Below are 144,179 nucleotides of genomic sequence, written 5' to 3' on the forward strand. Positions count from 1 at the left end.
TAAAACGCAGTCTTTGGTTCGCCTTTCCCACAACCCTACTGTTCTACATTGGAGCTCGCCGTAAACCACTTCTAGTTACTCGATGACTTTCCGACAATTACTACGAACTGTCACCTCTCACACAGGAAATCACGACCCCTGCCGCATAACTGAGACGCTATTCTGTGAGCACGTAGTTTGATTACAAGGCGCTTGTGAGATACAGTGTCAAAAGCCATCTGGAAATCTAGAAATTCTTTGTCGATAGCACTCAGCACTCCATGAGAGAAAAGAGCTAGATGGTTTCTAAATCCGTGTTGACTATTTGTCAATAGACCGCTCTCTTCGAGGTAATTCATAATGTTCGAACACAATATATGTTCCAAAATCCTGCTGCATGTCGACGTTAGTGATATGGACCTGTAATTCAGTGGATTACTTCTACTGGCTTTCTTGAATATTGGTGTGACCAGCGCTACTTTCCAGTCTTTGGATACGGATCTTCCGTGGAGAACAGTTGTATATGATTATTAAGTATGGAGCTACTGCGTCAGCATACTCTGAAAGGAACGCAATCGGTAGACAGTATGGACCGAAAGACTTCGTTTTATTCTACGGTCGCAGGTTCGAATCCTGCCTCGGGCATGGATGTGTGTGATGGCCTTAGGTTAGTTAGGTTTAAATAGTTCTACGTTCTAGGGGACTGATGACCTCAGAAGTTAAGTCCCATAGTGCTCAGAGCCATTTGAACCATTTTGAACTGGGTTTTATTAAATGATTTAGGTTGCTTCAGTACTCCGAGAGTATCTACTTATAAGTTACTTATGTTGACAGCTATTCTTGATTAGAATTGTGGAATATTCGTTTTCTGGAATATTTACTGTAGATACAGACGTGTTCGTAATCGCTGCAGTTGGTACCATAATTCTTACGCTTCACGTGGTATAAAATAAACGTTTCTGCATCCGAGACGTTGTGCCTTGAGAACCTTAGGAAATTGAGAAAAATATAACAAGAGGGATATAAATAGAGGGAACATGAATGTAAGTAGACTCCTACAGAGTTAGAAACGTGGGGATGTTGTGAAATATTCATGTTGTATATTTTTGCTCCCTGAGATTATTAACCCAAAGTTTCGTTAGAAAGCAGTGGGGTAGATGTATGATGTATGAGGTTCGTTCTTCTCTTGTAATGCAGCTGCGATTGGCTTTAAGACTTACGTGTCTGGGTTCTAGATCCGATTTGGCGCAAATCACATGCTCAGTTTCTACAGAGATTTCAGGAAGCGACTGATGAAAACCAGATGTGAAACACCTGATTCTTATACAAGAGCGGTCGGATTCAAATCCTGCTAGGTTCATCTTCATAGACCGTGTAATGGTTTCCGTGACAACCGATTCCTTCGCCACTCTTACCAAAACTGAACAGTAGTCTCCGATTAAAGCACCGACTATCAACGGGACGTGCAAGGTAAACAATAAGAAGGCGTATGGACGGGAAAACAATATGTCTCAAAGAAATTTATAATTCGCTTACACACATACAACTGGCGATAATACCTCGACAAATTAAAAAGACAGAGAGGACGGAGAAAGAGACGGGGAAACAATACTTCTCAAAGAAATCATAACTGGCTCACAGATATACAACTGGCTGTAATACATGGACAGAGCAGAAAGACAGATAGGTTGAAGAAACAGACAGAGAGCGAGAGCGCGCGCGAGAGTGAGAGTGAGGGAGGGAGAGAGAGAGAGCTCTAAGAACCTGAGTTACTGTTAAGTTCAAAGCCTCCTAGATACTGCGGGACCACTTTTAGACCTTGGGCTGTGTCCTTACTCTGTGATAAATTTCATACACGTTAATCAACAAATGAAAGTCTACGAGCAGTTTACTGCGGTTGTGTTGTTGCACTTCTCCGAAAACGTTAAGTGTAGGAGGAGTGACGCAAATAAAATGAGGCTGACGTTCGCGTATTCACCAGTTAATGGTGGTCGCCCTCAAACGTGAGTTCATTTGAGCTCTCATACACTGCTCAAAACATTTCTGTATCTGGTTTTGGCGAGTCCAGGCGGGAAGTGCGCCGTTTCTGCCTTCCGGCGGAGCGCGAAAGAAACTGCGTCTCCACTATCACTGAATTGATCACGTTGGTGCTACTTGGCGACAAAACAAAGACAAAATTAAGGGTACAAATCGTCCTCAGGGGACCATGCCACCATATATAACTACTTAGCATTTGTGTCTTCTGTGTAAACGTAGTGCAGTCACTGTTTATTCGTATATTTGTGTTTTAAATGATCAGGTGGGAGACATATGGGCGTACTGAAACACAAAACATTCTTTTCGGTTTTCACTCCTCACAAAATTTAATGTTGCCTCTCAGGTGGTTATAATCCTGAGGATGGTAACCACTGACTTAGGCAGACACCAAAGGTACATCATGATTCTCTTCCTAATCAACAGGACATTTCGCTCAGAACTTTGTTCTCATTTGGTCCATATCAATGAAATTTTCGCTTTTGTCTAATTCTTATAAATATTAAGATTTCTCGTACTAGTGTAGATATCCAGTTACTCGAAAATTTAAGTCGCTTATTGCTGCGAGCTGTCACAAACTTTTAACATTCACAGCTCGTTGTGTAATTGTAAATGCCAATTATTTTCGCTTCTATTAAGTTCTAGTTTTTCTTAAGACTAAATAAATTTTTAATTTGAACAGAAAATTACTATCAAAATTAGCAAAATGTGATTCATATTAATAATAGCAACTATTTATATTAATAATAGCAGCTATTTTGGTAACTTTGACACTAATTTTCTCCTCAGATTAAAAATTTATTTAGACTTAAGGAAAACTAGAACTTAATAGAAGCGAAAATAATTGGCATATAGAATTACACAACGAGCAGTGAATGTTAAAAGTTTGTGACAGCTCGCACCAATAAGCGACTTATATTTTCGAGTAACTGGATATCTGCACTAGTAGGAGAAAACTTAATATTTACAAGAATTAGGCAAAAGCGAAAATTTAATTGATATGGACTAAAGGAGTACAAGTTCTGAGCGAAATGTCCTGTTGATTAGGGAGAGAAGCATGCTGCACCTTTGGTGTCTCCCTAAGACAGTGGTTACCATCCTCGGTATTATAACCACGTGAGAGGCAACATTAAATTTTCTGAGGGGTGAAAACCAAAAAGAATGGTTCATGTTTCAGTCATGACACTAAATAATTTTTAAAGAATCATTACTGTTATCACTAGTTTGCTAAATTCTAATACTGATTTAAAAGTTAACAATTATTACTTTTTCCTCGATTTCTAGCATTAATGCGTGACACAATATGGTGGAGGATAAAGGTTCCTCACATTGTCCACCCACTACAAACATAGTTTGTACTTTGTACAGTACGTCGATGGTGGTAAACGTGACACATATGCGTAACAAATGTTAAATATCTCATGAAATATCTTCTTCAAGTTACAGATAGTTTCTACAACGTAGGAGAAACTGCTTCATTACTCATTTGGGAACAAATAAATGAAGTAATTGACCGTGGGAAACAGTAAAAACTACATAAGGGCTACTATAGTGCAATACACATTATTATTATTATTATTATTATTATTATTATTATTATTATTATTACTAGAGTGGTCAAACACAAAGCATTAACAGCGTGAAGCCTTCCAGTTTCCTCCAGTTCAGAAGTGAGGAGCCTAGAAGTCAAGTTATTTATAAACAGTATGTATAATGCACACATTTTAATTTGGTTGATTTTAAATGGGGGTACAAAGTGTAGGTGAAGCAAAGGCCTCTACGTAGAGGAGCACCAAATGAGACGCATGTTTTGTGGCAACTATCTTCCATGACTGGATTGTTAGCTTTCTTACATGAGAAGAAGTTGTAACTATCACTCACAGTGCACCGGAAATTGCTTGTGGATCTGAAAATAGTTTTTTGACTGTGATAGCAAATAAAATAAAACCAAGGTACTGTATGGGTTTGGAGCCTGATTTATTATGTGCATTGACTGAGAACAACACCTCCGTCACACATCGTCAGGTGGTTTGCGGAGTATGGATGTAGATGTAGATGTAGATATCAGAATGGTTAGTTCGTGGATTAACGAAAGACCCACAAAAACTAAATAGCGTTCATCTTTCATCATTTCGAAAAAAAAAGTATTCGAAGAAAACCCTTTTTCTTTCACAAGTTTAATTAGGCCCTAATGATGGTGGGCGGAGGAGGGGGGGTGTTTTTAGCCAATATCTGACTGCAATCAGATCAAGGTCAACGGCCTAAGAAAGGCTCGAAACCACAGTCCTAAGACAGTGACAGATAATTTACAGAACGACAAGCACACACTAAAATCAACAGAAGCCGTACAAAAGCACCTAGCTTGATGATAATTGCTGGTAACGTCAACTTCTCTACAAATGCTAAAGTAGTTGGGATATAGTGTGGGTAACTTCATTCCACCGATGAATTAAATAAAATTAAGTTCTGTGCAAAACGCTTGGAGATAATAATAAATATCAATAGAAAATGAGAAAAAAGAGTGAGAAGTACGTTAAGAAACTTGTTCCTGGAAGCAAATATGCTAGATCTAGTACCTGATGTCTCTAACATCTAAGAAGAGTCTAGTTTAGATTCCATAAGCTACGATATAATAAAACTTCTCTTCAGTATTTAAATTTGAAACTATCGACCATATGCTGGAATTGATAATATCATTCTTCTAAGAGTATGCTTCTCCCTCCAAAAAAACTTAAGAATTCGTTACTAATGTTTCACTTATTATTACAACTTGATACGACATATAACTGCACTTCCAGTGACCAAATTCTAGATGATTAAAGTAGCGTTAATTGCGAAATGTTTATGTCGATGAAAACACGTAGCATTTTTGGTACATTACTTAACTGGCTCAGTGCTGGTAAAGTGTCCATCGGTCAGCCCAGGCACGTAAAACTTTAATTCTGGCGCGGTAAAATTAAAGCAGACAAGAAATTTCTCAAAATGACTTTTCTGTTTAGTGGAAGCAGAAAGTACCGGCAGCAGATTCTCAAGAAATGATTACGCAGCTTCACATCAGCTCTTACAAGGAGTATACCTTCCAGTACCACATACATGTACGGAAATCTCCGTGGCCGCTCGTGCTATAATCGTTTTAGTGTCTGTTGAGGAATGATGGACGCAGTCTTACCTCTGACAAGAAAAAAAGTAACATCAAACAGTCAAATTTTATTAGAAACATACCTGCGACTAATTTATCAGTGATAATAGCGGCTGAACTCGGTGGCTGTGGAATAAATTACTTGAAGAATTTGAATTTCTTCAAACCACGTCACTGCGAGTTTATAGTCCTACATTTACAAAGTGAGGAACTCACCATAAATTTTTAAAACAGACTTTGCTTTCTGATGTTAATGTGTTGAATTTACACCATGTCCTAAGCTCTAGGAATAATGGATCATTTTCAAAAACAATAAAGGCTGTAAAAGTATAACAGGGCAGAATAACGGAGCTACTTCTGTATGCAAGGAATACAAGGATTTAGACAGATGAAACTAAAAACAAGTACACTACAGTGAAGTGTTCTTTGAGAGCACAATAAACAACTAAAAGCATAGATCCTCCTTGGACAAGACGCAGCCTCTGGGGGCAATGACAAAAAGTTGCAGGACTCTGTTCCTTCTGCAATTCTTCTTAATTTTCTGGCTTGGATAGTTTTATCTTACCTATTTCATAATCTTTTTATTTTTGAAAAAAGTAAAACAGTTCCATTGCCCGTGAGTCCTCACATAATTATATATCTTAATTACTACAAACGCACTCAACAAGGCACAGATGTGATGAAACGTGTTTGAAATAGAAGACTTAGAACAGTTTGTGTTTCTGCAAAAATAGACTGGGGACATTATTTTAACTATTCTGCATACGTTTATAATGTGATAGCATAAAAAACGAGACGATGATTACTAGTGAAAAATTGTAGGTGATCATTAATAAATTTGATATTTTCAGTCTCGCAGTGGAGGCAGTTTTCATGGTAAACTTTTTTTCGTTCTGAAGTAGATTCCATGCACCTAGGACAACTGTTGCTTTAACCTAATAGAACAAGTGAATGCGGGAAATATGCTTCGGCAATAAGGACATAGGACTGTTACGTTGTCCATCTATTGCAGTTTGGGTACCGAAATGATTTCCCAAATCCCCCCACGGAAATGGCGGCATGATTTTAAACAGTAAGCCATGAACGACATCTTCCCCGTAGATTAACAATTATTAGTAAAGCATTAAGCATGCCCATTATCAATACTACCATTATTATTGTTGCTGTTGAAAGTATTTAATTATTATTCACTCAATGTGGCGAGCCATGATAGCACGACAATTGTACATGGACGCTATGATGGCTAAAATACATAAGGAAAACACGAAAATAGTGAGAAAACAATTTGTAAGTAAACGAACGCACCACGTGAAAGAAACCTACAGTACTTGCCTGATGTACCTAGTCTACGTCTGGAATTGAAATGTTACTTCGGGTGCGCTGCTTTACTTCAGTTGAATTATAGGTGTATTTTCGCTTCACAAAGACATCATTGTTAGATAAGTAGCTGTTATTACGTGTTCAGATTTCACAAATCATTATGAAAAATATTACTACGTTCCATGCACCCGGGACTGATGTTATTGTAACCCAATACATAAAATGAATAAAGGTGGATTATTTACACGTGAAAGTTCCTTTAATGAATAATTAAATGCTTAACTGAAAGTAGGTTGTTTGTAAGTAGAAGACAGAAGGAAAGAAGCAAAAGAAAATCTCCATATATATTTTGGGTGGAACAACAAATGTATCGATGGGGTACGTACCTGCCATAATTATTGTTGTGAGCTGAAGAACGGCGCACCTCAGACGCCTCACACCGATAATGTTACGAGAGGAAATAGATATGATGCTATAAACTAGGACGGTAAACAATTTAGCTAATTTTGAATATTTAGAAAATTCCATTTTTTATAAACTAACGTGTTCAAATGCAAGAAAGCTGCACAATGACAGAGACTGAAAGGTATGAAAATAAGCATTAGATAGAATTCTGGCTCGCACCAGAATTTACGACCATAATGAATTTGTGTAGAATCGCAGTTCTATGTCTTTGTTTGTGCTATTTTGCCAGCAACGTGTATAGCCCGTAGGCTGAGATTACTGAAGTCTATGGAAACAATTTTCGGAGTTTGTACTGTAGGAATCATTCGTCTGAAGATAACGAGAAATAGATAGATAGGTTAATGGTGTGGAAATAAGAGCAGAACAAAGAATGACCAAAACAGAGATACTTGCAACATAATGTCTTCATTGTCATAACGTGAACGTGCTAACAGGTTACTAAACTAAAATACTCGAAGGAAACAACAATCTAACTTCACAACTTCATTTCACCAGAAGCAAAAGCCAGGAAGTATGGCTTAAGAAACAGAAAAAAATGTCAGAATCCTAGTTACAACTGTAATATATTCCTCTGCTGGACAGTCAGTTAACCCTAGGCAAATCACCAAGAAAACAGTTTAACACTATGCTAAGAATCCTCTTTTTTAAGAATATTTGGGGGTTCCTATATTCAGTACCATCTTTCCATCGACATCAATAGCTAGAATTAGTAATTTACCTTCGACAGTCTCTAATGTTTCTATAGATGACGCCTAGACTAGAACAATGTTCAGAACAAAATGTCTATTTTCTTACCTGAATATTATATATTTTGATTATAAAGGGCAGTCAAATGAAAATAAGACACATGGAAGAAACGTAAGTAACCTGTTGACCATTTCAAAAGTAATCGCCGTAACTGTTAATATATTTATCCTGATTTGAGACAGGTTAGTCAGTGCCCCATGGAAAAATATTTGTGATTGCCTACTGATCCATAATTGTACCCAGACTTGGTCCTCTTAGTCCGATGCTCATCGATGACCACGAGTGTGTTTCTTCAGGGCTCCGAAAATACGGAACCACACGTGGGAGATCGCGACTGTATGGAGGATGCGTAAGGACTTCCCAGCGAAACTTGTGCAGCTAAGTCGAAACCAAATTGGTAGGATGTGGGCGGGAATTTTGTTGGCAGGTTCTGTCGGCAACGCCGCAGACGCTTCCCCGGGAAGCCCTTACACATCCACCATCTAGTCCCGGTCTCTCTCTACGCCATTTCCCTATTTTTATAACCCTGAAGAAGAGCATTCGTAGCCATCGATTTACTTCGGACGAAGAGAACTACGTCTGGGTACATTTACGGTTCGGTAGGCAACCGCAAACAGTTTTCCATGAAGGCACTGGCCGTCTTGTCTCACAGTGAGATAAATTTGTTAACAGTTATGGCGATTACTTTTGAAATAATCAACAGTTCATTCACCTTTCTCCATCCGTCTCATTTTCATTTGACTGCCTTTTACAGAAAAATTGAGAGTGAAGGAATAGGTGCCATTAGCATTACATAAACGAGCAGAAAAAACGTAAAATCTATTCATTGTCCAAGGAAACGACAGTTTGAACACATAAGAACTAACCAAATCACAGTAAATCATGTAACTGAGTTACACTTCTACGGTAGCGCATAATATCTTGAAAAATTTGATCCTACGTTGATTAGCAAAGACGGAATAATCAAAGTGAGAGAGAGAGAGAAGCGTAAGAGGCAGCTGAAAACAAAATATTACACGTAAGCAAATTGAAAACCTATTACGAACAATGATTAATTTCCCTTCACTGGGTAGACATTGTGGTAGGTGTGGAGTCTAAGGGCAAGATAATAGCAGCAAATTTGACTTACTTTATTTATGGTACATTAGAATATAATCCTTGTGGTTTACCACTAGGCAACATTAGATTACTAAACTTGAATAGAAAAAGATAAGGAACTAGAAGCAGAACGACACAATAATGATAAACAAGACAGGTCCACTATCCTTCTGAACTACAACAACAACTACAACTACCAGAAAACTGACATGATTTTTCTTGTTTCAGTAGACTCTTCAATCCTTTCTTAAAACGACACATTATCATTAGACTCTTATATGCTGTAAAGTAAAAGCTGCAGGAGGTTTAGAATCCAAAAACATGTAAGGAAGCGCAAGTCATGGAAGTATGTGTGTTACTGAATGTGGAAAACGAATAGTATTTTTGGCCAAAAGCTAATAAAATCACTCTATTATTTTGGATGCACTACAAGCAGGACACATATTCTGTTGTACTGTCCATCAGCATGATGTGACATAAAGAGAAATAACAGTATTTTCTCGCGCAAAAATTATTGTCATTTTCTTTGTAATTGAACCGTAGCTAGCGCGGCCGGGGTGGCCGAGCGGTTCTAGGCGCTACAGTCTGGAACCGCGCGACCGCTACGGTCGCAGGTTCGAATCCTGCCTCGGACATGGATGTGTGTGATGTCCTTAGTTCAGTTAGGTTTAAGTAGTTGTAAGTTCTAGGGGACTGATGACCACAGAAGTTAAGTCCCATAGTGGTCAGAGCCATTTGAACCATTTTTTGAACCGTAGTTGAACACGTATTCGTGAAGGGCGCAAAGTTTATGAACAAGGAAATCCATTCGAGCACGACTCAGCATCCTGTAGAATGTAAATAATTGTAACATTTCATTCGTGAAATTTAAGTTCTTTGCTTTTTCTCATTATGGATTAACCACATAGTTATAGAGTGATTTATATTCTAAGGTATTGACGTTGAATGTGGAGATACACCTTTAATTGAAATTCTTGATCAGCTAAAGGGAAATCACTTGAGAAGAAATGGGTCATAGATTTGTGTATATTTGAGTAGCATTTCGGCAGTCTTGCGAGTTATGAAATAAAGTCGAATATAAAATATCTGCACCTGAGAACAGAGTTTTCCGAAGAGTGCACAGAATGTGCCATGATAGAGAACGAGATACCTGAAATTATGATGATGGCTGTTTTATCTCGCCTAAGAAATAGAAAGACGATTAGTGGAGGTATGTTCCGTCTATGCAACTAATTTAAGGCAGTTTCTTTATTGCCATAAGCATTTCGCTTCATTCATTTGTGAAGCATCTTCAGTGACCTGTAGTACATGTTTCTTTTCATATATATGATAAACGTATTATGTGGTAGTTACAACATGTTACTATGTTACATTTTGTCTTGTCTTTCTCTTGCTTCTTAGGTTAACATACCTAGGTTAAACATACCTATGGATTTAAGAATATCTATTTTCATGTTCAACTATGGATATTTGATTTTACCGATCCCTTAAGGAAGAATGCGAAAATAATTCTAATGGTGGATATTTCAGTTGTTCATTAGTAACAGGAAGTATGGAGATGAATATTTTTCTTTCAACAGGATCAGTAGAAATCAATAACATAATTCGTTAATAATCCTTTTTACTGAGACTAGAAGTCTTAACTAAGACATTCCTGGGGCTGTAATGTGCGGGTAGGAAAGGGAATTCACGGATGAGGCAATATCTCAATCTGGATGCATGAGAGTATCAATCTGTGGCGATACTGAATTCGAACAATCACATACGTGAAGCTAATATCAGGCTTTTCTTCACAGGTACGTTTCACAGTGTTTACTAAAGGTATAGTTGATAAAATATTTGCAGCCCATCTGGTGAAATATTAGACAAATTTATATGATTCATGCCATATTACAGTAAGATGATACGTACATTATATACGAGGAATACAGTGTAGTAGTCATATATTGCAAACTGTAACAGAATTTGTGCAGAAGCTCAATTGTCAGATACTTAAAGGAAGATGTTTGATATATCGCGGAAAACTACTTATACAGTTTAAAGACTCTGGTTTAGCGGGGAAATTGCAAATATTCCTAAGCCATCGACACAGTACCGCCTTAGCAACCTTAAAGAGAAAAATCAGGGTGCAGGTAGCACAGAGGCATATAAGCGTATGTTTTTCCTACGCACCACCCGTGAATGCAACGTGAAGCAACAGAAGTTCACGGTTAAGTATAAATCACCTACTACGACGCACTGTACAGCGAGTGCAGTTATACGGCACCAGATTAAACGTTCTCTTTCCTTCGTGTCGTTGTGTGGATTGTCCGGCATTAGTTGCACCGTTACACAAACGCTCGAGCTGAGGGAGTGAGAAATAGCGAATAGCCGGCTAGAAGGGAGCGCAGATCAGGTTCTAGGTGGCAGCGGCACGCGAACCCCACGGCAACCGGACACCACGCGTTTCTCTTCAACCCTCCACCGTGGGATTATGCATATGTTCCCCGCAAGTTTCACTTTGCGATTCCTTTTACTCTCGCCGCTTACCTCACACCAAGCGAAATGCGTTTTTTTAGCTCTCAATTGTACTATCCACGGCAGCGAAACTGCCACGGAAGGGTGACGGGCTTGAGAAGCTATGTACCGTTCATCTAACTGTTCAGCGTATTCTTCTGTGTCTATGAGATGTGTCTTCTCAGACGTACGTTTTATCACTTCTTCATTTGCTGAAGTTCTTAATTTTCAACTGAAAATTGTAAGCGCTTCACTTTACAATGGCCATCCAGTCTTTTTCACGTTACTCTAAGCAAGAAACTTTCTTGGTATGCCTGGACAATCTTTAGGTCTATTCCAATGAATTCGTTGTTGGATCCAGACTACGTAAACAAATGTATATAGTTTCGGTAGTGAAAAGATCTGCCACACGTCGAAGTCTACTATCAATTTTTCGAGTTGTTATTACGGAGATATGTATTTCTCTTTTGGGAGGGAAAGCTACTGCAAAATTATATTTGAAATTAAAAGTTCCTTTCTTACCACATCCGAATGTAAGTGAATCTTAAATACATAGGATAAGACTAGAAAACAGTAATAGGGTACCTGAATCTTGGAGAAAAACATTAATATCTTGTCATAATAAAGGAAAATGATCTCAACGTTTGTTGCAGGCCGGAAATCGAAGACAAGCAGTAATGTTTGTGAAGGCGAGACGTTTTAAGAGTGAATGGTCAAAGGTTGAGAAAACAACACCTTCAACATCGCCGAAGCGTAGAAATTACAGGTAGCAAAATTTTTACGATCAATTTGGGATCTCTCTGGAATTTCTCAGTTTACTGTTCTGGTCGGCTCTGCGTCTGCAAGAAACAGCTGGCTGGCAGAAAGGACCGACAGCTACTCATTAACAGTACGGGTGTCAGAAAGTTTGATCGCAAGTGGAGGATCAAAATATCGATACTCACCTCTTCTCTGGAGGAGAAGGGGGGGGGTTCTACAGATACACTAGCTTAAACAGCGTTCCACAAAATCGTTCACCAGTGATAGCAGACATAATATTCGTTAATGTGTATATATCATCTAGTGATGTCGAATGAGACTCGGTACGTGTATAAATACACGAAGCAGCGTCAACGACAGAGCCGTTAGAGACTACGACTGTAATTGACCATACATAATGGACATGACTACTTGGTCTCGTATTGCAGTTGCAGAGGGGGCTGGTGTAAGTTTGAGATACATTGTCCATAGTTCCGCGATACTTCTTTTGGAAGTACTTATTATCATGTCTAATTCGAAGATATTACAGAATGATTGTGTCTCGCGCTATAATATTAGGAGTCGATGCCCACTTATTTTGTGTCGAACCTTACCTACGCTCTAGGTAGCGGAAAAGATATTTACAGTGTGTGTTGGGCCTATCCTAGACTTTCAGAGTCTGATTTATCCTGTGACTATAAATTACCGAGCTACCCTGCGCGTACGAACGTTCCTCAGACACTTCGAAATGCACAGATTTTCCTTGCAGTACAGGATGACTAGGATTATCAGCGACCCTTCTGTAAGGCAAGGTGTAGGTAACGGAGCACTGGAATGGACACGGGGGGATATCTAGTTTCTTTCAGCCGACATTATTCATCAGCTTGTGGATCAGGTTTTACCATTAATAATTTGGATCTTTGAGCTCACAGGAAATGATGACAGCTTGGTCTCTCGTACACGATTATACGATAACGTTACTTGAATTACGTATTGCTTTTAAAATAGTTCCATCCGTGCCTCTCACAGCTGGACGTGTGAGCGGAAGGAGTAACAAAATAAATTTTGGATTTAACCATTTGCAAAATACTCAATGCTCTTGAATATAGAGGAACATTAATAAGAACCCATGTCTCAGTAATTAATTTAAGAAGCTAATGTGCCTACAACATGCTGATTGTCACGTAAGCACTTTGGAAAAATTCTGGGTGTCAACAAATGAGTACTCACACAAACGCATTTCAATTTATGGTCTAACTACAGAAGCAGAGACATAAGAACAGGTAGACGCCGCTTCGCTAGAATACATAGAATGAACCCAAAAAACATAGTACCCACATAAAATACACATTAGGCACTTAAACTGTGTAAGCGTGACAGTGAAGAAACTTGATCCCAATGAGTAATACCGAGGCCTGTAAATTCTCTTTAAATGAAGAGTTTCGCAACCAGACGTGTAACTTTATTATTAGTGGCTCACGTATTTCATAATGATGATGAGAGATTTACATGACAGTTCAGTTTCGGTATAAGAAAAATATGGAAAGTAGAACAGAGCTTAATGTCGCCGACGAGCAGTCGCCATTCCTTTGACCGTGTTCCACAAATCTGTGCAGAAAGTGCACCTTCTTCATAGATTATCATGGAGATGCGAACTTAGACAGCTTAACCAAAACACGAACATTATTTTTTTCTCCTAGCTGTTTAACTGAAGAGAGACGAAGCAAGGAGCTGTGTTCTCCAGGACTTCAAGATTCCGTGCAAGACTTCTGAGAGCTTCGCGAGAAAGAGTAACAAAAATTTGAAATCGACTTCCTGCAATGAAACATACTGTACTGCTAAAACAGCTGCCGTTGTTCATAGGATACACAACAATGCTAAACTCACAAGCACTATTTTAACTACAAATAACAACGACATGTCGCAATGATAGTCAAAACCATGAGATGTGGTGTGGACTATTCAAGATCTGGCGGGATTGATGGAAGGTAAGCTTGCGAAGGGTCTATAAATTGACAGTTATTGACACGGTAGAACTGACACTGTATTCAGACAGGTTCTCACTATGTCTTAAATGGGTTGTTGGCGAAAGATACGTAAGTGAGCGTTTACTCGCGTTGGAAAATTAGTATATAACGGTAGCAAGTTAACAATTCATTTTCTTAGATTGACGATGGGACGCTAATGATTTACGGTGCCCCATCGAAAGCAGCCACTACTTCTACTCCTGGTAGGGGCAGAAATTTAAATAACCGCAAGCAAGTTAGACTCGTTCAGTGCCTTGTCACAAGGGTAATGCAGGCTTCCTCTACTACCGTCCCATTCGGTGTTGTACTTGAAACTTCAACATATGCGCCGATATTACCATACTAGCTGTTAGATACTTGTCGCCACTCATAGAAAAACGCCTAAACAGAAAAGCGATACTATCTTCTGTGGATCAAACAGAAAAGGGTCTTTCCCGGTTTTTATAGCGACACTACATTCTCCACTGTTGCGAGATGTGGACAGTGAAACTCTGTGAAGCAATAAGTGGGAGAAGTGGAGAGTAAATACAACTTCGCAATATCTTTTGAAAACGCAGGATTTTGCTTATTACATTGATTCAATTGAGAATAGGGAATCAAAATAAATATTTAAAAGCAGATCTATCGATATAATCAACAGAGGATATCGTGCGCTTCTCGTCACTGCAGGGAGAACTCTTATCTTGCCCATGCTATTCGCGATAACCGTAGTTGGTACATTGATGTTTGTGAATACGCTGAGAAAAATTATTAAAACGTCAACCAGTTTTAAGACAGAGAAGTGAATGTTGACCGGTTTATGGGAAATATCATTTCTAGCTCGATACGATTATCCAAGAGGCTTTCCCAAGTTATATTTATCGAATGATGACGAAAACTAGAAGAAGAGAAAACGTATCGCAAGGTGCTCTGCAGGAAACGCTGATCTTGTCCTGTTTTATCCGGCTGTGTTTTTCTAATGTAGTCAGCATATTCAGCAGACATATCTCCCCAGAAATGATGAACTCGAATCATTTTTTCAAAAACAGTTAACAGCACAGGAGATTTGTACAGAGCAAGCCCGTTTCTAATTCTCAAGTCATTTACATGTGGAACCGACGTAACACAACCATTTAAGTTTTAATGTAAGACTGTTGAGACAAAACAAGACCAACAAGAGAGTTCTAAACTGTCTATGTGCTACCGAGAATAGTGAAACAATATGTGATATACACGGTCAGGCAGAGCGCAAATCGCACCACGTCATAAACATTACAGGATAGACCGATGCATATAATATCACAAGTTCCCTCTGCAATTACACGTTCGAACAACATTCCCTAAAAAGCCACATTACGAATAAAAGAAGGGTCGTTGTTTGCTCGAGGGAAGCGGTTCTTTATATTACGTGCAAAGCGGAAAATTTGTTGCTGCCCACCCACGTCATTCGTTCGGTCGGCAAATTATTGGTTGCGAAGATGACGAAGTACACACACCGACACACAGTTCGATGTTTTCCAGCGCAGTGCCAAAGCCGGCCGCGAGTGGGGTCCCTTCTTTTTTCCCCTTTTTACCCCCTCCCTGCCTCCCGCCCCACCCCTCCCCCCTCCTGCTGCGCGACGAGAGGCGTTGCCGTTCCGAATTCAAATATTTATTACGCATATATTGCGCAGATCGATGCGCGCCGGTTGAATATTTTCGCGCTGGCCGCTATCGCAATTGCACGACTGCTTATTAACGAATCAATCAATTCACGAAGTGCCTTTTGTAGAGCATGCGCACTGGAAAGCGAACTGTTTTAACAATGTCAATAACAGACGAGGCGCGCCCGCCAACACACGGAGACAGACTGCGGGGCAGGAGGCCGCGCTAAGGCGGCCGCGGCCAGCCGCACGAGACTCACCTGGTAAGGAGCCGTCCACGTCCACGTCTCAAGTGTTGCGGTGGCGGAGGCGGCGGCGGCGGCGGCGGCGGCGCAGGTGTCCGCGGCTCGAGCCCCGGCCGCCCCGGAGCCCGCCGCCCGCGCCGCCTCCTGCCATTGGTCGCCTCGCAGCTGATCAATCACACGCACTCCCCGCCCTTGCGCTAGCACTAGCGCGGACCTAGCACGCACACTCACGCACGCCGTAAGAAGCGGCTGACTTTCTTCACACTCGCCCCCCCTCTACGCCGGTTCCAGGTGACTTCCAAAGTCGGCGAAAAGAATTCTTTCGGAACGTGTGCCGGTGTGGGCGGGCGAGGACTGCTGTCGAGGCTGAACAGAGGCGTGCAGTACCCCTCTCAGCTCGTCCACTGCATCCGTATCCGTACCCTGCAAATCACTGTGAAGTGCATGGCGGAGGGTACTTCTCGACGCCCAACACGCGAGGCGTTACTTCTCGACGCCCGACACGCGAGGCGTTCTTCCCGTTCCCGGAAACGAGGAGTGTGGTCCCATTCATCATAACGTATAGGTTGCCGAAACGCCACAGTTTCACTATAGTGAACCCATTACCGAGTAAACATTTCTTAAAAAGCTGAAACTGACCTCATGCATAACACGTTTTTGGGTGTTATTGCGAATAATTCCACCACACACCGCCTTCCTGCTATTATCCACCCGAAGGTTGGATTGAGCTCTATAATGCCTTGCTTAACACGTGACGATTCGAAATGGTACGCCGTCGTCTTCCTCCGACTTTTGAAGATGGATGGTTCAGATGGCTCTGAGCACTATGGGACTTAACTGCTGAGGTCATAAGTCCCCTAGAACTTAATACTACTTAAACCTAACTAACCTAAGGACATCACACACATCCATGCCCGAAGTAGGATTCGAACCTGCGATCGCGCGGTTCGAGACTTTAGCGCCTACAACCGCTGGGCCAGCCCGGCCGGCTCCGACTTTTGAAATGACTTATCTAACCAGGGTTATTGCGACGTGGACCTTATCGTAATCATGGTGCTTGACTCATCTCAAATCAACATTCATTGCAAGAAGTGATAAGTAAAAGGTAAAAGTAAAAGTCTTAAGGGTGACCAGAGTTCGAATATAAAACTTTTGGATCGATAGAATGACTCTTTACCATTGAGCTGCCAAATCAACAATCAACAGTCCTCCATATCCTGTAAATGCTTCACATGGATGAAGATGCTGTCACATGAGTGGATTTCGTGGTGGGCCGCACCAAACCAATCAGAAGAGTGACGAAAAAGAAAAATTTCCGCATACTTCTCATCGATATCTTCCACAATGTAAAGAATGACTGCAGTACAATGTCTCAATGAAATCGATGTCACGAGTGATTTGGGGAGAGGGACTTCCTATTTAAGTTGAAGAAGAATGGCAGACAGTATCAAATAAGCTATCCTCATGTTCTCAATGTGGGGACTCGAGAAACGTAAGCTTAGGTAGCCGGATGCGATTCCGAAAAAGAATAGTATGTGGAGTCCTACAGATCACAAAGACATTGAGATGGATCACCAGCTCGTTTGGATAACCATTGAGTATGAAAAAACTTGTTTTTTTTCGGAGCAATAATCCCGGCACTCGTCTTAAGTGACTGAAACAAACCACGAATACCTAAATATGGATTGCAGGAACGGGTATCTGCAGCCCGCTCCTCCATGAGTTAACCAATGCTCCACAGCATTCTGAGACGTCCACACAGACGCATACACACACATGCAGAGTGCTATTACTCTTCAGTTCACAGATGGTAGTCAAGTGGAAGGCCCATTATGAGTACCATCGTTCTCTACCAGCTGTCCCTCCCAGCATTAACACTCCAACATTCCTTAAATGGTTTGGGATGTCGAAGCAGATCTTTCCATCAAATGACGAAAAATAGAGAATATTTTTATGTGTGGTATATACAGAAAACGCAAGTTGGAACATAAAGGACGCTTCGGATAACTACCGTATAGGGATTCAAACGCAGACACCAGCCATTCGTGAGCAGAGCTGGACTGTATGTTCCAGACGAGAAAACCTCCGCAACCGATTCAAAGATTCAGCTTGCCGCTTATAGCTCTCCATTCCCAAAATGCTTAGTGTGTAGCACATCCTGGGAAATGGAGACGGTGGAGGGTTTGCATTGTCAACATGCATAAAATTTTCAAGAACATCGCAGCTTTGAATTTGAAGAGCAAAATCAGGTTGCACAACGTTTCAAAAGTCACGTTAAACCGTAGGCCCCTTCCCAGGTTCTTGCATCAGACGGTTCTTATTTCGCAAGAAGGCAATGGCGTACTACCTCCAAGAAGACAACGGATAACAAAGCATTTGTGTTCAGAGCATCCTACGAGTTGAGAACCGCTTTACGCCCTTGAATAAAAATGACATTGGGCTCGTAATTTCAACTTCTGAGTATCACGTCTAAATCACACCCAAAAATATCAATATATCGTGATAACTCAATCAAAGAAGCACTTACTGTTGCTTTCCTGAATATTACCCTCGAATGAAAGAAGAAAGATTGGGGTTTAACTACCTTTGTCGACGGGGTTCTAACAGACGGAGCACGAGCTCTGATTGCAAAAGGATTAGGAAGGAAATAGGAAGTGCCCTTTCAAAAAAAATTATCCCTTAAGCCGTTAAGGGAAAATGTTTACTCCTCGATCGAAGTTCGAATTTAATTGGGAATTACAGATGAAGGATATCGCTCATAGCTGATCGGAGCAACACTGTCCACCGGCACACGTGACGAATGTACACTGCCTGACAAAAGAAGTGAAGCAATCTGAAGTACAGGTGGAAAGAAATGCTCACGTGCAGAGAGGGTATGTGATCTCATTTCCATGATAGCAAAATTGAGTCAAATTTACGTGCACTGATCAGTTGGGCAGAGTGTTATCAAACCGTTGTATCCTCTCCTGAGGCAAGCTGCCGCACAACTGTCGTCACAGGTCCGTGACATCCTAAATACTGGCACATGTTCTATCGGGGACAGATCTGTCGAGCTTGATGGCCTCGGGAGTACCTCATCACCACGCAGGTAATTCATAGAGACATGTGTCACGAGAAGTAAAACTTGAGGATGCAGGATGTCCGTCACGTATCTTTATGCCGTCAGAGTTCCCTCATCACTATCACCCGAATCCTGAAGTCGTACCGGATGGCTCGTCACGCCGCTGCGCGAGAAGTAACACAGCTATACCTCTCCAGTGTAAGAATGGGATTTCTTGCCATTCCGGCGTCATAATCGCCGACGATGGTCATTAGGGGTAGTCCTGAACCACGATTCGTCACTGAACACAATGCGACGCCATTCATCGGCAGTCCATGCTTCCCGCTCATGGCACCACCGTTAGTGTTGTGGTGTTAACAGCAGCCTACGCGTAGGATGGTAATTCCCTATTCTGTCCGCTGCTGGACTCCGACCAGGTGTGCGGGATAACACAGAATGTGTCTCGGATGGCAGACGCGGATGTGGAGGGGTTACAGTGTGCTTGAGGCACAGTATAACAATCTTTCCTTACGATGGGAAGACGTGGTCGACTAGAACCTCGGCGAAGAATATGCTTCCTCTCTGGTACCCATGCAGTCCAACATCGGGCTACGGTCAGATCCGAATGCTCCACAAATTTGGATATTGACGATTCGATCAGTCTACCTTATAGAGACCCACAACGAGGCCCCTTCAGATGTTTCTAACGCAGTTTCATATAAGTAAGTGACATCTTCATGTCGCTCAGAGCGATTTCTCAAGACATTAGGCTGTTCACGCCTTATACACCGTTCCATACCAGGTAACACTACTGCATACGAGCAACACTTATACACTATCGTGGCGGTTCTATCTGGCACAGCGGATTACAACTGTAATCATTTACAAACCTGCCGATGATGTGCACGAGTACAATGTCTTCTAAGTGCTTCATTTTTCTTATCACTCAGTGTATTTGCATCCATTCTCTGAGGAAGAAAACCCCGCAGTGCACCAAGGATTAGTCCGATTTTGGTGTCTGTGATGTCACTGATGTATCTACTTTGCATCAGTGATTGTCAACCGATAAACCTTGGAGTCCCACAGTATCACGGCTGCAGTTAGCCCCATACAGCTTCCTAGACAAAAGTGGAAGAATGCAGTGCGACAGTTAATAAGGCACTGATTGTCAATGATGTGTCAAGGGCTAGAGTGATCATCACACACCTGCTGTGATTGTACGTTTGATTTTGAGTGTCATTCTAGAAAGATGTACTCGTTCACTATCGTCGATTCCTTCTATGTGGTCGTACATCACTCCGACATCCGTTCATATTACAGTTACAGACAGGAACATAGTGTGCAGCCTTCGTTTGATATCATTAATTTACGGAGAAGGCATTTCTCTAAAAATTCCGCTATGTCGTCCTCATTCAACAGTGGCACCGGATGAGGTATGGAGGGCTGTGTGGTCATTTTCCCGACCTTTTAGCTGCTGCATCACACTCATTCAGCTCCTCAGTTGGCTTCAAGAAGCTGAACGCACCACATTTCTATTCTCCTTCCAGTGATAATCCACCAGTAATTGGAAATCAGATCTTCCAGCATGACAGTCAGGCAAGTTCACCACTCAGCTAAGAACGTGGACTTCTGATAAACTGAAGATACAAGCTGTTTCCATTCTTTTCAAAGGCAGAATTTTGGGAAACTGATTTCATATACACAATCTGAACAGAAGTATGCAGGTGATACTGGACGTAGTGGTGTGAGTGAAGTCGACGTTCTAAATTATCCCAAAGGTGTTCTGTTAGTTTCAGATCGGGACTCTGGGCAGGCTACTCCATTCCAGGAATGTTCCTATCCATAAGCCATTGCCTTACACATGCTGACAGGGGGCATTCTCATGTTCATACACTCATCGTCTCTTAACTATTCATCTACCGCAGGCAGTATACAATGCTGTAAAATGTCTTCATCTCCTTTCGCATTTATAGTTCTCTTAAGCGCAACATTTCGACCACACCCTGACTACGGAAAACACCGCCATACCCTAACACCACCTCGTTCGTACTTCACTCTTAGCACTAAGGGCAACATTCTCCAGGCATTCGCCAAACCCAAACGCTTCAACCGGATTGCCACAGGGCATATGGTTACACTTTACCCCACCTCAAGCGTCTTTAACACTGACTAAAGAAATTTGTTGCTTAAGAAGAGCTGCTCGACCACTGTGACACAATATTTTTAACTTCCTCGGCACAGTCATTGTGCTAACTGGACTACTGATAGCACTTTCGATCGCAGGAGTGACTCTTTTGTCTGATTTCGTGCTATTTTTCACAGCCACACTCTACAATGGTCGACGGTCCTAGCCCATCAGTACATGAGGTCTGCCTGTCTTGGTTTAGCCTTCGTGTTTCCCCTTCACAATTAAATCACCAACACTCGACTTCGGTAGCTTTAGAATAGTTGAAATCACAGTGATGGATTATTTGCACAGGTGACATCAAATGCCTAGTCCATGATGGAATGCAATGACCTCTCGTGGCTGACTCATTCTGCTGCTACTCGATAATTCCTCCTCCTTTTATACTGGCGGGTCCTGCTCTCGTGACAACTAGTGGTCAGTTAACCTCTACATAAGGGCGTCCGAATAGTTTTGATCAGATACTGTAAAACCGACGATGTTACCATTCATTGACTTCATGTCCCGACACAACAATGGAATTTTTATGGTTGGCAATGTGCTATGACACCGGGCCACAATTGTCCGCGATTGATTTGAAGAACATTCTGGACAAGTCGATCGAATGATCTGGCAACCCAGATTGTTCGACATGAATTCCATCGAACATGTATAGACATAATCGAAAGGTCAGTTCGTGCATAAAATAATGCACCGGCAACACTTCCGCAATTGTGGATGGCTGTAGAGGCAGCATAGGCAACGGCCTTGCCGCAGTGGATACACCGTTTCCCGTCAGATCACCGTAGTTATGCGTTGTCGGGCGTGGCCAGCACTTGGATGGGTGACCATCGGGGCCGCCATGCACAGTTGCCATTTTTCGGGGTGCACTCAGCCTCGTGATGCCAACTGAGGAGTTACTCGACTGAATAGTAGCGTCCAGACCACACGCCCCTCCTAATCGCATTCTCAGCTGAGGGTGACACGGCGGTCGGATGGTATTAGGAGGTACCCCATGACTTTTGCGTCTCAGTGTATAACTGCGCTTCTCAAGTGCTTCAGTGTCCTTCATTTTCTGTTTTCTCCACAGCTCGTGATTCACTACCAAAGCCGGCCACGGTGGCCGAGCGGTTCTAGGCGCGTCAGTCCGGAACCGCGCGACTGCTACGGTCGCAGATTCGAATCATGCCTCGGGCATGGATGTGCGTGATGTCCTTAGGTTTATTTAGGTTTAAGTAGTTCTAAGTTCTGGGGGACTGATGACCACAGATGTCAAGTCCCATAGTGCTCAGAGCCATTTGAACCATTTCACTACCAAACAGTTGTGTGCTAAAGACGTACAAACAGAGAAATTTCTTTCTCTAATTAAGGTTAATTTTTGATAATAGCAGACTTCTTTTAGCAAGGAATTCCTTCTTTTCCTGTATTAATGTTCTTCCTATATCCTCCTTGCTTCGAGCGTCATACGGCATTTTGCTTTCGAGGCAGCAGAATTCTTTAACAGAAATGTTGACGTTAAATTTATCGGGACTCTCATTTTTGCTACCCCTTTTTACTTTCATCTCTCTTTCGTTTGCCCTCAGTTCATATTGTGTGCTCCTCAGAATGTTCACTCCATTCAGAAAGCCCCCTCACTCCTCTTCGAAACTGCTATTACACTTCATTTTTCTGAAATTAGTTTCGCCTACTTTCTCCTAATCTTGAAAATGACGAAATCGTCAAACTTATTTACAATATAAAAATGTCTACAGGAATACCAACAGTGAAACAAAACTAGTAGTCTGAGCGCAAATCGTGGTATATCCCAGAGTACTGTAACAGCTTACTAAATTGAATTACCACTACAATACACTAACTGAAAGTTAAACTGTAATTCGGTAGCTCCGGAAACGCCCATATGAGTGCTACATCATATACTCTGCAGAAATATTTTTTCCCACAGCTCCACGAGCCAGTAAAGCTGCCACCGCTACATCCATTCTTTCTTGTGAACACTGCAGCCACAAAAGTTGTTTAGTACACTGCTGGGCTTGTATTTCACAGAGGGAACCCTCCATCATATGTTGGGGAATTCTTCACGAGACGACACATGTAACTACTGGTCTGGACTGCCTATTGGCCTGAAACCAACATGGGATCTGCAATCCACTGCGGAGCTCTTGGCAGAGGGTACGTCACGTTGTACCACATATTAGGGTTCCTTACTGTTCCAGTTGAGTATGGAGCGCAGAAAGAATAATTGCTTAAATGCCCATATGCGCGCAGCAGTTAGTCTACTCTAGTCTCTGCAGTCCCTACGAGAGCGATACGTATGTGGTTGTGGTATATTCCTAGTATATTTTCCTTGTGTCCACACTTAATTCTGTTTCTCGAAGATTTTCATGCAGGCTTTCTCGGAATAGTTGGCGTCTGTCTTCAAGCGTGTGCCTTTTCAGATTTTTCAGCATCCCCATGATATTCCCTCATGTGTCAGACCAAATTGTTACTATTCGTGCTACCATTCTTCGTATACGTTCAATAGCCCCTGTAAATTATTTTTGGTATGGATCCCAGCTACCTGAGCAATACTCTATAGTGAATCGCACGAGTTTCTTGTGTACTGACGGAATTTACCAACGAACCGAAATAGCAGAAGTTCACGGACAAGAATTCTATTAGCTATTATAGAAATCAATAGACTGAAAAGCTACGTAATCATACGGTTCAAAGGAAGGTACATACAATAAGTAAATCTTTTATGACATGCAATGTAAATATTATATCAATAAAAGGCCAATTTCTCAGGAATCCGTCAAAAAAGTTAATAAAATTTTCACGGAGCCTTTTTGTCCATCTATCTGTTTCAGTCCACCTGTCCGTCCGAACTAGCGTGTTTAAAATACAATGTTTTTAATCACGTGTTAAAAACGTTGTTTAATACACTTTCTAAATCTAGGTACTACATTTTTTGGCGAAACTGGAGGTTAAAATGATAACAACGTTTGGGATGCACTATAACGAGTTTAATTAAATTAATTATCTTGAAAGGTGCCAAATGGCAGCAAATATTCAGAGAATACTCTTAACCGGCCGCTGTGGACAAGCGGTTCTAGGCGGTTCAGTCTGGAACCGCGCGACCGCTACGGTCGCAGGTTCGAATCCTGCTTCGGGCATGGCTGTGTGTGATGTCCTTAGGTTAGTTACGTTTAAGTAGTTCTAAGTTCTAGGGGACTGATGACATCAGATGTAAAGAGTGTTCAGAGAAATTTGAATCATTTTGAAGAATACTCATTATTTTAACTGATAACATTTTGTTTAATAAAATTACATCCGAGCAACCTGATGGCTATTTTCAGTGATATAAAGCAAAAGCATGAACATACCAAATACATTTTAATTATTTAAAATTTTTAGTGTGTATCCCACGTGTGTGGGTGGGGTTCCACCACATCTCATCAAATCTCATCAAGGGGGGAGGGGGTGTCCAGATTTAAAAAGAAAAATTCTCTCATGTAGTTAATCCACGTCCGCCAACCTGAATCCATATTTGACGGATCCCCACGCCATGACGTCTCGACTAACACCGCAATGCCTCTCCAAGTGGGACCCCTCTCCAGGTCGCCGCAGTACTCATCGACGATATTCTTCTGAGGTAGTGCAAAACCATGATTCATCGCATAACGCTATGCTATATCATTCATCAGCAGTCATGATCCCTGGTCACGACTCTAATCGAAACACAGCCGGTTGCGTTGTGGTGTTAACTGCAGCCTACGCATGGGACAGTAATTCCCTAGTCCGGCACCTGCGAGTTTCCGACTAATGGTGTGGGTGGCACAAGAGGTTGCAGAAAGTCCATCACATGTTCACGGATGCAAGGCGCAGATGTGCGTGGTGTACAGTATGACTGTCCTCCCTTTGGTGACCAGACATGGCCGACTGAAGCATTGACGACGAGTACGACCCCCCTCACGTTCCCATGTAGTCCATCATCCGGCCTCTGTCAGATCCGAATGCCGACAAATATGGATACCGGCGGGTTAAATGGAGACCAACAATGAGGGCCCTTTCAAACTCCGTCACGTGCTGATAACGCTGTCTCATAAGAGTACGCGGCATCTCCGTGTTCTTCACAGTAATCACTCTATATCTAACGCTGTTTACGCCCTTCTATGCCTTACCAGGCCTTATAACGACACTAAATACAAATAAAACTAATGCACTCTAGTGGCTGGTCTGCCTGTCGTAGAGAACTGCAACTCCAATCATTTGCATACTCGCCGATTGTATGCAATTGAACAAAGTCACTCTGATATCCGACCATGTCTTCCGGGTGCTATACTTTTTTGTCAGGAAATATACTACCAAGATGCAACCGAACTTTGGAAAGTTTTTTTTTCAAGCGGTACTTCATTACGTTTGCACTAGTTGTCAAATGTTTTAATTCAAAAATAATATCGACTGCGGGGCATAAATATACAATATAAACAGCATGTGTCCTAAAAGGCTACACTGTGAAGAGACTAAACTTAGTCCTACTTCTGTCGAAAACTGTCCATCCAAGGTAACATGCTGCTTTCTCCGTAGCAAAAAATCGTGAATTCAGTAATGAATTTAGTTTTATACCCCACATGATGCTAGTTTCCTTTATAAAGGTTGATGTGGTATTGAGTCAAATGCTTTTCGGAAGTCAGAAAATACTGTATCTACCTTATTGCCTTCATCAATGACTTTCAGCATGTCATGTGAGAAAAGTGGGTTTCGCATAACCGATGTTTGCGCAGACAGTGCTGGACTGCATGGAGAAGGTCATTCTGCAGTCGATGAGAGCTGCAAAGCGTAAGTTCAATCTCCATCAGAAGTCACGGCCCTTGAGCAATACTACTTATCTGAATTGCTGAGGTCGCTAATGCTCTGTCGTTTTTCTGTGGCACTTCAGACATTTTGATTCCTGTTGGCCGAAGATACTTTCGCCTGTATGTGGCAGTAGTCTAGGCCCAGGTCTCCTGGATCAAGCCTCCTATCTTCCCAACAGTGTGACCCGTAATGAGGACTCCCGATGTAGTTAATGATTTTCAGAATGAATTTTCCCTTTAGTCGAATACGTATTGATTTGGAACTGTCTGACAGATTAAAACGCTCTACCGAATCGTAATTCGAACCTGGGACCTCTGCCTTTCACGGGCACAACTTACGACCCATATTCGCAGTATCACGTCCGCTTGTACCTCTTTTCCTATCTTCCTAGTTGATGGTGCTATGTTCCACGGTCACACTGGCGCCATTAGAAGGCACGGCGGTGGTCGAGACAGTGGACTCATATTCAGTAGAACCGGGGTTGAAATCCCCGTCTAGCCATTAAATTTAGGTTTATAGTGATTCCACTGAGGCAAATACCAGGATGAATCCTTTGAAAACGGCATACTTGATTTTCTTCGCTACCTGAGTTTGTGCTACATCCCTACTGATCTCGTCTTCGATAGTATGTTAAATCTTAATTTTTTTAATGCAGTATTCAAGACGAGCAGAGTCTCCCATAGTGTCACAGAAAGCAGAAACAACGCTCTTTTTGTGATCAGTATCAGACATTTGACCATGCAGATCACAACATTCTATCGCTTGCGAAGTACATTCATATTTTTTTTACTGACGGGGAGGAAAAGCCCATGGCAGGTGGCTCATGTGGCTCTGGTGAGTTATATTCCTCTGATTGAGGAACAATTAATATTCGCGTTTCACAGGGTTCGTTTGTGGAAGGAAACACTCCTGCTGTCGCAGTATATAAATGACCTTCCGTCATTCACTGGTAAAACAGAAATTGTACTCTTTGCTGAGGATGTAGGCACCACAATAAAGCCCAACAGATTTGTCACGACAGCTATATCCGTACGTTGCCACCCAACTTGCAACGACTATATAAAAGTATTAATAGGTAACGCAGATTTTAGGCTGAGATTCATAGACAAAACCAACGAATGGCTTAAAAAACACTCGTTGATAGATTCTTGAATATTACTCTGTTGAGTTTAGGAGAATGACAAGACATTATTATCATGGGCTATACATTCAAGCATACGCAATTTTCCTGTAAAAGCATTACACTGTAATCAAGTAATGTAATGTGGCTGGCTCTGAGCACTATGGGACTTAACATCTATGGTCATCAGTCCCCTAGAACTTAGAACTACTTAAACCTAACTAACCTAAGGACAACACACAACACCCAGCCATCACGAGGCAGAGAAAATCCCTGACCCCGCCGGGAATCGAACCCGGGAACCCGGGCGTGGGAAGCGAGAACGCTATCACACGACCACGAGATGCGGGCTAATGTAATGTGATAAGGTATTATAGTTACCTATTTTCATTATTAAACACTACTCTTAGTCGTCTCAGTAATCTTTAATTATGTAGTCTGCATCACTTATGAAGAATGATTTAGCTGCCTCCTTTAGCAGATGTATTTTAGTTATCTTTTTCACTTCCTTGGGCAGTTTATTACACAGTTTTATTCCCTGATAGAAAATGCTATTTTTAGGTTTTGTTTATTTTTCTTTGGTGAATGTAAGTCCAAACTGGCTCATGTTCCATGATTATGTATAGTACTACTAGTGGAATACGTAGTAATGTTTTTCTTGATTTGCACAACGGATTTGTGATGTAATCACTTGATGCAGGAAACATATCTAGCTTTTTGAATAGTTCTTTGCAGTGAGCCCGACTAATGCTTCTACTTATTACTCTTACAACTGTTGTATGTAATTTAAAAATTGTGTCCATGTTTTGTGGTCTCTGTCCTCAGAAAAGAATCCCACACCTAAGAACTAAGTGTACATAGGAACAGGATGCACCGCAAGACTTCGTTTCTGCAAACTGATGACCGTAACAACCTATGAGCATAACATTCTGATTATCTTCTATTTGTCGGTATTTCTGGGTGTTCATTTCATGTTAACTGACAACTAATATCCATCACTAAAAACTTTACGTTTGTTACACGAGATACAGTTTTATCAGCTGTGATTAACGCGATGGAGTTGCTTTTTTTCTTTATCCTGTAGTGCTTACTGTTTGTTTTCTTTTTGTTCAATGTTGATTTATTCCACGCTGCTCAATCGCAAACATTCTTGCCGGTTTCTGTTGGTCTCTGTCGTCAGCAAAAGTAACATTTTCTCCTTGTCTTAAACCACAAGAGAAGTCATCTATATACTACATATCGAGAAAAGGAACTGGGCACAGTCTTGTCTGACAACTGATTTACTAAAATTTTATCATCAGCAGGTATGTGAACTATCTATCTTTACCTTTTGTACCTGTTCTCCAGGCAAGACAGTTTCAAACTAGTCCGCAGTCGTCACACTTCGCTGACGGTCATTCGATCAGATAGGTACGCCAAGCTAGTTACTCATGAAGTGTGAGCAGTCTGTCTTGTAACTGTTCGATGTTTGTGATTGGTGAATCTGTACACAACGTTCTGTCGATGGCATGATGAGACACAATGAGGATGGAACCAGAGGAATATTCGTATCCCGTTATTTTCGAAAAGAAGAAGATTGGCAATAATGTTTAGCAAAACTGGTCAACGCATGATTGCCACATTGTGTACACAATGTGATAGTCATAAATTATAAGTCACCATCTCTACTCAACGCCCACCCGGATCGTGATGCTGACCTTTTTTTATTTACCGTTAAACGAACTAACTGTTTTCAAGCTAATAACTCTTTGGCTCCCTGTTATTCACTTCTTCAGTTTACATTCACTTTTCTATTGTGTGATAAATTTAACTCTACATTCATGATCAAACGGCACGTCTGCCGGTAGATGCTGATATTTCTTGAGTTCGATTGCTCCTTGGGCTCAACGAACTATCTCGTGGTGAAATTAGATTGCGGAATTCCTCAGAAAAAAATATAGAACACACATTTTACACAGAAATTAATGCCCTTAGTTTTATTGTATTTTTCCACAGATGCATAGCAAAGCGTTCTTCATATATGTATAACAAGTTAATAAAGTTGTATATAATTTTTATTTTCTGGGTTATTTAGCAGTTTCCATATTAATATCATTGGGATACAGACAGTCCCAATTCTTTAGGGTCAGAATCGCACAGACGGCTGAGGAAGTATTTTGGGCCAATGGTCTGAGTAAATATTGCATGCTGTACGAGGTCTTGAATGAGCCATGCGTTTACGATACATGCTTATAATCTGCTTAAGTTTCATATCGAGAGCGTGCCAGACTGACGTTGATGACTCTCCATTAAGAAAATTTACAATCGTCTGTGGAGCATACACTTTGGACGTCACTACCGTTTACTGTTCGTGACTGGTTGTCGAAGATACAGGAAATGCATTCACTGTATGATGCAGCAGGGCTTAGTGTCCGTAAAGCCTGACGAAAGCACAGACAAAAGTTACTCTGCAGTTGTTATCCTAAGTGGAAGCAACGTATCGCTGTGGATACAGACGTACGAGAAACTGGGTCGTGTACGCCACAGAGATACGACAAAAGTTCTCAACAAAGAATTGCTTGCACAGTAGAATTCGAGGATATGGCGCTGGGTCTTGGGGGAGAAGATTCATTAGCAACTTACCCTTGAAGAGCACACTCGGAAGAATACAACGTGTGAGGTACTGGTAGAGAAGCCTATCACAAAAACCATCTGTTAGCAATGGGACCAAAACATTTTGAAGGCAAATTTCAGTTTTATCAATGGGTTATTCGCCACATTACCGTTGAGCCGAACTTTCTACAGTTCATGTTTTTCGCGCTCTCTTTCAACCATTATGGTATTTTCAGCTGCCACAAGTGACGTTTCTGGAGTAACAGATGTATGTTACCAGAGAATTTTAGGTACCTTTTAGCTTAGTTCAACTCCTACAGTGAATGAGACCTCGACTTAAAAGACTGAAATCACGCACTTGGTAACTGTCTGTCCTCAGTCTAAGAATAAGCTAGGACAGAAATCCCTGTAATTTAGTACAAAGATCAAGATCTCCTAAATACTGGACCGATAGGATTTTAGATAGAAATAAATTTGCCATCTTCGAAAGAAGATTAAGAGGCGCATCCTCGCATATATTAAAACTAATGGTGAATAAATACAGCGGGTGAACAAGGAAATATGTGATACGATGGAACGACTTCGTATGACGAACATCGTGATGCACTGGGATTTGTCAAGTCTTGGGGATGTCTGCAAAGCTGCAATGTACGGAGCACCACATCAAACTCATCCATTAGCTGACCAAAACTGCAATAGTCGAATCAGTTGGAAACGACCACGTCTAGTTGGGTTATCAGTAACTGAACAAAGGTTTCGTGGGATCTCCCCGGTTTATGAACACCAGATGATCCTGTCGATGGTGAGTGACAGAAGATGCCTTAACCGTTTTCCGTTATATATCAACGAACACTGATGGGTTAAAGGATACTGTCAAAAAAGGTTTATCGCTTATGAGTATAAAGCTTCTTTCAAGTAATGCATATTGTTGATCAAATCCACACTCAAATAAATATTTGTAAGTAGCCTAACATCAAACTAGGACGACAGAAAATGGTGCAACAGTACAGTGTGGCACAGTCATTCCTTAGTCCACTGGTTAAAATGAAATCGTACTCCCTACTTGGTAAGTGTGTGCTGCCTATTCCTACCTAGTGGTTTGCAAATAGTCGTGCTATTTACACATCTCATTTCCAGCCTTCAGAGTCTCTATAGCGTCCATATGTCTAGCTACCCGGTCATGGTACGTAATTTTATTAGAATTTTCACCCACCTCGATTCATCATTATTATTGACGTGGCTGTAAATGGTTTCAGTAGCGTAACAGAGTTCAGTTCAGGTTTTGTTAGCTTGTTCGGCACCGTGAAGAGCACCTCTCATATGTGAAGAAACAAAAACATTTCTGTTTCATATCTAAATATTCGGCAATATTTACACTGTCCTGAAACTATCGATCAGTCAAATTAATTTGTTTCCAGTATCAGATATTTTTCTAAGTGAGGTCAGGTGACGCCTTGTTCCTCTCGATTGATTGTGAAGCCGAATTACAGTCGCCTAGGAAACAGAGATTAAAGCAGTCGACGAAACCTTACAAGTAACTGCTTTTGCCAACGTGAATTATTCAAGTGCGTTCATTACCTAATGTGGTAAACACCGAACTGTATTTTACTATATAGGAAAAGTGAATAAATATAAATATTTAAGGGGCGAAGTGAAATCACAGCGATATGAGTCTATAAATAGCAGTCAGAAGCAGTTTTCAATAGGAAGGATTAAAGAATCTTCGTATCAGCTGATCAGTCATACTCGCAAAAACGCCTGCGACAGTCCAGACTCAGCAAGAACAGCGATTATTTGTTATAATTGCTGTCTGGACCGCATGTTGATGTTTCATGTTTCGGAATGAAGACAGTGCTAACTGCATAGTGTCAAGTCAAGATGCTTGTATTCGTCCGAGGAACTAATTATAACTCGCAAAGTATCATATACGCTCGAAACTATGCATTGAGCACAATCGTCAGTTCGTATCTGAAGTTGGTTGTGTGCCTTAAGATATAATATTAGTGCAATAAGAAGAAAGTTCCAGAGAGAAATTAGAATAGGGAGTAGAAATATGATCGCAGACTAGCACGTGGGTTTCATTTCCTTCAGTGACAATTACCAATGATGAAATGTGACTATATTACGCCGCGTTATCGGTGATCGACTGATTTGACATTTTTCTTTCTACCTATCGATCTTTTGCGAGGAAAAATTCCTTCAGTTGACGCTTGCTAGCACTCAGAGAAACTCTGGGTCTTGTTGCAAGTCCGCGAAATAGTTTCACACATGAGAAGATACTTGGGTATACCTTGTAACACACATGGAAGCAGATGTATTGCTTGGTGTAGGTGCGTTTCACGACACTTGTTTCTATACGTCACATGGTTATGATGAGGGCCACCTTCACTGGGCGAACATCAGCAGTGCAAAAAAATGGCTCTGAGCACTATTGGACTTAACTTTTGAGGTCAGCAGTCCCCTAGAACTTAGAACTACTTAAACCTAACTAACCTAAGGACATTACACACAGCTATGCCCCAGGCAGGATTCGAATCTGCGACCGTAGCGGTCGCGCGGTTCCAGAGTGTATCACCTAGAGCTGCTCGGCCACTCCGGCCGGCCATCAGCAGTGCACTTCTGAAAGTATATAATTACTGACTTCTAGCGCTTCAATACGTGCTACAGTAGCCTTGAAATGTGTCAGTGGGATGTCGCTACGAAATAAATAAAAAGACGTAAGAGTCATTTAGCGGTGTATGTAATGTTGGTTTTTTCTTGTATGTGAGAGAGTGTTGATAAAGAAGATAACGAATACACAGGTGATGTTCCTTATGAGAATAACAATGATTAAGGACATAAGCTCTCAGTTGTAACCAAGTGCTTACTCCTCTCATTGTAGATATCCGGCTATAGCTATGATCGCTTATGTCACGAGTGCGATGAACCTACTAACACCCCCAGAAGATCTTATATGTTCAGCCTTATTGTATTTCACAGAAGTCACCTGCATGAATATCAAGAGTTCAGATGGAAAACCAGTCCTAAGCAAAGAAGCGAAAGCAGAAAGGTGGAAGGAGTATATAGAGGTTCTATACAAGGGCGATGTACTTGAGGGCAGTAATATGGAAATGGAAGAGGACGTAGATGAAGATGAAATGGGAGATATGACACTGCGTGAAGAATTTGACAGGGCACTGAAAGACCTAAGTCAGAAAAAGGCCCCAGCAGTAGACAACATTCCATTAGAACTACTAATAGCCTTGGGAGTCCCAGACCTAACAAAATTCTACCATCTGGTGAGCAAGATATATGAGACAGGCGAAACACCCTCAGACTTCAAGAAGAATATAAGAATTCCAGTTCCAAAGAAAGAAGGTGTCGACAGGTGTGAAAATTAACGAACTATCAGTTTAATAAGTCATGACTGCAAAATACTAAGACGAATCCTTTACAGACGAATGGAAAAACTGGTAGAAGCCGACCTCGGGGAAGATCAGTTTGGATTCTGTAGAAATGTTGGAACACGCGAGGAAATACTGACCCTACGACTTATCTTAGAAGATATATTAAGGAAAGGCAAACCTACGTTTCTAACTTTTGTTTGCTTAGAGAAAGCTTTTGACAATGTTCACTGGAATACTCTCTTTCAAATTCTAAAAGTGATAGGGGTTAAATTCAAAGAGCGAAAGGCTGTTTACACTTTGAACAGAAACCAGGTGGCAGTTATAAGAGTCGAGGCGCATGAAAAGGAATCACTGGTTGAGAAGGGAGTGGAGACAGGTTTGTAGCCTATTCAAAAAATGGTTCAAATGAGTCTAAGCACTGTAGGACTTAATATCTGAGGTCATCAGTCCCCTAGACTCAGAACTACTTAAACCTAACTAACCTAAGGACATCACACACATCCATGCCCGAGGCAGGGTTCGAACCTGCGACCTTAGCAGCAGCACGGTTCAGGACTGAAGTGCCTAGAACCGCGCGACTACAGCGGGTTGCGATGTTACTCAATCTGTATATTGAGCAAGCAATAAAGGAAACAAAAATAAAAGTTGGAGTAGGAATTAAATCCATGGAGAAAATACAAAAAATTGAGGTTCGCCGATTACATTGTAATTCTGTCAGAGGCAGCAAAGGTCTTGGTAGAGCAGTTGAACGGAATGGAAGGTGTGTTCCAAGGAGGATATAAGATGAACATCAACAAAAGAAAATGGAGGACAATGCAACATAGTCGAATTAAATGAAATGATGCCGAAGGAATGAGATTAGAAAATTAGCCACTTACAGCAGAAAATGAGTTTCGCTATTTCGAGGGCAGAATAACTGACGATGCTCGAAGTAGAGAGAACATACTGGCTATGACATGGAAAACGTTTCTGAAGACGAGAAATTTGTTGACATCGAGTTTAGATTTAAGTGTCGGGAAGTCCTTTCTGAAAGCATTTGTATGGAGTGTAGCCATGTATGGAAGTGAAAAAAGAAGAGAATAGAAGCTTTCGAAATGTGGTGCTTCAGAAGAATACTGAAGATTAGATGGGTAGATCACGTAACTAATGAGGAGGTAATGAATAGAATTGGGGAGAAGAGGAATTTGTGCCACAACCTGATTAAAAGAAGAGATCGATTGGTAGGACACTTTCTGAGGCATCTATGGTGTCACCGCCAGACACCACACTTGCTAGGTGGTAGCCTTTAAATCGGCCGCGGTCCGTAAGTATACGTCGGACTAACAGTGACTGCAGACCGAGCGCCGCCACACGGCAGGTCTAGTCTAGAGAGACTCCCTAGCACTCGCCCCAGTTGTACAGCCGACTTTGCTAGCGATGGTTCACTGTCTACATACGCTCTCATTTGCAGAGACGACAGTTTAGCATACCCTTCAGCTACGTAATTTGCTACGATCTAGCAAGGCGCTATATTCAGTTACTATAATTCATATCTTCAAGAATGTATTCTGTACAGATAATATTGTGAATCATGTACCGTCAAGAGGGACGTTCATCATTAATGGATTAAAGTTAAGTATCAAACTAATTACGTCCGCTTTCTGAATTCTCATTCCTTGTAATGTTCCAGACCTCACGTCAGTATAGTTCTTCCGTCCACGCGGTAGCCTGCGTGAGCTAAAACGCGTGCATTTCGGCCTCCATTCGTAACACGGTGTTGGCTCTTCTGCTAACATAAAAGCATCAATACATCACCAATTTATAACTGGAGGGAATCGTGAAGGATAAAAATCGTAGAGGGAGACCAAGAGAGGAATACACTAAGCAGATTCAGAAGGATGTAGGTTGCAGTAGTTACTTGGAGATGAATAAGCTTGCACAGGATAGAGTAGCATGGAACGCTGAATCAAACCAGTCCCTGGACTTAAGACCACCACCACCAACAACACCGCCACAACAACAACAACAACAACAACAACATGGCTACCCCATTTGATCCCTTGGCTGCAAAATTTCTTCAACTGAACAGAACGAATATCGCTTTCACATGTGCGATAACTACCATTACGGCGTTCTGGAAAATTACTCGTTTATCTCATGTGAAAATAAAAGGTGGCCTAATGAGGAATACTCGTTTTTTATGACCGGAAGTTCACTCAAAATTTGTACGGATATTAAGTGCATGATATACATTAAAGAAGGTAAATCTGTTACGCCAAAGTTCTAAGAAGTTAAGAGAGGCAGAACGATATTTTTATTTCACAAGGGTGTAGAATATTGAGGATCCATGTTAAAAATTCTGAAGTTTTGTTGGGCACACGTGAGATATATTTGACTCTTGGATGGTAATAAGAGAAGTGAGGAACCCACTGTAGCTGCGTAACAATATTACAGTTTACTACGAGAGCAGAGAGCTCTTCATAGCATATTCGGACGAAGCCCAATCCTTACCGAAGTCAAAGCAACTGTGAGAACAGTTATGCGAGAAGATTTTAAAGAATTCGAAAGCAAGATCTTAACTACGGAGTCATAAAAAAAAAACAAGGGAAGAAATTCTGCTCCAAGGTTAACACAGTGAGTGGATTAAAGTCGACTCTGCAGGAGGTTGCTAAATATGAGGGATCTTAAAATGGAACAAAATAGAATGATGGCTGCAATATTAAATACGTCTATGGTAATTCCTTCACCTAATAAAACTGTTGCACTGTTTGAAAATGTCAGATGCATGAATAGGCGAGTGCGGAACTAACAGCAAAGAAAGCTGGTCCGTAGATAGGAGACAAATAAACTTGAAGGCCTACTAACCTGACTAGGGTTGGCGGACGGATGGGTAGGTGCTCCCGGTAGTCCGACACCCAACCACCCACCCACCCACCCACCCACCCACACACACACACACACTCACACACACACACACACACACACCACATGAAAGTCATTGAAACATCTGCACACAAATTCACGAACGACGGTCTTTTTCGAAGTTTTGTAGTTCTGTCGATATGCCTGCCATTTCTTTCACTTCATGGTTGTTATATCTCATTGTTCCTACATTCCACGCCGACGAAGGGTGAGACGCTGGACTACAATAAAGTAACATTCGCTCCAATGATAGCTATTCGTTGCTGCAGTACGTTTTAATTCGCGTATTGAATCTCGAAATATGGCGCAACTTATCTCCAACTCACTTTCTGAAACTGCTTATGTGCTTAATGTAAGTTTTACATATGTCGTAAATTCCTTAACGTTTTGCCGACATCAGTGGCCGAGCGGTTCTAGGCGCTTCCGTCTGTAACTGCGCGACTGCTATGGTTGCAGGTGCGGATTCTACCTCGATCATAGATTAGTTAGGTTTAAGTAGTTCTACGTTCTAGGGGACTGATGACCTCAGATGTTAAGTATCATAGTGCTCAGACCCATTTGAACCATTTTTGAACCTTAACGTTTTGTACTGTGGACTGACTATAAAGTGTGACATGTTTTTTATAAACGCGACCCAAATTAGTCCCCATTCTTTCTTTAGCTTCTTTTTGATTTTTGCCTTTCGAGTTTATTGTAGCTCTGTGACTCTTTTATTAAATTCTTTGTAGGAGTGACGCCTGGTGACTGAGGTGTTGTCTGAATAACTCTAGGACAGTTATAAACAAGCCATTCTTTTACAAAGTTGAATTTCGGGTCATTATACTGAAAAATTTGAATGTTTACCTAATCCCTAATTTCCTGAAGTCCAGTGGAAATTTGACTTAAGAATGTTGATATATCCCTTCTTGTTCATGTGCTGTCAATGAAAGTAATCCCCTCCACATGAGATGACATTAATATGCTTCCCCGTCAGGATACAAATACTTAGTTTGCACATGGTCATTTGGCTTTCACCATAACACAGTTTTTCTTCTCGCTGAAAAGACGTTGAAATTGCTTTCACCAACAAATATATCATTCTACCAATCTGACCTATTGTTAACGTCATCCCTTTCGAAATGACACCTTTAAAAAAATAAATAAATAAAAAAAACAGTCCGAGCACTATGGGACTTAATAGCTGAGGTCATCAGTCCACTAGAACTTAGCACTAATTAAGCCTATCTAACCTAAGAACATCACGCATGTCCATGCCCGAGGCAGGATCGAACCTGCGACCGTGCGGTCGTGCGGTCCCAGACTGAAGCGCCTAGAACCGTTCGGCCACCTCGGTCGGCTGACACCTTTTCACTGTGTTAATTTAGTGCTGCTTTGACTTTTATCGTTCAACCCTTCTTCTCTGAAAATTCTACGGACAGTTGATTACCTTATTTGCTTATCACAATAGTGCAGCAACTGGGTTACAATTTTAGGTGCCCTTAATCCAGGTTTACGCTTAATATTTCATATGATGAATGGTCTTCTCTTCCATTCAGCTTCATTTGCTTTCATTTTTGAGGGACCGATCTTATGCGACCATCGTTCTCAAATAATCTAATATCATTCATCATAGTTTTTGTTATATTCAGGCTGCGCACGGTGGAACATTACAAGTTATCATTGTTGGAACTTCGTATTAGTCGCTTTGCCTCCCTCTGCGACTCTGTAGACCACGCGGAAAGACGGAACTCTAGTAAGTGAACGGATATAGAGAAACAGGCCGTATCATAACGCCCACAACGCGCATTTGTACGAGAGAACTCAAGACTTCTCTTACCTGAGCAAATACAGTACACCTATTGCTTCCTGACCCTGCTACATTAATTATTTTAAAAAAATATGTTTCCTAACATTTTACAGTGGTTTGTTATTTAACAGCTGTCTCATTACCAATATGGAGCATTTCTGTGTGCGTTTGATATGCAATACATTGAAAATTATTAAAATCAGTGCCTGGACGAATCGTCAATTTTCTGAAATCACTTACGTATAGCTTTGTTACGGTCGCTACTAATCTTGGATTGTAATGCAAGAGAAGACAACCAGTCTGAGACTTTACGAAGACATAATGTAACGTATATGAATATTGTCTAGCAACGGCGACACATTTCGAGAAACTGTTTATCTACTGCCCTTATCTTTTTATGAACTAGTCGGCCGTTTTGGGCGAGCGGTTTTAGGCGCTTCAGTCCGGAACCGCGCTGATGCTACGGCCGCAGGTTCGAATCCTGCCTCGGGCATGGATGTGTGTGATGTCCTTAGGTTAGTTCGGTTTAAGTAGTTCTAAGCCTTGGGGACTGATGACCTCAGATGCCAAGTCCCATAGTGCTCAGAGCCATTTGAACAATTTTTTATTAACTGCTTTTGGTCTTGCAGTGAAATTTCTGACTAATTGCTTATTTAGTTGCTACGAACGGTAACAGGCGTACTACAGCGGTAAATGGGCACACAAATATTCACATCTGCCATTTGGCATCGACTACTGTATAAAGACTTTTTCCATGCCTCTGATGTCTTCTAATCCGGCGCATAACCACCGCCTGCCATCTCCATTTTATTTTCTTTACGTCACAGTTACGTCTTCCAAACTATCTCATTCCCTGTCCCATATGTTTGTTTTCCTGTCTTACTAGTGATCACTAAAATGCATCCCTCCATTATTCGCTCAGTACCTCGTGGTTTTTAGTGGACTGTAAACCGAACGTCCGTATTTCATGTCTGTAATAAGACAGAGAAACAGAAAATGTACAGAATTGTACAGAATACAACTAAGCAATAACAATGAATTTCACAAGCTATATGAAGTGACTGATGGGAAATTTTTTAAGGAATTTATAGTTAAGTACAGATTTTGTCTTCAGAATCACATGATTTAGGTGTGAGATATTTTTTGGAAAGTGTGTAGAATCCTCCATTACTTTATCTGTTTGTATTTTATGCACACCAGTTAAATTCTGGTATTTCTGTTGTTTCTTCCTCAATCATTAAAACGAGTGGTGATTTCACTTTGCGTAAGATCTGTTATACGAAGTAAGAAAAAAATTTTGAATATCGGAACAAAGAGAATTTCGGAAAAACATTCAGATCAGCCAGAATAAACGTGGAAATAAGGTAATATATAGTGGTTTGTTATTATTTCAGAAAAGCGTGATATATAATTATAAATGCATAGGTAAAGGGGATACTAGAGGTCATCAAAATTAACAGAAAACGAGAAGTAAATGAAAATATGGAAATTAAATAAGTGAAAGTGAAAAGTAACAGTCAAAAATAGTTGAGACTGCTCAACAGAAAGGAACTTAGAACAGATTTTGTTGTCAATGTTTTTGATGATGATGGTGATGTGATGATGATGACGACGACGACGACGACGACGACGACGACGACGCTGGGGAAATAGGAAATCATTGCGCTTATATTACGTTCATTAATTCAACTTAATCATCTCTGTACCTGAGAGTCTTTTCTTTCGATAGATAACAGGTGATTCTGATGTAACTTTTAGAGAAATTTCAAAATTTAGCCAGTAAGCGTAATAAATTTTCTTGCAGTTTGCTAAATCATGTCAGCATAATTTAGAAAAAATTAATGTCTCCAACAAGCGCATGCAGAAAAAAGCAAAACTGAGTCCGTTCGAAAACTGCGCTGTTCTCGTTCTCCCTTTCATGTATAAGTAAATCGCGTACACCGCCTATGGATGTTAAACTTCAATGTTCTTGTTCCCAATAGTTTTTCAACATTTGAAAGACTGAGGTATGCCTGAAATGGTGTGGGTTACATTTTACGTCAATCCCTAACCATTTTAAAGGTGATGGTCAGCAGCAGTAACAGCCTTTCAACAATCACTGCGGAATGTAACCCTGGTCAATGCATTTCCGCGCATTACAGTCTTAAGCGATATGTAAGTATTAATGCTGCTTCTAGTTATTTTGTAATGTTTCTAATGGTCACATTTCATGCACGCAAGCTAGGGAGCTGAAAAACTCAAGACGATTATGTGATGCTGTCTGCCCCCTTTTCATTCCATTTCGTTTTTTTTTCTTGTATCTTCCTGTCCGCACAAATAAGTGCTAAAAAGGTGGAATATCTCACCTAATTGGCAAACAACACATTTTATGGTAGAAGCGAACAGGCAATTACTAATAGAAAGAGGTGGATACATTGATTGGGCATATACCGAGACATGAAGAAAATTTGGAAGGTATATTACAAGGAAAGCATAGGAGACGGCGACCCTGTCTAATATATATTTAGCTGTTAATGAAAGGAACGGATTGTAGAGGATAAACCGAGCTGTAGATACTAGCGAAAGGCACAACACGTTAGACACTGTCTACGGCAAACCAACCTATGAATTGATCACAGAATAAGAAAAGACTCCAGCTAATAACTTCCTTGGTACACCTATTCGTCTAACGAAATCTTCCGATTGTCTTTCTTCGTTTACATTATAGTCGTAATTACGCCTTCCACTCCAGTCGGTTACTTTCCTGTCTCTCCTAGTAGAAGCGCTTCTGTATAAAACGTCCATTCTTCAATGGTATAATTCAGAATTAGTCATGAACGCTGACTGTATTTCCTTGTCAAACACACTGGAAGTTTTTTTTAATAAATCTCCCCGCGTAGTTCAGGTGGGTGCTGTAGCTCCGACGCACAGATTCTTTCTTATTCTAACATACCTCGAACCAAGGCTATGTTTCTCAGGGGCTGTCATTACAGATTTAGTTGAAATTGAATCAAAAAAGTTCTCAAAATCTATTAATAGGATGCTAACGGTCAATTCATACTGATTTCTACCTTCTATAATTTTTTCTTCATCATTATGCGGAGACAAATAGACCTACAGTGTCTTCTGAACTCTCCGTATATTTCCTACAGAAGTAACAAAATTGCAAAATTGTTCGAATTTTGAAGAACTGTCAACATATGCGGACATTCTGTAAATAATTTCGCAAGTTCCTTTTACATTACGTATTTTCCGAATATAATTGTTTCTACTGAAACACCATCATCTTCGGTTTGCTTTTCCTGTCTTTCTTTCTCCAGACCTCTAATGTGTTTATACACTGCATCTGGCATTATTTCCGAACTTTAATTATCGCTGTTATTAACTATCCACCTTTCTGATTAATCTGCGGAGCTATAAAAACATTTAAATAAATCTTAGGCATCTTCTATTAATTTATCCCAGCTAGTAACTTTGTCATCTACCAACGTAACAGAGGAAATGTGGTAGTTACGCAACCTAAGTTTCTGTTTTGTCTTCTTCATATTCTTATTGTTTTCAGTTGTTTCTCTTACCATATATTTACTGTATCGTCTCAGACACTCTCGAAAACATATTTGAATAGCTCTGAAAAATCGAGCATTTTGTATTATGTTCTAATTGCTGTCTGAGTTTTCTTCTGATTTGCGTTCTCTGTTCCTGCGAAACTTTTTGCTCTTTGCGCAAGCCTTGAAGTTTCAGTTATAGCTCATTGCCTCTGTCTCTGGACGACAACTATCTTCTTAGATGAAGAACTTGCTGGTTAATTTAATCTGGTGTGCGCCCCTGTTGTTAAATACGTTTCTGACTTCGTGTCCGGTAGACGTCGTTGCCCTCTAGCTTCGTTTTATTTAGTACTTTACATCATATTCCAAAGTGGTTTAGGACCGTTACATCCTGTTCTATTTTTACAAGCAAGATACAAAACTGTACTTAATCAGTTTTGATGTTTATGATATACTTACACAATGAGATAAAAAAATGGAAGTTGGCGTAAAACACAGAACACTACGTCTGGGTCCTTAGATACGTCGTCCTGCTCTCTTTGTTGAAGTAATATCGTTTATAATGACTAATGCGAGGCGTTATTACTGTATATGCGGCTACAAATACTTTAGTTCCTGGAGGTGTTTCCTTGTAAGTAAACGGCAGTTTCTAGTTCAGAAAATACAATCGTTGCATTATAAAGTCTCCTAACGGAGATTTTACTCTCTACAAACAAACAATTTTCGTCTCTGTAACACATGAGGGAGATGTCTTTCACACCTTTCCAAATAGAATCAAATACCTTGAATGTCACATTCTATTGGTACTTCTTGTGGTAATTCAATCAAGAACAGAGCCGCATGGTGATAGATATTGAATTCGATAAAACGCATAAAATCAATATTATCACAAACATTCGTCAGAACGTTATGTTGGAAAATCTCGACCAGAGACGTTCGCGACCGTTGCGAATCATCTAAGAGTCTCGACGCATCTGTCAGCGGTGCTTTCCGCTCGCAGAATTGATCATCACCATTATAATAGCATTTTCTACACCTACAGGATGTCTCAAATATTTAAGATAAAATTTTATAAGTCAGTAGATCTAAAGGTTCATCTCGGTATCTCGTGGTGCAACCACGTTAGCTCGATACAGAATCACAACTTGTCAGACAACACAACACATAGCCCCATCTAGCAAGCATCATCCAAGATGTTCCGCAGTTGGACAGAACGACGTCGCGATTTCGATGGGGCATATCCGACGGCTCACCGGATAGGGAGGCTGTATTCAGAAACAGGACTGTGAACTCTCTGTGTTGATATTCTGGGCCAACTGTTTATACTGTTTGCTGTGCCCTAGTCGTATTCTCTTGTTTATTTCGACAAGTTATAGTGAAGAGATAACATGTCTCGAGGATAGTGCTGAGCAAGGGTCGTGAACTAACACTTCGTAAAAGTTCAATGAAATTTGAGACTTCGTGCTTTGGATGATCAGCCCCCATCCTGCCAACAAATGGACTGTTTACACTTCACAGATTCTTTCTTATTCTAACATACCTCGAACCAAGGCTATGTTTCTCAGGGGCTGTCATTACAGATTTTGTTGAAATTGAATCAAAAAATTTCTCAAAATCTATTAATAGCATGCTAACGGTCAATTCATACTGATTTCTACCTTCTATAATTTTTTCTTCATCATTATGCGGAGACAAATAGACCTACAGTGTCTTCTGAACTCTCCGTATATTTCCTACAGAAGTAACACAATTGCAAAATTGTTCGAATTTTGAAGAACTGTCAACATATGCGGACATTCTGTAAATAATTTCGCAAGTTCCTTTTACATTACGTATTTTCCGAATATAATTGTTTCTACTGAAACACCATCATCTTCGGTTTGCTTTTCCTGTCTTTCTTTCTCCAGACCTCTAATGTGTTTATACACTGCATCTGGCATTATTTCCGAACTTTAATTATCGCTGTTATTAACTATCCACCTTTCTGATTAATCTGCGGAGCTATAAAAACATTTAAATAAATCTTAGGCATCTTCTATTAATTTATCCCAGCTAGTAACTTTGTCATCTACCAACGTAACAGAGGAAATGTGGTAGTTACGCAACCTAAGTTTCTGTTTTGTCTTCTTCATATTCTTATTGTTTTCAGTTGTTTCTCTTACCATATATTTACTGTATCGTCTCAGACACTCTCGAAAACATATTTGAATAGCTCTGAAAAATCGAGCATTTTGTATTATGTTCTAATTGCTGTCTGAGTTTTCTTCTGATTTGCGTTCTCTGTTCCTGCGAAAATTTTTGCTCTTTGCGCAAGCCTTGAAGTTTCAGTTATAGCTCATTGCCTCTGTCTCTGGACGACAACTATCTTCTTAGATGAAGAACTTGCTGGTTAATTTAATCTGGTGTGCGCCCCTGTTGTTAAATACGTTTCTGACTTCGTGTCCGGTAGACGTCGTTGCCCTCTAGCTTCGTCTTATTTAGTACTTTACATCATATTCCAAAGTGGTTTAGGACCGTTACATCCTGTTCTATTTTTACAAGCAAGATACAAAACTGTACTTAATCAGTTTTGATGTTTATGATATACTTACACAATGAGATAAAAAAATGGAAGTTGGCGTAAAACACAGAACACTACGTCTGGGTCCTTAGATACGTCGTCCTGCTCTCTTTGTTGAAGTAATATCGTTTATAATGACTAATGCGAGGCGTTATTACTGTATATGCGGCTACAAATACTTTAGTTCCTAGAGGTGTCTCCTTGTAAGTGAACGGCAGTTTCTAGTTCAGAAAATACAATCTTTGCATTATAAAGTCTCAGCAGTATGGCTGCCTGTAAGCGATCGCAACGACTCGGTACCTAGCCGCTCTTGGGTTCGAACCCCTGCGTGAACACGTGCTTGGCAGGGGGCGGAGTCAGATGCGGGGTGCAAGGGTGCGACCTTTTCTATGGCAGTCTCCTCCCCAACAGCCATTATGCTTTACCGACTCGTTTCTCGTGTCTATGACTACACCGACCCCTGGGACAGCCCATACATAGCACGCAACTTTTTTCTAAGCAGTCTGCACTGCAATGGCGGACACGAGTTCGTATCGAAGCGTTCCTGTCAATCTATCGACTCTTTCCCCACATGCGTATCTAGTGCCCTAGCCCCCCCAACGTACAACGAATACAGAAATTACGCACCGCCAGAAACTTCCACTTAAGACTGTGGGCTCTGCTGCTAAAAAAAAAGAAAAAGGAGCCATGTACAGAGCATTCCACCTGGCTGGAGCGGGGAACAGCGTCAGAGCTAGGGGATTCCACTAATATCACAGTTTCATTCATCTCGCGTCTCCCTTTGGACGATGCTATGAGGTGCGAAAATTACACTAATCGTAAATTGGCCTTTTTATGACAGGAGTTTGTGTAACGCGCACCAAAAGAAATCTACATCCGCGTAATGGACATTCACATGTCTTTTCCTTTTTGTGAAACCTTGGTGACGTTCACTAATTATTCTATAGCTTCAACGTCCTAATGTTACTCACTGAATCCTTGAGATACGCCGGCCGGTGTGACCTAGCGGTTCTAGGCGTTGCAGTCTGGAACCGCGCGACCGTTACTCCTTCTACTCATTGGCTGAATTTTTAGATATAAACTAAGTAAAAAAAACCTTAATCATTAGTGTCATGCAATATTTTGTGTAATGTAATTTCTTGTACAGACATCTTTTATTAACCTGACACGTTCCACATCATTACGAAGTGTCGTATTCATGATCTATGGAACAAGTATTAATCTAATCGAATCTAACCTGCCTCGGGCATGGATGTGTGTGGTGTCCTTAGGTTAGTTAGGTTTCAGTTGTTCTATGTTATAGGGGACTGATGACCTCAGATGTTAAGTCCCATAGTGCTCAATGCCATTTTGAACCTTGCGATACACGGCGCTCTTTCTTGTCACTGTTTCCATGACTTTACTGGGCGAAACGCTGAATCCACCGACTGAAAACGATCGAAATATTACTGCCTTTGCGTATACAAGTACTCATTTACTTTTGTTTGTAATATTCTTTATTAAGTGTTTGGGAGTAAAAGCAACAACATCGAAACTTCCAAGGAGTCAATATTTATACCTTGTAGCTACTATAAAATGAGAAATAGTGATACACTTGCTCGACATTTTTACCCAAAACTGGGAAGAATTGGGGAATGAGTCCACCCTAATATCAGAATATTGTGAGAAATTTCAGGTATATTTGATTTTAGCCGATAAGATGACAGGAGATTGTACCCTAATGACTACAGTTTCAGAATGTCGTCGCCATGGTATATGTGAAGCAGAAATGAAATTTCCGTAAAAATGTTCTCTGTCAATATTCTGAAAAATAAGTACTCAGAAAAATTGGCTGGCTAATTTTTGTAGTACATTCGTCGCACTAAGTGGATGCTGAACTATGTTTATTTATTTGCCACTGTAATTTAGAAACATAGCTGTATATAATTCAGAATTTTTATGAGCTGACCAAGACTCGACACACCTTAAGATGAGGGTGATGTATGAAAAAGCAAAATCTGCCTTTCTCAATTTTCCACGATTGTAGGAGTCTACTATTACATTTGCTACATAGAATATTGACTTTCGAACACATGTTCCAAAATTCGCGTTTTATTGCTGAAAAAAATATCGTAAGACATACGTAAAAATGCACCAATGATGGAGTATCAAAGTGTAAGTTCAGGTATAGGTGGGATTTTTCTCCTTTCTATCCAGCTTTTTCTTTTTCCACATTCCTCCTTCAAAATTATAGTTATCTTCCTAATATACGCAACATTCACGAATACCAGTGATTTTATTGCTTGCCCCTACAACATAAACTCAATCGTTTCAGTTTTAACCACAAATTTTTCCGAAGTGTTTCTCGATAATTTTTTTCCAGTTAATTTGGTTTATTGGAGCAAGCTCTCTTCCTCTAGGAAAACAGAATTTTTTTTGCATTTGTAGTATTATGAAAATCTGAACTCCATTCACACAAGATCCTATTGCTATCTTCATTGAATTTTTTTCTCTCACAGCCAGTCTGTGTGCTACGTCGAAAAAAACAGCTTTTTGTGAATTTGTACACGGCACTTCCAGCATGTGTTGGAATTTAAAAGTTAGCATGTTGATATTACTTGATGTTATCTACTAGGGGCAAAAAAAATAAAGATATATTTCGAATTGACACTTCGGACGATTCCATTTATAATAAAACAAGCCCTTACAACATCATTTACCATTTACGAGGAGAACGGTACCACACCATTTTCTTTACATTACGACTCCATTTCCAGATTTAGACAAAATCAGATATACAAACACTAACCCCGTAGACAGTGCAAGGAGATATAATCCAAACCGTAATTAAACTAATTTTATCACGTAACAGAAAAGTGCCATATCTCTGTAAAATAAATTCTCTACAATTTTTGTGTTTACGTTCAGAGAAAAAGTAGTATGGGCTATAGCTTTATTTAAATGTTTATTAGTGCACGCAAACTAAAGGTAACTTTGCACAAATGGCATTTATATTTCTAAATCACGTCTATTACAAATCGATTCAAAGATCGATTAATGACCAAATTTGACTAGCTTAATTAAAAGACATAAAAATGCCAATTCTTCTTATGTTTCCAGTTATCTGCTTTATTATAAAAACTAAATACAACTAACCAAAAAGTCGTATAATTTCAAGATTCAAAGCTATTAAAACAGAGTTTTTGAATTGACTACGAAATGTGACGTTACCCGCATACTCGCAAGCGCCTATTTTTGTGTAAAAAAAAGGGAATGTGCTTTGTTAGTCGGTCAGAGAGTGGCGTCAGTGGTGGAAGCTAGTAGCTGCTTATGCTTTGACACGAGACAATGATGCACAACAAACTGTGTTTTCATAAACTGTGACTGATATACAGCAGTAATGAGGAATGGCATGGCTTTTGGATATAAACGAATGGTAATCATCTTGTGTCCAGCTTAATGATTACCCAACCCACCTCCAAACTTCTGAAAATAGGTAGAGAAAGCAGAAACTGATCGGCGCAACAACCAGATAAATACAAATTTTCAAATTCTTACACTAAATGCATTCCTATCGTCATATAACTATAAGCACTGACGCGTAAACATATGAACTGTCATCGTTGTCAGTACATCTCGCCGGCAATCTGATACTTTTTATATTTGAGAGAGGTTTACACCTTGCTAGGCGCATACATCGTATGCTAGTCAGATATAATGGTGTTGGTTGTACATTGTTCTCATATATATGACTTACAGGATGTTTTGACTCTCCTTGCATCAGTGAAAGATCTGAGAAATATGCGATGTAGCTATTATTACTGCCTTCTTCTATGACCTCCTCAATCAGCAGATGATGCATCGTATCTTTCTGGTGTGATTTCGTACATAGAACTGGCGAATTCCTAACGGAGATTTTACTCTCTACAAACAAACAATTTTCGTCTCTGTAACACATGAGGGAGATGTCTTTCACACCTTTCCAAATAGAATCAAATACCTTGAATGTCACATTCTATTGGTACTTCTTGTGGTAATTCAATCAAGAACAGAGCCGCATGGTGATAGATATTGAATTCGATAAAACGCATAAAATCAATATTATCATAAACATTCGTCAGAACGTTATGTTGGAAAATCTCGACCAGAGACGTTCGCGACCGTTGCGAATCATCTAAGAGTCTCGACGCATCTGTCAGCGGTGCTTTCCGCTCGCAGAATTGATGATCACCATTATAATAGCATTTTCTACACCTACAGGATGTCTCAAATATTTAAGATAAAATTTTATAAGTCAGTAGATCTAAAGGTTCATCTCGGTATCTCGTGGTGCAACCACGTCAGCTCGATACAGAATCACAACTTGTCAGACAACACAACACATAGCCCCATCTAGCAAGCATCATCCAAGATGTTCCGCAGTTGGACAGAACGACGTCGCGATTTCGATGGGGCATATCCGACGGCTCACCGGATAGGGAGGCTGTATTCAGAAACAGGACTGTGAACTCTCTGTGTTGATATTCTGGGCCAACTGTTTATACTGTTTGCTGTGCCCTTGTCGTATTCTCTTGTTTATTTCGACAAGTTATAGTGAAGAGATAACATGTCTCGAGGATAGTGCTGAGCAAGGGTCGTGATCTAACACTTCGTAAAAGTTCAATGAAATTTGAGACTTCGTGCTTTGGATGATCAGCCCCCATCCTGCCAACAAATGGACTGTTTACACTTCACTAGAATCTGCGTGAACATTACCAGCGAACACAGAGAAATGCTGAATATTCAGTGCTTGAATACTGTTCGTGATTTATTGAGCAACTGAAAGGAACGAAGTTTGTCCTCTTCGTGAACGGTTGTACTTCCAGTTACCCGAAACTCAAAAAGTTCGCCGTGATACCTGAAGGTGTTCTGAGTGATCTGCCAGTTGCTAACTGGTATCTGAGGAAGATACAGGCCTTTCACCCATACGAACACGGAAACTACATTCATATCTATAAACACACTCCACAACGCAGCATACGGTCTACAGCGGAAGGCTCCTTGTACCATTCCTGTTTCATTCACAAAAGTAGCGAGGACAAAGCGACTGCCAATATTTCTCTTATCTTGTCTTCGCAATCCTTATGCAAAAGGTAAGTTGGCGGCAGTAGAATCGTTCTACACTCAGCAGCAAATGCCGGTGTTTGGTGAAAAGAACATCGTGTTACCTCCAGGGATACCCATTTGAATCCACAAAGCATCTCTGAGATACTCACGTGCTGATCGAACCTATCGGTAAAAAGTCTAGCGGCCCGCCTCTGACTTGCTTCGATGTCTTGTAATCCACCCTGGTGGAATGCCAAACACTCAATACAAGGAAGTATCGCACTGATGTTCTGTATGCGGTCTCCTTTACAGAGAAGCAACATTTTCCTAAAATTCTCCCGATAAACCGAAGTCGACCATTCACCTTCCCTGCTATCGTCGTTACGTTCTCGGCCTATTTCATATCGCTAGATACTTCATCGACATGACTGTGTCGAACAGTACACCACTAATACTGTATTCTAACACTGGAGGATTGTTTCTCCTATTCGTCTTCATTAACAGATTTTTCTTCATTCAGAGAAAGCTACCATTCATCTGAATTATCCTGTATCCTTTTACAGTCACTCAACGACGATACTTTCCCATTAACTGTGTCATTAGCAAACAGTCGCACACCTTATCTGCTATATAATGTCAACATGTAGAAAACAGTCCTGTCACACTCCCCAGTGTCCGCAGCTCGTGGTCTAGTGGCTAGTGTTGCTACCCCTGGATCACGGGGTCCCGGTTCCGATTCCCGGCCGGATCGGGAATTTTTCTCTGCCCGGCGTTGGGTGTTTGTGTGTCCTCATCGTTTCATCCTCATTAGTGACAGTAGCTAGACTGGTCTGAGAAAAAAATTGGTCTGTGAAAAAATTGGGACTTTGTACGGGCGCTGGTGACCGCGCAGTTGTGCGCCCCACAAACCAAACATCGTCATCGTCACACTTCCCAGGGGCACTCCCGAGGTTACTCTTTGTCTCTGATGAAGACTCGCTATTGAGGACAGCGTACTAGGTTCAGTTACTTAAAAAGACTTCGATACACTAACATATCTGGTGAACCGATGCCGTAGTCTCAGACCTTTATCAGTCTGCAGCGAGGCAACGCTTCAAAATCTTTCCGGGATATCCAGGAATATTAAATCTAACTGCTGTCATTCGTCCATGGTTCGCAAGGCATCGTGAGAGGAAAGGGCAAATTGAGTTTCGCAAGAGTGATGATTTCTAGATCCGTGCGGATTTGCGGACAGAGCTTTTGTACTTAAGCGTTCACGACATGTAGAAGAGGCACAGACAAAACTGGGAATGTGCTCAACATGCTGTCTTGCCATTTGTTAATGCAAGCATGATACGCGGAATGCCTCAGCTGTAGGTTACAGGACTGCCCAGCTAATGGAAGCTGTCACACAAATAAACGAATATAATATCTATTCATCTTGTTAATCTATTTTCATTTTATATATTTACTTAGTGTTTACTTTACCTAACATTCAGTGTTTATCTTACATTTTACCAGGAATACTTGGAAATGTTCTTTACAATTAACATGCAATACGTGTAGAAAACGAGCTACACATTTTATAATAACAGTAATAACTGCGGAACTAGGAATGGCAGGAGAAGTCTGCAGATAGATGCATAAAACTGTTGCACTTTACAGCGACAATAATAGTCCAGAAATCATGGGAATTAAGAGAACTGTCGCTTCATTATCAATGGCCTGGTCAGTTTTTCTCTTGCAATGCAGAATATTGTGTATGGCACAATAATAATGAAAATATTTATAGCAATTACATATGAATACCGTATAGCTGTAGTATAATGATTACCACTTTATCCACACTGCATTTATTACTTTTTGGGCTGCTGAGCTTGCTAATGGTGATATTATTTAACATATAATAGCATTAAATGAGTGGTGATTTTTGAAATAATGTGGTCAATGGAAATATTTTAACACTTAAATTTGTTTTGTTGTTAAAACATTTAAACATGTTAATGTGCTTCTCCAATTGTTTTCGCTCGATACGTCTGTCATTGAACAACAGAGCAAGTAATCTTCCTTCTTTTATTTATTTTGCCACCTTCGTCGGCTAAAGGTGAAAGTGACTCGGCAGCACATGAATATTTTTCTCAAGTGAGCGTGTAATGGCTTACAAAAGCTATGAACGAAAAAATATACCAAAGCGTTACTTTTAGAATAACGAAATGCGTTGTGCCACAGCCAAGGGAGGTGTAATATCACAAGCAATCGAATTGTTATTTATATTTAATTATGTATTTATATTACCTGGCAATGTCAGGTTCTTCATGCTCTCTCTTTTATGTCTAACCATACTTCCTAGGAGACTGTGATTACAACAAACATTGTAATAAATACATGTCTCATAATTAGCGTCCCTGTCAAACAAAAATGTTATACTAACAGCAAGATGTGGCAGCAATGGCGAAAAAATAAAACTTATGCGACGGAGCGATAGGAAAAGATGAAGAGAGAGGACTGAGGAAAGTTGAGTCAATGTGGACTCTAACAGACACTGGTTTGCTGTTGGATAGAGGTTGTAAACTGGTATTATTTAAACTGGGAAGGAAGTTATGCTGACGACAAAAGCAACAGCTTCATGGTTTTGATTTAGACGCTCTTTACACTGTAGTTTGTTTTTCAGACATATGGTTGCAATGGAGAATGAGATGGAGAAGGGTCTAGAGTTATGCGAACATACAGCCAAGATGTTAAACCTTGTTGTCCTTAGGGTAGTTAGGTTTAAGTAGTTCTAAGTTCTAAGGGACTAATGACCACAGCAATTGAGTCCCATAGTGCTCAGAGCCATTTGAACCATTTTTTGATACGTGAGGAGAGGTTTAGAGAAGTCCAGAGACTAAGAAACCGCACTCTAACACACAGCGCGTGAAAACCACGTTAATTTGCAGGTTTCATCCGACCAACCTGAACGTAAGCCAGATCAGCTTGATGTAAAACCAAATGTTACAAGCATATCTGACGTTGTCGTTCACTGAAAGCACGATGCCATTATGAGAACTATCGTCATAAAAGAAAATACAATGCTAGTGAACAGGTTTGTTAGATACATTCAGCCCGAACGGTGTGTCGCAGTCAGTAAACATGAGGTACACAGTCTCTCTTGACTTTAAACCATTACCCTCAGATTGGTGCCTTAGCTTCATTTTGCACACTTAATACTCTATTCTCTGGCCTTATTCATTTTGTTTATTTTACTATAAGTATCTGTTCCTATAAGCCAATCTCTTTTAACTTTCAAGAACAGCTAATTTCTTCAGTTTTCTCAGTCTGACACAATCTGTTCGATGGATAAAAATGATTACTCAGATGAAATAACGAGGAAAATTAACGCCCTATCGACAAGACAGCCATTCGAATTGCATAGTATTTGTTTATTTATGATCAAGATCTAAACACACATTTCTTAAGTTTGATTTACAGTTAACATTACAATATAAATACTAACGTAACGTTGCAGTAATATTAGTGACATAAAAATGATAATACTGAAAATTACAGCAGTTATAAAACGTTAGATCTACTATTACAGGCCAAAATATATATCTCATAACGCGATGTTCAGGGTAACTGAAAGAGGTGCGAAAGACAAGAGAAAAACCGGTCCAAAAGGAGACGATGTAATAGCAGTCCCAGGTAAGGAAGAAAATATGCGTGAAAATAGAAAGAAATGTGAAGTATTAGATATGGGAAAAGGTTCTGTTACTCTCTAAAGTGAGAAGAAATCTAGTTACACACATAAGGAGAAATGCATACGAATGACAGTAGAAAATGCACCATGCATCGGTTATTGCACAGCAGTTTGGATTAGAAGCATATTACTGGCTGCAATGATGAGCAGTCAGAGCAGAGAAAAAGCTGGAAAAGGTTGCAATCTTATGCTTAAATACTAGCAGCATATTTACGGCAGAAGGACAATTATTTGATACCTGAGAGAAGATTCTTGAAAGTTCGCTGATTTAGAAACCGTTTGCGATGACATACTATATGAATGTGCAGTCGCCCAAAACGTAAGTGAGTGCATGCATGCATGTATCATATAATCACACAAGGACGAGTTGAAATTTTCTGAAAGGCTTGATGCTTCTACTACCATGAATTACAACACAAATTCAGGAATTTAATAATAATAATGATTGGACGAGTACCTGTTTTACTTCTCGTGAAAGTGCATTTGCCTAAGGAAAGAGTTAGTGCCTACATTGATATCTAGCGTACGGCTTACGATATTGTAAATGATGCAGATATTTAGGTAGAGCGGATATGATTACCAGAGGAGCTGAGAATACGTAAAACATGACAGTAGTGGGCTTAAGCATGAGCATGTAACACATAAAAAAATGGCAGCCGGACAAGAAAAGCGTTTTCGCTCAACAAGAATAAAGAGCATTCCAAGTCAGACAGTTATGGATAACGTGATTAAATCATTACATCTCCTTATTTTGATTGTTTTAGATTGCATTTATTGCTTTCTTCTGCTGCTAAACACGCAGTGGACAATTATGCCTTCTAGTTTAAACGGTTTCTGGTGTTATGCTCTCCAATCTTCAACTTTTTCAAAAGTTCGTTATTTCTCAGAAGGAAGTCTGTTCCCCCGTATTTTCCACATCCATGAAAACCATAGTTCACGGCTTCGCTGCTGACTTCGAGGAGGCACCAGAATTTTGTGCCATGGACTGATATGCAACCGGTAACAATGTGCTTAATGAGGGTGTGCTGAGATGCTGACACACGGGTGACCCTCTTCCTTCTCACCTGTATTCGGGCATGTTTACACATGAAATTTCATCTATCAGCTGGTTATTGGGCGAAACAAATCGCGTGCCGTTATACGAAAGTATTCACAAGAAAAAAACCAGTAAACGTTAAGTTGTTTATCTGTGCAGTCAACGAAAATAATGCATATGAAAATTCTTGTAGAGAGTATCTGCATTTTTATTTAGACAGTAAAAAACTTTCCTCCAAATACTAAAAGTAATTTTCTTTTTCTTTGTGGCGATGTATTGATAAATTGGTAATGTATTATCTGCCCTGATATCTTCCTCGATTACTAGTGCTGGAATATGTTTGTTGTTGATCAGTTTCCAATGTCTCCTTGAAATAGATCTGTCTCTATTCAGCTATACCTGATCGTCTGTTACGATCCTCTTAAGGGTTTCCATAAGCAATTTGTGCAATAAGATCATCCTACGTCGGCTAACTGTAGATATTTATTACTCCTCCCGGTGTCACCAACTATTTTCTCGTAGTCTATTTGCTTATTTTACATACTTATTTACATTTTTTACAGTTAATTTAAATGCTGCAGATTTGCAAAAACATTACCTTCCAAGTACTAAGCAAGGGGTAACAACAAATGTTAGTGAAGTCCAGAAAGGAAATGGAGTTTACTTTTGCACAGGTGAAATATTGAATGACTTTTTCCACTGACTGTACTTCTCAATTCACTTCTGATGTTCAAATTTGCCCTCATATATGTCAATGCACTATTTCCTCACCTAAATAACCGCAGGCACAAAAGACATGATTTGAGCAGACGATAAGCCTTCATCTGAATGAACTATCTAGATTCGACATTCACAGACAATCACCAAGACTATTCCTTTGAATGTTGTTTGTATTGCTTCGTCTTAATATTTGAGTTATGTATAGCCATACATCTCTGTGACTGTACCTTAAATAAACCTGTATTTTAATATTTGTTACACATATTTAGTATTTTGCACTGTGGTATTGAGACCAACACTCGTCGCTTGAATCCTACATAATGTCATTATTTTCTGTTAATCTTTACTCTGAAGGGCACAATACAAAAAAAAAGGTTCAAATGGCTCTGAGCACTATGGGACTTAACATCTGAGGTCATCAGTCCCCTAGAACTTAGAACTACTTAAACCTAACTAACCTAAGCACATCAGACACATCCTTGCCCGAGGCAGGATTCGAACCTGCGACCGGCAAAATACAAGTATGAAATTCCTGAACAACCATGGCAAACGTACAGAGGAAGTAAACGCAACAGACATAACTACCATTTCCATGTCTACATATACATACATACTTCGCAAGCCAACATACGGTACATAGTGGAGGATACCTTATAACACGGTTTCCTGTTCATCTCGCAAATGGGGTGAGGGAAAAGCTACTATATATATGCTTCCGTACGAGCACTGATTTCTCATATCCTGCCTTCAAGCTCCTTAGGCGAGATATATAGAGGTTGAACAAAGTTATGGAAACAGGGCGGGAACTGCATGCCTGAACATAAGCGCAGGTGCTAGCCCTGCCTGCAAGTGGCGCTGTTTTTCCTGACCACGAACGGGACTTGTGAAATGGCAATACGTTGCAAGTGTTAGCCGTGGTCAGAACGGTGTTCTGTGTAGTTGTAAGTGTATTGCGTAGGAGCTAAGTGAATTCAAACGTGGGCAACGTGTTGGTGCTCGTATGGTGGGAGCTTCCGTAACCAAGATAGGCCAAGTATTTGGTGTTCCAAAAGGCATCGCGTCGGAGATTTATTCTGCTTACAGGAAAAATTGGAAAAATATCATTAGCTAAGTCACAGGGCAGACGATTGTGTGTGTGACGGCCACAGAAGAGGATTTTGACAAAAAATAAGAGGATGACAGCTGAAAAAGTCACAGCAGAACTGAATGTCACACTCGCGAACCCTGTCAGCATCCAAACAACACAGTAAGGGAGTTGCCTAAGCTGGGAATTGCATGGCGAGCTTGAATTCGAATACCACTCATCATATATGCAAATGCCCGTAACAGGTAAACGTGGTACCGAAACTATAAAACCTGGACTATAGAGGAATGGAGGAATCTCATTTTGTCGGATGAGCTTTGTTTCAGTCAGTTTCCCACTTTTGGCCAACTTTATGGCTGGCGTACGCCGTCCCGAGCCAACGATTGACTGCTTGCTACCAAGTATAGAACGTGGCGGGAGTTCGGTGATTATTTGGCGGCCACGATGTGGTACTCCAAGGGCCCCATGGTTACTCTGCAAGGTCACATCAGGTACAAGGACTATGTGACAACTTTGACTGATCATGTCCGTCTGATGGTACAATATTTGTTCCCCTGTGGCGATGCTGTGTTCTCAGGACTCCTGTTCACACGGTTAGCATCGTCCAGGATCGATTTCGTGAGCCCTTGGGTGAACTGTCGCGTCTCACCTGGGCATCACAGTCATCAGATCTCAGTATCATTGAGCCTTTGTGGTCAGTTTTGGATATGGTCGGATTCGACCTTTCCCATCGTAACCTAAAGTTGCCACGATTTTGCAGAAATGATGGTATAAGATCCCTTAGAAAACCATATAGGACCTTTATTTATCCATTCCGAGACGAGTCGGAGCTGTCATGAATACCAGCAGTTTCCCTGTACCATATTAAGCATGATACTCTGTTGTGTTTTTTGATATTTCCACGTTTTTGTCCACTTCTACATGTTGGTGGCCGTAGGATCGTTCTACAGTGTGTCACAAATGCTGGTTGTCAATAGTGTTTCGCGGAACGAACGTCTTCTGCCCTCCAAGGAATCTCATTTAGTTCATGTAGGATTTCCGTAATACCTTCGTGTTGATAGATCCTACCGACAACAAGCAGCACGTATCGTTTCGTTGCATTCCATTAAACCAATATGGTTGGGATACCGAACACTCGAATACGACTCTAGGATGGGTCACATAAGTGTTCTGAACGCGGTTCTTCCTTATAGATGAGACACGATTTCCTAGAATCTGCATCATAAACCGAAGACTTCCAGTCACTTTCCTTACAACTGATCTTAGGTGCACGTTCTCTTTCACGTCGCTTTACAACGTTATACCTAGACATTTCATCTATTTATCTGTGTCAAAGAGTACAATATTTAAACTGTATTTGAATATTGCATGATTGTTTTGCCTGCTCATCTACATTAACTGACATTTTGCCACATTTAGAGGAAGCTATTATTTATCACGTCAAGCAGAAATTCTGTCCGAGTCATCCAGTATCCTCCTGCAGTCAGTTAAAGACGATTCTGTCACATACAAAACGGCGTCATCGTATAATATTCACAGATTGCTGCTCACCCTATCCGTCCGATCGTTTAAGTACATAAAGAACAAGAGCGACGCCTCTGGTGCACTCACAACGACACCTTTGCTTCCGAGGAACGCTCGCAGTCCAGGACAACGCAATGGGTTCTATTACTCAAAAAGAAATCGATAATAGAGTGCGATGTGATAGCTAACATCTTAATCGATACTTCTATCTGATGGACTTTTGCTGGGCTCTCGTGTGAAGTATTGCTGCAAAATAAGCATCCACCTCTGTTGGAGATGCGTTCTTTGGGTACGAAGCTGGAAATGTTCTTTCATGATGTCGAGTGGGCAATGGACGCGACATAATGTGACATATTCCCATGTTCACGAACTGACTAATAATCTCGCATGATGGCAATAGGCTTCGAACTGCTACTCCCAACCTTTGCCTTTTAACGTTTATCTACTATTGCTAACCGATGTGGAATAATTAGAATTTTACGTTTTCTTTCGGATGTCTTAATAAAACACTTTAAATGCACGACCTAACACGTGCTCAATACATCGACATAATATTTCTTTTCACAGTCTTTGTAAGGGTAATAGTCTTGCAGCTTGTCAAGAATATCATAAAGGGTGTCTTAACAACAAAGCACCGGAAAAAATATTTACTCCTCTTTTTCTCTCATTTCTTAAGTGTGGAATATTTCACAGCAGACTCGTCCCTTCTGGACGTCCAACTGAACAAAATGTTCCTATACTCCCTCATTCTTAGGTAGGCAGAACGCAGTCGAGGGACAAGAAGAATTTCAATACGAGTCCACGCCCCACACTAAACAGCTGTGGAACATACCGTGTCAGTATGGATTGTATCCTTTTCATCATTATCGGGAACAACATCTTCACGCAGGTGATGAGGTTTGGCGATTGGTATTTTGTCGATAGGTAATTGCTAATCACCCATTAATTCCGTTCATACTGTTCACTGATGAAGCTGCATTCACGCGTGACGCCATCAACAACACCCGTTACATCACATCGCTGGTGCAACCTATATACAAGTATCATTGTGAGGAACCTTTTCATCAACGTTTCTCTGTAAACGGGTGGTGTTTTGCAGCGTGATCGATAATCGCTTAAATGATACCGCTGTCTTAGCGAATCGTTTTATGCGGCTTACGTACGATGTAGTACTGTAAATCAAAGTAAGCTGCGTTTTATTGGAGGACGCTTTTTTGGCTACAGAGCAGCACATATTCTTTCACTGTGTCGAAGCCGTTGCAACTCCAAATACACTGCATGACTGCAAGAACGGTAATAGTGATAAATAAAAATTCAGTTGTAAAATGCATACAAACACAATTCAAGTAGCAAATAAAGAAAAATTGTTGAAATTATTAAGTAGACTTTTTATATTTCTTTCAGATCTACTGCTGCGCTGCTTGCGAGAAATACTTGAAACAGTAGTCTGTTGTGTATCGTGTGTATAAATGGCCGCAAATTATAAACCATTTGATTATTACTGACTCCGTCATCCTTTAAATACTTCCTATTACTTCACTACTAGTTTCTTCCCTCTCGACTTCTATGATTTTTGTGTACCTGATGTTTTTCTCGGCATTCTTATTCTTACCTTCTAATTTCTATACTGCCGGCCGGTGTGGCCGTGCGATTCTAGGCGCGGTCGCTGGTTCGAATCCTGCCTTGGGCATGGATGTGTGTGATGTCCTTAGGTTAGTTAGGTTTAGGTAGTTCTAAGTTCTAGGGGACTGATGATCACAGATGTTAAGTCCCATAGTGCTCACAGCCATTTTCTAATCTCTCTACCTCGTTTAGTTTTTAATTCAGTGCAAAGAATTTGGTTAAACATAACCCCTCTGAATTTCATGTCATATTGCAATGTACTACAATGGTTGATCTGGAAATGCATCTTGTGACTTTGTACTTTCTTCTAAATGATTTTTTCAAATTATCTCTTGAACCCGTTCTGTTGTCTAGCTGTGAAATAGTGAGCCTGTTATCCATTTGGAAAAATACGGAAAAAAATCTTTCCGAAGTGCCATACAGTTTTATTTCTTCCTTAATTTTATGACTGTAATTTACACTGACTTCATTGTTTTATTAATTTTCTAAGACTCGGTTATTGTTACTGTACCTCTGAAATCACTATAGGAAAAGCACAATAGCTCTTTGGACAAGGATGTAGAAGTGTGTGTGCACTTATTTAAACAATCATCCTGCATCAGCCAGAACTGACACAAAGACTAAGCCGGAAGAGGCTCACGTCAGTCTCTAGCACGACTCTGCTCTTTGTGTAGCCGAACATAGTAGTGACCTTTAAGTATAAGGTCTATTTAACTTGCAGTATTTCCTTAAATCGATACAAGGGAATAAGGGTTCTTGACCTGCCATGAGACGTATCTGACCTTATTATAATTGTGCTGTATAAAGAGTTAAATCTCTCTAGACCAGTGTGAAAGCAGAGAGAAAATTAGCAGTTTCGATGTAGTCAGTACTTCATGGTGTTACAAAAGCAAGCTGCACTGAGTTGATTAGGCATAGGATGCGTGTCAGTCGGTCGGAACACTTTAAAAAGATGAGGAGCTATGGCCGTAAGTATAAGGAGAACAAACAGTTGAATGAATATTTTCATTAACAGTTCGTAAGCAGTACTTAAAAACATGTCAAAACGCACAGAATTTACATATTGTAAGTGAAATTTATAACCACAGGGACACGAATTTATTATGGGGACGGCATGTTCGTGGTCCTGATGCTGCACTGAGCCGGCCGCGGTGGTCTCGCGATTCTACGCTCGCAGTCCGGAACCGTGCGACTGCTAAGTTCGCAGGTTCGAATCCTGCCTCGGGCATGGATGTGTGTGATGTCCTTAGGTTAGTTAGGTTTAAGTAGTTCTAAGTTCTAGGGGACTAATGACCACAGCAGTTGAGTCCCATAGTGCTCAGAGCCATTTTTTTTTTTGCTGCACTGATGAAACACTCGCAGAGCACAAAAAAGAAAGAAATACGTATCGTTGTTCGTTCATGGAAATATAAGATGCAGTCTATATGGAAAAACAACTTTGAGTATGTCATTATTTTATCAACCTTCTTTACTTCCTTAGTCGTGAAACAGAATATTGGTATCTTCCTAAGGTATAAATACAGCCTTTATGACTAGATGAAAGGTTGTGTGTTTCGATGCCAGACGTGTTTCATTTCGAGGCAGCTTCAGTGGCATATATTATGTTCGAACATTATGAATCACCAAGAAGGAAACGGTCTATTGACACACAGTCAACATGGGTTTAGAAAACATCTTTCCTGTGAAACACAACTAGCTCTTCACTCACATGAAGTTTTGAGTGCTATTGACGAGGGATTTCAGATCGATTCCGTATTTCTGGATTTCCGGAAGGCTTTTGACACTGTACCACACAAGTGGCTCGTAGTGAAATTGTGTGCTTATGAAATATCGTCTCATTTATGTGACTGAATTTGTGATTTCCTGTCAGAGAGGTCACAGTTCGTAGTAACTGACGGTAAGTCATAGAGTAAAACAGAAGTGATTGCTGTCGTTCCCCAAGGTAGTGCTATAGGCCCTTTTCCGTTCATTATCTATGTAAACGATTTGGGAGACAATTTGAACAGCCGTCTTCGGTTGTTTGCAGATGACGCTGTCGTTTATCGACCAATAAAAACATCAGAAGATCAAAACAAACTGCAAAACGATTTAGAAGAAATATCGGAATGGTGCGAAAAGTGGCAGTAGACCCTATATAACGTCGCTTCCCGCGCCCGGGTTTCCGGGTTCGATTCCCGGCGGGGTCAGGGATTTTCTCTGCCTCGTGATGACTGGGTGTTGTGTGCTGTCTTAGGTTAGTTAGGTTTAAGTAGCTCTAAGTTCTAGGGGACTGATGACCATAGATGTTAAGTCCCATTGTGCTCAGAACCATTTGAACCATTTTGAACCTAAATAACGAAAAGTGTGAGGTCATCCACGTGAGTGCTAAAAGGAACTCGTTAAACTTCGATTACACGATAAATCAGTCTAATCTAAAAGCCGTAAATTCAACTAAATACCTAGATATCACAATTACGAACAACTTAAACTGGAAGGAACGCGTAGAAATGTTGTGGGGAAGGCTAACCGAAGACTGCGTTTTATTAGCAGGACACTTAGAAAATGTAACAGACGTACTAAGGAGACTGCCTACACTACGCTTGTCCGTCCAATTTTAGGATACTGCTGCGCGGTGTGGGATCCTTACCAGATAGGATGGTTCAAATGGGTGTGAGCACTATGGGACTCAACTGCTGTGGTCATCAGTCCCCTAGAACTTACAACTACTTAAACCTAACTAACCTAAGGACATCACACACATCCATGCCCGAGGCAGGATTCGAACCTGCGACCGCAGCAGTCGCACGGTTCCGGACTGCGCGCATAGAACCGCGAGACCACTGCGGCCGGCACCAGATAGGACTGACGGAGTATATCGAAAAAGTTCAAAGAAAGGCAACAAGTTTTGTATTATCACGAAATATGAGAGAGAGTGTCACAGAAATGATACAGGGTTTGGGCTGGACATCATTAAAAGAAATGCGATTTTCGTTGCGACGGAATCTTCTCACGAAATTCCAATCACCAACTTTCTCCTCCGAATGCGAAAATATTTTGTTGACACCGACATACATAGGGAGGAACGATCACCACGATAAATAAGGGAAATCAGAGCTCATACGGAAAGATATAGGTGTTCGTTCCTTCCGCGCGCTACACGAGATTGGAATAATAGAGAATTGTGAAGGTGGTTCGATGAACCCTCTGCCAGCCACTTAAATGTGGTTTTCATAGTATTGTGGTTCTTACCATAAGTATTAGAAATATGAGTCAAGACTTTCCATGTACGATATGGCAACTATTGGCTTACACTCAGTTCTTCTTTGAGGTGTTGATTGACACTCGATCCCTCTACATTGAGTTGTATGAAGCTGTCCCTCGATATTAGATGGTCAAAATGTTATTGTATCTACTGGTGCGTAACTATGTTAATATGGTAAGTTATATACTGTCCAGTATTCCTTCCTCTCACTTGCTGTACACGCCGCTTCGTGCTAGATGCTGATGTGCCGGCCGAGGCATAGATTTTGTGAGCTATGGGTGGGCTTCAGATATATTACGACTATATTCTCTGATTCGTATAGTGAGACATCATTGCTTCCGGGGGAGTCAGAAGCCTGGTACACAAATTTGTCAAGCCATAAAACATAATACTAGACTGCGTAAAACTGCTTGCTGAGCCACCTAAGATGAACCTTTCATCTTTCTTATGATATTATTTACTGTCAGGCACTTAAATGTGAATTGCAGAGTAATCATGTACATATAGATGTATTTTACCTTTTGCTGACTCTACTTACGCAATAATGGTTAACACCATACGAAAAAAGAGACGGATGCCCTCTGCCAAATTATTACAACTTTCACAACACGAACATCATAAATTCGTTAAAGTCCCACAACTTCTTTGTTATCGTCCCACAATTTGTCATATGTCCACTGTCGGAACTAAAATCCGATACCTTTTTACTTAACGAACTGATCTAATAGTACGTTATCTTCAGTTATGTGTCGAGTACACGCTGATATGTCCGTCGAATATCCCTGTAATATCGTGGACACCAGTGATCCCAAAGTTTTCTTTTCAGGATGTTGGGTCATCTTGACATCGAGATCATTAAAGACCAGAATCAAATCAGAGAGTTAGAACTGTTGACGTGATTAAGGAAAAGAAGTTTCCTTAAGTGATTCTATGAAATTCGCGGAAGCCTAAATAGGAACAGCGGGATGTGATTTAAACAACAACGTGTTTGTTACATTCGCTATGTCCATTTTAGCTTGTAACAGTAGAAGTAAAATTCATTCTAGGTTTGACGTCTTTCCGACACAGACGTTTGTTACTTCTTTGAGGTACAACAAAGGAAACATCACGATCGCACTATTTAAGACATGTAATATTGCTAGACACTGCGTTGTGGAGTACCGCAGTAATAGTATTATTAACTTTGTTGCAATTAATCTAAGAATATTTATATTAGTTTACTAAGACTGACCATAATATATTTTTATTTTAGCTTGTTATGTATTGCTAAATAACACTTTAGAATTCGTAGGTATATCAGATCGTAATTTATATGGCATATAAATCTACTGACAGCTGTTGCTAGCTCCTCAAGGCATTTTAACCTTCGTGGTCGTATTCAGAGTCGGGCATCGAACGAGGTGGCTCCGTGGTTAGCACATGGGATCGGATTCGGGAGGACAACGGTTCAAATCCACGTCCGAGCATCCAGATTTAGGTTTTCCGTGATATCCCTGAAACGCTCAAGCAAACTGCCGGGACGCTTTCTTTAATAGCCCACTCCCGGTTTCCTTCCTCATCCTTGACACAATCCGAGATTGTGCTCCGTCTCTAATAGCCTCGACGTCGACGGTACTTTAAATTCAATTTTCCTTCCTTCTTTCAAGGTCAGGCCGGAAACTTGCGGAATCTACTTTTTGCTCTAACATTGTGATCTTTAAAATCCAAAGAAAATGACACAATAAAAATGTTAATAACGAAACAGCGGTCCGCTACTAACTTTAACGACACATTCGCATTATTCATTTACACCTCATTTTAGAATCGCAACATAAAACATGTTCGAAACAGAGAGATCTCTGGCATAAGCTGCATGTTAGAAAATGCGTGCTTTAATAAAGCATGTCACCAACGTCAAACCTCCTACTGACTCCACTGTACGGTACCTCGCCCTAGGACATTACGCGACTACAGTTAGGCGGAGAGAGTGACAAACAACCGGTGCGCGCAAAATTTAAAAGCCGTCCATTCGGGATGTCATAAGTGCTTTCTGTCAGAATTATGGCTGAAATTTTCGCGCGGGATCGATTGCTGGCGCTGACATCTTGCAAGTGTGCTTTTTGTACCTTAAAATTCGAGGTCGAGATGGTGATTTTTGCTTGTAGTCTCGCCTGAAAGGCATCGAACATATCATTACTGAAAAAAAAAATGTTGTCTCTCGTTAGCGGTATGAACATGAAAGGTTAATTTTTTGGGCCATCTCGGAACCATTATTCTCAGGACCACGATCTGTACGCCAAAACTAGATAGACGTGTATTTTTCATCTCCATTGCTACAACGTATAAGGAATTATTGTTCCACAATGTGTTTGGCACGTAAAGTAGACAACATGGCACTTACGAATGAACGATCGTTTTCGTTAGGAACAGCTTCCCATTAACGCTTAGCGTACGACACCGGCAGCTCTAGATTCACGCATACGGGCAATGGACAAAAATATGGATGCTAGCCAAGCTTGCAGGTTGCGCTGTTGTATTTGACAACGAACCACACCTGTGCAATGTTCTCAATAAGTTGCAAGTGTCAGTGTTGGTCAGAACTGTGTTCTGTGTAATTGTGAGGGTATTATATCGGAGCTCGGTGGATTCGAACGTAGGCAAACTGTTGGTGCTAGTATGGCGAGTCTTTCCGTAGCCAAGCTAGCCGAAGTGTTTGGTATTTCAAAAGGCGTCGTATGGAAGATATAGTGGAGAAACATCATCCGCTAAGTCACAAAGCGGACGAAGGGATATGTTTAGTGATCGTGACAGACGGCCATTGAAGAGGAGTCTGACAAAAAATAAAAAGGTCAACAGCAGGAGACCTCACTACAGAACTGAATGTCGCACACACAAACCCTGTCAGCACCAAAACAACGGGAAAGGAACTCCACAAGCAGGCGAGCTGGTATTCCAAAACCACGCATCAGCGACGCAAATGCCCGTAATAAGATAACGTGGTGTCGAATCTATAAAACATGGTCTACGGAGCAATGGAAGAATGTCATTTGGTCGTACGAGTCTTGTTTCAGACTGTTTCCAACTTCTGGTCGATCGGTCAGGTGGTACAACATTCAGTCCGATGGTACAATATTTGTGCCCCACTGGTGATGCTGTGTTCCAAGAATCGTTCACACAGTTAGCATCGCCCAGGACTGGTTTTGTGGCTAACACAGTGATCAGATCTCAAAAACATTCAGCGTTTGTGGTTTTCTTTGAAGAGAAGTGTGCGTGATCCTATCCACCTCCGTCGTCGTTACCTGAACTTGCCGGAATAACTCAGAAAACCATAGTGGACCTGTATTTATAAAGACCGAGATCACTGGAAGCTGTTCTGAAACCCGACGGTTTTCCTTCACTGTATTACGTATGGTAATGTGTTGCGTTTTTGGTGTTTCAATATTGCATAGCGAACAGTTCTTCGCTGTAATATTAGAGATTTCTTGTTCTATTCCTTCCGCATATGAAGCTAAGGATAAAAAGATTTCTACACCCCTCTGTGCACCAACTAGCCTCTCTTTTTTTATTCTCACGATCACTTTGCGAGATATAATTAATAGCGGAAACTGACTTGGTAAATGTACAGGACCACACAAAAGAAGAAAAAAAACTTTCCATTACACATTTATCCGCAAGCGAGTCGTCACTGACGCCAGTATAAAATATTTTCCTAAACAGTATAAGTTTATTTGAAATTTAAACTTCATTTCAGACTCATGTAATTTGGCTAACATTTCACCCGTTGTTCGTGATTGGTACATGTGTGATGGGGCAGCGCCACATTCTGCTGCTGATGTAAAACATCTAACTCTCCAGTGTGGTCCAAGATGGCTATCTGGAGCACGGCCTGTGCTCTGGTCTCCAATATCACTTGGTTTCAGTCACATGGATTCCTCTATGTGGGACAATTTCTAAGTAAATTGTACAGGAATCCGTTGATACAGTTAAAGAACAAGAGCAATGAACTGCATAGTACTTTTAAACTTAACGAGATGTTTTTGTTATGTTTGAAAAAATTAATTTCACTGCAGAGACCAGTGTAGTATTGTATCCTAATGCGAAGACACTTTTAACAAGTAATTGTAATCTGCGCTCAAGTAATATTATATTAATTGTTAAGGTAGACCACGGGTGAAATTTGATCGAAATTAGATGGAGAATTAATCGAAAAGCTTAAATTTCATATATATACAGTAACTAATACAGTATTTCATACTGAAGCTGGTAGCGAATCAGAACCGTACATTCACCAAAATTTCGCAGACTTATCGTTTGCAGACCTTTGTTTACTGGAACGTTTTTCTTCTGTTGTGCTACGTTGCTTTCCTTGTCAGTTTTCACTATTAATTGTGATACATCCTGCGTAATAAATGTAGCACGGTTTTTACATAGTATTCCGCTATTACAGATTTGCGACAAAGAATTTTTAGACAGGAACGGGGTCTATCTTTTTAAGGTTCTTACTTAAGTTTCCTTTGTATCTACGTTACAGTTCCGTGCAGACTACAGCACCCGTTTACGATCCTACAACTTGTCTCTGAATTCGTTCCATGTATGGCTACCCGATAAGGAGTTCATACACAGACGAGTTCAGTCCTTAAGAATTGATCACACCAGCACATTTTAAGTGAGAGTGCCTTGTAATTGCATTTGTACGTGCATTTCACTGCTTCACATTTACCATTTCTGGATTCGCTAAGGTAGGAATACATTGGCAGATATGGATTAACAACAGACCTAAAATCATTCACCTTAGTACTGTGCTGGTACTGTCTGTGGACAACATGCCGTGGTGTACTTAAAATCACTCAGGCTTGCAAATAAAACCTAGGCCTTTGACGCATGACTTTCTACTCCGGCACGGACACCCGCCAATTTGCGTAGTTTACGCTGCATAGCTTTCAGTACACATCATTTTAATTGATTCTTTCACATTCAGACAGGACGATGATGGTTTTGTTGTCTATCGACACACCCTCAGTTTAGTCAGACGATAGGACGCATAAAGAGCTCAATTTAGGATTTCATGAATATTCTATCTGTTTCCTAAATGTATAGATAGGAGATTTTAGTGTGTTACCTGCATGGTTTAATTATTTTATAAGTGATTAGCTTGCGACATTTTCCTCGGTGCCTACTTAATGTGCAAGTTTTGTCGGTATTTTTTACAAAAAAGTAAACAAACGCACATTTTACGTTATTTCTAGTTGAATGTGACTGATTGAATTAATGTAAATTACGTGGGAGATTTTTATGTATGTAGACCGAAGCGGCGAGTGAGTATTGTTATCAAGGTTGGGAATCGAAATCAGGTCTCTTGCTTACTAGGCTCGTGCGTTAGCCACTAAGCCACCTTGGCGCAACAATTCACACAACTACACGAATTACTCTGGCACATCACCCTATCCAGATTATCACTGCCGCCCCATCTGTTTAAATTCCCCCTTACACATGAAAAGCAGGACACAAATTTTCACTTGCCGCGTCGGCCTATATACACTCCTGGAAATTGAAATAAGAACACCGTGAATTCATTGTCCCAGGAAGGGGAAACTTTATTGACACATTCCTGGGGTCAGATACATCACATGATCACACTGACAGAACCACAGGCACATAGACACAGGCAACAGAGCATGCACAATGTCGCCACTAGTACAGTGTATATCCACCTTTCACAGCAATGCAGGCTGCTATTCTCCCATGGAGACGATCGTAGAGATGCTAGATGTAGTCCTGTGGTACGGCTTGCCATGCCATTTCCACTTGGCACCTCAGTTGGACCAGCGTTCGTGCTGGACGTGCAGACCGCGTGAGACGACGCTTCACCCAGTCCCAAACATGCTCAATGGGGACAGATCCGGAGATCTTGCTGGCCAGGGTAGTTGACTTACATCTTCTAGAGCACGTTGGGTGGCACGGGATACATGCGGACGTGCATTGTCCTGTTGGAACACCAAGTTCCCTTGCCGGTCTAGGAATGGTAGAACGATGGGTTCGATGACGGTTTGGATGTACCGTGCACTATTCAGTGTCCCCTCGACGATCACCAGAGGTGTACGGCCAGTGTAGGAGATCGCTCCCCACACCATGATGCCGGGTGTTGGCCCTGTGTGCCTCGGTCGTATGCAGTCCTGATTGTGGCGCTCACCTGCACGGCGCTAAACACGCATACGACCATCATTGGCACCAAGGCAGAAGCGACTCTCATCGCTGAAGACGACACGTCTCCATTCGTCCCTCCATTCACGCCTGTCGCGACACCACTGGAGGCGGGCTGCACGATGTTGGGGCGTGAGCGGAAGACGGCCTAACGGTGTGCGGGACCGTAGCCCAGCTTCATGGAGACGGTTGCGAATGGTCCTCGCCGATACCCCAGGAGCAACAGTGTCCCTAATTTGCTGGGAAGTGGCGGTGCGGTCCCCTACGGCACTGCGTAGGATCCTACGGTCTTGGCGTGCATCCCTGCGTCGCTGCGGTCCGGTCCCAGGTCGACGGGCACGTGCACCTTCCGCCGACCACTGGCGACAACATCGATGTACTGTGGAGACCTCACGCCCCACGTGTTGAGCAATTCGGCGGTACGTTCACCCGGCCTCCCGCATGCCCACTATACGCCCTCGCTCAAAGTCCGTCAATTGCACATACGGTTCACGTCCACGCTGCCGCGGCATGCTACCAGTTTTAAAGACTGCGATGGAGCTCCGTATGCCACGGCAAACTGGGTGACACTGACGGCGGCGGTGCACAAATGCTGTGCGGCTAGCGCCATTCGACGGCCAACACCGCGGTTCCTGGTGTGTCCGCTGTGCCGTGCGTGTGATCATTGCTTGTACAGCCCTCTCGCAGTGTCCGGAGCAAGTATGGTGGGTCTGACACACCGGTGTCAATGTGTTCTTTTTTCCATTTCCAGGAGTGTACATAAAATCATATCTGTGTGAAATCAGTTAAAGTCTCTGAAATTGTTATTTCATTTAAGAGATTTTCAGTTTTGTCATTTTAACCGCCTTTTTCAAATATTCTAATTTGGGCATGAGCGACAATAAGTGCACTATTGAAGTCCTTAAGAGAAAACATAGGGTAATAGCGAATTCCACAAGTAAGTGCTAAACACACGTTCACTGCTAGAACTGCACAAATCTTATGGCTCCCGAAGTCATGACTTCGTTAGCTAAGCGCATGGGAAATGCCTAGTGGTAGAAAAATAGGAATACAACTTCTACTGAGATACTTGTTCTCAGTTGGGGACAGCTGTATTGAATTTTAAGAGCTTAAGTGCGATTCCCACATTGCCTCTCTTCCTCTACATCTACGACGGCTGTTCGGAAAGTAAGGTCCGATCGGGCGCATAATGGAAATGACAGTGAAAAATCCGACGAAACTTTGCACGTCGCACTTTTCAGTTCTGAGCGCACAGTGAGCACGTAAAGCTACCTAGGAGTTTGTGTCTCCCGCCAAGTATGAGGGCCTGGTAAGAAATTTCGACAGAAATCATGTATAACGTAACTGTTTCCTTCTATTTGACAGTTCTCGGCCGCACTCTGCATCAGATGCTCCGGCAGTGTTTGAACGCCCACAATACAGTTCGTAATTGGCTCCCCTTGCGTTCATGTCTGCTCACATGAACTGCTGGCTATGAATACAACATTTTGCCACAGACTTACATCGGCAGATCAGCGTAGAGAATTGGTGGTGAGCAAAGGCTGCTGCCTTCTCTGACGAGGGTATTGGAAAGTTGCAACAACGCTTCAACATATGTCTAAGTCGGAGCTAGAGAAGTAGTTCGAAGTTTTTGCTAACTGTTGCAATTTTTGATTTTCACTGTGGTTTCCACTTCGCGACCGATCGGATCTTACTTTCCAAACAGCCTTCGTATACACTGAAAACCACTGTTAACTGCATGCCAGAGGGTTTATCCCATTATATCATTTATTATAGTTTCTTCCACTTCTGGTCGCGTTTGAGCGCAGGAAGAATGATGCGTTAAATACCGCTTGCTGTAATTCGTCTAATCTTGTCTTCATTGGCACCGCAGGAGCGATACGTAGAGGGTTTTGGTAAATTCCTAGATCCCTTACTAAAAGATGCTACTTGAAACTTCGTACGCCGGCTCTCGCAGCACATTTGGCCTCTCTCTAAAAGTGCTTGCCAGTTACGTATTTTCAGTATAAGCGTGACGCTCTCCTGGGGGTCAAAGAAGCCTGTGCCTATCCGTGTTACCTTTCTTTGTAGGTGTTTAGTATTACCTGTTAATTCTCTTTGTAATCAATCTACTTTGTAGATTGAGTTCATTTTCCCATTATACCGTCAAAGAACTGAATTCTGCTACCTGCTTTAGTTAGGGCTGAGCCTATGTGATATTTTCACTTCATATCCTTAAAAACGGTTACACTCACGTATTTTTGTCAGTTGACTAATCCCATTGTTTGTCATTCATATTTTTCATTTTCTGAGACGTGCACACGTTACTTTTCCGAACATTTGAAGCAGGTTTGCTAATCTTTGCACCATTTTAAAATGTTAGCAAGATCTTAATAAATATTTCTGCAGATTTTTTCAGACAGTACTTCATTTTAGTTGACTACAGCATTTGAGAAAAAGCTGCAGCTACTATTAAAATTATTGCCAGACGATTAATATAGAACATCAACAGCTGAGGATTCAACACAATTCCTTGGCTCAAACCTGAATTTATTTTTAAATCTGTATTCATCCAGGATACCATGGTGTGTTCCAGTCATGAAAGTAAAATGACTGTGGCAAAAGATCCAGTGACAATGTTTTATCACTACAAAGAACGTAATAAAATATCGGGAGATAACGAACACGTCACAAACTAACGTATCAACCAGTATATATTTCGGAAAGTCGAACACGGGTTCTGGCAGTCTGCAGCCAGCCGATGTACTGTGTTAGCTTGGATAGCTCAATAGGTAAGAGGATTTCTTCAGATTAGGTTCCCGGTCGGCATTCATTTGAAGTCTCTCAGCAAGTTCCTACAAAATGAAAGATCAGTTCCGAGTGCATGTTGCGTTAACGAGCCAATCAATAGGAGTAATATTTTACTCCACGGCAGTGTCATTTTTCAAATGGGTTTAAGGATTTTGTTCTGATGGTACAGAGCTCCAAATCGTACGTAAGATCAGGCTGAAATAGCACCAAGCTACTTAGTATCTCAATTTACGATCGTAAGTGTTTCTGTACGATATTTGTAAACACTTTTGTATGCAGATGTAAAATCGCAAGCAACCACGGGGTTTTCACCATGCGTCTCTGCTGAAAGCACGCGGTAAAAAATATTTTAATAATTTTATATGTATGGGTGCTTTAAGAAAATTATTTTAGTGTGACTGATTACTGAATAAATAAGCAGTATTTATGGGACTCACTTAACATGAACTGTGCAGGAAAGACGAGGTTTCTTTAAAGCTTTTCGGGGGGTGCTACACCCAAACGTAAGTGAGTTCTAGTTTTGGGTGAGCACACAGGAGGGTGAGGGTTCGATTCTGGCAGTGGCTTATTTGTTTTACTTGATAAAAGTAGTCTGCATGGTACCGTGCCGGGCTTCTTAATTGTCATACACCGATAATAGTGGGTCTTCAACAAAACATTTTCAGTCATGTATTTCGAACACAGATATGGAGGTACCATCGTTTTCATTGGTCAGCTTTTAAAGAAGCCTTTTTGCATGTCGCAGAGGAGAATTGTTTCATGTCACTGCATCTACTAGATTCCAAACCTGTTTTCTGTGTACCCTCCCCCAATGATCCCATCGAAATCACGTGCAGAGCACGTTGCTAGTCCTCCAGGTGACGTAAGGCCCTAACGGAATGTAACGTGGCAAGAATAATGGTTGGTATTACTCGATGGGACCATTGGGGGAGGGTACACACAGAACACGTTTGGAATCTTGTAGATGCAGTGGAGCGAAACAATTCGCGTCTACGACATCCTAAAGGTTCTTTAGAAGATGACCAATGAAGTCGATTGTATTTCCATTTCTGTGTTCGTAATACGTAACTGCAAGTATTTTGTAGAAGCCCCACTACAATCGCTGTATGACGATTAAAACGCCAGATACCGTACCACGCAGACTAATTTTGGCAAATAAAAACAAACAACCCACAACTCAGAATTGAACCGTCGACCTCCTGCACACTAAACAAAACGCTAACCGCTGCACCAACTGCACAACGCGTATCGCATTTCCTGACGGAGACAGTTACCGTACATGTGATTACATTGTTGCCAGATTGCCAGTCTTTATGTCTGTTTATTGTCCGAAATATGAACAGGGTGAAATTTCGTGAGAAACATTTTTGTTTTTCAGTATGTGAGGAGTCGCACTACGAAGTCAGAGTGCGCGAATTTTTCGTCACCGTCTAGAAAACAACATTCGACCACCTGGTACGTGTAAACTATATTTTAGTTAAAGTTTCAGGGGGGATGTAAACATTTACTTAAAAAAATCATTACAGCCTTATTTATTAATGTAAAAATATAAAAATTTTCATGTGTATAGCAAAAGAAATCTGTTTTAAAGTAAAAATAAAATAAAACATGCTGGATTAATATTTTGGGAGAAATATGAGTTTTTTATTTTTTTGTCTTTTTATAAAAAGCCATAACTCAAATTCTAATCATGCAATTAATCTGAAAATTTTATTCTAGTGTCCTGAGAAGGTTATAAGACCACTGAACCACACCTACTTATTTATGGCACAAACTGTAACAGTAACAGAGTTTTTATTTTTGTACATCCAAAATTAAATTTTCTTGCACATACTATCATTTAAAAATCAGAATGTTAATGGGGGTCTCGTATTTTTTAGTTCCAGGGAGACAGCAACACGCTGCGAACAGTTCTTAAAAATTTCATAGCATTCGTGCATATGCTTTTTGAGAAAAGGCTTCTAATAACGTAAAAAATGTTTAACTCAGAAAATGAGGTTCAAAGAATTTCTTCTCATAGTTCTACATGTAATAAGCTTAACTCAATTTTAACATCCTCCATACTGATACTCCTCATCCAACATGTTTAAAAAAAAAAGTTTCAAATGGCTCTGAGCACTATGAGACTTAACTGCTGAGGTCATAAGTCCCCTACAACTTAGAACTACTTAAACCTAACTAACCTAAGGACATCCCACACATCAATGCCCAAGGTAGCGCCTAGAACCGCTCGGCCACACCGGCCGGTTCCAGGTTTCACTTCTCTCCTCTTCGAATCTGCCTGTACTGTATTTGCAGGTAAGACACTGATCTGTTAGTTTTCTTAACCCTGCTCTCGTCGATGGTGTAAACTGCTTTTGTTGTAAACACACCACGATTTATACCATCTCTCTTCAGCACTTCAGTTCTGCCATTATTTCCATTATTGTAACGTAAAACTGTATCACAGACACCTATTTTGAGTACTTAAAGTCCACAGAATGTCCTTTTTGAGGCTTTTGTGGTATCGATAGCTAAGATGCCACGGCTTAAGTTAAAGTATTTAAGTTGGCACTACGACCGACACCGACGATAGCGTCCTCCAGCAGGCGTTGTGCAGGTCCACGAGCTCCGCTGCAGATTCTCCACATTTTGATCAAGAGCAGACGGCCGGGACATTTCGCTTCAGCTTCGCACCTCAGGGCAAAGTATGTATTACTCTTGCCGGTCGGAGTGACCGAGCGGTTCTAGGCGCCACAGTCTGGAACCGCGCGACCGCTACAGTCGCAGGTTCGAATCCTGCCTCGGGCATGGATGTGTATGATGTCCTTAAATTAGTTGGGTTTAAGTAGTTCTAAGTTCTAGGGGACTGATGACCTCAGCAGTTAAGTCCCATAGTGCTCAGAGCCATTTGAACCATTTTTTTAATTACTCTGCAGTACCGAGCGATTTTCACCTTTTCCTGCTCCTATCCACGCCACAGGAACAGGCTTCGCTGTCCGATCGTGTACGTTTTCAGACTCAGCAAATGACGCAGCTGCTTGATGCCATAAATGGACTGGTCACACTACAAACTGCAGCTACTTCGGCGACTTCGACGCCACCGCCTGTACGGACGCCGTCGCCGACGGCGCCGCCATTTCGTGCCTTCAGTCCTGATGTTTGAACGCTGGCCAGAATACATCACCTAGCTCGAGGCACACTTCGCAGCATACAACAAACCAGGTACAGGGCGGCTTGCTTTTTTCATTGCCAACGCGGGTGTTGTGTTGTACCGTGTGCTCGTGAAATTGTTTCACACCACCCGCCCAGAAACTAAAACTTACGACGAAGTGATTGATGCTTTGAACTCCCACTTCCGCGACAGTGTAGATGTGGTAGCTGCACGCTACAAATTCTTTCGCCTCCGACGTGGACCTACTCAGTCGAATAAATCTTGGTTAGCGGACCTTCAGTGACTAACTTCCGATTGTGACTTTAATTGCTCGTGTGGACGCTCATATGAGGATATAATGATTAGGAACGTTATTGCGCGGAATGTGACGGATCACCGCATCCGCGAACAAATCCTCAGATTTAAAAACCCGTCTTTGCAGGAAGTAGTGGACTTGCTAGGCAGACAAGATCATTAGACATGGCTACTTCCGCGTTCGGCGTGACCTCGGGTGTGTGCACTGTTAGCGCCGTCCCGCCCTCCAGCACAGCCAGCCGCACTGCGCCGCTCGCGCGCATTAAAGAACACCCACTAAGAAACTGAAACCATGTCCGTACTGCTTTCGAGCCCACCCATCTACATCTACATCAACATCCATATTCCGCAAGCCACCTGACGGTGTGTGACAGGAGGGTACCTTGAGTACCTCTATCGGTTCTCCCTTCTATTCCAGTCTCGTATTGTACGTGGAAAGAAGGATTGTCGGTATGATTCTGTGTGGGCTCTAATCTCTGATTTTATCCTCGTGGTCCCTTCGCGAGATATGCGTAAGAGGGAGCAATATACTGCTTGACTCTTCGGTGAAGGTATGTTCTCGAAACTTTAACAAAAGCCCGTACCGAGCTACTGAGCGTCTCTCCAGCAGAGTCTTCCACTGGAGTTTATCTATCATCTCCGTAACGCTTTCGCGATTACTAAATGATCCTGTAACGAAGCGCGCTGCTCTCCCTTGGATCTTCTCTATCTCTTCTATCAACCCTATCTGGTACGGATCCCACACTGCTGAACAGTATTCAAGCAGTGGGCGAACAAGCGTACTGTAACCTACTTCCTTTGTTTTCGAATTGAATTTCCTTAGGATTCTTCCAATGAATATCAGTCTGGCATCTGCTTCACCGACGATCAACTTTATATGATCATTCCATTTTAAATCGCTCCTAATGCGTACTCCCAGATAATTTATGGAATTAACTGCTTCCAGTTGCTGACCTGCTATATTGTAGCTAAATGATAAGGGATCTATCTTTCTATGTATTCGCATCACATTACACTTTTCTACATTGAGATTCAATTGCCATTCCCTGCACCATGCGTCAATTCGTTGGAGATCCTCCTGCATTTGAGTACAATTTTCCATTGTTACAACCTCTCGATATACCACAGCATCATCCGTAAAAAGCCCCAGTGAACTTCCGATGTCATCCACAAGGTCATTTATGTATATTGTGAAAGCAACGGTCCTACAACACTCCCCTGCGGCACAACTGAAATCACTCTTACTTGGGAAGACATCCCTCCATTGAGAATGACATGCTGCGTTCTGTTATCTAGGAACTCTTCAATCCAATCACACAATTGGTCTGATAATCCATATGCCCTTTGTTCCTTAAACGACTGTGTGGAACTGTATCGAACGCCTTGCGGAAGTCAAGAAACACGGCATCTACCTGTGAACCCGTGTCTATGGCCCCCTGAGTCTCGTGGACGAATAGCGCGAGCTGGGTTTCACATGACCGTTTTTTTCGAAACCCGTGCTGATTCCTACAGAGTAGATTTCTAGTCTCCAGAAATGTCATTTACTCGAACATAATACGTGTTCCAAAATTCTACAACTGATGACGTTAGAGATATAGGTCTATAGTTCTGCACATCTGTTCGACGTCCCTTCTTGAAAACGTGGATGACCTGTGCCCTTTTCCAATCCTTTGGACCGATACGCTCTTCTAGAGACCTACGGTACACCGCTGCAAGAAGAGGGGCAAGTTCCTTCGCGTACTCTGTGTAAAATCGAACTGGTATCCCATCAGGACCAGCGGCCTTTCCTCTTTCGAGCAATTTTAATTGTTTCTCTATCCCCCTGTCGTTTATTTCGATATCTACCATTCTGTCATCTGTGCGACAATCTAGAGGACAGTTGCCCTTCCCGTCAGGCCCAGTGTTATTTTTGTAATAAGAAAGGACATGTGCAAGCTGTGTGAAGTAAGAGAAACCGTAATTCCGAGTTTGTCTCCCGTTCGCGTGACTCGCGTGGGCGTCACCGCAACAGAAACAGTCGTAATCGTGATTCACATCAGCCTATGGATGTTAATGCCATTTATTCAAAGCCTTCTGCTTCGCGTGCTTAAACAGCTCGTCGTGTGAGTCAAGTTTTGCCAGACGCTTTCTCTCGCATTCAGAGCGATGCGAGGAAACGTTTTGTGATTTTGGACATTTGTGGTCGTCCTGTTTACATGCAGCTGGACACTGGTGCGTCAGTTTCTTTACTGAACAAATCAACTGATGACTTGCTTGGTTCGCCCCCGCTTCGTCGTTCACGTTCCACACTGACTGCGTTTACTGGACAGGAAATATCAGTACTCGCCGTATGTAGCTTGCAAGCCACGTATGGTGCAACGACCCGTACAGTCTCTTTCCATGTGATCTGCTCTAGTGATGCTACGAACGTTTTTGGCTTGGATGCATTTGAACTGTTTGGCCTCGGAATTCAGGACAACGTACTTTGCATCAACGCTAGTGTTTCCCCACTATGCGATGATCTTGCTGAACTCTTTTCGGATGGCCTTGGTTGTGCCACAGACTTTGCAGCGCATGTTGTAGCTGAAGACAATGCCATGCCTTTTTTCCGGTGCGCACACCCGGTACCGCACTCACTGCGCGACGCCGTCGTTTCTGAACTTAAACATTTGCTACACATTGGTGTCATTGAACCTGTTTTTGCTTCACCATGGGCTTCGCCTATAGTGTGTGTGAAGAAACCAAACTGTCGTCTCCGTATTTGTGCTGACTAAGTCTACAGTAAATCCCCAGACAGTGGTAGCTACAGGGTGTTTCGAAAATGAGTGGTATATTTGAAACGGCAATAAAAACTAAACGAGCAGCGATAGAAATACACCGTTTGTTGCAATATGCTTGGGACAACAGTACATTTTCAGGCGGATAAACTTTCGAAATTACAGTAGTTACAATTTTCAACAACAGATGGCGCTACAAGTGATGTGAAAGAGATAGAAGACAACGCAGTCTGTAGGTGCGGCATTCTGTACGTCGTCTTTCTGCTGTAAGCGTGTGCTGTTCACAACGTGCAAGTGTGCTGTGGACAACATGGTTTATTCCTTAGAACAGAGGATTTTTCTGGTGTTGGAACTCCACCGCCTAGAACACAGTGTTGTTGCAACAAGACGAAGTTTTCAACGGAGGTTTAATGTAACCAAAGGACCGAAAATCGATACAATAAAGGATCTGTTTGAAAAATTTCAACGGACTAGGAACGTGACCCCCCCCCCCCCCCCCCCCCCCATGAACCATGGACCTTGCCGTTGGTGAGGAGGCTTGCGTGCCTCAGCGATACAGATGGCCGTACCGTAGGTGCAACCACAACGGAGGGGTATCTGTTGAGAGGCCAGACAAACGTGTGGTTCCTGAAGAGGGGCAGCAGCCTTTTCAGTAGTTGCAGGGGCAACAGTCTGGATGATTGACTGATCTGGCCTTGCAACATTAACCAAAACGGCCTTGCTGTGCTGGTACTGCGAACGGCTGAAAGCAAGGGGAAACTACGGCCGTAATTTTTCCCGAGGGCATGCAGCTTTACTGTATGATTACAATATAAGTTGTATACGTGGAAGAACCCTGGAGATACTAAAAGGTATCAGATAGATTATATAATGGTAAGACAGAGATTTAGGAACCAGGTTTTAAGTTGTAAGACATTTCCAGGGGCAGATGTGGACTCTGACCACAATCTATTGGTTATGACCTGTAGAGTAAAACTGAAGAAACTGCAAAAATGTGGGAAATTAAGGAGATGGGACCTGGATAAACTGAAAGAACCAGAGGTTGTACAGAGTTTCAGAGAGAGCATAAGGGAACAATTGACAGGAATAGGGGAAAGAAATACAGTAGAAGAAGAATGGGTAGCTCTGAGGGATGTAGTAGTGAAGGCAGCAGAGGTTAAAGTAGGTACAAAGACGAGGGCTGCTAGAAATCCTTGGGTAACAGAAGAAATATTGAATTTAATTGATGAAAGGAGAAAATATAAAAATGCAGTAAATGAAGCAGGCAAAAAGGAATACAAACGTCTCAAAAATGAGATCGACAGGAAGTGCAAAATGGCTAAAAGGGGTGGCTAGAGGACAAATGTAAGGATGTAGAAGCTTATCTCACTAGGGGTAAGATAGATACTGCCTACAGGAAAATTAAAGACACCTTTGGAGAGAAGAGAACCACGTGTATGAATATCAAGAGCTCAGATGGCAGCTCAGTTCTAAGCAAAGAAGGGAAGGCAGAAAGGTGGAAGGAGTATATAGAAGGTTTATACAAGGGCGATGTACTTGAGGACAATATTATGGAAATAGAAGAGGATGTAGATGAAGACGAAATGGGACATACGATACTGCGTGAAGAGTTTGACAGAGCACTGAAAGACCTGAGTCGAAACAAGGCCCCCGGAGTAGACAACATTCCATTAGAACTACTGACGGCCTTGGGAGAGCCAGTCATGACAAAACTCTACCAGCTGGTGAGCAAGATGTATGAGACAGGCGAAATACCCTCAGACTTCAAGAAGAATATAATAATTCCAATCCCAAAGAAAGCAGGTGCTGACAGATGTGAAAATTACCGAACTATCAGTTTAATAAGCCACGGCTGCAAAATACTAACGCGAATTCTTTACAGACGAATGGAAAAACTGGTAGATGCAGACCTCGGGGAGGATCAGTTTGGATTCCGTGGAAATGTTGGAACACGTGAGGCAATACTGACCTTACGACTTATCTTAGAAGAAAGATTAAGAAAAGGCAAACCTACGTTTCTAGCATTTGTAGACTGGAATACTCTTTTTCAAATTCTAAAGGTGGCAGGGGTAAAATACAGGGAGCGAAAGGCTATTTATAATTTGTACAGAAACCAGATGGCAGTAATAAGAGTCGAGGGGCATGAGAGGGAAGCAGTGGTTGGGAAAGGAGTGAGACAGGGTTGTAGCCTCTCCCCGATGTTATTCAATCTGTATATTGAGCAAGCAGTAAAGGAAACACAAGAAACATTTGGAGTAGGTATTAAAATTCATGGAGACGAAGTAAAAACTTTGAGGTTCGCCGATAACATTGTAATTCTGTCAGAGACGGCAAAGGACTTGGAAGAGCAGTTGAACGGAATGGACAGTGTCTTGAAAGGAGGATATAAGATGAGCATTAACAAAAGCAAAACGAGGATAATGGAATGTAGTCAAATTAAATCGGGTGATGCTGAGGGAATTAGATTAGGAAATGAGACACTTAAAGTAGTAAAGGAGTTTTGCTATTTAGGAAGTAAAATAACTGATGATGGTCGAAGTAGAGAGGATATAAAATGTAGACTGGCAATGGCAAGGAAAGCGTTTCTGAAGAAGAGAAATTTGTTAACATCGAATATAGATTTATGTATCAGGAAGTCGTTTCTGAAAGTATTTGTTTGGAGTGTAGCCATGTATGGAAGTGAAACATGGACGATAACTAGTTTGGACAAGAAGAGAAGAGAAGCTTTCGAAATGTGGTGCTACAGAAGAATACTGAAGATAATGTGGATAGATCACGTAACTAATGAGGAGATATTGAATAGGATTGGGGAGAAGAGAAGTTTGTGGCACAACTTGACTAGAAGAAGGGATCGGTTGGTAGGACATGTTTTGAGGCATCAAGGGATCACAAATTTAGCATTGGAGGGCAGCGTGGAGGGTAAAAATCGTAGAGGGAGACCGAGAGATGAGTACACTAAGCAGATTCAGAAGGATGTAGGTTGCAGTAGGTACTGGGAGATGAAGCAGCTTGCACAGGATAGAGTAGCATGGAGAGCTGCATCAAACCAGTCTCAGGACTGAAGACAACAACAACAACAGGAACGTGACGGATGAACGTGCTGGAAAGGTAGGGCGACCTCATATGGCAACCACAGAGGGCAACGCGCAGCTAGTGCAGCAGGTGATCGAACAGCGGCCTCGGGTTTCCGTTCGCCGTGTTGCAGCTGCGGTCCAAATGACGCCTACGTCCACGTATCGTCTCATGCGCCAGAGTTTACACCTCTATCCGTACGAAATTCAAACGCGGCAACCCCTCAGCGCCGCTACCATTGCTGCACGAAAGACATTCGCTAACGATATAGTGCACAGGATTGATGACGGCGATATGCATGTGGGCAGCATTTGGTTTACTGACGAAGCTTATTTTTACCTGGACGGCTTCGTCAATAAACAGAACTGGCGCATATGGGGAACCGAAAAGCCCCATGTTGCAGTCCCATCGTCCCTGTATCCTCAAAAAGTACTGGTCCGGGCCGCCATTTCTTCCAAAGGAATCATTGGCCCATTTTTCAGATCCGAAACTATTGCTGCATGACGCTATCTGGACATTCTTCGTGAATTTGTGGCGGTACAAACTGCCTTAGACGACACTGCGAACACCTCGTGGTTTTTGTAAGATGGTGCCCGGCCACATCGCACGGCCGACGTCTTTAATTTCCTGAATGAATATTTCGATGATCGTGTGATTGCTTTGGGCTATCCGAAACATATAGGAGGCGGCGTGCATTGGCCTCCCTATTCGCCAGACATGAACCCCTGTGACTTCTTTCTGTGGGGACACTTGAAAGACCAGGTGTACCGCCAGAATCCAGAAACAATTGAACAGCTGAAGCAGTACATCTCATCTGCATGTGAAGCCATTCCGCCAGACACGTTGTCAAAGGTTTCGGGTAATTTCATTCAGAGACTAATCCATATTATTGCTACGCATGGTGGATATGGGGAAAATATAGTACCATAGAGTTTCCCAGACCGCAGCGCCATCTGTTGTTGACAATTGTAACTACTGTAATTTCGAAAGTTTGTCTGCCTAAAAATGTACTGTTGTCCCAAGCATATTGCAACAAACGGTGTATTTCTATCGCTGCTCGTTTAGTTTGCATTGTCGTTTCAAATATACCGGTCATTTTTGAAACACCCTGTACATTTCCCTTACCGCGTCCAGAAGACATTTTTGATAGGCTTGGTGCGGGAAAATTCTTTTCCACGATTGACTTGCGAGACGCATACTTTGATTCCGCTCGAGGAACAGTCGCAGCGCTATTTTGTGATCAACGCTCACCTTAGATTGTTCACGTTTCGCCGCCTTTCGTTCGGTTGTGTGTCGGCTCCTGCTATTTTTCAGTCGTACTTGCACCAGTTGTCTGCCACTGTCCCTGGTTGTTCCAACTATCTGCACAATGTAGTCGTATCCCTGACGACCATTTTCAGAATTTACGTGCCTTATTTACCGTACTTTTGCAAGGCAGGACCTAAGTGTACCAGAAAATTAACGGACAGGGTATCTACCCTTCACCATCACATCTCAGTGCTGTTAGACTTGCCAGCACCCAGGAACTTGAAAGAACTCCAGTCTGTGTTGGGCAAAATTTCATATTATATTCGGTTTATACCAAATGCGCCTTTGCATCGCCTTCGGCGAAAGAATGTTCCTTTCGTTTGGTCTCCAGAACGGGACGCTGCTTTCCACAAGCTCAATCAAATTTGTTGAGTGATCGTTGTCTGATTCCTTTAGATCCCTCCAAAGCAGTTGTTTTGGCTGTCGATGCATCTTCGCACGGCATCGGAGCAGTTCTCACACCGCATTAATACTGTCGATCGCCCGACCGCTATACCGTCTAAGTTGCTCGATTCAGCCCAGCAAAACTATTCTCAAATTGAGAAAGAAGCTTTAGCTATTGTACATGTACTGTCGCAAGTTCTATTTGGTCACCGACCATAAGCCTTTGACGTCGTTGTTCCACCCGTCAAAGCCTGTTCCGGCCCGTGCCGCTCAGAAGTTTCAACGTTGGTCTTTGTTTTTGTCTAACTACAATTACGAAATATTGTTTCGGCCGACGGCATAGGATGGCAATGCTGATGCTTTGTCTCGTCTGCCTATCGGTCCTGACGAATTGTTTGATTCTTCCGAACTGTCCAGCAAGATAAGGAATAAGCTCACGGTTTTCCGGTGGGTTTTCGTCGAATTACTTCTGCGACAGCCGCCGACGCTTCTTTCCAGATTCTTTTGCAGTGTATTCGTACTCAATGGCCTCCATCTGCTACGCCATTTCGTGATCCACTTGTTCGGCGTTACTTTGTGTAACGTCACAACTTGTCTGTATACCACGGTGTTATCTTGTTACGAACTGACAATGATCAGCCTCGAGTGGTTGTACCTCGTTCGTTGCAGTCGGAAATCCTCCGATTGCTGCACGCTGGTCATTGGGGTATAGTGCGGACGAAGCAATTAGCGCGTTGTCATTGCACTTGGGTCGGCATTGATAAACAAATTGAGAATTTGCTTGCTAACTGTCGATCTTGCGCGGAGCATTAATCTGCTCCCCGCCAGTGCTTCTTTGCGTGGCCGACTGATACTGCGCCTTGGCAGTGCGTTCATATTGATTTTGCGGGTCCTTTCTGGGACACCCGCTGGTCGATAGTTATTGATGCGTACAACAACTTCCCTTTTGTTGTACCTATGTCTTCCACTACCTCTGTGAGTACTTTTCGGGCTTTGACGTCTATTTTTTGTATAGAGGGCCTTTCTGAAGTTATTGTCTCCAAACAATGGCCCCCAATTGGTGTCCTCAGAGTTTGAAGCGTTCTGTGCTGCTAATGGCATTCGCCATCTGACCTCAGCCCCGTTCCACCTCCAGTCTAACGGCGAGTCTGAACGCTTTGTGCATACATTTAAGTCGCAGATGAGCAAGTTGCGCGCCGCGCAAACTCACGAGCGCGCGCTCTGGACTTTCCTTGCTTCGTATCGGTCTCAGCTGCGCGGCACTCGTTCCCCAGCGGAATTGCTACACGGCCGCGCCCATCGGTCGCTCCTGCAGCTATTGCACCCACTCCCGCGGCTTCGCCTCGACCTGGCCTGGCGCCGCACGATTTGGTGTTCTATCGCGTTTTCTCTGGCAGGCAGCGCTGGGAGCAGGGGCGCATTTTTCGCCAGCTTGGCCGCGCCTTATTTGTCATTTCTGGTCCCTCCAGCACTGTCAAGCGTCCTCGGTTTTCTGCCGCCCGCTGGTTGTTTTCTGACAGAACGGGAGGCTTGACGACTCCACCTACGGCGCCTCCGCGGGCGCGCCTGCCGTCGTCGTCGCCGCTGACGGTCCAGCCAGCTGCACTGGTGTGGCGCCTCTCGTCAATGCCGCCCGCCGTGCTCCTCGGCGGTGCCAGAACCGATGGACACTGAGGCTGCCATCGCCCACGGAGGTCGTTGCTCCGCCTCCTCACCCGAGCATCCCCAGTGGCGGTGCGCGGCCTGGGGAGGTTTTCCACGGGGCGTTTGCCTCGCCCCTCGCAAGCAATTCGGGGTCGCGGGAGGACAGCGCACCCCGGCAGTTCCGCTGTCCACCCCCTCAGATGCGCCGCCCCTGGGTCCCTCCACCTGCCGTCGGAAGCCGTACTCAACGACGGTGCGCCGTTTCGAGGGGGAGGGATGTTTTATCGATAGCTAAAATGCCACGCCTTAAGTTAAAGTACTTACGTTGGCACTACGACAGACACCGACGATAGCGCCCTCTAGCAGGCGCTGTGCAGATCCACGAGCTCCGCTGCAGATTCTCCCCATTTTGATGAAGAGCAGACGGCCAGGACACTTCGCACCTCAGGGCAAAGTTATGTATTACTCTTGTTGCTAAAATAAAGGTGATTTTAATTCACACGGCAATACCGAGAGATTTTCCCCTTTTCCTGCTCCTACGCATGCGCCACCTTCCAGGCGGGATACAAAAGCTTTCATTTGCATTTTCTCTCTTTCCGTGATGTCACTTCCTCAATAAATCAGGGTTTGCAAGAAAGCAAAATGTGGACTTAATTGCATTCATAACAGGTTCTGGTAACGAGTGTTAATGTGAATACGTTTCATTTGTTTTTGAGCTTACACCAATAGTCTTCCGGACACAGACTGTGCATTGGTGTTTTGTCAATGGGTAGTTTGTGGAAAAAATGCCCAGACAGCATGCTTCATTGCCACTAAATTAAGTGCTTTTTTATGAGAGGTCTCCCATATAATAACTGAAGACTATCAATTTCTTTTAGAGTAAGCCTTCCTTTACCTCCTAGCGGTTTTCCATCCTCAATTACATCACCTTTCTTCTGTTTCAGCAGGCGACGGAGCCTACCACCGAGCTTCTTTTGTATGTGGCCAACATATTCCAGCTTTTCTATTGCTGTACTGTACGGATTTTTATCTGTTGCAGCTATGAACGAAGAGGAGCCATCACCGAGGTATTTAGTATATCTAACACCATACTGGTCCTCAGATCTGGAGAACATCCTCAAAACTGTAGCAGCCTCCATACCCCCATTTGAACCACTATAATTTTTAGATCATGCTACTGTATTCTTTTCTTACCACAGTTTCTCGCTGTCCTCATTGTTGGACATTTTTCTTGTTGCACACTGGTGACAGTATTTAAACATAATTTCTATATCTAAAACTTTACCTGGGGTGAATGTTAATAACACATGCAACACCAGAGATGTGTGACCCCTCTTCATCCAGGTCCCATATACAGACACACACAGGTAACATTTGTAGGAGATTCACTGTCATGAATATGTATCCCAGGGTCTATTACTTTTTGGTTTGTTTCCTTCACTGCTTTCTTCATAGAAACTTTGGCAATATGGCTTACAGCATCAGACATTCCTTTATTTTTTTTCAAACCTTGCACAAGGTGGAAGCATGTTCAGAAAACCACACAATAAATTTCCTCCTTCCCTGCCCTGTCCAAGGCACCTCGAGCATATGCTAACATAAAATTGCTTTCGTGGGTACCAGTGTCTGTCTGTTTGAGGAAAATGAAAAGTCATAGCCACACGAATTACAAATTAATTTAAAATCACAAGCTATTCCCACTCTGCTTTCTACAACAACAATCATACATTCCATATTTTTATAGCAAACACATGAACATAAAAATTTATAGCCTGGCAGAGAAGCTCTAAATCAATAAGTCTGAATATAGTGGAATCCATATCAACATCATTCGCATCGTTCAGCGAACATTGCTACGCATAGTCATCTGCAGAACGCGTCTGGTTCATGCACCCATGCTGACTGCTGTTCATCGGCGACAAAAGCTGGAATTTGCACGCCAACACCGCAACTGGACGTCCAGTGAATGGGGACAGATGGCCTTTTCAGATGAATCACGTTTTATGCTCCATGACATAGATGGCCGTTGGTGTGTGTACGGCGCAAAACATGTGATAGCAGACACCCTGCAACAATAGTCGGATGGGTTGAAGTAGAGGTTGCGTTTTTGAGGAATTTTTTCATGGCATTCCCTGGGTGATCTCGTCATTCTGGAAGGTACGACGGATCAACGCAAGTATGCATCCACCTACGTGCAGTTTGTTTTTCCTTGGAACGATGGCATCTACCAGCAGGACAATGCAACGTATCACACAGCTCGCACTGTACGCGCGTGATTCGAAGATTGCCAGGACGAGCTTATCCTGGCCACTGAAGTCCCCGGATATAAGCTCAACAGCGAATCTTTGGGACCAACTTGATCGGGCTGTCCGGTGCCACGGGTCCCCAACCGAGAAACCTGGCGCAGCTGGCCACTGCACTGGAGCCGACGTAGTTCCGCATCCCTATCTGTACCTTCCAGAAATTCGTAGACTCTCTTGCTTCACGTCTCGCAGCGGTCCATGCTGCAGTAGATGCTTCTGACACGAGGTCACATTAATGTGACTGGACACTGTGTAAGCACACGGAATATACGAACAGATAAGCGACTGCGCTGAAGATTCTCTAGCAAACAGAACTCACAAGGGGAGGCCACAACGTTTGGAACGCGGATTTACTGGAAACTTCTTATACTCGTAGCACTCCACAAGGACAACAAAATGTGTAAGCAGTAGCGCGTACTTCTCAAGCGTTACTGAGAAAATCGCAACATAATTTCGATCGTCTATATATGCGTGGCCACTTTAACAATGAAGCGGCTGCAGACGAGTGGTGGCGGCGGCACGGTAGCTCAGTGTGTTAGATCAGAGGGCTGTGTGCTCTCTGTAATAAAAAAACTGAGTCAAGGAATCAACGATCAACTTGAACGGATGTCTTGTGACGTCCGCCTAGACTAAACGCAACAAACTATATCGAAAAAAAACAACGTGTTTGGTCACAGCGTTAGCTTTTCTTTCTAATAAAAGAACTGAGCGAACGGACCATCGAACAAACTGAACAGGTATCATCGGACGTCCGACCTGAATAAATTCAACGAATAATATGGAACAACTTTATTTAAGTAGTTGGCGTCCAAGCAGCTGGATCAAGTTCCGTTCGTAGTTTTTTTATTTTCAACAGTCTTTTCTTTATTTATATTACAATTGATATAATGGGGAAAATACCTGTAATCCGATGAACGTTTATTAAATTTACAATGTTATTTGGCAGTCTACTAATTTTTATCACAAATAATGTAATATTCATAACTATCGACTAGTAAACGGCCAAACGCATGAAGTGATACTGAAAATGTATGCTCGTCCGTGATTTGAGAAATCCCTTATACCTGCAAGGAGCCCGAAACGACTTGTTACCTCCGAGTTTTGACCGGCACAGACGGCTTTCGAAAGATGTACAATTAATCGCCGCTTTCGACTTTACGAGTACAAGTTGCAGGATGGTATTTTTCGTAAAAACGTGGAAAACAAAGTTAAACGCCACCTGCTTCATTGAATAAATACTATATTTCCGCATACGCAAGGTCTTTTGACGTTTTCCATGGAAAAACATACCTCGTAAACATTTTCAAAAACCTCTCTAACAATAGTTTGGAAGCAAACCAGGCTTAACGCAGTATTTCCTTAAAACTTGGCGCTGATAATTGGTTATGCAGTATCGAGAGTATTTTAATAACATCTTCCAAGAAGCAATTTCTCGTTCTCTTTCGATTAAATACGCACATTTTTGAAGACACGGACAAGCTTACATTTTCAGTATCACTTTATGCGTTTGGTCGTTTACTAGTCGATAGTTATGAATATTATATTATTTGTGATAATAAAAATTAGTAGACTGTCAAGTAACATTGATAATTTTATAAAAGTCCATCCTATTACAAGTATTTTCCATTATAGCAATTGTAATATAAACAGTAAAGGAAATGACTGTGTTGAAAATAAAAAAAAAACTGACGAACGGAACTCGATCCAGCGATTTAGCGACTTGAATGCCAACCACTTTAAAAAAAAAAAAAACATTTTGTTCTATATTGTTCGCTGAATTTGTTCAGGGTGGACGTCCGATGACACCCGTTTGGTTTTTTCGTTCATCCATTCGCTCAGTTATTTTAATTAAAAAGGTATGACGCTGTGACCGACCACGCTGAGCTACCGTGCCGGCACCACTTGGCTGCAGCCGCTTTATGGTTAAAATGGCCACGCACAGATGTATATCTGACGACCGAAATTACCTTGCGATTTTCTCAGTAACGCTCGAGAAGTAAGCGCTACTGCTTACAAATTTTGCTGTCCTCACGGATTTCTACGAGATTACGAAGTTTACAGTAAATCCGCCTCCCAAACGTCGTGGCCTCCCCTTGTCAGTAAGTCGTTCATAATGGGAAACAAAAGTAGTATCCGATATATGTGGGGAAGGGTGGCAGGGCCACTGAGTAACATCTACAGCTAAGTACTGGAAGGTGGCACATTATAAACTTCTTACGAAATGCTGAATGTAACGTTAACCGCGTAAGTAGACGTAAGGATTCAGTATCGTTCCCAAATCGGTCGGCTATTAGTCACTGGAGTGAGTCACGAATCTAGGAGCAGCTTCTCGTATATCAGGTTAGGCCACGGCGTGCAAAACTTCATGCGTGTATTATGTGCTGCATCCGTGTGGTCCGAGGTTCGGCTTGTCTCGGCACCTCTCGGAACTACCCAGTACAGCGCGACATTTCACTTAGCAGCGTGGTACAACACTGTTCCTTGTGCCATCTGGTGTACAAGTTTTCAGTCGACACAACTTTCTTCAGTTTTGCATAATAGTGGAGTCAGAGCTGTTTATACTTAGACATTCATTCGTCGTATAAAGGTAGTTCATAGATCTAGTGGTTTGACGGGAGCCGCCTATTTACTACACTCCTGGAAATGGAAAAAAGAACACATTGACACCGGTGTGTCAGACCCACCATACTTGCTCCGGACACTGCGAGAGGGCTGTACAAGCAATGATCACACGCACGGCACAGCGGACACACCAGGAACCGCGGTGTTGGCCGTCGAATGGCGCTAGCTGCGCAGCATTTGTGCACCGCCGCCGTCAGTGTCACCCAGTTTGCCGTGGCATACGGAGCTCCATCGCAGTCTTTAAAACTGGTAGCATGCCGCGACAGCGTGGACGTGAACCGTATGTGCAATTGACGGACTTTGAGCGAGGGCGTATAGTGGGCATGCGGGAGGCCGGGTGGACGTACCGCCGAATTGCTCAACACGTGGGGCGTGAGGTCTCCACAGTACATCGATGTTGTCGCCAGTGGTCGGCGGAAGGTGCACGTGCCCGTCGACCTGCGACCAGACCGCAGCGACGCACGGATGCACGCCAAGACCGTAGGATCCTACACAGTGCCGTAGGGGACGGCACCGCCACTTCCCAGCAAATTAGGGACACTGTTGCTCCTGGGGTATCGGCGAGGACCATTCGCAACCGTCTCCATGAAGCTGGGCTACGGTCCCGCACGCCGTTAGGCTGTCTTCCGCTCACGCCCCAACATCGTGCAGCCCGCCTCCAGTGGTGTCGCGACAGGCGTGAATGGAGGGACGAATGGAGACGTGTCGTCTTCAGCGATGAGAGTCGCTTCTGCCTTGGTGCCAATGATGGTCGTATGCGTGTTTGGCGCCGTGCAGGTGAGCGCCACAATCAGGACTGCATACGACCGAGGCACACAGGGCCAACACCCGGCATCATGGTGTGGGGAGCGATCTCCTACACTGGCCGTACACCTCTGGTGATCGTCGAGTGGACACTGAATAGTGTACGGTACATCCAAACCGTCATCGAACCCATCGTTCTACCATTCCTAGACCGGCAAGGGAACTTGCTGTTCCAACAGGACAATGCACGTCCGCATGTATCCCGTGCCACCCAACGTGCTCTAGAAGGTGTAAGTCAACTACCCTGGCCAGCAAGATCTCCGGATCTGTCCCCCATTGAGCATGTTTGGGACTGGATGAAGCGTCGTCTCACGCGGTCTGCACGTCCAGCACGAACGCTGGTCCAACTGAGGCGCCAGGTGGAAATGGCATGGCAAGCCGTTCCACAGGACTACATCCAGCATCTCTACGATCGTCTCCATGGGAGAATAGCAGCCTGCATTGCTGCGAAAGGTGGATATACACTGTACTAGTGCCGACATTGTGCATGCTCTGTTGCCTGTGTCTATGTGCCTGTGGTTCTGTCAGTGTGATCATGTGATGTATCTGACCCCAGGAATGTGTCAATAAAGTTTCCCCTTCCTGGGACAATGAATTCACGGTGTTCTTATTTCAATTTCCAGGAGTGTATTTAACGGCATCATAACACAATGCAGAAAAAATGTAAACATGTATTTCACGATAGAGCAAAAGTTACAATACACGGCAGACGATACGTACGGGATTGATTGTTCTGTACATAAAGAAGCACTTTTAGCTAGATAAGTAAGCATGGGGCACATGATGAAAATGGCTATACGAATAAAATATGTTCTGACGCTGCACGAATTATTATATGGCCTGTTGTATCGGTTTTTGATGGAACTGAAAGAAGATAATGGAGACAATATGTATTACTGCAAAGAACGTTGGTTAAGTCTCGCGTGTACCTGCAATGATTTTTAGATTTAAGACCAGATGCAGTTGAGTTCCTGAAGGAAAAAGGAAAGCAGAAATTAAAACATTCAGCTTCTGACAAAAACACAGTCCATTCCCTTCAGCTCACAAGTGTTCAAGAAAACGTGAATTTTGAAGCATTCATTGTGGTGTTGAAAGGACACTGTTAATCCTCCAGCTGTTGTCTTAGGTGTTTGAGACGATTTGCTGTTTCAGTTGAAAGCGACCCTGTACATGTGGAGATGGAACCGATAGATCTGCAATGCAGTTAGTGTTTAAAATAAAAATTATTTCAAAAACTGTTCAGGCGTTCTACGTTATTTCCGTCGAGAAGAGATCCCACGTCTCCATAGTGAGGTTGCAAACATGATAGAATGCTTCGATCAACCTATGTGTGTGAAAGCGTTTTACAGTTATGAAACTGAATCACGAAAATGTCGCAACGCGATTGAGAAAAATCTGCGCAACTGTGTGCGTCTGTTCATATGCCGACATTTCGTACCAGATGTAAATTTTATGTCTTCAGCATGACAAAAAGGATTAAATAACATTGAAACTTTTTTTGCTTGTGACATACGTTGCTATGAAATACGAAAAAAACCGCATGCAAGACGTTAAGCGCAACTGCACTGCTATCTGTGGCGCATTTAGTTTACCCCTCTTCCCGCTGACGCCGTGGAATGACAGTGTGGGGAGAGTGCAGCCAGGCGACGGCACTACATGCGTGCAGAAATCTTGGTCGTCCCTGATCTGTATGGAGGGACCTGATCTATGTGGAACGATTTAAGGTGGGTCTGCCAAATAAACCTAGCCATGGGGAGGCCCAGGCAACACTCGAATGTAATGGAAGAATTCAAAGTGTAATTCAGGCACGAAAGAGGTCGTTGACGGTATTCTTATTTGACCAGTTTCTGGATATTGTTGTTTGGGTTCAAACCCTTTAAAAGTTGATTTACCGGAAGAGATAGAAAATAAAGAATCAAGAGATTCATAAACACTGGAGAGTTTGTTTAGCCAGCGTGAATTCGGTACAGAGATGCTCGACAAACTGTATGGCAAACTCTAAAAGAAAAACAGTATTCCATGTAGACAATGTCATGCACAATGCTTCTAAGAGCGACGTTCCTAAACGAGTCAAGGGAGATACTACTTCCTACAAAATAAAACACGTAATGACCGCGCCGCCACAACTAGAAAATTCAACCTCATACAGGTGCACCAAAAGTCTTTCTTCCCGTGTGCCATGCTCAAATAGAATACCAAAGAGGGCAAAATGGTGCTGGTGTAACATGTACGCTCAGCCACACACCGTGGGGTGCCGTTTGGAGCGCAGACGCAGATGTAGAGGTGGGAACAGCTGGAGCTAGAGTGAGAAATGTGTTATTTACGCGCACTTTCTGGTATTCCTTTAGGTGTACTGACGACTGGATTTATTCCCTTTGGAAAGTGACTTCCAGAAGCTGCAGAGTAGATGGATAAGGTGCCAGAATTGCGGCTGAATGTTACAGGAAGAACATTTCAGCATAGCCGGCTTGCTTGACCTCGGACATTCGTGCACGCCTTTTAATTTTGTTTGTTTTTGTAGTAGCGTAGCCTCTCGGTACTGCCGGAGCCGGTGCATCGAAGATTCGTACGAACGGTGCGAGCGGCGCTTTGAACATCACCGCCAAAGAACCTCCCAGCCCGCCGAACAACGGAGACCGCCAGGACAGTGCTACCTGTGGCAGGCGCCTGGGCTCCAGTGCTAGTCAAGATTACTTCCTCGTCAATAGTTGGTGCCGAATGTTACATCAAGTTGTTGATAGCTAGGGCTCTTCCGGAAAACATTCAGTTATATAGACGCACAACCTAAAAAACCAAAGTACAATGGCTAGCTGACACGCAAGAGGATATCACGGAAATTGCTGGCAGCTTCACAGAATACATACAGACATAGGTCAACTCTCAGAAATAGCAACTAACTGAAAGAAGTCCGAAACTAGAAAAAATGCAGTGACACTACAAGGACGGCAGCCCCATAGCGGCAGGATGAATACGTTTCACGAAGATAAGAAGAAAAACTAGACTAAACATAACTAGTGGTTATAAGTGATCTTTCAAGCGCCAAACAAGATCATAATAATAGTGTTGGTAAATGTAAATGTATTCACGACTGTACAAAAGTGATACTACGGCAGCGAGTTTTAAGAAAGAGAAATTCGGGTAAAATGTCCCAGCAAGTAACATTGGAGACTGAGAAATTTTGGATGGGACGAGAAGGTACAAGTGATTCTTTTTGTCCTTCTCGAGCTTACGCTTCCACCACGTTGTGTAAAGCGAACAAGTAAGATTTTACTGTAGTGTACCAAGTCACAACTGGATTCAGTGAACTTCTACAAATACATGGGAGTGAGAATTTGTGCGAATATGAAATCGAATTATCAGATGGGTTCGTAAACCAGAAGGTAGACTTTTATTCACTGACAGAATGCTGGGAAAACACAGTCTACAAATGAGACAGTGAAGGACGTCAAGTCCTTCTGGCTTGTCGCACTTTCATTTTTATTGCGTCCACGAGGCTTTTCCGGTGAGAGTACGCCTGTTAATGATATGTGACAACAGTGATTTGGAACCGAGAGTTTTGACAACTTTTTGCTCTGATTACTTCAGGTGATGGCACGTTTCTTCATTTCCGTGCATTTTCCGGGATGTGTTCCGCTGCCACTTTGTGCAGTCGAGACGCACTGCAGAGGGGTCAGAGAGGTGTTTTCGCCAGCCGGTTCTTTCGGCGAATTCGAGGCCGAGGCGAGCATTTAACAATGAACGATGCTAGGTCTGACTGATGCAAGCATGAGGGCCAGTGCCAGGTGGATGTGCGACTGTTCGCCTGGCGAGGTTAAGCCCAGGCTTTCGCTGTTGTCCTGTTGGACAGAAGGGACCGCTTCCCTTTCAGACCCGGCCCGACGCGTAGACCCGATGCCGCGCTAATCGGTTTTCAGGAGTTGAGGTGTGTTCTAGCTGCGTCTCAATGTTTGTTAGTGGAAACGACCAGGCGTCTACCTCTGACTCTGCGGGCGTTGTCTGTGTTGCTCTTCCTAGAACTGCGTATTCAGCACAGCAGGCAGAGTGACATGCTGGCGCTCACGTGGGCTCCCTGTTTTGCTTATTCCGTTTGCGTGTTCTCACACCTGTGCCTTCGTGGGTGCGATAAACGTGAGCACGCTGACTGGAGGATACTGTGTGACGCCTACTGACGTAACCAGACGCCGCTAACTTTAGGTGGAAGCCATTCCATTGGGGAAGATTGTTTCGCTGTGTCCTGGTGAGGGTTGAGGCACAGTGATTTTGTTTATGCAATTGGCGTAGAGATGACCGACCGACTACTACTGGGAGTCGTGCGATTTGGAGGGATCGACGTGCTCTAATTTTTGGAGTGTAGTTGCATGGAAGATTGCGTTATAGGCCGCCGGACAAGTAAAATGTGTTCCTGTCTGTCACCCGGACGGACAAGCCAGGCTTCCAATCTGCACTGACGGACGGTAAACTTACTATTTTCTGACATGAGATTCGTGCGTGCACTCCAGTCGGAGTCCGTTGCTAGAGAATGAGGTAGCTAGAGAATGAGGACAGAAGCCTTCATCTCTAACTTGCAGAACTATCGTGGACTACGCACGCGTCGTCATATATATATCTGGTAACATATTGGCAGCTCCGGCACCTTAGGGACTTAGTCGAATTGTCCTGTCACTTTCAGTAGCGCACACATCCGCATAGCGGTTCTAGGCTCTACAGTCTGGAACCGCGCGACCGCAACGGTCGCAGGTTCGAATCCTGCCTCGGGCATGGATGTGTGCGATGTCCTTAGGTTAGTTAGGTTTGAGTAGTTCTAAGTTCTAGGGGACTGGTGACCTTAGAATTTAAGTCGCATAGTGCTCAGACCCATTTGAACCATTTTTTTGCAACTGACACAACGGCTGAGATTACACACTGGGCAGTCAGCAATCACCTTTCAGCAAATAGCGATTTGTTATCTTATGTTGACGCTTCCCATGCGCTCTGCGGCGGTGGAAGTGGCATGACGTTATGTGTGTTGGTTCTGCCTCGCTGTCGGCTCTCCTAGTGAGTTCACACTTTCACAGCTTCACGTATTAGACGCTCTTTTTTGTGGTCCAGCACCTGGATACTTATTGCTGCTTTGCACTTAGCCTTCCTTCAGACACTCTTTGTCATTATTACGCTGGTATCTGTCGGCTTCTATTACGTTATTATGCTTCACTTGCACATCTGGACGTTTGGTCGTTCACCCGTTCTACAATAACTTCTGTGTTTACTGCAACACACTCAGCATTTCCCCCTAGCTTGTAGTATGTTGGTCACTGACAACCGCAGTACAGTTCCTGGGAGCTGCTAAAGTAGAACGGACGAATTTTTAGTGTCCGCTGGGGAGACTATAACATGCAAGCCCTTGTAACGAGGTCAGTAGTGTCAGATTGCTACAAAAACTATTAGAGAAAAAACGAGTCTATTACTTAGGCACCTCATAAGGATGGTTTTAATGTTGGTTTTAAAATATCATTGACACACAGTAAAGGACTGACCACTACTGTGCAGATAGTGGAAAATCAACACAGTCATGTATAAGCAATCTTTTAAGTTACAAGAAAAATAATTTATTGTAAAAAACCTGGTAAATAATTTGCAAATAAACCATAAATCAAGAAAATATTATTGTTATTAAATATTCAAAAACAGCAAAAATTACTGTCGATTAAGCTTAAGCTATATTATTTATATCAGTGTTATTATTTATGTAGGAACTGGACCCCTTCACTACAGAGTACGACTGTTCAAAAATGGCTCTGAGCGCTATGGGACGTAACTGCTGAGGTCATCAGTCCCCTAGAACTTAAAACTACTTAAACCTAACTAACCTAAGGACATCACACACATCCCTTCCCGAGCAGGATTCGAACCTGCGACCGCAGCGGTCGCGCGGTTCCAGACTGTAGCGCCTAGAACTGCACGGCCACCCCGGCCGGCAGTACGATTGTCCAGGATCATGCAACTGAACTATAGAGAGAGAAACGGGTAGCTCATAATTCAAAACATAATTTGATATTGCTTATAACAAACCTGAACCCCTCTCCCATGATCTTCAGATCTCGGATAAAGAGGCATACACAGCTGAGCTAGCTATAAACAAGGGTATGGGGGAGCAGTAGCCTTATTGATCCGTGGGACTTCCCGCCATTTTAATGTGCTCCCTTTGGTCCAACAGTTTCCTGCCAATTTTACAATACGTGACCAGTAGTGAGTTACATCGTGGTTCAGTCGACGTGCGTAACGTGCGTGGGTAGGACCATGTGACTGGTATCGGGTCACGCCATTACCCTGAATAGAAGTAATCCATTTGCCTTAAATGCACAGGGGTTACCCTGGGTGTCCTCGATGAATTCCTGTTGGTCCCCATGGTGGAGGGGTGTGGAGGGTTATTTTGAACAGAAGGCGACAAGTGTGTAACCTGACACCAGATGTGTAATCCAGTAACCCCTCAGCTTATCAGTGAACTTGACATAAGATCCTTACTTTGACTTGAAAACGCAGAGATAGCCTACCGCTTATCAGTTACGATATTATCGTATCATTGAAAGTCATGCACTGCCTGATTACTTGCCTTTGAATCAGCCATGCTATACTATTAACTCGGGTACTTATACTAGGCCGGCCGCGGTGGTCTCGCAGTTCTAGGCGCCCAGTCCGGAACCGTACGACTGCTACGGTCGCAGGTTCGAATCCTGCCTCGGGCATGGATGTGTGTGATGTCCCTAGGTTAGTTAGGTTTAAGTAGTTCTAAGTTCTAGAGGACTGATGACCACAGCAGTTGAGTCCCATAGTGCTCAGAGCCATTTGAACCATTTGAACTTATACTAGTTTACTGACTCCAGTTGTGACTCACTGATATCGCAGAAATCATAATATACTGAGGTTTTTTGTGGGGACAGTGATGTGCCTAGAGGACAGTTGACGTAGGAACACACGGTGTTTTTGTCGGTGTGCACTAGAGCACAACATTAGCATTTTGCGCCACCTCCTACAGTTTCGATGTTCTTAGACATGAGGACGTTCTGTGCAGATTTGTAAATATTTCGCATTCTACTGTATAATAAATATAAGTTACATCTGTATCTACATACACATTCCACAAGCGACCCCTAGGTGCGTGGCTGAGGGAACCCTTTACCACTACTGGTTATTTCCTTTCCTGTTCTAGTCGCGAACAGAGCGAGGGGAAAACTACTGTCTATATGCTCCCGTACAAGCCCTAATTTCTCGTATTTTATCTTCGTGGCCGTTACGCAGATCGTATATTAACGGCAATAGAATCGTCCAGCAGTCAGCTTCAGATACCTGTTCTCTAAAATTTCTCAATAGTGTTCCTAGCAAAGAATGTCGCCCTCCCTCCACGGATTCGCATTTGAATTCCTGAAGCATCACCTACTTGCTTCGTTGACCTCCTTTAATCTGTCTTGGTGTGAATCACAAACATTCCAGCAGTATTCAACTGCAGTACCACACTCAACTGCTCCACGGGAGAAAACAACAAAAGTAAATGTTGGTTAAAGTGTAATAATGACCCATACTCAGACTCTGGAATACACAAAGTAGCATGCCAGGAATTCTCCATATTCTACCTAGGACAAACAGGCCAAAATTTCAACACCAAGTACACAGAGCACATTGAAGACAACACATACAATAGATACACATCAGCAATAGCCACTCACACACATAGCACAGGACACCAATTTGGAAAAGTAGAGGGAAATGTCCAATACTCCACCGACTAAATAAAACGCATAAATGGATTTGTTGAAGAAACTTGAGATATATCCACATTACAGCAAATACGAAGTTAAAATGTTTATCGAAAAACTTGAAAGTGAAACAGTGTAAGAAAATTGTATGTTACAGGAGAGACAGAACCACGCCGTTCACATGTAACTCAGTTCTATATTGTTGCCATCACAGCAATTCTCGTCTGGACTACGCAAACCGCGGAAGGAATTCACAGTAGAATTACAGCATATAGTGGAACCCACCGAAGGAAGTTTGACACTATTGTAGCACGTGTCCACAGTTGAAATGAATACTGTCGGTACAAGGTTATATGAGTTAATTCAATTCCCAGTAACACACCAGAACGCGACATATCAGTGCTTTACAGTACACCTCTACTCAGTGAAGTGGGAAATTGCAGGGAAATGGGGACATATACAAATAAGCCCCGGCGATTTCCGTATTTTTGGAGACCTGAACGAAGGCATTAGTGGCCGTCGATTTGTTTCGGACAAAGAGGTGTACGCCTGGGTACAATCGTAGTTCCGTAGGCAACCTCAGACATTCTTCCACGAAGCCATTCACCACCTTGTCTCACAGTGGGATAAATTAATTAACATTTATGGGGATTACTTTTGAAATAATAATCAGTTTAGTTACCTTTTTCCTTTTGTCTCGGTTTCATTTGTTTGCCCCTTATACATGGAGTGAAATGTGATTTACAAATTTTACGGAAACCAGACAGGAGTTAAAAGAATTGAACGACATGAAAGCAATGTAGTAGTTGAGAAGAGAGTGACACAAGGTTGTAGTCTATCTCCGCCGTTTGCCAGTCTGTACGATGAGCGCGCGATAAAGGGAACCAATGAAAAGGAAAGGAATGTAGCAGAGAAAATAAAAACTTTGTGGTTTGCCTATGATACTGTACTTCTTTCAGCGTCGGCAAAGGACTAGTAAGAGTAGGTGAATGGAATGGATATTGTCATGAAAAGAGATTTTAAGATGAACACCATCTAAGTAAAACAAAGGTAATGGAATGTGCTCCAATTAAATCAGGAGGTGCTGAGGGAATTAAATTTGGAGATGAGATACTATCAGTAATAGATGAGTTTTCCTTTTTGGGCAGGTAAATAATTGTCGTTGGCATAAGTAGAAAGCATATGAAATGTATATTGTCAGTAGCAAGAAATTGTTTCTGAAAGAGAGAAATATGTTGACATCCAGTATAAAATTTAGTACTTGGAATTATTTTCTGAAAGAACTTAACTGGAATATGGCATGCACGTACTTGAAAAATGGATGATACGCAGTCAAGACAAGAAAAGAATAGCAGATTTTGAAACTTAGTGCTACAGCAGATTTCTGAAGATTAAATGGGCAGAATTCAGTCTACATGATGACTCTGCAATTCACAATTAAGTGCCTGGCAGAGGGTTCATCGAATCAGTATCAAGCTATTTCGCTACCGTTCGATACTCGAAGAGCGCGCGGGAAAAAGGAACGCTTAAATCTTTCTGTGCGAGCTCCGATTTCTCTTATTTTGTTATGACGATCATTACTCCGTGTGCACGTGCCCGCCAACAAAATAATTTTACACTCTGAGGAGAAAGCTAGAGATTGAAATTTCATGAGAAGAGCCAACCGCATCGAAAAACGCCTTTGTTTTTAATGATTGCCACCCCAATTCGCCTATAATACCCACAGCGCTCTCTCCCCTATTTCGCGATAGTGCAAAACGAGCTTTCCTTCTTTGGAATTTTTCGATGTCCTCCGCCGACCCTATATGTTCCGAATCCCACACTGCACAGTAATACTCCAAAAGAGGACGTCCAAGTGTAGTGTAGGAAGTCTCTTTAGTAGACCTGTTGCATTTCCTCAGTGTTCTTTCAATAAAACGCAGTCTTTGGTTTGTTTTACTTACAACTTTATCTATGTGATCGTTGCAACTTACGTTATTTGCAATTGAAATCCTTAAGCATTTAGTTGAATTTGCAGCCTTTAGATTTGTGTGATTTACTGTATAACCAAAATTTAGCGGATTCCTTTTGGTACTCGTGTGGATGACTTCACACTTTTCATTATTTAGAGTCAACTGCCACTCTTCGCGCCATACATATATCTTGCCTAAGTGGTTTTGAAATTTGGTTTAAATGGTTCAAATGGCTCTGAGCACTATGGGACTCAACTGCTGTGGTCGTTAGTCCCCTAGAACTGAGAACTACTTAAACCTAACTAACCTAACGACATCACACACATCCATGCCCGAGGCAGGATTCGAACCTGCGACTGTAGCAGTCGCACGGTTCCGGACTGCGCGCCTAGAACCGCAAGACCACCGCGGCCGGCTTTTGAAATTTGTTCTGATTGTCTGATAACTTTATAGGAAGGTATTCAACAGCGTCGTCGGGCAAGCAATTTAACAGTGCTACTTAGATTGACTTCTAAATAGATCGAATGGAAAACGAGGAGGTGCTATATCGAATTGGTGAAAAAGGAAATGTATACCACGACTTGATTAAAAGAAGAGAAAGATTGATAGGCCGTATCTTGAGTCACCAAGGAATAGCCAGTTGGGCACCGGAAGGAAATGTGTGGTGTAAAGATAGTAGAGGAAGACCAAGAAATGAATACAGTAAGGAAATTCAGATGCATTTAGGATGCGGCAGTTACTCAGAGATTAAGAAGATGAGACATTAGAAATTAGCGTAGAGGTCCCCATCAAACCACTCTTTGGAATGAACACCGCACAACAGCAACACATCCACTCAAAAGAGACAGAATAGTTCATATAATGAGTATTCGACACGGAGTTACGGCGAGTAAAAGCCTCACCTGCTCTGAGGGGGAAATCGTAGAAATATTTATGAAAGCTAGCACAAAAATGAGCATGAGAGTGTTTTTTTTCTACGTATACTGGGTGTACAATAATTAACAGCGCAAAATAACGTGGGTGAAACTACACTATAATGGAAACAAAAACGTGACAGTATACATTCGTCGTAGTACTAAATAATTTCCTAGTTAATACAAATGTGTTTAGAGTGTAAATTTTTCCATTTAGTAGCATTATTACAGGGCTGCATTTTCACCCATAGCTTATCTTAACAAGAAATCATGATACATGTTTAACATTTACTGAATAACCGTTTCTGTTTCGTCTGTTGTTCCGCGTGGCATCTTTGCCTGCAGTGCTCCACTTATCACTGAAGGAGTTACTATTTGTTTCAAGCACCCCCGATTCACCTCGTAAAGCTTGACGGAACTGTACAATTCACTGCTCTAGTTCTTCAAAAGTATCAGATGTAGTGTTGTAACTTCACTTCATAGATCACCCCGGACAGCAAAATCCAGATAACTAAGGTCAGGATATACAGGAGACCAAAGGACAGCTCTTCCTCTACCAATTTATCTTGGAACATATGTAAGACATCAGCAGGACAATGGTACGGTGCCCCCTAATGGATTACCACATTCCTCAGCATTGCGTAAGGGGAACGTCCTCAAGCAATACTTGAAGATTCGAATGTGCTCCCGTCGATCAAGTTTCCTTGCAAGAATGTGTGAACCAGTGAGATGTTCATCCAGCACCCATAACCACACATTTAATCAGGAATGTTGGTGGTAAGGTGATTTAGGACAGCATTTGGGTTTACGTCGAGAGTGAGACCAAGTAAATGGGAGTTAAATAGAAAAGATTATAAAAGTAACAACAACAACTACAACAGTCTCATCAGAGTCACACAACAAAGGCAAAGTTTTGTCGCTGCCGTCATTCTCTGTCTTTCGTCATCTTTACCAATTAGTTGTAGTCGATACAGTTCGTTTCACGGTAAAGCTTTGTAACCTTTTACCTTTTAAGATGTTTTTAGTGAAGTTTTTAAGTTAAATTAGCTCTTGGTTCGTTGATTGATATGAGGCAGAGAAACAAATAATGAGGTCATCCGTCCCTTTGGATTAGGTAAGGATTGGGAAGGAAGTCAACCGTGCCCTTTCAAATGGACCATCCCGAAATCTGCCTGAAGCGATTTAGGGAAATCACGGAAAACCTAAATCACAATTGTCGCTGATTTGAAACGTCGTCCTTCCGAATGCGAGTCCAGTGTGCTAACCACTACGCCACCTCGCTCGGTTCATATTAACTGTCTAATTAATTTAGTAAGAGAGGGGACAGCCTTTTCTTAGACACTTGTTTTTGTTCTAGCCCCTTTCTTAATGCCATTGACATCCATTTATGTACACAATTTTTGTATACTCTCAGAAACACGCTCTCAATTCTCCCATCTATTCCACTACCATTCATTTCTTCAAATGATATCTTCCAATCCTATCTATGAAAAGCCTTCCGCATATCAATTAATCCGGCATACTTTCGCTGTTCAGCCCAATTCTTCTATCTAAGATTAGTCGTAGTGCCATTGTACAGCGATCTTCAAAACTTAAGTGCTTTTGAACACATGCTTAGTAAGCCTGTTGGCATCTCCAGAGCGACAAGTTACGTATTTAGCTTTTCCCGTGTTTTACTAGTCGCATATTTCTCAAATTTTGAGCGTTTTTAAAAGTAAGGGGAAATTCAGGCGGTTTGTAGCGCAGTTTTCGTTTATTCTGAACAGCCAGCTACACAGCTCATTAAGGCATAAGCGTCTATTGGTGCCACATCAGAAGGATAGCAAGTAGCATGTATAGGTTTCTATCTGCTTTTGTAGTTTACTTCTCCAGTTAGTCTCGGTAGCATGGGATGTTGTTGTTGTGGTCTTCAGTCCTGAGACTGATTTGATGCAGCTCTCCATGCTAATCTATCCTCTGCAAGCTTCTTCATCTCCCAGTACCTACTGCAGCCTACATCCTTCTGAATCTGGTTAGTGTATTCATCTCTTGGTCTCCCTCTACGATTTTTACCCTCCACGCTGCCCTCCACTACTAAATTGGTGATCCCTAGATGTCTCAGAACATGTCCTACCAACGGATCCCTTCTTCTAGTCAAGTTGTGCCACAAGCGCCTCTTCTCCCCAATTCTATTCAATACATCCTCATTAGTTACGTGATCTACCCATCTAATCTTCAGCATTCTTCTGTAGCACCACATTTCGAAAGCTTCTATTCTCTTCTTGTCTAAACTATTTATCGTTCAGGTTTCACTTCCATACATGGCTACACTCCATAAAATACTTTCAGAAACGACTTCCTGACATTTAAATCTATACTCGATGTTAACAAATTTTTCTTCTTCAGAAACGCTTTCCTTGCCATTGCCAGTCTACATTTTATATCCTCTCTACTTCGACCATTGTCAGTTATTTTGCTCCCCAAATAGCAAAACTCCTTTACTACTTTAAGTGTCTCATTTCCTAATCCAATTCCCTCAGCATCACCCGACTTAATTCGACTACTTTCCGTTATCCTTGTTTTGCTTTTGTTGATTTTCATCTTGTACCCTCCTTTCAAGACACTGTCCATTCCATTCAGCTGCTCTTCCAAGTCCTTTGCTGTCTCTGACAGAATTACAATGTCATCGGCGAACCTCAAAGTTTTTATTTCTTCTCCATGGATTTTAATACCTACTCCGAACTTTTCTTTTGTTTCCTTTATTGCTTTCTCAATATACAAATTGAATAACATTTGGAATAGGCTACAACCCTGTCTCACTCCCTTTCCAACCACTGCTTCCCTTTCATACCCCTCGACTCTTATAACTGCCGTCTGCTTTCTGTACAAATTGTAAATAGCCTTTCGCTCCCTGTAATTTACCCCTACCACCTTCAGAATTTGAAAGAGAGTATTCCAATCAACATTGTCAAAAGCTTTCTCTAAGTCTACAAATGCTAGAAACGTAGGTTTGCCTTTCCTTGATCTTTCTTCTAAGATAAGTCGTAGGGTCAGTATTGCCTCACGTGTTCCAACATTTCTACGGAATCCAAACTGATCTTCCCCGAGGTCGGCTTCTATCAGTTTTCCCATTCGTCTGTAAAGAATTCGTGTCAGTATTTTGCAGCCGTGACTTATTAAACTGATAGTTCGGTAATTTTCACAGCTGTCAACACCTGCTTTCTTTGGGATTGGAATTATTATATTCTTCTTGAAGTCTGAGGGTATTTCGCCTGTCTCATACATCTTGCTCACCACATGGTAGAGTTTTGTCAGGACTGGCTCTCCCAAGACCGTCAGTAGTTCCAATGGAATGTTGTCTACTCCTGGGGCCTTGTTTCGACTCAGGTCTTTCAGTGCCCTGTCAAACTCTTTACGCAGTATCATATCTCCCGTTACATATTCATCTACATCCTCTTCCATTTCCATAATATTGTCCTCAAGTACGTCGCCCTTGTATAGACCCTCTATATACTCCTTCCACCTTTCTGCTTTCCCTTCTTTGCTTAGAACTGGTTTTCCATCAAAGCTCTTAATATTCATGCAAGTGGTTCTCCTTTCTCCAAAGGTCTCTTTAATTTTCTTGTAAGCAGTATCTATCTTACCCCTACCGAGATAAGCCTCTACATCCTTACATTTGTCCTCTAGCCATCGCTGCTCAGCCATTTTGCACTTCCTGTCGATCTCATTTTTGAGACATTTGTATTCCTTTTTGCCTGCTTCATTTACAACATTTTTATATTTTCTCCTTTCATCAATTAAATTCAACATTTCTTCTGTTATCCAAGGGTTTCTACTAGCCCTCGTCTTTTTACCTATTTGATCCTCTGCTGCCTTCACTACTTCATCCCTCAAAGCTACCCATTCTTCTTCTACTGTATTCCTTTCCCCCATTAGTGTCAGTTGTTACCTTATGCTCTCCCTGAAACTCTGTGCAACCTCTGGACCTTTCAGTTTATCCAATTCCCATCTCCTTAAATTTCCACCTTTTTGCAGTTTCTTCAGTTTTAGTCTACAGTTCATAACCAATAGATTGTGGTTTGAGTCCACATCTGCCCCTGGAAATGTCTTACAATTTAAAACCTGGTTCCTAAATCTCTGTCTTACCATTATATAATCTATCTGATACCTTTTAGTATCTCCAGGGTTCTTCCATGTATACAACCTTCTTTCATGATTCTTGAACCAAGTGTTAGCTATGATTAAGTTATGCTCTGCGCAACATTCTACCAGGCGGCTTCCTCTTTAATTTCTTAGCCCCAATCCATATTCACCTACTATGTTTCCTTCTCTCTCTTTTCCTACTGACGACTCCTTTCTCTACCTGAATAATTTCTTTTATTTGATCATACATTTCTTCAATTTCTTCGTCATCTGCAGAGCTAGTTGGCATATAAACTTGTATTACTGTAGTAGGCGTGGGCTTCGTATCTATCTTGGCCACAATAATGTGTTCACTTTGCTGTTTGTAGTAGCTTACCCGTACTCCTATTTTCGTATTCATTATTAAACCTACAGCTGCATTACCCTTATTTGATTTTGTATTTATAACCCTGTATTCACCTGACCAAAAGTCTTGTTCCTCCTTCCACCGAACTTCACTAATTCCCACTATATCTAACTTTAACCTATTCCTTTCCCTTCTTAAATTTTCTAACCTACCTGCCCTATTAAGGGATCTGACATTCCACGTTCCGATCCATAGAACGCCAGTTTTCTTTCTCCTGATAATGACGTCCTCTTGAGTAGTCCCCGTCCGGAGCTCCGATTGAGGGACTATTTTACCTCCGGAATATTTTACCCAAGAGGACGCCATCACCATTTATCGATACAGTAAAGCTGTATGCCGTCTGGAAAAATTAGGGCTGTGGTTTCCCCTTGCTTTCAGCCGTTCGCAGTACCAGAACAGCAAGGCCATTTTGGTTAGTGTTACAAGGCCAGATCAGTCAACCATCCAAATTGTTGCCCCTGCAAGTACTGAAAAGGCTGCTGTCCCTCTTCAGGAACCACATGTTTGTCTGGCCTCTCAACAGATACCCCTCCGTTGTGGTTGCACCTACGGTACGGCTATCTGTATCGTTGAGGCACGCAAGCCTCCCCACCAACGGCAAGGTCCATGTTTCATGGAGTGGTGGGGGCGGGGGGGGGGGCAGGGGGGGGGGGGGTAGCATGAGAGCAGGAGTAGCTGGCGGCAGCTCGTGGGAACAGTTGAACGCACTTTTGCCAGAGGGTGTAGGTGTGGCGAAGAATCTGGTGCGTCACATGGGACACCCCAGGTGTTGCTTTCTTCGCCCGCGGGCTCTGCTGCCGAGGCACCTCATAGTGTACCCAACGCGATGGATCCGTCCTCACATCAGGCTGAGTGGCGTGTGCTAACGTACTCGCGTCGCTCGAGACGGTGCGTCAATGTGGTGACTGACTGTCTGGACACGCCTAATAGTCCAATGAGTGAACGGGTGGCCCTTCCTTCAGCACCGTCTGAGCAGGCACAGGGGAGACTCTTACGAAGATACGTTCAGGGCTGCAAAGACAGCCAGTGTACACTCGGTATGGCTACAGGTAGTCTCATCCGAGATGTGGCTGATGCTATCGAGCGTCCAGGATGCAGTCACATACAAGTCGTAGCTCACATGCCGGCCGGTGTGGTCGAGCGGTTCTAGACGCTTCAGTCTGGAACCGCGCGACCGCTACAGTCGCAGGTTCGAATCCTGCCTCGGGCATGGATGTGTGTGATGTCCTTGGGTTAGTTAGGTTTACGTAGTTCTAAGTTCTAGGGGACTGATGACCTCAGATGTTAAGTCCCAGAGTGCTCAGAGCCATTTGAACCATTTGTAGCTCACGTTGGCACCATCGACACCAATCGCATGGGCTCTGAAGCCATCCTCACCTCATAGTGGCAGTTGATAGAAGTGGTGAAGACCGCTGGCCTCGCGTACAGGGTGCAAGCAGAGCTCGTAATTTGCAGCGCTGTCCCTAGAGTTGATCGGGGTCCTCTGGTTTTTATCCGAGTGAAAGGTCTCAGCCAAACGCTTAGCCGACTCCGTAATTGTTTTTCCTACAGGTTTCTAGACCTGTGTTTTTGGGTGGGAATTTTCAGCACTCCCCTTGATAGGTCAGTGGTGCTCTTCGTAGTGGAAACAGCTGCTCTGGTAGGAGAGTTTTCGTGCACTGCACATAGATTGTTTTTTTTTTTCCAGCTAGGCGGTAGTCTGAAGTACTCCGATGAACACTTGCAAGACGATACGCAGATAGAGAAGTCAGACCACGTTTAGAATAAAGACACTTCGACTGCCAAAAATTTATTAGTAAATTGTCGAAGTATTCGTAATAAAGGTCCAGCGGTAACTGCCCTCCAGGAAATTTCTCGCTCTCACTTGTTCTTGGAAATGGAAAGAGATATTTAGCGAGTCATGGAGCGTATATCGGAAAGACAGATTAGATGTCATATGAGGAGAAGTGTCCGTTGTAGCTGATAAACATTTTGCCTCTACTGAGATCGAAGCTGAGTGTGACAGTGAAGTTATCTGGTCGCGTATAACAGTTAACCAAGTAGGTTGGTGGATGTTATTACTGGCCACCCAGTTCCGCTGTGAGAGTTCTAGAGTAATTCAAATAAAGTGTACAGTCAGTAGCGCGTAAATGCGCACATCATGTATTACTAGTTGGAGGCAACTTTAAACTATCGAGTGTGACGCCTCTAGATTAAATGCAGGGACTACAGAGAGTCTTGCGAAGTACTTTTCAACACCTTCACTGAAAACTGTCGTGAGCAGCTCGTTCGGCAGCCCGCACACAATAGAAATGTATTAGACCTTGTAGCTACAAACATGGTGGACCTCACCGACAGCGTCAATATAGAGATGGGGATTAGTGATGGTTAAGAAAGTTGATAAATCAGTCAAGAAGGCGAGGAGAGTGTTCCTGCTAGAAACAGCAGATAAGTCGTTGTTCAAAATGGTTCAAACGGCTCTGAGCACTATGGTACTTAACATCTATGGTCATCAGTCCTCTAGAACTTAGAACTACTTACACCTAACTAACCTAAGGACATCACACAACACCCAGCCATCACGAGGCAGAGAAAATCCCTGACCCCGCCGGGAATCGAGAACGCTACCGCACGACCACGAGATGCGGGCAAGTAGTTGCTAGCATCTCACTTAGACAGTGAACTGACATCATTTAGTTCCAACTAAATGGACGTAGATGAATAATGGACAAAGGAAAACGGATTGTAAATCGTGGTCTGGACAAGTGTGTGCTTAGTAACTGTGTTAATAACGGAATACATTAACAGCAGAATGTGGAAAAATCTGAGAAACAAAGGGTGTAGCTCTCTCGATTCAAAGAGAACGGGAAATGACGACAGGCAAAGATTATATATACTCAGATCTTTTACACACACACACACACATACACACACACACATATATATATATATATATATATATATATATATATATATATATATATATATATATATATATGAGAAAATTCTGATCTTATGTAAACTCGCCAATTGCGTCTAAGGCTTCCATCCAGTTACTCGTTGACGAGACTGATGCCGCAGCTGAATATATTGAAACAAAACCGAAGTTTCAAATTTCGCAGTTAAGAAATCGTTTACGCAGAAGACTCGTCCAAACATACCTTCGTTCGTTCATCGAACAGACTCCCGAATGGACGACATAGTAATAAGTGTCCCTGGCGTAGTGAAACAATGGAAACGGTTGAAAACAAATACATCTCCAATTACGGATATATTTATTGCGGATCTCTCGCCCAGCACTATGTCCCAAGCGACTGTAAAACGGCGCAGGTGACTCCTGTATATAAGTAGGGTAAAAGAACAGACCCGCAAACGTACAGACCAATATCTGTAACATAGGTTTGCTGCCGAATACTTGAGCGTATTCTCAATTCGAATATAATAAATTTTCTTGAGACTGAGACAATGTGCCCCTCTGCAGTCTGTTTACTAAGGTACGACCGTATGGAATAACTTCCCAGAGATGTGCGTGCATCGCAGACTTCTTCAGTAATAGAACGCAGTATGTTTTCCTCGGCGGTAAGTGTTCCTCAGAAACAAGGGTGCTAGGACTATTTTTATTTTCAATATACATAAATGATCTAGCAGACAGGGTGGGCAGCAGTTTGCAGTTGTTTGCTTATGATGATGTGGTGTACGGAACGGTGTCGAAGCTGAGTGACTGTAGGAGGGTACAAGACGTCTTAGACGAAATTTCTAGTTGGTGTGATGAATGAAAGCTAGCTCTAAATGTAGAAATATGTAAGTTAATTGGATGAGTAGTAAAAACAAACCCATGAAATTCGGATACAGCATTAGTAAAAAATTTGTGGTAAGTTCCTATGAGGCCAAACTGCTGAGGTCATCGGTCCCCAGGCTTACACACTACTTAATCCACATCAAACTAACTTACGCTAAGGACAACAAATACACCCATACCCAAGGGCAGCATTAATAGTGTCCCGAATGCCACAGTCATGTAATTTAAATATCTGGGTGTAACACTGCAAAGCAATATGACATTCAATGAGTCCGTGGGGACTGTGGCACGGAAGGCGAATGGTCGACTTCGGTTTATTGGGAGGATTTGGGGAAAGTGTGGTCATCTGTACAGGAGACCGCGTGTAGGACGGTAGTGCGAACTATTCTTGAGTACTGTTCGGGTGTTTGTAACCCGTACCAGGTCGGATTAGGAGAAAATATCAAAGCAGTTCAGAGGCGGGATGCTAGATTTGTTACTGGTAGGTTCGAAGAACACGCAAGTGTTACGGAAATGCTGCGGGAACTCAAATAGCAATCCTTGGAGGAAAGCGACGTTTTTTTCGAGAATTACTAGTGATAAAATTTAGAGAACCGGCATTTGAAGCTGACTGCCAAGCGATTTTACTGCCGCCAACATACATTTCGCGTAAGGACCACGAAGGCTCATACGGAAGCATTCCCTCACTCCATTTGCGAGTGGAACAGCAAAGGAAATGAATCGTAATGTTACAGGATACCGACCGCTACGCTCCTTACGGTGGCTTCCGAAGTATGTGTGTAGATGCTGGCGCAGGCAGATAAAGCAAAATAACATATTCACTGATCCTTGGAAACAAATGAAAGTTCGAGAGCGTATTTCCAGAGGTCTCCCAGTCGTGCGGATATTGTTGGACGTCATCTGATGTTCGTTCAGCGATGTAAATGCGCAAAATGTCAGTTGAAGGAACGGTAAAACACAGTGAGTGCGATCAGCGAGCAGTTACGGTGTACTGTGCTGGTGTTCTTCATTGCAGTGTGGCTGGGAGACAGCATCTTGATGACTTCACTCAGGGAGAATCATTGGGAAACTGAAAAAGGTCGAACTGCGACAAATTTAGGCAAGGGTTTAGGAACTGCTCACACGAAAGTTTCACGTGCGTGGGAAGCGTTCCCTAACCAGAGCCACTCCGGCGGAAGGAGAGGAGTTAGTCGACCGCGGTCGACTATTAACTAGATGACTGATACATTGCACAACAGGCAAGAACGGTCCCACGTCGGGTGCAATTGAAACCACATTTAACAGCACTGCAAGGCACGCACTGTCACGTTCCACAATGACACGGCGACTACATGGGGGTAGTCTCTTTGCCCGACGATCAGCACGTTGTGTTCTGTTGACAACCGCAGACAGGCGGCACCGTTTCCGAAGGAGCCAAGCCTATAGGGACTGAATCAACAAGGTGTTGCAAGCTCTCCTCAGATGAGAGCAGATTCAGTCTGAGTAGAGACTCATATGATGAAAGGAGCGAACACGTAATACGCCCAGGAGCTTTGTCGAACATGTTTGATTTTGTGGTTCGGGTGTTGTGATGAGCGCAGTAACAATGTTGCGTGGGCCTACTGACCCCCATATCTGAACATTGTACACTAACTAGTCAACATTATTGTGACACTCTACTCATTCTCAGCTTTGTGCATTCGGTCCTGGCTTAATTTTAATGAATGATAATGCGCAACTTCATGTAACATCGATGGTGGAGGAACTCTTGGAACGAGAGGATATTCGGCGAACGTACTGTCATCCCATAGGGCACGTGTTGGACGTATTATAGCAGGTTCGTACGCACCAACGAGCGTCCAGCAGTTGTTAACCGCTCAGCCGGAGGAATGGGAAGTCCTACCACAAGATACCTTACCAACCTTTTAGCTAGCGCGGAAGCAGGTTGTAGCGCATGCATTTCTTTCCATGATGATCACGCACCCTATTACGAACCATATCCCGCCTTTTGTAATGTCTCGGGTACCATCATAAATCGCAGTGACCTCATTGTAATTATTGTCTTTGAATAAAAATGACGTTTCTGTTCGTATCATTGTGTATTTCTTTCGGGCACCTTCTCTACTACACCATAGTATTTCCTTGCATGTAGGGTCCGAGATTCATATATACATGCTATTGACTTGTCATGAGAAAGTTACTTTCCTGCTTACATTTTGCACACCACTGTAGCTTCGTTCCTTTCTTTTCCTTTCATAAATCGAAATTTGTAGTCTCCAAAATGAGGGTTAATCTTAGCCTTTAGTCTCCCATTTCTCCTCCTATTGTGCATCGCATAAACTCTGGCCTTGGAGTGTGCACCCTGCCAGAATCGCTCGTGTTCTGGTATATCCTGAGAACATCCTAATTCCCGATGCGAAGTGCTCACATCGACCTTCATTTCTTTTCGCCGTCTCCTCTGATACCGTGACGGAGTGCGGTTAGTCATTAGCCAGCTTCATATTCTCTTCTTATAAGATATATTTAAGTCGCTCAGTCCTGGATTACTTGTCTAATAGATGCACTTATTTGCTACGTATACAAATTACGACCTCTAAAATGGTTCGGCACTGCATAAACCGGGATCCTTCGATACATCATTACATTTTCAAATTTTCCAGTTTCTTGAAAAATGCATCTGTCGTTCCTTGCTGTGTTAAATCTGTAGACATAATCTGACTCATTTTCGCACGTTCGCTAATGTCTTTTTCCTGTGCTGACACTGTCCCAGATGAGTTACCATTCACCTGTCTTCCATCTTTTTAGCTCATTCCATTCAGTAACTAACTTACAAGTTATTTCCCTTGCCTTTTTTTTATTTCCCTTTTTGAGCCAATATTCGACACCACTTTCTTTGGTCCGAATGTCGATCAGAAACATTCCACGTATCACTAACAGTTACAAGAATTCAGATCCGCCTATAATACAAACAAGATGAGCCGGCCACGGTGGCCGTGCGGTTCTAGGCGCTGCAGTCCGGAACCGCGGGACTGCTACGGTCGCAGGTTCGAATCCTGCCTCGGGCATGGATGAGTGTGATGTCCTGAGGTTAGTTAGGTTTAAGTAGCTTTAAGTTCTAGGGGACTGATGACCTAAGATGTTAATTCCCATAGTGCTCAGAACCAATTTTTTTTTTTTCAAACGAGTATCTTTCGTGATGCCCAGGCATGCTGCAGCTCCTTTGTGTCATCATCAGAGGCCACCTTCATCCAGAATCTTAGGTTCTGTAAGATCTTTCCGTTATTATAAAGCTTGTCATAATTCTTTTCATAGTACCTGTCCTAATCTATATACTCATTAACAATATACATTTTAAGGTCTACGTTGGCACGTTAATTATTTTTAACGTCACAAAATACGATGTTCATGTGTAATTTGCGACTGTAGTTGATCAGAAACATGTGTCTCGTTAGTGCGTCTATTTTCACAACAGATGAGTATGCAGATGAGGGCAGATACTACGAGAATAGATATGATAATCCATACAATAATGTAAAAAATGTCCTACAGAACCAGTCGTTCTAGAAAATAATAAGTGAATAAAAGCATCCGCTGGTGAGACATATATGCTGAAACACATAAAATCAACGAATTTTTGCATCACCTCGATGTGTTTTGAAAGCGTGTTCTTCCGTGACTATTCCTGTACCGATCGGAAGGTCACCCCTTCAGTTATTTGTAAACATACACACAGTGTCTACATGCGCCACCCACGAGTAGAACGCTGCAGTCGAATGGACTGCAGCATTTCAGTTGAAAGGAGAGCAACAATGGGGACGTTTGCCGAATAGTAGAATGAACATCCATCATACCAAGACGCACAGTCATTAACAATGGTCGGGTCCGAATCATGACGTTATGCACAGAAGGCTTGACAACTAGGGAAGTTGCTCGACGTGTGCACCGGAGTTAAGGTGATGTGTGGTTCCATTTGACACGCAATGTTGAGGAATTACATAGACCAGGCTATCCACTTTTGTACGATTCACAGGATTATTGATCAATACAACTTCCGAGTCAAACCGTGGGTTGAGACCTCCAGAACTGAATTTGTTGTTCGAACAGGCTGCAGCACATCATGTATCTCATCCAGCTGTTAGGAGACGATTTCATGATGTGAATCTCCAGTCCCGACGACCATGGCGAACATCCTGGCGCACACCAAAACACCATGGATTCCATTACAGACGGGCAAGGAATCATGTAGAATGGACACCCCAGGATTGGTGATGGGTTTGTTTACAGACGAAATTCGTATCTGTTTGTACTGTGATAATCGTAGACAACAAGCGTAGAGACAACCAGGTAGCACTGAAGACCTCCAACACTGTCTCACATGTGGTGGTAAAGTGATTTCTGGGTCGACATTAAATGGGGCTACCATACACGTCTCATGGTTACTGACGGCAATCTCACTGCTCTATGGTACAGGAACGAGGTTCTGAACCTAATAGTGGGACCGTATCACTAACAGTTTAGTGACTATTGCATCTTGTTGGATGATTACTCGCATTCTCACCACGCTGTTGTCATGAGTATGTTCCTTGTGCGTGCTAGGACCACCAGAATGGAGTGGCCTGCCCGGACATGAACCCAATCGAGCACGTGTGGCATACACTGAAACGAGCAGCTTAAGCAGGATCGCCAATAAAGAATGGGACGATTGGGACCACCACGATTTCATTCATGGTATGGCACGACACATTCAAGCCAGCATCAGAGCAATAGAAGGTTGCACCATGAGTTTGACGTTGCTCAGGACTGCTCCGAAAAACCTTAATGTGAAGCCGACTATTTTCCCATTGCACAAACGTCTGTTTTTTATTTTTATTTTTTATTTGGCGAGCTCGACACATTGTGAATATACACACATACCTTCGAGCCAATGTTTGTTTTCTGTGCAATGAATTTCGCAATAGAGATGTGATGCAAACTTTTATTGGCATGTATGTTGTGCAATGGAAGGAACGCTTGTGTGCGCATAATTCTGATGTGCAAACACGGTTACTGTTAGAACTTCAAATCCATTACTGTATACTGCGTGCTATAGATACTCTGTTTTTTCGCATGGACCCAAATGTGTTTCAGCAGTATTATGCCATCGCCAGTGGGTATTCTTTATCCAAATCAGTGAAATGTTAACAAGATTTAAGTGGTAGTTATTCAACAAAAATTAGGCTCAAAAATAGTTTTATACGTTGTTGTCGTTACCTTAACTTTCACGTTATTCGGTTCTAGGCGCTCCAGTCCGGAGCCGCGCTGCTGCTACGGTCGCAGGTTCGAATCCTGCCTCGAGCATGGACGTGTGTGATGTCCTAAGGTTAGTTGTGTTTCATTAGTTCTAAGTTCTAGGGGACTGATGACCACAGCAGTTGAGTCCCATAGTGCTCAGAGCCATTTTTTTTACGTTATTGGGTTACGCTAAACAAGGCTACTGCAAGAACAGCAACACCAAATAATGAATGATTATATTGTGACGTTACTGTCAAGTATCGCTACGCGATATCAATTCATTTTCTGCCGCAGTTTTGTGGTTACTCTCGTTAGAATACTGGAGCCGTGTACTTGCAGAGGTAGTCTTGTACCCTTCATGCTGAGGTGGTATGTCAGCGGAGACATCTCTCTGACCTCTTTTGTCGGTACGGAATACAGGCAGTTTTCGTGGAAATGGTAACCCATTCCACGGCTTATGAAAGCCAGGCTGACTCCTGCACCCCCCCCTCCCCCCTGTGGTCCGTAAATGCCCCGTCTGCCCAGCACTGCCCTGAGAATAACTGACCATGACATTTTTGCCTCTCTATGCAAACATCAAAACGCAAGACACTGCGGCACCAGCCGACCAGCGTGGAGAGTCAGTTTCAAAAATGGTTCAAATGGCTCTGAGCACTATGGGACTGAACTGCTGTGGTCATCAGTCCCCTAGAACTTAGAACTACTTAAACCTAACTAACCTAAGGACATCACACACATCCATGCCCGAGGCAGGATTCGAACCTGCGACCGTAGCAGTCGCACGGTTCCGGACTGCGCGCCTAGAACCGCGAGACCACCGCGGCCGGCAGAGTCAGTTTCGTTCACTCTATAAATCTGGTTCAGCCAACAGAATTGTCACGCTAGACAGTATTTGTGGCGTGTAAGAATGAACAGGAGGGAAGTCACGTGTGCTTTTCCCTTCTTTCTTATGAATTTAGTGACAATTCTCACCTGTCACATAGACAACAGCATATAGTTGTTCCCTCTATGTAGAGTTTTTTTTTTTGAGAGTTGGAAATGAGCAAGAAAGTTAGTTGGGAATCAGCAGCCGGCTCCATTTGGAAAAGTACTTTGGAGTGATCGCCTCCTAGAGGCCATCTGGCCTTGTTTAGCGCTCTTTGTTGTTCTTGAGGGAATGTAAGTTTGCAATCCGTGGTAGCAAGACCCGTATTCCAACCAGTTCGTTTACGTGTGTGTTTCTAACATGCAAGTTATATTGGCGACATAAATTCATGTAAATTTTAAATTTGGATTCCTTAACTTTTAATTTCAAAGCTGCACAGTTGAGGATTTGGTACTTTATTCTCTATGCAGCCTTCCACGTCAATTTTGGCACCTTTCACAGAGTTAGCGTCATTATTGGTCAATTTAATTGAATATTCAGATAAATTTGCTCTCTGTCAATTGGCTGTTAATTTCTTGTCGCACGCAAAGCAAACAAGCTCCTATTATAAAAAGACATGAGTTAAATTTCAGGATCATTTAACTTTTCTTTCAGTTTTTCCTGGATAGTGGAGCCGTTAAAAAAATTTAAGCTATTGTGTACTCAACAGGTCAACTTCAGTCTGTTGGTACGACAGTGCAGTGCCTGTAGTATTCCGAATTAAGATGCAACGTACCATTGGAGATGCATGGATATCCAGAGCAACAGGCGCTGTGACGACTACACCCGTTGCGAAGTACATTAAACGTATTCGCAACTGCGACTATGGACAACCATCAGCTGTAGAATGGAATGACAACAATGAAAGTTTGTGGCAGACTATAACTAGAACTTTGATTTCCGGATTATCACGAGCAGTCGCCATGCCATTTGGCTATCAGTGCATGACCAACGGCCATACCCAAACGTCCATATGTCGTCAACCATGGTGTCTGTTCAGAGACAGGAGAGACATTTTACTTGAAAGTCGCTTGCGCGGTGTCGGAGGATAAATACTATACTGCAGTGCATGTGTTATTCGGAATTATTGTGCAATGTACCTTTGAACATGCGGGGTTCATTCAACCCTTGTGAGGCCAATTCAGGAACTAGTCAACTGAGAAGTAACAGCTCCGGTCGCGAAAGTTGACAACAGCCAGGATAGCGGTGCACATCACCCTCCATATCCGTATCCACTGATTCCTACTGGCTATGGATGACATGGTGGTCAGTCCGACCGTTGGGCCTCCAGAGGCCTATTTAGATGTAGTATCACTACTCACTCTTTTAGCAACAGAAAAGAGAAGTAGTGTGGAAGCTGCCGTGAAGTACGGCATTAGCAGCTGCAGGATAGTAGCCACCGTGTCGGCGCATGGGGGTCAGAATAACATGCACATAAGGGGATTGCTACATGAGTGGAAGACTGGGCCAAGCAGCAGTAATAACCACAGCACGAGGATCGATGTCACCACGGCAGGGGAAATCTCTTGTTACTGGCGACATAACAAGGTCCCAAGTATTAGTGAAACAATTCTCGTCGGAGCGATATAAATATGCATAAATCTTGAGCCAGAGGCCCTCCGTTTCGCCGGTGTACAGCGGCACCACCGTGACTCCAGGGCCATGTCGGACAGCAAGACGATTGGGCATCCTCAGAGGCAGCCATAGGTTCGAGACTGGGCTGCCCCTGTTGCCGCCAGCAATGAGTTTCTAATGGGACTTCGTGACACAGCACTGCCAACCTGCTATTCGTGGTTGCTGCCACCAGCACTGAGCTCCCCATGGTACTTGCTGCCTCAGCACCAGCCACAATCTGACTCCTGCCAGAGGGCAGCAGGTCGAACTCCGTGCACAGCAGTCCCCACGCGCTACTGCGATGAACGCATCTGGGGCCGATAACCCGTTCCAGGCCCCCATCGCCGACAGGGAAGTAGCTCACCGCTGACATCAGGGCCGGGGTCGGTAGAAGCCGCTGGCCATCCACGGGCCTGCTGTCACCAACGCAGCATCCCCATCACCAGGGCAGAAGCCACCGCCCGTGCGTCAACCCCGCCTAGAATCAACCGAGTGAGACGTGTTTTGCCTCGCCGAGCTACGACAAAGCGTGTATCAAACGTGAGTAAAGAATTCTTTAGAGCCAGCAGTTTTTCTACTGGGCCCTCCAGCCCGTCACCACCACCACCATTCACCTCATAGAGTGCTACTGCACTTTTCACACGGGAGACTTGAGTCCGATTCCCCTAGAAGTATAATTCGGTTGTGGGCTCGTATTAATTCACAATTGAACCACTAGATTAGGATCTTTCACCTTGACTCTGCTAGGATCCTACTTTTGATTTCTTTCAGTCTCCTGCAGTTAGGACGACACGTTGAGAAATCTCCTGGGAGTATCAAAAGTTGTAGCGACAATTTCGTCATCATTTTACATTAATGTATGCTTGAACCATGAGCTGTCAGATACGCTGGCGTGGGAAACACTGACCTACAGTATCTCGAGGAGATTTTAAAAAGGAATCAGCTCCCACAAGATTCAATTAAGACTGCTCTAACCAATATTTTAATCTATCTACAACAGAAGACAGAATCAGTGAAGTGCTGACATTTTTGCTGTGACAGCCAGCCAGGCATAGGCAAGTGGTTGAGAGGCATTGCCAACATAAAGAAAGTGGTACTACAAGGTCAGAGGAAGAATGCCAAGAATGTAAAGCAGCGCATCTCCTACACAGTGCAGACGGTGCTGGTAAGAACCCATCACCTCTGCTGCAAGGCAAAGAATAAATCATCTACGCTATTCTCCCTGTATATCAGGCCATTCTGAATGAAACATGTGATGTTCGCCAACTTACCATCCTGAAAAGGTTACGGTCGAGGAGGATAATTGGGACACACCACTTCTCAAAGTTTTTTGGACAATAGCTTTAGTTTTCGCTTATATTACGTGTTTTATTTTTGTTATCAAAGCCTGATGCTTCTTACTCATAAGTTCTTGCTAGTGATTAGCAGTAAGGTTTTTGTGTAATTTGACTTGCGGTTACTATATTTTGTACATGCACATGCTTCCTTTAGAGGCATATAAAGAATAAACACATGTGTTGGGCATCGAAATTCACGAGATTATACACTCCTGGAAATTGAAATAAGAACACCGTGAATTCATTGTCCCAGGAAGGGGAAACTTTATTGACACATCCCTGGGGTCAGATACATCACATGATCACACTGACAGAACCACAGGCACATAGACACAGGCAACAGAGCATGCACAATGTCGGCAATAGTACAGTGTATATCCACCATTCGCAGCAATGCAGGCTGCTATTCTCCCATGGAGACGATCGTAGAGATTCTGGATGTAGTCCTGTGGAACGGCTTGCCATGCCACTTGCACCTGGCGCCTCAGTTGGACCAGCGTTCGTGCTGGACGTGCAGACCGCGTGAGACGAAGCTTCATGCAGTCCCAAACATGCTCAATGGGGGACAGATCCGGAGATCTTGCTTGCCAGGGCAGTTGACTTACACCTTCTAGAGCACGTTGGGTGGCACGGGATACATGCGGACGTGCATTGTCCTGTTGGAACAGCAAGTTCCCTTGCCGGTCTAGGAATGGTAGAACGATGGGTTCGATGACGGTTTGGATGTACCGTGCACTATTCAGTGTCCCCTCGACGATCACAAGAGGTGTACGGCCAGTTTAGGAGATCACATCCCCACACCATGATGCCGGGTGTTGGCCCTGTGTGCCTCGGTCGTATGCAGTCCTGATTGTGGCGCTCACCTGCACGGCGCCAAACACGCATACGACCATCATTGGCACCAAGGCAGAAGCCACTCTCATCGCTGAAGACGACACGTCTCCATTCGTCCCTCCATTCACGCCTGTCGCGACACCACTGGAGGCGGGCTGCACGATGTTGGGGCGTGAGCGGAAGACGGCCTAACGGTGTGCGGGACCGTAGCCCAGCTTCATGGAGACGGTTGCGAATGGTCCTCGCCGATACCCCAGGAGCAAAAGTGTCCCTAATTTGCTGGGAAGTGGCGGTGCCGTCCCCTACGGCACTGCGTAGGATCCTACGGTCTTGGCGTGCATCCGTGCGTCGCTGTGGTCCGGTCCCAGGTCGACGGGCACGTGCACCTTCCGCCGACCACTGGCGACAACATCGATGTACTGTGGAGACCCCACGCCCCACGTGTTGAGCAATTCGGCGGTACGTCCACCCGGCCTCCCGCATGCCCACTATACGCCCTCGCTCAAAGTCCGTCAACTGCACATACGGTTCACGGCCACGCTGTCGCGGCATGCTACCAGTGTTAAAGACTGCGATGGAGCTCCGTATGCCACGGCAAACTGGCTGACACTGACGGCGGCGGTGCACAAATGCTGCGCAGCTAGCGCCATTCGACGGCCAACACCGCGGTTCCTGGTGTGTCCGCTGTGCCGTGCGTGTGATCATTGCTTGTACAGCCCTCTCGCAGTGTCCGGAGCAAGTATGGTGGGTCTGACACACCGGTGTCAATGTGTTCTTTTTTCCATTTCCAGGAGTGTATTTATTTTACATTTTGTGTGGAGGACTACGTCTGCTGGTCGCAAAATCGCATGATGTAATAAATTCTTACTGCACAAGCGTAATGCCTGTTTTGCAAATGTTTTAGATTAAAGTACAGTCACTATCAGTGACAAGTATAGGTGGATCGAGGCAGAATTGTTGTGGTTTTATTTCAGAAGTACTAAGAAAGTAAAATATGACAAAGTACGGTATCATTCCTCTAAAATTATTTTTCTTGTGGTGTTGGCTCTGAGCACTATGGGACTTAACATCTGAGGTCATCAGTCCCCTAGACTTTGAACTACACTCCTGGAAATGGAAAAAAGAACACATTGACACCGGTGTGTCAGACCCACCATACTTGCTCCGGACACTGAGAGAGGGCTGTACAAGCAATGATCACACGCACGGCACAGCGGACACACCAGGAACCGCGGTGTTGGCCGTCGAATGGCGCTACCTCCGCAGCATTTGTGCACCGCCGCCGTCAGTGTCAGCCAGTTTGCCGTGGCATACGGAGCTCCATCGCAGTCTTTAACACTGGTAGCATGCCGCGACAGCGTGGACGTGAACCGTATGTGCAGTTGACGGACTTTGAGAGAGGGCATATAGTGGGCTTGCGGGAGGCCGGGTGGACGTATCGCCGAATTGCTCATCACGTGGGGCGTGAGGTCTCCACAGTACATCGATGTTGTCGCCAGTGGTCGGTGGAAGGTGCACGTGCCCGTCGACCTGGGACCGGACCGCAGCGACGCACGGATGCACGCCAAGACCGTAGGATCCTATGCAGTGCCGTAGGGGACCGCACCGCCACTTCCCAGCAAATTAGGGACACTGTAGCTCCTGGGGTATCGGCGAGGACCATTCGCAACCTTCTCCATGAAGCTGGGCTACGGTCCCGCACACCGTTAGGCCGTCTTCCGCTCACGCCCCAACATCGTGCAGCCCGCCTCCAGTGGTGTCGCGACAGGCGTGAATGGAGGGACGAATGGAGACGTGTCGTCTTGAGCGATGAGAGTCGCTTCTGCCTTGGTGCCAATGACGGTCATATGCGTGTTTGTCGCCGTGCAGGTGAGCGCCACAATCAGGACTGCATACGACCGAGGCACACAGGGCCAACACCCGGCATCATAGTGGGGGGAGCGTTCTCCTACATTGGCCGTACACCTCTGGTGATCGTCGAGGGGACACTGAATAGTGCACGGTACATCCAAACCGTCATCGAACCCATCGTTCTACCATTCCTAGACCGGCAAGGGAACTTGCTGTTCCAACAGGACAATGCACGTCCGCATGTATCCCGTGCCACCCAACGTGCTCTAGAAGGTGTAAGTCAACTACCCTGGCCAGCAAGATCTCCGGATCTCTCCCCCATTGAGCATGTTTGGGACTGGATGAAGCGTCGTCTCACGCGGTCTGCACGTCCAGCACGAACGCTGGTCCAACTGAGGCGCCAGGTGCAAATGGCATGGCAAGCCGTTCCACAGGACTACATCCAGAATCTCTACGATCGTCTCCATGGGAGAATAGCAGCCTGCATTGCTGCGAATGGTGGATATACACTGTACTAGTGCCGACATTGTGCATGCTCTGTTGCCTGTGTCTATGTGCCTGTGGTTCTGTCAGTGTGATCATGTGATGTATCTGACCCTAGGAATGTGTCAATAAAGTTTCCCGTTCGTGGGACAATGAATTCGCGGTGTTCTTATTTCAATTTCCAGGAGTGTACTTAAACCAAACTAACCTAAGGACATCACTCACATCCATGCCCGAGGCAGGATTCGAACCTGCGACCGTAGCAATCGCGCGGTTCCGGACTGAAGCGCCTAGAACCACTTGGTCATAGCGGCCGGCTCTTGTGGTGTCTCACGTCGTTTTGTTTCTTAATCTAGCCCATGTTTTGTTTCACATACGTTTTCTGGTGATACAGTATATTTTCATTATGGGAAACCATTACTTCCGGCCCCTTATAGTAGACTTTTGACATGTGCAGCAAATCACAGCTTGTCGTAATAGGTGACTTTTAATGTGTGGCATGAGGAGGATTAATTGATATTGTGTTCTACATGGTCACAGGATGCACTACAATGTTATTATGAGTTTTTCACCCTACCGACAACTGCAAATAATGCTCTGCAGTACTTTTCGAGTTGATTTTTTGGAACTGTCGGAAGCCAGTTTTTGCGAATAGAGCGCTGAGCAATATCGACAACATTGTTTTGTTGGGTACTGTCTACTCTTCTGTGTCGTTTTTTGTATGGTCACCGGCCTGTGCAGCTAGAAAATGTTATTAATTTGAATTTTCACACACATCTCACTTTGATTACCATACGATCAGGCGGGTCTTTGTTGACCGTCAATAATAACTTGGTAACCTTAAGACTTCTGGTGGCAACGAGTTTATAATATACATATTTCTTTGACTAGGGAAGACTTTTGAATCAGTATTCTAAACTAACGAGTGGTGTAGTAACCGTCGATTCCTTTGCATTAAAATGTGCTTGAACAAGCAGTTTTAAAGTTTTTCATTAAATTCTTCAAGGCTGCACATATTCATTCTTGCAAAACGTAACGACAGGTATATCGTATGCCATCCTGAGGTTGTATAAAGTGGTCCAACATTACTCGTTGAATTTCACGACTGTTTCAGTAGGAGGACCAGCTGGCAGCTAGAGACGGGGGTCCGCTATCCCTCGGAAAGAATTACCCAGCCCGGGGTGCTGGCACGAGCTGCGACGCAAAGAGGCCACCATGCACCAGTCTGCTCCGTGTATTGCAGGCGTCAACCGGCACCAGTGTCAGTGAAGCCGTAGCCACCAGAGTAACAATCTACTCACTAGAAGAGGCACTGTGTGTGATAACTTAAATGTTGCCTTTGTAAATGCACACACTGAGTACATGCTAAACCATTTCACTTTGGCAAATGGACACATGAATATACTTAATTTTATTTTGGTTTTGGTAATCACAAGGAATGTAAATGACGTTTTACACACACTTTTCTATATAAAAATGTGGTAGTCACCACCAGTTAATAAAGTAGCTTACCGCTCACTAATTATTAGTCACTAAATTAATTTGGAGTAACTGACTTAGTTTATATCTTTTTTCAATCAAATTAAGATGCCAAACATTTGCTACCTTAAGGAACAATTGTTGCTGTGGGAATTCTTTTTTTTTTAAATATTCTGATGGAGAAACGTAGATGTTATACAGATTTCTTTTTGAGTATTTTATTTTATATCATACAAAAATTTTGTTAACATTTTGTTCATTGTATCAAGCCCGCACTGTAACCTAAGCCATGAGTTAATTTTATAAACACCCATAAGGAACAAAGATTCCTCCCATTGTTTTATTTACTTTTTTTCTTTTTGTGCTAAGTATGAATTTGAGCTAGCACATTTATCCTCATGTTATGTTTCTAATTATGAATCACTCAGGAAATATTATATCTTGCAATGTTCGTTGTCCTAATGGAAAACTGTGAGGACAACTTTTTTGGTTTTTGGTGCTAATTCGAGTTATTTAAAGTTTCAAGATGCTTAATCCATGTGATGAACGAGTTTTTCAGACTTGTGTGTTTTTTATTCACGTTTTTAGAGGGATGACGGGGTGAAGTGATATTACTGTCGCATATTTCAGTCCAATATTAATTCATTTTCTGCTGCTACTTTGTGGCTGTTTTAGTAACAATACTAGAGTTGTGTGGTGGGAAAGGTACCCTTCCAACCTCCATACTGTGGTGGTGTGTCGCTGTAAAGGTCTTTATTTGTTAGCAGAAGATAGTCTTTGAATCTCATAAGGTGGAGAACGCCTCCTCTGGGATTGCAGTCATTTTTTGTGGACGTCAGATAGTGACTGCTCCACGACGTTGAAAGTTGGGCTGGTGCCTGCACCCCCCCCCCCCCCCCCTGTAGTCAGCGAATGCAGCGGCTACCATACAATCCCCAGAGAATAATAGAGCACAACATTTCAACATTTTTGCCTTTCTGCGCGAACATCAAAGATAAAGACACCGTAGTTGGGACTGGCATTGGAGAGTCAATTGCATTTGTTGTATAAATTTCGTTTAGCCAGCGCCACTGCACCATTGTAGACAGTGTTCATGATGTATAAGGCTGGCCAGTCGTGAAGACATTGGTTTGGCGCACTACCAACTACGCGTTTAAAAATGTGCATTTTATATACAAAAGGAGGGAAGTTAGATATCCTTTCCCCTGCTATTTCAAGAATTTAGCAGCAGTTCTCATCAGTGACATTTGCAACAGCACCGAATCATCCCCTGCTTGTGAAGTTTTTGGAATGTGAAGTTGGGAAGGTCCAAGTAAGTTACTGGTGAATCGGCGGCTGGCTACTGTCTGGAAGGGTAAATTGTAAGGGTCGTGTCCTAGCGGGTGCCTGCTGCTGTGCGGCACATTTTGCTGCTATTGAGGAAGTGAAAGTTCGCAATTTGTGGTAGCACGATCTGTACTCTGAGTGGCTGACTTATTTATGTTGCCAGTTTGGATTACTGTAAACTGTAATTTTGCATTCCTTAACTTTTAATTTGCGAGCTGTACAGATGAGGATGTTGGTGGTTTATTCTCCATGCAGTCTTCCACGTCAATTTTGGTAACTCATACAGTGTTATCGTCATTCTTGCTCAATTTTACTGAATATTCAGTTAACATGCTGTCAATATGTTGTTACTTTCTTGAAGTATATAGACCACATTAACTCCTGTTAGAAACAGACATGACGTAAATTCAAGACCATTTAACTTGTCTTACGACTTTTCCTGGTTAAGCGACCAATTAAAAACAAGTATAACCCGTTTAATACCAAGTTTCATACCTAGATGAACACGTAAGATGTTTATCTGATAAAATCGGTTCTCATCCGAAACATTTTTCTTCAGCGCTTTTCGTAAGCCAAGCACAAAAACCATCATCTGCAAGAACGCTGCAAATAAAGTTTTACAAATATGAGTGTTTAGAGTATGCAATAGGTATTCGGAAACAAATCGTGACAGTATTTTAGGCTTGATGTGAAGATTGATACACAGAGGAATTACAGACATTTCTATGGAAAGATATCCTTTAATAAATCGCGGAGATCGGTGTTGTGCTTGTAATTAATGGTTTGTTTGATTTCCTATTATATTGCTGCATTTAAGTCTTGAGAATGTCGTTTCACAAATAGGAATAACACTGTATAACACGTAAATACCTTGAATGATAACATCAGCTTTCCAAGGGTTGCAACACGATTAAAGAAAAGAAAGACAAACGCTCTAAGAATCATTATTTCACAAAACGCGTTTACAGTTTTGTCGTATACTCGCTACTGTGTTGTACATCCCTAGACTTGTTGTGAGCGTCAAATCATGGAGAAAACTTCCCTAACATTCATTACTAGATAGCGCTTCCCTATAGAGTTCCAAGTGTGGCTCCGTCTCCTCTATTTAGCGTGGGATGGTTTGATGAGCAAAAAACTTTTGGTGGGTAGTTACAGGTACTGAGCTATAATAGATATTTTGTAGTTACAGACAAACGAAGAAAGGTAATTAAAGCCTTCGTTACACAAGACCTTTGAGTCCGCTAAAGGCATGAACCCATGCGATGTCATTCTAGTGCATATAACTTACTTATCTGATTTTAAATATGCTGCTTAAACACTGTTCTCAATGTGTATGTGTGTGTGTGTGTGTGTGTGTGTGTGTGTGTAAGATACGTAGATGCAGTGTGATCAAAATGTCTCGTAATCATCCATCTCAAACAGCTTATTTTGAGACAAAGAACGGAAGAAATTTCATTGTATTCAAAAGAGGGAAGGCCATGGCGGACATACACTGAAGAGCCAATGCCTAATATCGTGTGCCGAAGTGCCGCAGCATGACGTAGCGTGGACTCGACTAATGTCTGAAGTAGTACTGGAGGGAATTGACACCATGAATCCTGTAAGGCTGTTCATAAATCCGGAAGAGTACGAGTAGGTGTAGATCTCTTCTCAATAGCACGTTGCAAGGAAACCCAGATATGCTCAATAAGTTTCATGTCTGAGGAGTTTGGTGGCCAGCGGAAGTGTTTAAGCTCAGGAAAGTGTTCCTGGAGCCACTCTGTGGCAATCCTGGACATCAGGGGAGTTGCACTGTCCTGCTGCAATTGCCCAAGTCAGTCGGAATGCACAATGGACACGAATGGATGCAGGTGATCTGACAGGATGCTTACATACATGTCACCTGTCAGAGTCGTATTTAGACGTATCAGGGGTCCCATATCACTCCAACTGCATACTGCTCACACCATTACAGAACATCCACCAGCTTGAACAGTTCTCTGCTGACATGCAGGTCCCATGGATTCATGAGGTTGTCTCCATGCCCGTATACGTCCATCCGCTCGATAAAATCTGAAACGAGACTCGTCCGTCCAGGCAACATGTTTCCAGTCATCAACAGTCCAAAGTCAGTGTTGACGGACCCAGGGAAGTCATAAGTCTCTGTGTTATGCAGTAACCAAGGGCACACGAGTGGGCCTTCACTCGGAAACCCCACATCGATTATGTTTCGTTGAATAGTTCGCACGCTGACGGTTGTTAATGGTCCAGCACTGAAATATGCAGCAATTTTCGGAAGGTTTGCACTTCTGTCACGTTGAACGATTCTCTTCAGTCGTCTTTAGTCCCGTTCTTGCAGGATCTTTTTCCGGCCGCAGTGATGTCAGAGATTTGATGTTTTACTGTATTCCTCACATTCACGGTATAGTTGAAATGGTCGAACGAGAAAATCCCCACTTCATCGCTACCTCGGGGATGCTGTGTCCCATCACTCGCGCGCCGGCTATAACACCACGTTCAAACCCACTTAAATCTTGATAAACTGCCATTGTAGCAGCAGCAACCGATCTAACAACTGCGCCACACACTTGTTGTCTTATATGGGCGTTGCCGACCGTAGCTCTGTATTATGCCTGTGTACATATCTCTGCATTTGAATACGCATGCCTAGACCAGTTTCTTTGGTACTTTAGTGTATTTCGTGCCGTACTTCATTTGAAAGCATATTCCGGAGGAGGACATCAGATAATATAAAATCAACAGTGTTGAGCCGTGGCTGGCTCATGCTATGCGCTGATTTACCCCTCGTTGCGATTCCGTGCTTAGTCTCTCGCAGTTATCGCATTACGCTGTTATCCTCTCCTTCCGCGGATGGCAGCACCAGTGTGTATCGATATTCGCACATTGGACTATCTCTGACCTGGCGCTTATAGTTTCCGACTGGGCAGTGTGCGACCAGTCGGTAGGTTGGCGAGGAGCAGTGAGGAGTTCTCTGTGGGACGCAGTTTGGCTGAGGCCGTTGGCGGTCACTACACGTGTCAGAATGTGTGGGGTTGTTCTCATTGCTACGAGGTCCGTGGCTCACCAACACTGTTGAGTTTTGATTTAATCTACCAACGAGTCAAGACTGTTCGCATTGTGTGGTTTGGAGTTCGTTGTCGGCTGTTGGGATATTCTCCCGAGCAACAACGTGGTTTTCAAGTTGGAAAATTCTAGCCATCCTCCAGTGGAGTTTCACCGTATTTGGTTATTTGAATTGAAGTGCAGCAGTGGCATCTTCTGCCTTGTGGCCATTAATGTTCCGGTTACCTGCCCTGGGCGTTAACGTAAACTTCAGGCAGTGTAGGTTCCTCATCGTGTTGTTGCTGTCCAGCACTGTGTGTAGTTTGACAGCTCCATGTATGAAAGTTTCTGGCAGATTAAAACTGTGTGCCGGACCGAGACTCGAACTCGGGAGGTCCCGAGTTCGAGTCTCGGTCCGGCTCACACTTTTCATATCAGGGCACACTCTGCTGCAGAGTGAAAATATCATTCTGGCTTCATATATAATTGGTCGTGGGCGCCAATATCTTCGACGTTGTTCCGTTGAACTCCCTGTTGTGCCCCGGTCGGGTGAGGTGGCAGGTATCCTGTCGGTGGGTCCGTTGACTGTCCCTTGGTTGGGTTGTCGTCGGATCGTGAATGGTTGGCCCGACTGCCTGTCCCACCTAAGCGACCGTTAGTGTTTGAAATCCAGGCCGACCCTCGAACGTCTGAGTTCCCTTGGGTGTACTGCCTTTTTTTATTTGTGCTTGTCGTTTGTACATCTACATCTACATCCGTACTCCGCAAGCCACCTGACGGTGTGTGGCGGAGGGTACCCTGAGTACCTCTATCGGTTCTCCCTTCTATTCCAGTCTCGTATTGTACGTGGAAAGAAGGATTGTCGGTATGCTTCTGTGTGGGCTCTAATCTCTCTGATTTTATCCTCATGGTCTCTTCGCGAGATATACGTAGGAGGGAGCAATATACTGCTTGACTCTTCGGTGAAGGTATGTTCTCGAAACTTTAACAAAAGCCCGTTCCGAGCTACTGAGCGTCTCTCCTGCAGAGTCTTCCACTGGAGTTTATCTATCATCTCCGTAACGCTTTCGCGATTACTAAATGATCCTGTAACGAAGCGCGCTGTTCTCCGTTGGATCTTCTCTATCTCTTCTATCAACCCTATCTGGTACGGATCCCACACTGCTGAGCAGTATTCAAGCAGTGGGCGAACAAGCGTACTGTAACCTACTTCCTTTGTTGTCGGATTGCATTTCCTTAGGATTCTTCCAATGAATCTCAGTCTGGCATCTGCTTTACCGACGATCAACTTTATATGATCATTCCATTTTAAATCACTCCTAATGCGTACTCCCAGATAATTTATGGAATTAACTGCTTCCAGTTGCTGACCTGCTATTTTGTAGCTAAATGATAAGGGACCTATCTTTCTATGTATTCGCATCACATTACACTTCGCTACATTGAGATTCAATTGCCATTCCGTGCACCATGCGTCAATTCGCTTCAGATCCTCCTGCATTTCAGTACAATTTTCCATTGTTGCAACCTCTCGATACACCACAGCATCATCTGCAAAAAGCCTCAGTGAACTTCCGATTTCATCCACCAGGTCATTTATGTATATTGTGAATAGCAACGGTCCTATGACACTCCCCTGCGGCACACCTGAAATCATTCTTACTTCGGAAGACTTCTCTCCATTGAGAATGACGTGCTGCGTTCTGTTATCTAGGAACTCCTCAATCCAATCACACAATTGATCTGATAGTCCGTATGCTCTTACTTTGTTCATTAAACGACTGTGGGGAACTGTGTCAAACGCCTTGCGAAAGTCAAGAAACACGGCATCTACCTGTGAACCCGTGTCTAAGGCCCTCTGAGTCTCGTGGACGAATAGCGCGAGCTGGGTTTCACACGATCGTCTTTTCGAAACCCATGCTGATTCCTACAGAGTAGATTTCTAGTCTCCAGAAAAGACATTATACTCGAACATAATACGTGTTCCAAAATTCTACAACTGATCGACGTTAGAGATATAGGTCTATAGTTCTGCACATCTGTTCGACGTCCCTTGAAAACGGGGATGACCTGTGCCCTTTTCCAATCCTTTGGAACGCTACGCTTTTCTAGAGACCTACGGTACACCGCTGCAAGAAGGGGGGCAAGTTCCTTCGCGTACTCTGTGTAAAATCGAACTGGTATCCCATCAGGTCCAGCGGCCTTTCCTCTTTTGAGCGATTTTAATTGTTTCTCTATCCCTCTGTCGTCTACTTCGATATCTACCATTTTGTCAACTGTGCGACAATCTAGAGAAGGAAGCACAGTGCAGTCTTCCTCTGTGAAACAGCTTTGGAAGAAGATATTTAGTATTTCGGCCTTTAGTCTGTCATCCTCTGTTTCAGTACCATTTTGGTCACAGAGTGTCTGGACATTTTGTTTTGATCCACCTACCGCTTTGACATAGGACCAAAATTTCTTAGGATTTTCTGCCAAGTCAGTACCTAGAACTTTACTTTCGAATTCATTGAAAGTCTCTCGCATAGCCCTCCTCACACTACATTTCGCTTCGCGTAATTTTTGTTTGTCTGCAAGGCTTTGGCTATGTTTATGTTTGCTGTGAAGTTCCCTTTGCTTCCGCAGCAGTTTTCTAACTCGGTTGTTGTACCACGGTGGCTCTTTTCCATCTCTTACGATCTTGCTTGGCACATACTCATCTAACGCATATTGTACCATGGTTTTGAACTTTGTCCACTGATCCTCAACACTATCTGCACTTGAGACAAAACTTTTGTGTTGAGCCGTCAGGTACTCTGTAATCTGCTTTTTGTCACTTGTATAACTTCTAGCCAATTTAAAAAAAAAAGGTTGTTTTGCCCTTACGGTGTAAGATTCCATAGGCCATCAGCCTAATTTAAAGAACTGTTTCACATAAGATTATTAGAATTTTAAAAATTTTAATGTTGTTGAATTTTAAGTGTTGGGCATTCAGCTGATTTTGAGTTTGAGTGGTTTTGAACTTAAGGCCTTCAGCCTAAATTAAAGAACTGTTTCACGTAAGGCCTTTGGTATTTAAAAATATAATGTTATGGAGTTTTAAGTGTTAGGCATTCAGCCGATTTGAATTTAACTTGTTTGCTCTTGAAGAGTCTCATTCTTTGGGCTTTCAGCCTAACTAAATAACTGTTTTAAGATAAGGCTTTACCTTTTAAATTTCTGTTTTGGTTCCGTATTGCCTAGTTAAAACTGTTTTACTTAAGGCCTTTCTTTTTTTAGAAAAAAATTTAATGTTGTTTAGTCTTCAGTGATGGGCTTTATGCAGATTTTGAATTCAAATTGTTTGCTCTAAAAATCTCAGGTTCTTTGGGCCTTCAGCCTAAATAAAGAACTGTTGTAAGATAAGGCTTGCCTTTTAAATTTCTGATTATGCTTGCGTTTTAAGTTATTGGTCTTCAGCCGTTTTTAAATTAAAGTGGCTTTTAGCTGGTAATTAAATCGAAAAAATTAAAGCTGTGTGTTTAAAATTTTTTTTTTGGTCTCTTGTAATGTTTGATCAAATAATAAAGTTGTAAGTTCGAGTGTAACTGACAGCCCCTTATTTTGGCCCCTGTCCACAGTTTAAACAACTTGTCCTGTCCTGCGGGTTTAGCAGGGCGTTTCAAGTGTGTCATAACTTTCCATACAAGAATAATATATTATATGGTACATCTGGTGTCGGTACAGTATCATTCCGTGACTGCGAAACAAGGTATACGGGCCAGGCAGGCAGATCTATGACTTGGGTTTAATGAGCATACCTATGTCAGCCATAAAACAGCATTAGGATTGCATACACCAAAGGTGGCATATAATACTGATAACACTGACGAACATCTTCAAATTTTACATAAAGTTGAAATAAGTAAACGGTTGGATATTTTAGAAGAACTGGAGATTTACTCGTGTGCTATGAAACGGAAGGAGCTGGACAAACTCCTCACTTACAAGAATGGTTTTACAACACATGCATATTTTAATATTCACGACGATATATTCAGCTGTGGTAGTCGATGCGTCCTGCGTTCACGCTCAAGCTGATGATGGGGCCTTGCTGCCATCGACTGCAGGACTGTGCCGTCTGGGCCTCGTCATCAATTACTAGCATCTGTCCAACTGACGTTAAGCTCCTCGCAGCCGGAACAAGAGTGCCAACGAGCTGTAGCAGAAAGCCAATCTTGTCGTCCAGTCCGTGTCGTCTGTTCTAAGTTTGTGGGCAGCTGCGTGAACGTCTTAATAGTCCGAAGTGCAGCGACATCAGCCGTCCGAAATTCGTACCATGAAAACTACACCTTTGTATCTTTTATTATAGACCATGCCCTGTTTCAGCCGTGGTTTTACTGGTTCAACGACGTGTATTCTCTTTTTATATTTTACGAATCACTGACTGAAATATTATTCTGATATTTGTCTGCTTCAAGGTTTTCACAAGAGAACATAGTCTTATGGACAACGTGCGCGACTAGAGCAAAGTGTAGTGAAAGAAAATTACAGTTAGTGATATGCATATAATTACCAGATTTACGATAGTAAGTTTAGTTCGATAACGCATGAACATCTGTTCTCCAAATGGTGCTCACATGTGTAATCCACATGTATTTTAGCTACGCATTACTTAGACAACAAGTGTGAGTGAAAATATTTTTAGTTGTTTGAAAGTCTTAAGATAAGCTTTTTACTTTGTTATTGGAGCATCCGACGATGGACATTGAGGGCCCAAACCGCTTATGATTGTGTAATAAAAGGGACTGCATAAAAAAGTACAAAAAAAGTTCAAATTTATGTGAAATCTTATGGGACTTACCTGCTAAGGTCATCAGTCCCTAAGCTTACGCACTACTTAATCTAAAGTATTGTAAGGACGAACACACACACCCATATCCGAGGGAGGACTCGAACCTCCCCCGGTACGGCAAAAAGTACAATAATCACTGTCTCCTTAAACGGAGTGTCGTTCTTTCGAAAGATTTTAACTTCTTAGACTTAATTTTATTTTTCTCTTGTAAAAACTAGTTAAACATTATTGATGCATTTCTCTACTTATACTACAACAAATAAAAAGTAGTTCCTCAGTGCTAATGGCCCTTGAAACAAAAACTTCCTTATTGGCACTTAGAACCAGTCAGTTTCCTGGTGTGGCATTTAGAATGTTCTTGATAAACTATTTATTTTCTTATTTGTCTCATTTTTTCAATGATGAGGTGAGCTGTAAAAAAATCCGAATTCGTTGTAAGATTTTTGGATAAAAACAAGTTATGTGCGTAGGAGGAACGCCTCGTCAGCCACAGAACAGAAAGGAACGTTAATCGGTTATTGGGATTGATTGTCGCAAATCAAGGTGTTCACGTTGCAAAGCTCGTCGAAAATTGCTGCTATGAAATGCTCGTTCATCGACCATGAGTCCATATTTACCGACTTCTACTAACTAATTATCTATCTCTATCTGCGAATACTAGCAACATATCTAAAGAAAAAGAAAAATTTATTTCGCTAAGGTGTCCCGAATATACAGGTGCCATTACTTTTCGTGTGTTTATCGTCCAAGGAACCGACACAGACGAGCAGCTTCCACCGTGGGTAGAAACGGTAACATATTTTATCTCACTGGACCCCATTTCGTTGCTTAGTCTCTGAATGATGTGCTTCACTTTGGCTAACGCAGTATAAGAACACTTTTCAGATTTCATGTAAATATTACGGAAAGGGTCGGAACATACGTTTAATATGCTATATTTCTTCTCCTTTTTGAACTATAATGGAAGATTCCAATATCTTCTTCGCTACTGAACAGCTACTAGCTACAAAACATCCATTGAATCACTGCCTGAGTATGGTCTAGCCACGGAATCTCTGTGTGCAATGCGCTTTAGAGTCCTGGCTAAATTGTACGACACGCACCAGAGATTGTTACAGGGACACTGGTTTGCATCCTTCGGAGGATTTCAATTGGTTTCGCCTGTTGAAGCTTGCACCGAAACTGGCTGTCGAGGTAAGACCGTCCTTTAAGAGGCTTTCAAATGATTGCACTTTCTGAAGCTTGAACGTCGAAACACTTGTACCGAAACGGGCTATAGAGGTAACACATAGAGTTACGAGGTTCGGAGGTAGCTTAATTTTTTTCCCGGTTCTGACTATTTTATGGACGAGCTTAAAGACTTTATCACAGAATTTAGCAATGTGAGCGTTGAAGTCCTTCCCGCTTCTACATAAGTGCCTACATATTGGTCACTATTTTCCTACTAACCGGCATACAATTTATTCCGTATAAGTATTGCCAGTTTTTTACAACTTCCCTTTCTGCAGCATACACACTGTCTTGTTTGCTGTAATTCTCAGTTTCTTGTATAACGCAGTTCCTGAATATTTGACATAGACAGCTAAGTTACACTACAAGCTCGAGAATTTCCATTAACTACTACGAGGAAATCGTTCGCATACGCTACTCTCTCAGACTAGTTTCGAAGGGCTACTTCAAGCTGAGACCCAACGCGCGTTGCCACATTACGGCTAGAAGCGTTGTTAACACGGTAAATTTCCCGCCGTTCTGGCGAACGTTACAGCGACATCATTCAGCCGTTCAACCGGTACTGTGAGGCAGAAAACAGAAGAACTGGCTCGCTATGTTCGCCCGCTGTCCACAAGACCAGCTGATGACCTACCTTCAAATTATGGTTCTTCAGTAACCTGAGGATAATGTAACAGAACTCCACGTAGCAGTTAAGAAGGCGACTGTACTGGCTGTCTCGCCCTAGGCAGCGCGCAAACGTCGCCCCATGTTCAATGTAGACTCTAGGCATACATTTGCAAACAACACTGCAAATTCCCCTGCAATGTGGTGCGTGAGGATGATGGATTAGTGGCACCTGTGATGGAAACTGGGTCAATGAAGGCAGGTTCTCATCAGGGAGTCGTAAAAGAGTGTAGTGAGTTCGTCTTTCAGGATGATAAAGCAGGATTTCATCGTGCCTACCTTATGAACATCTTCCTCCAAGCGGCAGCAATCTCACCGGATGAAAAGGACTGCGCTGTCTGCTGTCTAGAAGTCGAAAGAGAACCCTGGCGACCATTTGAAACCAGCATTACGTCATGGCAGAATCCCTCCTCACACAATGGAAACTCCAGGAGAGGCGCAGTTGACGTGTGGGACAGCCTTCAACTGCAGCGCCTCGGTCACCTAGAGTACAGCATCCAAAAGAGGGTTTTAGTATGCACAAGGTGAAGCTGCAGCAGTAGGTTTTACTTTCACAGATTCGCAAAGACAGGCGCAGCACTGTCAGACACACTACCATTATTTTGATATGTCTTTTGTTTTCATTTCGAAGTAGGTAGAAGGGATATGGGGATCTGATCCACAGTTCCAGCAGACGTTGCTACTCCATCGGCCGCGGTGGTCTCGCGGTTAAGGCGCTCAGTCTGGAACCGGGCGACTGCTACGGTCGCAGGTTCGAATCCTGCCTCGGGCATGGATGTTTGCGATGTCCTTAGGTTAGTTAGGTTTAAGTAGTTCTAAGTTCTAGGGGACTGATGACCAAAGATGTTAAGTCCCATAGTGCTCAGAGCCATTTGAACCATTTTTTGGAACCTTGCTACTCTGCACTGCAGCCGCCGAAAAATCCAGCATGGCGGTGCCAGGAAACTAAAAAATGAAACCTGTACGTGGCGGGATATTAGAAAATGCAAGATGATGCTGGAGGAACATTAAAAAATCTAAGATGGTACTAGCAGGATATTTAAAAAAGGCAATATGGCAGTGGTGAGAAAATTGAAAAATGCAATATCGTGGAACCAGGCCATTTGTGCTAGTGGCTTTTATACCTTCACGTTCAAAATTATAGCAAAGATCTGAATTTTGTGCTATGTTCAAAACTGTTTGAATGATTTGAATTTTGCGCCATATTTAAAAAAAATCCTGAATGACTTGTATTATTTATCAAAAATATGTATGTAAGCAAACACACACACCACACACACACACACACACACACACACACACACACACACACACACACACACACCGCTTTGCTCTCCCAATCATAGTTGAGTATTTTACCACACATTAGAACGAAATAGCTCATCAGTATGTAATCACCATATTCAGAAATATCCAAACGATCTGAATTTTGCTCTATGTTCAAAAGTATTTGGCATAATGGATCACCAAATTAAGTATTTCCGCATGTAAGCAGTCTGTATTATTTATATAAAATATGTTCACAAGACGCTTATGCCAATCCTGTTTCAGTGTCGAAACAGTAATAATAAAAAATTCCTCCTAGACCTAAATGAGTCCAAGTTATTGGTAGTATAAAAAAGATGTATTATTTATAAAAAAATTACATAATCTCACAGACACAATGGTTATGTAAATGTTACTTCCAGTCAAAATACAGAAAAGGTGAAACTTACAGTATTCCAGTATCTTTGCTCTGTAAATGTACAAAACACATGTGCTCAGGAAAAATAACATTCTAAGCAGGCAGCTGATACTTCATCCTGGCCTAAATGAGACCATGTACCAAAATGAACGTGACCAATTCTATAACTGTACAAAACACATGTTGGGTAAAATACTATGCCATGCAGACAAACAGTGATAACTGACACAGACAAATAAGTAGTCGAAGTTACTGTTCTATAACTGTCAGAGACTTGCACTTGATGCCTAAAGCGTAAGTGTGGACTTTGAAATCAATTCCCATAATGCTGTTCTCAAGTCTACATTGTCCGCAATATTTATCAAATTACGTAAAGATATTAGCATTTCAGTCTTAGGCTTGTTTGAGGCTCTGTTACGTATGGTACAGAGGTCAAAATACGATCACCAGACGTTTGTAGATGTTTTTCAGCAATCCTTCATTCGAACCAAGCACTATGTTAAGGGGTATGAAGATAATGCATCATGTTCTACAAGAGCAAAATATAACCGGTTTTATTGACTAGCTAATGTAGTTTTTCATGTCATTTAACCTTGGACATACTTGTGTTAGCATGTTTATCCGCCAACAGTAGATTTTCTAACATTTAGCACAATTAGCTGTAATAAAATCTACATCTACATCCATACTCCCCAAGCCATCTGACGGTGTGTGGCGGAGGGTACCCTGAGTACCTCTATCGGTTCTCCTTTCTATTCCAGTCTCGTATTGTTCGTGGAAAGAAAGATTGTCGGCATGCCTCTGTGTCGGCTCTAATCTCTCTGATTTTATCCGCATAGTCTCTTCGCGAGATATACGTAGGAGGGAGAAATATACTGCTTGACTCCTCGGTGAAGGTATATTCTCGAAACTTTAACAAAAGCCTGTACCGAGCTACTAAGCGTCTCTCCTGCAGAGTCTTCCACTGGAGTTTATCTATCATCTCCGTAACGCTTTCGCGATTACTACGGTAATGATGGTCAGTTGATCTATGGTGACTGTCATTAACTGCAGTTACTATTGAATGGTTTAATGATGGTCATTTTACAGGGTGTCTACGATTACTCCGTAAGATATTATAGGAATAGTAGGGAGAAATAATGGTCAATTTATAAAGTGCCTACCGTTACACCAGCTATTACTGGTTCAATAATGGTCAGCTGAAGGGGGAGGCGTTTTCATAGCGATAAGAAGTGCAATAGTACCGAAGGAAATTGACGGAGATCCAAAATGTGAAATGCTTTGGGTGAAGGCAGCCTCAGACATGGTAATTGGATGTCTCTATAGGCCCCAGGGCTCAGCAGCTGTTGTGGCTGAGCACCTGAAGGATAATTTGGAAAATATCTCGAGTAGATTTCCCCACCATGTTATAGTTCGGGGTGGAGATTTTAATTTGCCGGATATAAACTGGGAGACTCAAACGGTCATAACGGGTGGCAGGGACAAAGAATCCAGTGAAATTATTTTAAGTGCTTTATCTGAAAACTACCTTGAGCAGTTAAACAGAGAACCGACTCGTGGCGATAACATATTAGAACTTCTGGTGACAAATAGACCCGAACTATTTGAAACAGTTAATGCAGAAAAGGGAATTAGCGATCATAAAGCGGTTACTGCATCGATGATTTCAGCCGCAAATAGAAATATTAAAAAAGGTAGGAAGAATTTTCTGTTTAGCAAAAGTGACAAAAAGCAGATTACAGAGTACCTGACGGCTCAACACAAAAGTTTTGTCTCAAGTACAGATAGTGTTGAGGAACAGTGGACAAAGTTCAACACCATCGTACAATATGCGTTAGATGAGTATGTGCCAAGCAAGATCGTAAGAGATGGGAAAGAGCCACCGTGGTACAACAACCGAGTTAGAAAACTGCTGCGGAAGCAAAGGGAACTTCACAGCAAACATAAACATAGCCAAAGCCTTGCACACAAACAAAAATTGCGCTATGCGAACTGTAGTGTGAGGTGGGCTATGCAAGAGGCGTTCAATGAATTCGAAAGTAAAGTTCTATGTACTGACTTGGCAGAAAATCCTAAGAAATTTTGGTCCTATGTCAAGGCGGTAGGTGGATCAAAACAAAATGTCCAGACACTCTGTGACCAAAATGGTACTGAAACAGAGGATGACAGACTAAAGGCCGAAATACTAAATGTCTTCTTCCAAAGCTGTTTCACAGAGGAAGACTGCACTGTAGTTCCTTCTCTAGATTGTCGCACAGATGACAAAATGGTAGATATCGAAATAGAGGACAGAGGGATAGAGAAACAATTAAAATCGCTCGAAAGAGGAAAGGTCGCTGGACCTGATGGGATACCAGTTCGATTTTACACAGAGTACGCGAAGGAACTTGCCCCCCTTCTTGCAGCGGTGTACCGTAGGTCTCTAGAAAAGCGTAGCGTTCCAAAGGATTGGAAAAGGGCACAGGTCATCCACGTTTTCAAGGGACGTCGAACAGATGTGCAGAACTATAGACCTATATCTCTAACGTCGATCAGTTGTAGAATTTTGGAACACGTATTATGTTCGAGTATAATGTCTTTTCTGGAGACTAGAAATCTACTCTGTAGGAATCAGCATGGGTTTCGAAAAAGACGGTCGTGTGAAACCCAGCTCGCGCTATTCGTCCACGAGACTCAGAGGGCCTTAGACACGGGTTCACAGGTAGATGCCGTGTTTCTTGACTTCCGCAAGGCGTTTGACACAGTTCCCCACAGTCGTTTAATGAACAAAGTAAGAGCATACGGACTATCAGACCAATTGTGTGATTGGATTTGGCAGTTTCTAGATAACAAAACGCAGCATGTCATTCTCAATGGAGAGAAGTTTTCCGAAGCAAGAGTGATTTCAGGTGTGTCGCAGGGGAGTGTCATAGGACCGTTGCTATTCACAATATACATAAATGACCTGGTGGATGAAATCGGAAGTTCACTGAGGCTTTTTGCAGATGATGCTGTGGTGTATTGAGAGGTTGTAACAATGGAAAATTGAACTGAAATGCAGGAGGATCTGCAGCGAATTGACGCATGGTGCAGGGAATGGAAATTCAATCTCAATGTAGACAAGTGTAATGTGCTGCGAATACATAGAAAGATAGATCCCTTATCATTTAGCTACAATATAGCAGGTCAGCAACTGGAAGCAGTTAATTCCATAAATTATCTGGGAGTACGCATTAGGAGCGATTTAAAATGGAATGATCATATAAAGTTGATCGTCGGTGAAGCAGATGCCAGACTGATATTCATTGGAAGAATCCTAAGGAAATTCAATTCGAAAACAAAGGAAGTAGGTTACACTACGCTTGTTCGCCCACTGCTTGAATACTGTTCAGCAGTGTGGGATCCGTACCAGATAGGGTTGATAGAAGAGATAGAGAAGATCCAACGGAGAGCAGCGCGCTTCGTTACAGGATCATTTAGTAATCGCGAAAGCGTTACGGAGATGATAGATAAACTCCAGTGGAAGACTCTGCAGGAGAGACGCTCAGTAGCTCGGTACGGGCTTTTGTTTAAGTTTCGAGAACATACCTTCATCGAAGAATCACGCAGTATATTGCTCCCTCCTACGTATATCTCGCGAAGAGACTATGCGGATAAAATCAGAGAGATTAGAGCCGACACAGAAGCATACCGACAATCCTTCTTTCCACGAACAATACGAGACTGGAATAGAAAGGAGAACCTATAGAGGTACTCAGGGTACCCTCCGCCACACACCGTCAGGTGGCTTGCGAAGTATGGATGTAGATGTAGAAGTAGATGATGCGGTAACTAACGTGAAAATTGCAACAACAGGCGTGTACAGATATCAGCAAGTTTAGTCATGAAGTCGCTTCCAGTAATATCTCCTAAGTTTAGAACATGTCTCGATTCATCTGAGAGCTTCCTGACTAAGCAGACACACGCATTTTTGCACAACTTACTTTGTATCACCTCCACATGTGTCAAGGAGGGAGGGGAGGGGGTGGAAGACGGCAGCAGGTGGTAATCAAACACAGGGTGAAGAAGAGAGGAGACGTATTATTTTTGTTTTTTGTGAATCATGGATACCATCAAGACAGGGATGTAAGAGTTCTAGACGCTATTTGTTTGTTTGTACTTAATTAAGTTTTTTCATCTATCATAGAGTTTGATATTACACGATATATCAATGAATGAAAGGCAGCATACTTATGGGTCACTGAGTGCAAATAATTCGCAGGTATTACAATATCAGTGGTGATAGGCTTCCTGTAACTTTTGAAAATGTGAGTGTCATAACTGCTGCCAATGGCTATGTGAAAACAATTTATGGAGTCACCCCCAAATCTCATCGTAAACTTGAAATTGTTGTGCTTAAGATTTAGCTGCTTGACGAATGGCTGAAGTTGTCTGGTAATACCTGTCCATAGCACAGCACCTCATCGTTAAACATAAATCAGTATCTAACATTGGAAGAAACTGGATTATTTCCAAGAAATGTCTTTCAGAACTGTCCATGTAGATTTCTGGCTAGAACTGGACTGAGGTGGGGACCCAATAGCTAGACCATCTAACACTTTCTGTATATTGCCATTGAAATGGAAATAATTGTGTGTCAGGCAGATTTGTGTTGCTAACTTTACGTCATCTGTGACAACTGAGTTAGTTGCTGATTTATCTAGTAAGTCTGTGAGATTGCTTAGGAGCTCCCAAAAAGGTACGGTAGTGAATAAACTGCTGCCAACAAAAGAAACTTGCGTGGTGCTAGGGGGTGGGGGATTTGGCTATATTTTAACTTCTCCATTAAGTCATTGGACTTAAGAATACCATGATTAGGTTTAAACTTGGTTTGATCTTGATCAGATCATTTAACATGGAACTGAAAATGAAAACACTATATAATGGATTGGAATATTGTTTTTATGGAGTTCAGAGAAGCCATACAGTCCAGATGCTATAGAATTAACGTTGATGAAAAAGCATGTATCAGAGTCAGATATTATATATTTACACAATTTAATAACTCTTTTAAATTCGTTATTATAAGCTTGTGTGGGGTCCTTTTTGCCTCTGTTGGAAGTTGTAGATCATCTAATATACATTCTAGCTCTATGTTTACTGCTTCCAGTTGCTGCCCGAAATTTTTTTGTTGTGGAGCCTATTTGAAGCGTTCTCCGAGTACAATGAGTCCTTGTTTAATTGTTTCCAAGTCCGAGAAAGTGCTCTACAAGCATTAGCACTTGAATTGGTTCTGAAAGTTGTGAACTACTGAATAGATTACTGATTTAACCCTCCTGCGTTTTGGCATACTTGACATTTCTCAACACCGAGGGCCACATAAACAAGTTGCCTTTCACTCAACGATACATCGCCTAATATTCATCGTAGTGTGCAATGAACACTTCCAAACTGCATTTAATAAACTAAAAAAATAGCATCAAGCATTGGCTACAATCTTGCCTTGGCTACTGCATGATGCACAATACCAAAGACAAAAGGTCTCCTCTCTTTTCACCCTGTGCTCGACCTACAACCTCAAGATATGAATAAACAGTTCATATTCGAATATTTAGGAAAAGGCTCTCTGAATGTGGCTAGAAAGCTGAAATCCAAGAAGTCTAAAATACTATTTTATGTGCACAAGACGATTGCAAAAAATTTTTCCCAGTGGTCAAGACAGCATTTCAGTTTTGGAAAAATGTCGAATATACAAGTTGGCCTGTAACTGTAGCTAATTCCTTACAGGCCAGTCTTGCAGGACAATATACACTCAGTTGAAGGAAAGTTGCAGAATATTGTGATTCAGAAAAGGGACTTTGCTTCAGACCACCTATTTAAAGAAGGGAACAGTTACAGCTTGCAACATGAAGTCTTACATAGTATCCACAAAGGGAGGAACATGAAATACCTTGAAATAATGGAAATTATTAAGCACATGTACCTTCGCCCAAGCTGAATATTGAATGATCAGACACGGGTACGTTGCTCGCCATTTCTGTATCTGCATGTACATCTGCATACATAGTTCGCACGCCACCGTGCGGTGCGTGGCGGAGAGTATCCTGTATCACTACTAGTCATTTCCTTTCCTGTTACACTCGTAAACAGAGCGAGGAGAAACGACTTTATTATAAGAACACCGTATCATCCCTAATTTCTTGTATCTCATCTTCGTGGAGCTTATGAGAAATTTATGTTGGTGGCAGAAGAACTGTTATGCAGTCAGCTTTAAATGCTGGATCTCTAAATTTTCTCAACAGTATTACTCGAAAAGAACATTGCCTTCCCTCCGGAGATTTCCATCTGAGTTCCCGAAGCATCTCCGTAATACTTGCACGTTATTCGACCTTACCGGTAACACATCCAGCAGCCCGCCTTGAACTACTTCGATGTCGTCCTTTACTCCAACCTGGTGCCGATACCAAACACTCAAGCAGTACTTATGAACAGGTCGCACTAGGGTCCCATACGCGGTCTACTTTACAGATGAACTACACTTTCCTAAAATGTTGCCAATAAACCGAAGTCGATCATTCGCCTTCCCTACCACAATCCTCAGATGCTCGTTCCATTTCATATCGCTTTGCAACGTGACGCCCTGATATTTAAATAACGTGAGTGTGTCAAGTGGGACTCTTCTAATGCGGTATCCGAACATAACGGCTTTTGTTTTCCTACTACTCTGAATTACCTTACATTTATAACTATCTGCCATTCATCACACCAACTGCAAATTTTGTCTATTTCATTTTGTATTCTCCTACAGTCATTTAACTTCGACACCTTCCTGTGCACCTCAGCATCATCAACAGACAATACAGATGTCTGCCCATCCTGGCGACTGATTATTTATGGATACAGAAAATAATAGTGGTCCTGTCACACTTCCCTGTGGCACTCCTGACGACATTCTTGTCTCCAATGTACACTCGCCGCCGAGGACAACATACTAGGTTCTATTACTTAAGAAGACTTTCTGAGAACCTATTTCATATGCTCGTATTTCCTTTAAGAGTTTGCAGTGTGGCACCGTGTCAAATGCTTTTCGGAAACCTACAAATATGAAATGTGCCTGTTGATCTTCATCCACAGTTCGCAGTATATTATATGAGAAAAGGGCAAGCTGAGTTTCGGGAAAGCGATGCTAGCCGTGCTGATTCGTCGACATAAGGCTTTCAATCTCTAGGAAACTTATTATATTCGAACTTAGAATATGTTCTAGAATTCTGCAACAACTCGATGTCAAGAATGTTGGTCTGTAATTTTGCGGATCCGTTCTTTTACCCTTCTTATTGACAGGGGTCACGTGCGCTGTTTTCCTGTCATTTAGGACATTAAGCTGAGCGAGAGATTCGAGATAAATGCAAGTTAAGTAAGAGGCCTATGCTGTAGATTACTCCGTGTAAAACCGAACTGGGACTCCACGGTAACCTGGCGACTTACTTATTTGCAGCTCTTTCAGTTGTTTCTCTACGCCAGGGATGATTATTAACATGTCGACCATACGGGATTCTATGGGATGGTCAATCGATAATATGTTTGATTCCCCTGTGTGGGCAATTTCTTAAAAGCGTAATTTAAAACTTCGACTTTCCTGTTGCCATCTACTGCTGCCAAATCAGACTGGTCAACGAGTGACTGAATGAAAGCCTTAGACACGCCTAGCTATCTTACATACGACCAGAATTTTCTCGGATTCTCGGCCAGATCTTTTTCTAAGGTATCATGGTGGTAGCTGTTTCATACTAGGAGCATAGATCTTTCCACAGACACGAATATCTGCTAACCTTTGTCTGTCGGTGATTGTGCATTGCTTTTTCTCACTATGAGTACAACAGCCTTTTCTTCCTCAAATTCCGTCCTCAATCCATTTATTTGGCACATAGTTCTCCAGAACTCGATTTACAGTCTGTTTAAATTTTGCCCATAATTCCCCTATGTTCATCATACTGTAAATAGATGATGTCATTTCATTGTCTAAGTGAGATGCTAACAACTGTTTATCTGATCACTCTATCAGAAATATTCTCCTACCCTTCTTGACTAATTTATTAATTTCCGTAACCATAGTCACTGTGATGACATCATGATGACTAATCCGCTCCTTTACACTGACGCCATCGATACGTTTCGGCCTGTTTGTAGCTACATGGTCTAAGGTATTTCCATTGCATGAAAGCTGCTAACGACAGTTTTCGGAAAGCGTGTTCAAAATTACATCGCAAGACTGTCTGTATCCCTTGCAATGAATCCATGAACGTTCTAGTACATACTCGGTAGGTTAAGTTCCCTTCCAATCAGTATTCCATGACCTGGGTAATTACGCGATACTGACCGTAGACTTTCTTTGAATGACACCATAACTACCGCAGCAGAATCGGGTGGCCGGTAAAAACATCCAGCAGTTGACTTGATTTCACCGAGACGTGTTACACGGGACCGGATAACTCCACTGTCACACTCAATTTCGACCTCAATAGAAGCAATATTTTTGTTAGCTACAATGAACACTTCCCCTTCTACGGCCTCTAATCTGATCTTTCGATATACGATCCATGACTCGCTAAATATCTCACAGCTTTATACTTCGGGTTTCAGCCAGCTATCGGTTCCAGGAATAATCTGATAGCGAGAACTTTGCTGGAGGGCAGTAAATTCGGGAAGTTCGTTACGAATACTTCGACAGTTTACTGATAAAATTTTGACGGTCGAAGGGTCTTTACACCGAACGTGCTCTGATTTCGCTATCTGCGTATCGACTAGTGAATGTTCGTCAGAATACCTCAAACTATCGCCTAGCCTACAAAAGCCCATGTTTGCTCCAGAAGTTCTGCAGTCTTACTGCAGATACTCCTGATACTCCCCTCCAAACGAATTTATAAACTATCCCTCCTACTAACATGCCTCCTTTTTCCTTTATTTCACTTGCTGTAGTTTCAACTTATCCTTTTAAGAAATTTTAATTTGTATACTTACAGTTATTTCACATAACTGTTTACGCAAAGTTTTAATATTTCACGTGTCTGTAATACTGGGCCTGCTAAGGGCAAAATTATATTGTTCAGTCGACCCTTTGGAACACAACAGTTCTTTCTTCTCACAACAGATGTTGTAATTTGTTATGTAGTTTATTATTTAATCCGTCAAACATTTTATCTGAGCTAAATACTTTCACATCGTATTTTACTGACATAATTCCTCTCGCTTTAGTTTTGTATCGAACATTAACAATTGTTATCTTTAGAATCCAACTGTAGATCCACTAGTTTAAAATCTTTAATCCCACAAAAATTTCACAGCCGCACAAGTTCATCTTTGAAACTGATGATAGCATAAAAGCCAAAAAAACAGTTTGTAAAACATTATATTCACCAGTGTCGCGTGTTTTTTCAGTCATAATAATGGAATACTTTTGAACATCGCACAGATTTAGATCATACGGATTATTTTCATTATGACTCCATTATGGGCACTAGCGCAAGCGGGCTAGTTCTGCTGGTTGCATTTATTGAATTTTCTCGCCGCTGGAATCTCGCAACTTCTAAATTTCCTGCCAGCAAAGCCTTGCATTTTTCTATTTCCCGTCACCATTTTGCAGTGTCGAATTTCCTGCCACCGCCATCTCGCATT

Source organism: Schistocerca gregaria, chromosome X (genome assembly GCF_023897955.1).
Source record: "Schistocerca gregaria isolate iqSchGreg1 chromosome X, iqSchGreg1.2, whole genome shotgun sequence".
Taxonomy (NCBI): domain Eukaryota; kingdom Metazoa; phylum Arthropoda; class Insecta; order Orthoptera; family Acrididae; genus Schistocerca; species Schistocerca gregaria.